The sequence below is a fragment of the Canis lupus genome, chromosome 38 (assembly GCF_003254725.2).
Source record: "Canis lupus dingo isolate Sandy chromosome 38, ASM325472v2, whole genome shotgun sequence".
Taxonomy (NCBI): Eukaryota; Metazoa; Chordata; class Mammalia; order Carnivora; family Canidae; genus Canis; species Canis lupus.
This window is the reverse complement of record NC_064280.1, coordinates 17447248-17566129: the sequence shown is the minus strand read 5'-3', so window position 1 is coordinate 17566129 and position 118882 is coordinate 17447248. Positions and strand designations below refer to the sequence as shown.

Sequence of the window (118882 nt, the reverse complement as noted above, 5' to 3'; positions counted from 1 at the left end):
TTGCTCCGAGCTTAAAAAGCTTAAATATCAAAAGTTTAAGAATAAAGCCTAACAGTCCCACTGTCGTTTATTGCTCTTTACTCCTCTGAAGACCATCTCCCAATTCATACATTTCCAAACCAAGTGATGTCCCCAACCCCCATCTACCTGGCTCACCTGTTGCCTGTATTGCAGATTAACGGTATCTGTTGGCTCTCTGAAGAAAATACTGGTTCTTTGTGACAACAGTGTTGGGAGTTAAAGAGGCCTTTGTATCTTTTAATTCAGGGGGCTCAAGGGGAGGGAGGGAGGAGAGAGAAGGAGAGAGAGAAAACAAAGAGGAAGTGAGAGACCTAGCTTATAGTCGATTTGGTGAATGTGTTTCTGCCACCTAATGGATTTTTTAGGATGTGCTGTGCAAAAGTACCAGAGTGTGGAATCTACTTAATTTACAAAACTCTTGGGAGCATCACCAACTTCACACTCTGTAGGTAGACATGGATGTTTTGCCAGGGACCTTTCAGAAGGCCAAGTAGTCCCACAACATGCTTTTTACCTACATTTAATTCTTATGAGCCCCTCTACTTTTTCTTAAAACCCCCAAATCCAGTTTATCAAGGGCTGTGCCTAACTATATAATTAACAGACTATATAATCTCCCTAACCTTTCAGTATTGGAGTACCCCAAGGCTCAGTGATCCGATCTCTTCTGTTTTTATCTATTCATTGACGGCCTTTTTTGGACCCTAATGGCTTCAAGTACTATCTACACACAGACATATAACCAACAGTGTTATCTCCAGGTCAGACTTTCCCATGGACCTCAGATTCATAGCTCCTCCTGTCTACTCAATGTCACCTCTTGGTTGTCTAACAGACAGCTCAGTCCTGACATGCCTAAATCTTCGCTCACGCTTCCAGCGCACTCTCCTTCCTGCACACCCTACCTAGACACACACTCGAATCTCTTCCGCTGGCAGTCTTTCCATTTCAATAAATGGCAATTCTATTCTTCCAGTTGTTCAGACCAGAAACCTTGGAGGCATTCCTGATTCTTTTCTTCTAATTACACCTCTCATTACATCGTCAGGAAATGCTCCTGGATATTTCTGGACTCCTCCTACCACCCCTCCACATTGGCCTGAGCCATCATCTCTCACCTGGATAGTTGCCCTGGATCCTAACTAGCCTTCCATGGTCTATATTCAAAAGGCAGCCAGGGTTGTTGAATCCTAAATCAGATCCTGTCACTCCTCTGCTGAAAACCCTCCGGGGGTGGGGGTGGGGGGCCGCTCACATGGCACCCAAGGGAGAAGCCCGCATCCTTACAATAGCCTTTGAGGCTGTAGCTCTGGCCCCCAATACTTTCTGATCTCATGTTGTGCCTATCACTTCCACACACTGTTGTTCCCTGAGCACACACTCTCCCTGCTGGGACCTTGTGCCCGCAGGTCCCAGGACTAGCCTTTCCTCCCCTGGACTTTGTCCCCTCACTTCCTTCGGAGCTTCCGTGCAGATGGTCTGCTCTGAGCTCTTGTCTCTGGAAGCCCCTTCCCCTTCCCTTCACCACCGCCACCACCACTCAACAATCTACCTGTGTTTTCCCCTTCGCCCTCATCATTGAACATACTCTGTATTTTGCTTGTGTCCCTCTCTCCCTCCCCCCAGCCTGTCCTCTGGGCCAGAGTGGGAGGGGCTTTCCCTGTGTGCTTCCTGCTGTATCTCCTGCTCCTGTGTACCTGAGACGTGGCTGGAACTCAGTATTTGTTTAATAAATGAGCCATATGTTTAGATCATTGGAAGAGGTGGGGGCAGGCATTATGTCAACGATTGGAAAAATAGAGAACAGACTTGTAACTGGCTTTATATCTGATGCTGAAATGGCTGCCTTTTGATATTTTTCTCCTTCTGTTTACACATTATTTCCTTAACTCCTTCGCTCAAACACAGCACTGTCATCCATACCGACAAATTAAGGCACTAGCTCTACATCCCGGCATTTGACTTCAGGAAGACATCATACCTAAAACTTCCTGGAGTTCTTTCGGTTTTCACTAATCAAAACATGGCTTCAAATGAACCAGGTTAGAATGAAGTGAAGCAGCAGCGCTGGGTAGGTCGGGCCCAGCTTCCGGAGGGGGGTCTAAAGGCCGAGCCTCTGGGAAGGCAGCGATGAGACACCAAAGCCCCACCTGGCAGAGAACCATGAGCTCCGGGTGCCTGCAGCCCATTACCCCTGAGGAACATATGTATCCTGAATATATGTATCAGGAAACCACTGCTCCCCGTGAGAACTACGGACAGAATGTCACCCGGCAGGATCTTTGTATCTTTATTTTCAGTGTTGAGCCCTTTCCTCGCACCCAATCACTGTGGACAGAGCGACATTACTGACAGGCCTGCACTACCAGGGCATTTCTCAACTTTTTCTACTTAGTGGTAGATGATATAGGGAATGCCCCGACAATCTGGAAGGGACCAGCGGGAGCTCCAGCCACCTTAGGCTCTGCCCTGCTGAGAAGCTGAGTTGGCTGGGAGCAGTAGCTTGAAGCAAACTACTTGGGAAGCTCTAGAGAATAAAGCCCAAGGGGCACCTGGCTGGGGCCAGGGGCAGTTCCAGCCCCATGTTGCAAGAAGAGATCACTTAAATAAAACTTAACAAAAAAACTTTTTTAGAGAATAAAACTCAAACTACCGGTGAACATTTTCTCCGGGGAGCCCACTCGGAATGCCAAATGAACTCACACCTACCTCAAGCACATCAAAGGCTTTAGATGTAGTGAATTGCATTTAAGTGATAGCTCTGGCCTTTTGGATAAGTGAGCTTTTGTTCTATAATTCAGAGGAGACTCCCCTTAATTTAGTCACTTTAGTTTACTACTAAAACGTTTCTAAAAACAAAAATGTAAGGGCACCTGGGTGGCTCCGTTGGTTAAGTGTCTGCCTTTGGATCAGGTCATGATCCCAGTCCTTGAATGGAGCCTCAAGTCAATCCCCCCTTCTTGTGCTCTAATAATAATAAAAAAAAAAAAAATACATTTAAATGTAGATTCTAAGCAAATTACTCAAATATCAAGTCTTTAGACACAAAATTATGGTAACCCAAATGACATTGTAAGTTTCTTTTTTAAAGATTTTGAGAGAGAGCACAGCAAGGGGAGTGGCAGAGAGGGAGGGAGAAGCAGACTCTGCGAGCAGGGTGCAAAGGACCATGACCCAGGGCTCAATCCCAGGACCCTGGAATCACAACTTGGGACAATGGCGGACTATGGTATTTTCTAAAGCTCACTCTGGAAAGTAAGATTGCTGAATGGGGTTTTATGTCTCAGTACATTTATATAATACTGAAAATGCCACCGCAGGTGTCCAAAGTTGTGTACAGAGCACTGCACAGCCACGAGGACGGGCTCTCTGGCCGTTTCCCACAGGACATACCACTGCGTCACACTGGAGAATGCTACAAGTACGGTAGATACAGGCCAAATGAATCCTACACTTCAAGATTCAAAAGTGATAAGTACCAATAAATATAAATAGAAACCAAGTAGGTTGAGGAGTGCTGAACATTTAATGAACTTATGTGGTGTGAAACAACTGATACACGTGTCTGTCATTTAAAACATTACTGTGAAGAATTGGGGCTTTTGTGTCGTATTAACGGTTATTGGTTTAATAAATAGAAAAATATTTGTCAAAAAACAAAATCCTGATGAAACTGTAAGTAAAATTAAGATTTATTTTCATAAATAAAAAGATAATTCATTATACAAACACCACTTTTAGCAGAGTTATGTTAGCTGTCATTATCCAGTTCAAACGAAGTATGAAATGTATGCATAGTTAACACAAAGTTACATTCCTCTACAGCCTTCATGCAACTGCTTTACATTTGTTAACTTCCCAAAATTTCCAACACCATTTTAAAGAATATGACAAATACTGGGGGATTCTAGTCACAAAGCGTCACTTATGCTGAGTCAACATACTATTACTTGCTCAGGGGCAAGTTGCCAATTACTGATTTAAAGTAATACCAGTATTTCCTGCATTTTACAGAAGCACTGACCATATGACAAGGTTTCATTCCATATATGGTAGTATAAGTCACAAAAATGTCAATGTGAAACTTTAGTGAACTAGGTTAATAAACACTAGTATCCAAGATAAATAGGTCCTATAGGCCAAGAGCAACAAGCTGGCATCAAGTATCGTTTAAAGTTTTGTCAGTAAATGGCATACAGCAAACCAATGATTTTGTAGTAGCACACAAAATATGGTGAAATTTAATTAAAATTTTTCTATACACAGCAAAACAAATTAATTGTCTGTCCAGTTATTATTTCACTTATAATCCGCAGCTTCAAATATTATACGTTATACAGTAAGGGGTAACTAGCATTTCCATACATTTTAAAAAAACCCTCACTGATTCTATGTATTTTCAAGAGTGAAAACTAGGATTTAAGTGATCATTTATTTGAACACAATATTGATTCAGTTAGGCATAATCTATTTTTTAAGTGTATTTTTTTTTTGTAATCTCTATAGACAACGTGGCACTTGAACTCATGACCCCAAGATCAAGAGTCATATGCTTCACCAAACTCAGCCAGCCAGGCGCCCCTATTTATTCATCATGAAATGTTTATTTCAGCACTTTATGCAGATTTTACTTATTTGTCACAGGGCTGCTGTGTAGATTCAATGGTTTATCTACTTAAACAGGTTTTTTTTTTTTTTTTTTTTTTTTTAATTTATGATAGTCACAGAGAGAGAGAGAGAGAGACAGACAGAGACAGAGACACAGGCAGAGGGAGAAGCAGGCTCCATGCACTGGGAGCCTGATGTGGGACTCGATCCCGGGTCCCCAGGATCGCGCCCTGGGCCAAAGGCAGGCGCCAAACCGCTGCGCCACCCAGGGATCCCTGGTTTATCTACTTATGTGTTTAGCAGAGGGCCTGGCACATAGTAAGCTCCCAATATATACTACTATTATCTCTATTAAGTGAACCAATCTGTTAGGATTGGAAATGATAGAAAAATTAGATAACACTCAGAAGAATCATCAAAAGATAAACCTACAAGTGTGTGACTTTTGTTATAGTATTATGCATCCACTATTTCCCAAATGCATGTATATGCTAAACTAATCATTTCAGATTGTACAGTTTTTAGATCATACTGTATGTCTGCTCTTATTTTGTCATGACCTTTGGCCTAAAGCAATACGATTAGGATAGGACATGTATACATATCTATTAGAAAGCCATATATAAACAATGCACACTGAAGTCAGGTAACGAAGGCATTTTACCATAACTTCTGTTATCAAAATGCAGTTACCAGTGTAACTCAGGACAACCTATCTCATTTAGGTTTAAAGTTTCTTCTTCACATCATGCAGTATCTCACTTCTGCAAAAACATTTTCATCCTGTGTTAAGAGCTATCACAAAGTTCTGTCCTCTAAATGAAAAAAACCCATTAGGAAAGGTAGCTGTAAAAATCACTATATGTTTATTGAGACTGAAATAAAGTGCAGGGCTACCAGAAGAGGAGTATTTTTTTTTTTTTTTAAGATTCATTTATTTATCTACGTTACCTCTATGTCCAACATGGCGCTTGAACTCAGAACCCCACGATCAAGAGTCACATGCTCCCTCCCACTGAACCAGCCAGGCACCCCTGGAGTAAGTTCCTAAATGGCCTCAAAATACCTATGAACAGTGATACTGGAACAAATTATAGCTTCTTACATATGTAAGGAATTTGGTATGAAGATTTTCTGATCCTTAACTGTAAATGATTTTCCCACCAGAAAAGATAATGGACTCAGAACATAACAAGTCTGTGAGACAACATAATGGTGAGGGGGGAAAAACTCTGAAAAACCAACTCCTGTCATTCTTCTGGTGTCAAAAGATGATAAACTTTTGTGTGTGAAGACAGAAAAAGATACCTGAAACCACATGATTCTGGCCTGTAATACATTAACCAAAACTTATTTCTACCCAGAGTTCGGAGACAAAAACCAACAACCTAATATGCCCTTCAACCTAATATGCACAATAAAATCCTTACATGTTGTCCTGATTGAAAAGGAGTCTGGAAACAAAGCATGAGACATCTCTACTATATTAAAAATCAAGAACAAATAAACTGAAGGCAGATTCCCTCTGAATGTACTAAATCATTCTACAGGCTTCAGACAAAACACTTCAAGAAATAGGAACTGAACTTCCACGGTTTATCTCATCCACTAGTAGAGAAATTCAAAGTGCACATTTTATCAATGTACTTTAGGAGATGGAGCACCCTGTGTCCTTCTGAGGTTTGATATCTGGCTCTTTCACAGGTTTCACCGTTTCTTCTGGTTTGGATTTGGTCTAGGGAGAAAGAGAAATACAGTGTTAAGGGCATAAACTAAGATTTGGAAAACATACCCAGAAATTTGGAAAACAAAATACTCTATCTTTTCCACCTTAGACTTTTAAGAGATACTGTATTAAATTACACAACACTGAGATTAACAAAGTTGTTCCAGAAACTATGTTATCAATTCAAGACATAATCAGAAAGCAACATTTCAGTGAAGAGGAGACACTTGATGGGTAGGCAAACATCAAGCTAATGGTGCTCTTACTCTGAGGAGGGAGAAACTGAGTGATCAATCTATGCATGCGGAAAATACCTCATGATAGTTAACAGGCTACCTCTTACAGCATTAATTTGGGGTATAAAAAAAGTCATTTTAAGTAATAATGGTTTTAGAATGGGGGAAGAAATTATATTTAAAAAATTATATTATGAAATTGTATTTAAAAATTCCAAGTAAGGAGCTATGGCTGCTTATTAATTTCCATTCCCTTTTTTTCACAGACCCCACCTCTTTTGGCAGTCAAGCCTCACATTTTCCACTTAACCTACTATTTGATTTCATATACCTAGATATACTTAGATATAAAGTGAATAAACCAGTCTTCTTTTACTCCTGAATGATTTCATGGAATGTTGAAATTAGGTCAAATCTTCAAATACCCTGCGGTATGCTAACTCAAAAACAAAGTATTGCTATAGCAATATAAACATGGATAAGCCATCTGTTTTAGACCTCTTCTCCCACACTCTTCTGAAAGGAAGCTCTGATAAACTACAGAAAGGCAAGATAATGTGTTTGAAAACAACCTCAATTATGTAGAAAATCAGAAGATAATTAAGGCCTAGAGATCTTCTCTCTGAGAGTTCAACAACACACATTACACCACTGTTTAGACAAACATATATTTCTATGTAAGTAGAGAAAAATATCAAATTGTTAATTCTAAATTCTTTTTGAACTTTAGTGAACAAATGGAAGAAAGCCAATCTCATACACTGTCATCCTTGGGTCTTTTGGTGAGATCAAATGCAGCCAGTGTGTCTGGTGTCCAGTGTGCACTTGTAGGAGGAAATTCAAAAGGTACTGGCTCTACGAGACCATAATTTGCTTTGAGTTCCAGCTGTGGGGCTTCTGTTGGAATTTTTTGAAAGTAACTGCAAAAAGCAATTTAAACAGCAATTCATTCATTCATCAATTACTTGAGCATCTACTATGTTCAAGGCCCTGTACAAGAGAAAAGACAACTTAATGATGAGTAAGACAGACAAGATTTTCCTGCCTCACGTAGTTTGCGTGAGTGGACGAAAAGTTGTTGACAACAACGCAACCTAACCAAAGCTATGACATGTCACGTGCTGTAAGAACACAAAAGTGATGCAATTAACCCCAAAGCTGGGGGGCAGGGTTGGTTCAGGAATGCTTTCCGAGAGAAGTGATAGAAGTTATACTAGGTATGTTTAAGTGACAGTGCAGAATGTATGGGCAACAATGTAAAGATAAAAGGGGGACAAAATTGGGTAGCCCGGGTGGCCCAGCGGTTTAGCCCCGCCTTTGGCCCAGGTTGTGATCCTGGGGACCCGGGATCGAGTCCCATGTTGGGATCCCTGCATGAAGTCTGCTTCTCCCTCTGCCTGTGTCTCTGCCTCTCTCTCTCTCTCTCTCTCTCGCTCTGTGTCTCTCATGAATAAATAAAATCTTAAAAAGGGGGGGACGACAAAATTGATTCTACCAACCTACACAGGTGGTGATCTACAGTTTGAACAATGCTGACTTAACAATGGAAAGCTGCTTCATAGGACTGCGCAAGACTGACAGAAAACCATCTCCCCGATTTACAGGCAGCTGCAACCAGAGGGAGATGAATATGCAAAGGGAGCAAAGCCATACATAACATACGGTGGAGAAACAGCAGGGAGGTGAAGCAAAGAGAAAATTAAGACACTATAAGTGAGCTGTATGTTAGTAACTAAAGTTCAAATTTTAAAATCTGCTTTTATATATCATCAGAAGTAGAATAAAGTCAGGTCCAACACAAGGGAATTTTATCACAATTGAAAGATAAAATTAGAGTTAAATGCAATCTGACATAAAGTCTTTGGGGGTAGAGACTAACAGAAAATGTGACATCACTGACATAATAAATATTTAAACATTATAAGTATATATACTGTATTAACATTACTAAAATAATACCGAGCTGTACACACATAAATCCATTTTCTCTCTGACATTTCTCGAGGGTATTCTTCACAAGATTTCCAAGTTTCCTAAAGAATAAGTGTCCTGAAGGTTTGACTGTTGGCCCAGGTCCTTTGGTTTCTCCATATTCTTTGCACAATGCTTCTGCCTTTGCATAAACTGCATGTGAAAGGAATATAGAATCATTGGATTATAATTAACTACTGACTATACTAAAAAGGCTTTAAATCAGAGATCATAAGAACTTTTCTGCTCCTTACTTAGTATGACAGTATCAGTAATAGAGTTAAGGGGAAGGGGGTATTTTCTACAGGTTTTTTGGTTTTTAAACTTTGTTTCTCTCCAGTTCCCTTACACGGACCCATTCTCTTTCATGAACTCAGCCAGAATCTCTTTTAACTGCTTATTTCCTTTTATGATAAAACATTTGTTTTTAAAAAGGGAGTTAATATTCTGGCAGGAATACTTACATTTTTCTGCTTCTTGGAGAGACCTGATTGCTTCACCACATTTATCACTAGCCAACAAAGTTTGACCATGATAACAGTAAGCCTGATAAAGAAACAAATTTTTATTCATTCTCTCCACAATTATGCTTTCTGCTATCATTGTTTTATATACGCATCAGATGAATTACCGCCTTTGTCCACTGTTGTAGGTTATCAATGCTAGCCCTTACACTTCTTTACTAGAGGCACATACTGTATGTCTGCTCTTATTTTGTCATGACCTGTAAGCTTCCCCCAATTTCTGGAACTATAAAAGGTGGGATTATGTTAAACTGTGAGCCAAACTAACTTTCTAACTACAGGCTGAGAGCAAAAAGCATTCTGAATAATGAAATCTTTCTACAATTTGGGCACAGCAGATAAAGGAAGGAAATCATGGTGCTAATGCAGAAGGACGGGGAGGGAGGATTCTAAGGTTAATGACTAAACAATTTTCAAAAGAAATCTTATCAGCCTGTAGTAGGACACATGCTCACTCTTTAAACATCTGTCTCAAATGCAGGGATTGCACATGGTCCAACACTGTATGCTTGAAAACAGATTTTAAGGTATAAGAAATAAAAATATCTACCTGGATCCAAAAAAGGTGTTTGATTATGTCTCACGTGATATTCTAAGCAACAAACAAGTAAGTTTGTTTGGCGGGTGTAAGAGACTGGTAACTTCTCAAAGAGTGCTTAGTAATGGTTCTGCACAGATCCAGGGGACATATTGGGTGGAACGTCTAAAGATGAGAATCAGTAAATACCTTCTTCAACGTGTAAGATGAAAGGAGAGACTTCTCATTAAGTACGTGGAAGGTTCCAGCCTAAAAGTGGGTTTCACTCAAATAGTAATTCCACTGCTATTCGCCCTTCTACAGTTCACATCATCTCTTTCCACCCACTTGGGCTCACAATGGCTGCACTGTCCCTGAACATTTACTGAGACATTACTGTCCGTTATTTGTAAAATGCCAATTAAGAGCCTGACAAGATGACAGACCTAGCACTCGAGGGCCTGGAAAGATAGTAATTTACATGGTTTTTCAGATTATAAATACTTACATAAGCTGTGTAGAAACACATTTTCAAGTGAAGATATTTTCTCCATTTAGCAGAATAAGCAGGCTCCAAACTGGATAAAGTATGATCTAAAGTTACATTTTAAAAAGCAAAATATAATTTCACCCTGATTCACTAGAAGACTTTTAGATCATGTGTTCAGATGCTAAAAGCAGAATGCCACTCAAGTCTAAAACTCAAGCATTTACACAATTTCTAAAAGCTCTGATTTAAGTGATTTTCCCTTAACTATATTTAACTACATAATAAGACTGCCTAAACACCACGGCCCGTCTTTTGACGGTTAATGTAACATGTTTAAAATAATGATAAAAATAGAACTTCAAGATAAACATAAAATACATACATTTTACTATCTGTTTTTTAACATTATATAATATAGCAATGCACAGCGTAGTCACTCAAGTCAGAAACACAGACACTCTCCTTACCGGCCCCATCATGGCAACACTGAACCTTGCCTAAGACATACGTTCACATCCTGCCAACTTCTCTCTCATCTGTTTTTCTCCCGCTTCTCACTTCACAGTCTTTGTCAATACTTCCACCACTTCCTCCATAGACTATAATCACTTCTTCCTAAATGCTAAGTGGAGTCAGTCTACTAGTCCTTCACTAGGAACCCACTTCTCATTCTGCAATTAGAGGGACTTTTCTTTCTTTTCTTTCTTTCTTTCTTTCTTTCTTTCTTTCTTTCTTTCTTTCTTTCTTTCTTTCTTTCTTTCTTTCTTCTTTCTTTCTTTCTCTCTTTTTTTTTTTTTAAGATTTTATTTATTTATTCATGAGAGACACAGAAAGAGAGAGAGGCAGAGACACAGGCAGAGGGAGAAGCAGGCTCCATGCAGGGAGCCTGGTGTGGGACTCGATCCCAGGTCTCCAGGATCACGCCCTGAGCTGAAGGCAGGCGCTCAACCGCTGAGCCACCCAGGTGTCCCAAGAGGGACTTTCCTTAAATTCAAATCCAGTCAAGTCAGATTTGCTTCATATATTTTAATGGGTTCAATTATCTACCAAACAAAAGCCAAACTTCTTAAATAGGCTTACAAACCAATTCAGGATCTCATACATGCATACTTTCCTAACATTTTCTATCACTCGCCCTGTGTTTCAGCTGAGGCGTCTGTTACAGGTCCCAGAATGTGCTAAATTCTTTCCTTTCTCTGTACATACTACAGAATGTTCTACGCTTCCCATATGGTAAAGCTTCCTAGCAAACTTAGAACTTCTATTTGTGTTTGAGTAAGGCTCAAACGCTACTTTCCCCTAGAAAGCCTCCTCTAGAATGCCTAGATCCTTTAGGTTTTTATTTCACAGCTGTTAATAACATCTTATTTTATGCTATAATAATGTAGCTATGTGTTCCCAGACTGTGAATCTGTTCTACTGATCTTTGTATAGCTAGAAACTAAAACAGTAACCACCCTATAAGTAGAAACAAATTCACATTTCCTAAATAAGTGATGAAAAGAGGGACCCTACAGGTGGCTCAGCAGTTGAACACGTGCCTTCAGCTGAGGATGTGATCCTGGAGTCCCAGGATCGAATCCCATATCAGGCTCCCTGCATGGAGCCTGCTTCTCTCTCTCCCTGTGTCTCTGCCTCTCTCTCTGTGTGTGTCTCTCATGAATGAATAAATAATATCTTAAAAAGCAAAAGAGTGAATGAAAAGAATAATAGGCTAATGAGAAGACCTAAGTTCTAGTCCCAACTTCACGCCTCTAACAGTTAAATTACAGGTTAATTTTCTGGAGTTCAGTTTCTTTAATGACAGCATCTATAAGATTATTATTAAAACAAAACAAAAATTCAAAGCTAAAACACCTGTATAGTTATTACATACAACTTAAGACTGCACTGTCCTTTCCATTAAAAATTATGCAGCATATTAACTGTGAACAGCTCTCATTCCTTCAAATAAAATAATAAAATAATGCAGATATTATTCCAGTTTTGCAAATGACGAAACAATCTGAGAACCTTTTTGTTTTGCTTGTTCCCTATTAGGCGAGGAGTTTAAACTGCAAATCTAAAGACTATAAATATGGGCCACCTGGGTAGCTCATTGGTTAAAAATCTGCCTTCGGCTCAGGTCATGATCCCAGAGTCTTGGGATCAAGACCTGCATTAGGCTCCCTGCTCCGCAGGGAGTCTGCTTCTCCCACTTACCCTCCCTCTGTGCTTGGTCTCTCCTCTCTCAATCTTTCTCAAATAAATAAATAAATCTTAAAAAAAAAAAAAAAAGATGATAAATATAACGACAAACTTATAAACTCACCAGCTTTTTGATAGAAGTTGGCAGTTTCATATGCCAGGGCAGCAATAAGCCCAGGAGCATGTTTCAGTTCAATGGCTCGAGCAATTGTTACTATAATCAAAGCACAACAAACTGAATGTATACTTAAGTCCACTTGCATTCACACTAAATTAGTTATTGTAGCAAAAGACAGCCCAACAATCTATTTGGAATTTTAATAGTTTGTTAAGAATTTTAACATGAAGAGTAAGTTACAGAAAATGCAAACATAAACAGAACACACTGAGCTTGCTGGTTCTGATACCATTTCTTTAAATCGCTAGCCAATTACTAGTTAATCACAAAAACTTACTACTACAAGATAGCATGTCAGAGGAAAACAAACACTCCCAGGGCACTGGGACCTGAAATAAAGAAAAGCCAAAAGCCTACAAACTTTCTTTACTGGTTTTACTTGAGTCTTCATTTATTTCCAGGTCATGGAAAGGTGAAGATTGAAAAGCAGGCCAAACAGTGCAAGAGGAAAACCAACGAGTAAGGCAGAGAGGAAAAGAGGAGTTACAGAATTAATCTGATGTTGTCAGAAATGGCATGACCTCAAAATCCTTTTTAAAAGAGCCATTAAATTGCAAGGCCTTTTCTTTTCCTGCTAAGTATCCATGAAGTTGAATGCTGAAGGTGTGACTTGTTCCTCACTACAAATTTCTCAAATGTGAGACTCAAATACAGCTAATTCTGATTAAAAAAAAAAAAAAAATAGATGCCAACAGATTCCTCCAAAAAAAAAAAAAAAAAAAAAAAAAAATCTTACAATATGTAGGATACCTTCTTGAGCTTCAGCCTGACACTGGACAACATAAGCTTCTAGAAGTCGTGCCTCTAAGTCCCTCCCCTTTTCTGCAGGTGTAATAAGCTTTGGGATCTGACTTTCCTGAGAGAAAAAAAAAACAACAACAAAGAAACCACATTTTATTTTAACCCAGTAGTTAAAAATGAACAAAATGGAAGTTATGAGACATACAATTTGGGGATTTAACAGAAATTCAGGGGGTGCCTGGCTGGGTCAGTTGGTAGAGCATGTGACTCTTGATCTCAGGGTTGTGAGTTCAAGCCCCATGTTGGGTGCAGAGAGGACTTAAAAATAAAATCTTGGGGTGCCTGGCTAGCACCCCAGTTGGTTAAGTATGGTTAACCCAGTTGGTTAAGTATACAATTCTTGGTTTTAGTGCTGGCTGTGATTTCAGGATCCTGAGACCAAGCCCCCCACATGGGGCTCTGTGCTCAGCATGGAGTCCGCTTGGGTTTCTCTTTCCCTTTCCCTCTCCCTCTCCTCTCCCCTCCCTTCCCATTTTCTCTCTCTCTAGAATAAATACATCTTAAAAAAAAAAAAAAAAAGGATAAAAGAAAAATAAAAAATAATGAAATCTTAAAAAGTCTTTAAGAAAAAAAAATCCTAAAAGAAGAAAAACTCAGGACACCAAAATTGTGAAAAAGGAGCAATTATTAAGCTTATAGATTAAAAGCTCTCACATACTAAAATTTTTAAAGCCTCTCATATGCATCTGCAGAACTCAAGTCAAAATAGATAGCTTAGATACACAAGTTCTATTTTCATCTCAGAAAATGTTTAACTGAAAAAGTAACCAAAGTTCTCTTTTGCATGACACCAGAATTATTCACTCATATTAATAACCGTAGAGTAGAAAGAGGTCTACAATGCTACAGGTAACTCAGGATCATAGGTTTTTAATCACTGTAAAAGCATCTTATTTTATCATGAGACAACCCACCATTGGCCTCTAGAAGGTGTTTCGTAAATAGTGGTTTAATTAGGATGAGGTGGGGGTCGTCTTGATCACTAAACATATCAGTCTTTCTCCTAATCTCTATCACATCTTCAGATTTAATATAACCAGTGGGTACCTACTGCCCCTCTAGTGTTTTTACTGAGATACAGAGAATACACTCAGAAGTTCAGTTTTGCAGAATCATGATTGATCCTGGCAACTGCTACAAGACCACAATGAGAAATGGTAAGGAGAGTAAATTTTTGCTCTTTGTTTTCTTCTATCTTTACTGAAGAGACACAAAAATAACCAGTGAATTATGACTTGAATTTTCTAATCATAAAATTCACTGATGATTTCCTAAAATGAAGATACTTAATATTCTAATTGGCTGCCATCATCAACAAGGTATTTAACAAAACACATAATAGGTTCTTTTTACGTAGTGAAGTTAATTTCTTCCTCCATCCCCCAAAGAAAGAAAAATTATTCAAGAACTAAAGCAATACAGATATATTTTATTGTTATTTTACCTTTAAATGTTTAAAAATCCCCGCTGCAATTTTTAGGCTTCGATGGACTTCTTTTGCTTCATCTTCTGTTATGCTTAAAGATAGTGGTTACATTAGTTAGATGATGAATCCTGTTTCTTGTACTAAAACCAACTACTACTATATTTTCACAAAACCAAATTAGTCATTTGGTTTTTCTCCCTTTTAAAAAAATCTAATTTGACACTTAAAAAAGTAACAAACACACATGAAAAATATCCACAGAAGATACTACAAATGAAAAAAAGAGAGATCCTGTCTATAGGTTTTGGACAAAGGCTTCTTGTTGTTCTTTCCAGATAATCTTCTGTGCATTAAACAAGCACAAAATATTCCACACTTAATGCATGTATATGCTTAAAAAAGATACATACACAATATTCATTATTCTACTCTTGTTTTAGTCACCTAATTACTTTAAAAATAACTTTACATTTGTACATATAATTCAACTTTATTTTACTTGTAAGATTTTATTTTTAAGTAATCTCTAACCCACTGTGGGGTTCAAACTTACAACCCTGTGATCAAGAGTTGTATGCTCTATTGACTGAGCCCACTAGGTGCCCTGACAATTCAATTTTTTTAACTTTATTTTTAAAAGATTTTTTTTTTTTTTTTAATTTATGATAGTCACAGAGAGAGAGAGAGAGAGAGAGAGAGAGGCAGAGACATAGGCAGAGGGAGAAGCAGGCTCCATGCACCGGGAGCCCGACATGGGATTCGATCCCGGGTCTCCAGGATCGCGCCCTGGGCCAAAGGCAGGCGCCAAACCGCTGCGCCACCCAGGGATCCCAGATTTTCTTATTTATTCATGAGAGGCACAAACAGAGAGGCAGAGACACAGGTAGCAGGAGAAGCGGGTTCCCTGCAAGGAGCCCAGTGCAGTACTCGATCCCGGACCCCAGGATCACGCCCTGAGCTAAAGGCGGATGCTCAACCACTGAGCCACCCAGGTGTCCCTTATTTATTTTTAAAGATTTTATTTTTGAGTAATCTCTACCCCCAATCTCTACCCCAGTGGTGCTCGAACTCAAAACCCCAAGATCAAGAGTTGCATGCTCCACAGACTAAGCCAGCCCCCCTCAACTTTATGTTTTTTTTTTTTTTCAACTTTATGTTTAAATGGCTGTATTATATGCACGTTCAGATGCACCGTAGTTGGTAGTCTCCATGTTTATATTGTTAACATCAACTTTTACTATTATAAAAATTGCATCTTATTTTATTTCACAGTTCTTTAATCCTTCAAAACATTATTCACATCTTTGTATTTCTTTTTGAGTTGTCTATGTCCTTCGTTTATTTTCAACTGATTTGGTCTTTTTCTTTCCTTTTCCATTATAAAAACAATTTGTCACATACATGCAATTTTTTTGACCATCTGTCATTTGTTTCTTAATTTTGCTTATGGTACTTTTATGCAGTCAAATATTTTATTTTTTCCATTTCTTGGTTTGGGGTTTTATTTGGATAGACCTTCCTCATGACAATATTAGTATTTTTTCCCTTTTAACACTGGGCTCCATAATTGATACTTAAAACACCAACATTATGACATACTTTTTTATCAAGTCTAGACTTTTTAATAATGAATCTCTATGCATTTGAAAAATAACACATATGTATATAGCCCTCCCCTTTAGACTTACTTTTCTTTTCCAGCCAGTCTTGAAGCATATTTGGTATACCATAAAGCTACATTAAATCCCATGGAAATTAATTCAAAAACAGCATCCTGCTGGGCACTAGAATTATAAACACAGGTGTCATTAACTTGTCAGTTATGTCAATTACTATGACATTGCTATATGAAGACCACTGTATATCCACTCAGAATTATAAAAGAGCTATATGCTAATTCTAAAAATGAAGAAAATAATCATGTTTTTTTTTTTTTAGATTTTATTTATTTATTCATGACGGACACAGAGAAAGAGAGAGAGAGAGAGAGAGAGAGAGAGGCAGACACACAGACAGAGGGAGAAGCAGGCTCCCTATGGAGAGCCTGATGTGGGACTCAATCCCAGGACCCTGGGATCACACCCTGAGCCGAAGGCAGACGCTCAACCACTGAGCCACCCAGGTGTCCCCCTGAACAAACTCCTCAAAGCAGTTCTACCCCACTGAAAAAAATTTTATGCATAGTTTAAAAGCTCCTTTTTAGCATTCAGAACTTTCAAATGAATTACATCTGGTGATGTCAGGCACATCATAATTTATAAGCTTACTTTAACTACTTTCTTCTTTTATTTTTTTATTTTTATTTATTTATTTATTTATTTTTTATTTACGATAGTCACAGAGAGAGAGAGAGAGAGAGAGAGAGAGAGAGAGGCAGAGACATAGGCAGAGGGAGAAGCAGGCTCCATGCACCGGGAGCCCGATGTGGGATTCGATCCTGGGTCTCCAGAATCGCGCCCCGGGCCAAAGGCAGGCGCCAAACCGCTGCGCCACTCAGGGATCCCTACTTTCTTCTTTTAAACTACTGTTTACTTTTACTTTAAAGATTTATTTATTTATTTATTTATTTATTTATTCAGATAAGATACACAGAAAGAGGTAGAGACATAGGCAGAGGGAGAAGCAGGATCCTGATGTGGGACTTGAACCCAGGACTCTGGGATCATGCCCTGAGCCAAAAGCAGATGCTCAACCACTGAGCCACCCAGGCATCCCTAAATTTGCCTTTAAATCATATAAATTACCAAAACTATCATGTTAAGTCTTAAGAATAACTCTCTCTCTTTAGGTTTCATTTATTTCAGTTTGCCTTGCTCCCAAACACTCCATTTCTATTGTACACATCTTAGTAATCAGAATACAGTTGAAAAAACATTTTTCAGAATAGATATATTCACAACACATTTTCTACTGAGTAAGTAGCAATCAAAGATAAAGTAGCTTAAAAATCTCAGATATAGAGAATATTGGATATGACTCCTGAAGGCCTTCATCACCTAATTCTTCACTGTCTCATAAAACTGTGTTGCAAAATGCTGTGTCACAAGTAATCAAAATTTGGGATGGTGTGCAAAAGGATGGAATGCATGTAATGCAAACACTTTAGAATCTGCCAAAATTTTGTGATGTAATAATGACAGAGGTTTGACTCTAAAAAACATTCTTAAGAAAAACGTTCCTCAATTTTAGATAAAGTACAAAGGGGTCACAAAAAGAAAAACCTAAGTGAGGACTCAAAAAACCTTAGCATCCCAGAATAAAATCTGGAAAGAATCCACAGTCCCCAACAAGGAAGGAAACTAACAATTTACTAAAACCTATTATATACCTGGCATTATTTGAGTCACTTAACATAAATTTGCCTGTTTTGCTCCTCACAAAAGTCCTGTATCTGTAACCCCAACTGAGTTGAAGAAGCAGGTGTTCACATAGTAGGAGACCTGAGATTGCACCTGAATACGTAGGGATTCAAAGTCCACTGGACTCCTTCCACTGCAATGCCTGCCCTGGGTCTCTTGGCAATCTTCACTTCCTTCCCTTCTGACTTTATACAATTTTCTACAGCAAATTGAGATCAAGATACATGGTCATTTAAATAACACAATGGTGTTTAAAAAAAAAAAAAAAAAGCTCAATATAAATTTAGCATGACTACAATGTTTTCTGTTATAACTAAACCTCTTATGATTAGTTTCAAGTGAGTGATGAGAAAGTTTTGAGAGGAAATTTTTTGAAAACAGCAAAACAGTGAAGAGAAATTCAGGAGAAAACAGAACTATGACTCCAAAGAGTATGGAGCTGGGGTAGAACCAGGGACAAAAGAGACTGACCAAAGACATCTGAACTATCCATCAGAAAAGAAAACTAGATGAAAAGCAAAATTCTGTTCTCCTGGAAGGCAGGCAAGGACTAAAAGATAGATTTGGGTTCCAAATTCTCAAACCTTTCTTTGTGTGTTATTAATAAAGCCAAGACTGATCAAGTCTGGTTGACATTTATATTGATTATCCCAAAAACAGATTTGGCCCAGAAGAAATAAATTGTATTTTTACTTAATAGAATGTATTAGTAGTTTAGGTCAAATATTTTTAACCAATTTCCTGATAAGGTAAAATGCTAATCAGATATATGTTCTATTTCTTCAAATACAGAGGCTACGGGTTAACCACTGGCTAAACAGTTACAAACGGCTTTCGTCTACTACTGTTAGCTTGCCTACCTTGGAACCTGTCCTTGTAATGTATCAGTCCACTTGAAATTTTGAATATATCGTAACTTGCTCTCTTGGGTAGATTCATCCAATGAATTTATGAAACCTATAAAAAGGTACGGCATTTCAGTTTTAGAAGAAATATACCAAGTATTCTGTTTAGAAATTTTTTCAGATAATGACTTTTCCAGACACATAAAGAAAACTACCTAGACCCTCCCTCCCTTTCTAAGGTAACGTAATGTGAAATATGTACACATTTAATTTTCAAAAAGTTAGAAGGACCAATACCACCCTGACATTCTCATGTCTCTGAAACTCAAGTATACCAAAGAATACAGCCTAGAAGACTAAACTATTCAAATTTGTAAAATCTAAGAATTAAATGTGAATTTCTACAGAGTTGTTTTTTTTTAAAACTCTGAAGTTCCCATAAATAACTAACCTTGTAAAAGTGAAAAATAGGAATCTGCTGCATTCTTCATCATTTCTGGATTACAGCTCAAATCAGTGAAGAGTTCGAGCAGTCGTGCTCTGGATGATCTCAAGTCACTTATATTAGACAGAAAGAGGTAGTAAAGTTAAGTAAACTGCATTATGATGTAAAAGTGGCTTAGAAGTTTCTATTGTAAAAGCTTTAAAATAATACACATGCACACACTTCCTCTAAGGTATTATTACTGAGAGTACATGGGAGTGAATTTAAATAGGATAGACAACTGAAGGTAAGTGAAATTTCTAATAACATTGTTTTAAAAACTGTACTAAAATAAACTAAGTCTAATATAAGGGGCAAATCATGTATATAATTATGTAATAAAAATACACAGCAAGTTATAATTTTTAAAAAACCAAACACAAACATTTAAGATGGGAGAAGAGAATCAAGAACAAGTAAATTAAACAGACCAGTTCAGAATGAAAGTTTCTTGAAAAATGGAAATTTAACATGTTTATGCAGTTTTAGCATCTCCTTAAAAATCTCAAAACTTGACATATCAATATACTTTATTAAGTAGAAAACTCTATTCTTGAATTGCATTCTATAATCCAACATACACATCAAGAGTGTGTGAGAACACACGGCCACTAGTCATTTTAAAGGTGCTCTCTTATCCCCATTTTCCCTTTACGAAAGTAAACAATAAATGTTGCAGATCCACCAATTCCTTCTTAAAATTAGTCTCTTCTCTCTTTATTCCACTAACACTAAATTTTCCAGGCTCTCTTCTTACCTCTAAAAGTTCCTTTCACATGTTTTCTGTGTCCCCTTTCTATTCCTACCTTCAAAAATGTTTAGTCTTTGGCTTTCCCCTCTTCTCTTTTGAGGTCTCAATTTTACATCCAATCTGAGATCACCATCATCAGCACTAACTTGGTTGGCTTCCAGTTCCACATACAATTTCAGAAGGCAACTTGTTTAACAAGGGTTCAGAAATCATACTGCAAGGACAATGACTGAAGAGAAGACGCTTGCGTGTAAATGACTAAGGAAAGACTACACTTAAGTTGTTAGTTGGAGAGACTGGGGACTGTATACCCAGAACTTAGGAGGTGCCTGGGACAAAGCACATACTCAAAGTTCTTTTTTGAATGAAATAGTAACATTTCAAATATTTTAAGATTTACACGGGCTATAATGTAGCAGTATGTTTAGAAGAAAGAAACTGAAGTGGTCTGGATGGAATGTTTACTCGCTGGTACAAGTTCCATGAAGGCTTATTCCAAGGAAGTACATACCAACAATTGCACACAGATGACCAGAAATAGGGCTACCTCATGAATTTGTCATTGTTATTTAACTAGAAGCTAGGCAAGAGTAATTCCTGGACTAGGGGGGAAAAAAAGTTGAATTCTTAAGGCCTATTCTAGATTCAGAGTTTACTAGCTATTTCTGGGTAGGCACTCAAATCATCTGCAACCCAACTGTGTAAAGTTATATCTACCTTAAAATTACAGAATATCAGAAAAAAATGGTACCTTAGAAATACCCATTTCAGGCTGTCCATTTTATAGATAAGTAGGCCCAAAGAAGTTAAGGGACCTGCCCAGTGCTACAGATAAAACAATTAAGTGGGAACCAACCTCTAGCTCAGATCAGGGGTTGGCAAATGACAACCCATAACTTGTTTTTGTACAGCCCACAGCTTATTTTGTAAAAATGAACAAAGAAAAATATACAACAGCAACTGTATTTAGCCCCACGAAGCCTAAAATGTTTACTACTCAGCTCTTCACAGAAAAAGTCTGATAACCTCTGATCAAAATAAATAAGCCAGTTTTCCTATCATTTGTTCTAATTACTTCTTTCCACAAAAAGCAGCAACATTCTCAATTTACCATACTGGTCCCATCATGGTTCTGTATTTCATATAGGCTGAATCCTTTTCCACTTCCCACAGCAAATTAGACACTCTGACCAGTTGACTCCTCTGTGAAATATCTCCTGCATAATCTGTTTCAAGCTGCTCTACTCACTACCCCTAGAATAAAAGTTTTTCCTGACAGAAATGATTTTCTCCTGTCCATTCTTAACAGCCTAAATCAAGTATCAGCAAACCTTTTCTGTAAAGAGCCTGAAAGTAAATATTTTAGGTTTTGTGGTTCATAAAGTCTCTCCTGAAACTACCCCACTCTGCTATAGGAGAGGAAAGCAGCCAAAGGCAGCCACACACAATATATAAATAAATGTAGTGAGGTAACGTAGCTGTGCTCCAATAAAACTTTATTTACAAAAATAGGCAGTCGGCCAAACCTTGATGACAGTTTGCCAACTCATGAACTGAGCCACACAATTTATTTAAACTCCACCTCAAGTCCTTTCTCCTATATGAACACTGTAAAGCCTATTTCAGGTTATTGGGATCTCTCCCTGCTCAGAACTCCATGAAGTTACTATCTGGCTAATCAACTATCCATACATATACAGCTGTGTGTGAAGTCTCTTGTACAGTTGTAATATATACCTTAACTCTTTTATTAAGATTGTTATAGCCTCTCTGGGACTCACCAATCTAAAATTGAGGACTGCAGCCTAGACGACTGCCAAAGTTTAAATAATCTAGGATTTCACTCTTCACAAGTCATTTATAAGTTTATAAGGAATCTAAGGGTAGGGTAATGTATTATATACTTCTATATTGCCCATGACACCTAACAAAGTACCTTGTATCCAAAAGTGGCTCCATCAGTATCTGAGATGGACTAAAACTAACCTGCAAATTTTTGAAGCGGCAGGACCAGCAGCTACACCATAGTAGTTAAAAGCAACGGGAGCTGTGGCTTTTAATGGGTTCCTATGAAACCAATGTGTCATTTTCTCCAGCTGTCTCCTATAAACGTAAAAGGATATGCATAAAAAAAAATTAGAAGTTTACCAAACATATACACATACAATAAAAGCATATATATGCATACATGACATACACAGGTACAGATAATCCTTATATAGACTGCTAAGGTTACCTGAAATAGGTTTTATTTATTTTTTTAATTCATTTATGATAGTCACACACACAGAGAGAGAAAGAGGCAGAGACACAGGCCCAGGGAGAAGCAGGCTCCATGCACCGGGAGCCCGACGTGGGATTCAATCCTGGGTCTCCAGGATCGCGCCCTGGGCCAAAGGCAGGCGCCAAACCGCTGTGCCACCCAGGGATCCCTGAAATAGGTTTTAAATTAACTATTATTTCCAACACAGGATTGCCGATGCCAATTCACTGGTTACAGCCCGTGTTTCCACAATAAATATACTTCCCGCAGAATAGCTAATAGAAATCGGAACTTCCATGAATAAAAAAACACAATACTTGATCAATAACTTCTATAAAACCCAAAATACTCGAAAAACTACCTAAGTGAAATGCCAACTTAAAAAGAATAGTCCTAAGGGCTCCTGGTGGTTAAGTGTCCGACTTTTGGTTTCAGCTCAGATCATCATCTCGGGGTGGTGAGATCCAGTCACGAGATGGGCACCAGATGGGCTCCACACTGAGCCTTGAGCCTGCTCAGGACTCTCTCTCTCCATCCCTGAGCCCCTCCCCCTGTAAACACTCTCTCAAGTAAATAAATAAATAAATTCCACTCCTTTGGGCAGCCGGGGGTGGGGGGGCTCAGCAGCTTAGCACCTGCCTTGGGCCCTGGGTCCTGGGTGTGGTCCTGGAGACCTGGGATCAGTCCCACGTCAGGCTCCCAGCATGGAGCCTGCTTCTCCCTCTGCCTGTGCCTCTGCCTCTCTCTGTGTGCCTCTCATGAATAAATAAATAAAATCTTTAAAAAAAAAAAAAGTTCCACTCCTTTTATGGAGGAAAAAAAAAAAAAAAAGCGTGTCACTTGCCTCCAAGTCCTTGGGTAGATAATGCAAACACAGGAAGGTCTAGCAGAACATGTAAATGTGGCCAGTAGATTCCGGGAAGTCAGAGACAAGAAATCCTGATAAGGTTTAATTTACTTAAAGGCATCATACAATGTTGTTGATGCACTTTTCTTGGGGGGGGGGGGGGGGGGGGCACACAACCGTAGGCTGCACGGTGTACGAAATACCTCCTCGAGCACCTCCCTGAGAATATTTATGTGGGAGAGCACCAGAGGGCCGATGCATTGTATACTCAACGAAAAACTGAGCGAGTTCACTTATGGCTCAAGACATTTAACAAGTTCTTTTAAGAATATTTACGATCTTCAGGGCAGCCCGGGCGGCTCCGCGGGTCAGCGCCGCCTTCGGCCCAGGGCGTGACCCTGGAGACCCGGGATCGAGTCCCACGTCGGGCTCCCTGCGTGGAGCCTGCTGCTCCCTCTGCCTGTGTCTCTCATGAATAAATAAATAAAATCTCAAAAAAAAAAAAGAAGGAATATTTATAATCTTCTAAACATCCGTGTAAACCAGCTTTAGAAGTTAAATCAATACAGCTCTTTGTACGTGCACATCAACCAAGCCTTCCGGGGAGAATGGCACACCAGACTTGATTTCGTGACCGCAAACTCCCTACAAACACCCTTTCCAGGCGGATTTCCACTTCCTGGACTCGGCCGTGGGGATGTTTACTCCAGGAACCAAGAGGGCTTAAGAGCCGTACTCTCCGCCCGGACCCCACCTTGCCCCTTCCGAGACCTGCCATTCCCGTTTCCAGGAATTTCGCAGGGTGGGGACGACAGCGACACAGCCTCCCGCAGGGGCAAGGGTGCCCGCGGGGCCACCTCCCCGGCCTCCGATGACCGACGGGCTGAACGGGACCCCCGCTGGCGAGGCCCTGGCCCCCCAGGAACCTACCTGAGCGCCACCCCCGAGCTCCGAGCGCCCACTTCCGGTTTATCCCCCGCCTCTTCCGGCCGAGCCCCGACCCCCGGGGGCGGCGCGCGGCGATACTGCGCAGGCGCCAAGCCTCGGCGCCTCTGCTCCCACCAGGCATTTTCGTGGAAAGCCGATAGGTTCCGCCCGGGAGAGGCGGGCAGCCGACGGCGGACCCAGCCTCCCCCCCCCCCCCCCCCCACTTAGCTTTAGTATCCCCGCTGCCAGCGGAGACGCGGGCACGGGGATTCGGCGAACCTCACTGTTCATACGGTCGATTCGCGGCGCCGACGTGCATTTTCTTTCAAGGCATTAAAAGCAGACTTTTTTTTTTGGACCACTCTCCGGGAGTCTATGGAGACTGCACAGGGGGGGCGGGCCCTGCCGCTCGGGGCTCCGGGGATAACGCCGGGGGGCGGGAGTGTTCCTGGGAAACGCCCATTCTCATGACAGACTTACCGGGTTTCTCGGGAGTCGGTGCGGCCGTCTTCCGGAGGGAAGAAAGGCAGGATCCGAGTCGGCGGACGAGAAGGGGAGGGAGGCCGAGCCCGAGCGGCCTGCGCCGAGCCGCGGTCACGTGGCCCGGGCCGCCATGACAGCTACCGAGGCGGCAGTGCGCGCCGCGGAGGGGCGGGGGCGCCCCGGGGTCGCGCCGTCCCTGCGCCCCGGCCCGGCTCCTCTTCCGCACTCTTCTCTGCGAGCTGCTGCAGCGTCTCCTCCGGGGAGGAGGAGCGGCACGCGGCGCGGCCCCGCGAGCCGGAGAGGGACGCCTCGGTAGCGATGGCGGCCCTCGCGGGAGCGGGGCGGGGCGGGGCGTCGGGGGCGGGGCCGCGGCGGGGCGGGCGCTTCGGAGCCGCAAAGTTTGGCTGCGGCTGCGAATGGGCTTGGGCGGCTCCTCGGCGGGTGGCGGCGGTGGCCGGAGCGGTGCGTCCTGGCCCTGCTGATGTCGGGGCCGGGCCCGGGGAGGATGGCGCCCTAGAGCCCGGGCTGGCGGGGACGGGCGGGCGCCGGCCATGTCGGAGGTGACCCGCAGTCTGCTGCAGCGCTGGGGCGCCAGCTTCAGGAGGGGCGCCGACTTCGACTCCTGGGGCCAGCTGGTGGAGGCGATAGACGAGTATCAGATGTGAGTGAGCGGGCGGGAGCGGGCCGGCGGGGTCGCTGCCCGGGGCGGGGCCCCCGCGGGCGCGGCCGAGCTGCCCTGCGGACGGCGGGCGCTGCCCGGGCTTCGCCCTCCCCCGCCGCCTCCCCCGCCGCGGGGCCGGGTCCATTCAACAGGTGGCCCCTCCCTCCCGCCCTCGCAGGCCGCCCCTCGGGGGCCTGTGCCCCGGGTCCGCCCGGAGGGATGCTGGCGCGCTCCCCGCCCACGCTCCGCGGATGCGTGGCCCCCGCGCGGGCCGGTGCTCGCTGCTCCCGGGCGCGGGGGGTGTGGGGGGGCGCCCCGCCGGCCGGCGCTGGGGTTCCCGCCTCCCCCCCACCCCCCCCCCCCGGCCCCGGCGCCCCTTCCCCGCCCCCCTCGTCCGGCCGAGCCGCGTCGTCGCAGCCCACCTCGACTCCCTTTCGGTTTCTGGGACTGTTATTTGCTCGGCCGAGTGTGTGGCTCCCACCCACCCCCTCGCTCTCGCTCTCGCTCTCGCTCTCGCTCGGTTGCTTTGGGTGGAGCCGGCGCAGGATGTGAACGGCGGAGAGCGGACGGGATCCGCAGACCGCGCGCGGGCCCCTGCTCCCGCGTCGCATGTCCGGCCGCGGGGGACCCTCTGGGTACCAGTTTCTTTGATCTTTGACCCGAGGTCCGATTGCTTGCAGCCTCGCTGGCTACGCCCCGCCACCCCGCCCCTCCCGAAAAAAAAAAAGAAGAAAAATCTCCATGCTTACTTTCTCGCACCTTTTGCTGCAAATAAGAACTGCCTGCTGAAATGCAATCGGGGGCAAGCTGCTGCTGCTGCTGCCGTTAAATTGCTTCTTGGTTGAGGTGTGACGGAGGTCAGCATCCTCTTGAGTGATACCTCCCCCCCACCTCCCCCTGCTCCAGTGTCTTCTGGAAATAATATGCGATGGAGACCTGGAATCTTTAAGTTGGTTTTCCTTTCTCTACCGTAGCTACTTGTTTCCATTTGACCATTAAGATCACTTAAGCGTGCAGGAGTTTTGTACTCCACGGTGCTACTGACTTGTCGTTTCAGAGATGACTTTCTGAAGTCATCCCGCCCCCCCCCCCCCCAAAAGCCGAGCTCTGGGCCCCATGCTGCCAGGTGTAGTAACAACTACTAGCGTTGGTCTTGCATCTTCATGTGATCTCACTCGCTTCTGCAACTACTTAGTGAGAAAATGAGTCTCATTTTGCAAAATGAGGAAACTGAAGCTCAGGTTAAACGGATTAACGGGGGGTCCTAAAACTACAGGACCTGAAATCGGGATTTTTTTTTTTTTTTTACTCCAAATCCTGACTGCTCCCTTAATGCTTAAGACACTTTTTATTTTTTTAAGATTTTATTTATTTATTAGAGAGAGAGGCAGAGGGAGAAGCAGGCTTCATGCAGGGAGCCCCACAGGGGACTCGATCCGGGGTCTCCAGGATCATGCCCTGGGCTGAAGGGGCTAAACCGCTGAGCCACCGGGGCCGCCCTTAAGACACTTGATTTAAGGTGCTTGGGTAAGTGAATTGGACAAATGAGGTTTCCTTCGTTACCAGGGAACTGCCTTAACCATCCCTTAGCCAGCTGGTGAGCACCTGTGTATGCTCATTCCGCATGTGAACTAGAATCGCATACCCCGAAATGTAAAGCTGCCTTCACTTGCGATGCGGTGGGACCTAGCAGCTGTTGGCAGTCCGCAGCAGACTTCACAATGGAAAGTGAAGAATACCGTGTCCAATTGAAATTACAAAGGAAAATTGAGTGTGCAAGATGTTTAGCTGGAATTTCTAGAAACATCTCAATGAGAGTAATAGTCACATGCAAATCTATTGTTGGACCACAGTACTGACCTTTGAACTTCACCATTCAGAGTGGTTCTCAGATTTTAAAAAACGCCAGTGTCAAATCTGAGGAGTAAGAATTGGCTTTAAATTTTGTAAACACGTAGGCTACATATAAAGCGAGGTTGGATTTAAAATTAACATATTCAAAAGTGAAGGCAAATCGTCTTTTTAATATCAGTTATCTGTTTGGGAAGAAAGGCTGCAGAAAAGAAGGCCATTTGGGGGCAACTAAGGCATGTAGAAAAGAATGGACAGTAGTGACCGAACGTTGAGAGTGAAGGAGGAAGAAGTCTAAGATAATTGGCGTTTCTAATGGGGTAGGCCGCAGGACTTTATAGTCCTGCAACAGCAAATTTATAGGAGAAGGGATGTCGGGGAGGAAATAAGCATGTTTATACCATCACAGTGTAAGAATACTATAGCTTAAACAATGTCACCATTCAACAAGTGAGAGCAGGGAATATAAAGATGATGAATATTTGATTCCCACCCTCAAAGCCCTGAGAGTCTAATGGAGGATTTTAAAGTTTTGCTTTAAAGGTTTTGCTGTTATGGAAGTATGAAGAGAGTATGTGCTACCACACACTACATACTGTTTCCAGGAGCGTGCTTCTCCCTTAGGGCTTTTGTACTTTTTCTGGAAGATTCTTCTCTATCTGCTTGGCTCACTTGGTCACCTCCTTCAGTCTTTGTACATACAATGTCTTCTCAGTCCTCTGGCTACCCTACTTAAAAATGCGAAACCTGTTATCCACTCTCTTGCACATTCTAGTCACCCCTCCCCAATCCTGCTTAATTTTCTTTCATAATATTTATCATTTAAAATACAGTATATGTTACATATTCATTTGGCTTATTGTGTCTCCCCACTTGAAGGTAAACCCTGAGAGGGCAGAGTTGGAGGTGTTGTCCTGTTCTTTACTGTATACTTAGTGTCCTAGTGATGCTAGACTGTTGTTATGTAATTGTTTCTTTAGATATTATATATTCTTTTGAATGAGTATGGATTCAGAAGTATGCTGTGGGAGCATTGAGTCGAAATTAAAGTGCTGTTGGAAGATTTAAACGAATATGTCGAAACTAGAATTGCTAGCCAAAGTATATGTGGTCAGTTGAAAACAATTCCATGAAAAAAAATTTAATAAAAAAAAAGAAAATTCAGGCAGCCCCAGTGGCTCAGCGGTTTAGCGCCGCCTTCAGCCCAGGGCGTGATCCTGGAGACCTGGGATCGAGTCCCGCCTCCAGCTTCCTGCATGGAGCCTGCTTCTCCCTCTGCCTGTGTCTGCCTTTCTCTCTCTGTCTCTCTCATGAATAAATAAATAAAATCTTAAAAAAAAAAAAAAATTCCGTGAAGCAGGCCAGCTCTTTCAGCAACCTGGGGATACATGACCCCTAACTTATGGTAGAATGGTATGGACTCTTTTGCTCAGAATCAGATATTTCACAGGATCAGTGGTGAGGTATTAATCTAGCACATGGATCCTCAATAAATATTTGTTAAATGAATGAGTGGGTTTGAAGACTGAATAATACTTGCCCTTAATCATCTTTCCTATGCCTTCATCAGTGCTACTCAGAGTGGGTCCACAGATGGGTGCTGGTCTGCAATAAGATAAAGGAATTGAGATCTAAGATTTACTAAGATTTAGAAACTTTATAGCAATTTGACATCTCCATGAGAGTTTTTATTGAATTTATACAAGTGTTAACTTGGAACAGATTGGGGAAAGGACTAGTTAGTTCTTCACTATGGATAGTTTGAGGAGCACTAATTTCTGTTATCTATTGTGTGGGGTTTCTTTTTGTTTTTAAGATTTTATTTATTCATGAAAGATAGAGGGAGAGACATAGGCAGACTGAGAACCAGGCTTCCTGCAGGGAGCCCCATCACGCTCTGAGCCAAAGGCAGCCACTCAACCACTTGAGCCACCCAGGTGCCCCTATTGTGGGGTTTCTTTCAATCACTTGTTTATGTCTCTAAAGTATATTTTAAACTCCCTCTTGAGAATAGTGCTGTTTGACCTATAGGCGTCCTTGGAAGAGGAGATTATTCTCTAGAGAAGAATATTTGAGAGGTTTCTCACCTTTCCTAATGTCATCTCTTTGAGCTACTCATCTACTATCCAAAGCGTGTGGATTTTCCCTCAGTGGACAAAATCATGTCTTGCTTTGTCTTAAAATGGTGTAATCATTTAGGGATTTAGAATTTTTTTTTTACCTAGGTCTTTAAAAAAGTTTTTTAAAACAGTAAAACTTACATACCATAGAATTCACCCATTTTACATATACAATTCAATGAATTTTTAGTAAATTTACTAAGTCGTATAACCATCACTACAATGAAATTTTATAACATTTCCATTACCCTGCAAAGATCCTTTGTGCCCATTTGCAATCACTCCATATTCCTGCTCCAGCCCCAGGCAGCCACTAATCTAAATTCTGTCTTTAAAGTTGTCTTTTCTGGATATTTCATGTAAATTGAATCATATAAAATGTGATCTTTTGTATGTGACTTCTTTGATTTAGGATGTATGTGTTTGAGGTTCATCCATGTTGAACATTATATGAATACTTTGTTCCTTTTGTCTGCTGAACAGCATTATGTTGTATGAATATACCACATTTATGTATCCATTCACTAGTTAAGCGGTTTGAGTTTCTACTTTTTTTACTATTATCAGAAATGCTGTTGTGAATATTCAATGTAAGTTTTTGTGTGCATATATATTTTCATTCTTTTTGAGTGGATATCAAAGAGTGGAATTTATAGTTAAATATTGGTAACTGTGTATTTTTTTCTAATGTGTACTTTTTGAAGGAAACTGCAGTATTATCCAGACTGGCTGTTCAAGTTTACATTTCTGTCTCAGTAGTGTATAAGAGTTACACATTCTCCACCTTCATGTATTTGTCATTGTCTTTTCTATTATAGCCATTCTAGTAGGTGTATTGTGTACGTCACTGTGGTTTTAATTTGCCTTTCTCTTATGACTAATGCTGAGCAGCTTTTCTTAGGATGCTTATTTTTCCCTCTGTAAATCTGGTTTGGGAAATGTCTTCAAGTCTTTTGCCTATTTTTTTTTTTTATCAAGTTGTTTGTCTTTTACCTATTGAGTTTATAAGGTTCTTTAAATATTCTGGATACAGGTCCTTTTTTTTAAAAAAAGGGGGGGGTTCTTTATATATTCTGGATACAGGTCCTTTTTAAAAAAAAAAAAAAAAAGATTTTATTTATTTATTCATGAGAGACACAGAGAGAGAAGCAGGCTCCATGCAGGGAGCCTGATGTGAGACTTGATCCCGGGACTCCAGGATCACGCCCTGCGCCGAAGGCAGGTGCTCAACCGCTGAGCCACCCAGGTGTCCCTGGATACGGGTCCTTTATCAGATAATATGATTTGCAAACATTTCCTTCCAGTCTGTTGCCTAATTTTTAAAAGCAGGATTCTGTTTGAATTTAACATCCTTGTCTGCTGACTTTCAGCAGTTGAGCAGGAGTTTAGAACTACCCCCTTTTCTTCTGACAGTGACCCTGCTTAGGTTAAGAGTCACTATTAGCATATAATGTGTAGAAGTATTCAAATAAAGATAACGTGCCACATTCTAACTTCCCTGAGTTTGAGGATGTGTAGTTGACGTCGTTAAACGTAGACTGTAATTTCTGAAAGAGAACTTCATATATGTGGTAGGCCAACAAGAGTTAGAAACCAAGTACAGAGCAAGGACAAGAATAATGGTTATGCCTGTTTCTATTTGTACTTTCTCCTGTATCGAATCCACAAAGAGTGGGTCTCTAAATTACATCATAGGAAAATATGGGGTTTCTACCTTTGAGGTAAAATAAACAAAGGGATGGAAACAGTTTAAGTAGTATGGTGGAGTGATTCCTGGCAAATGTCAATGATTTCATGTAGGCGTTTACTTATTTTATGATGAGGATGCAAACCTTTCATAGATCGGATAGAGGCCATCAAATATAATGAACTTTACACCTGATCTTTAAAGACGTGATTGCATAGAATAGAACTCTTATCTAAGACTTTTTATTTTTTGAAACTCAGTGTCTTTTGCAGTGGGCTTGGTAGGAATTCTGACACTTACTACCCTTTGCATTCTTGCTTCCACTCTCCACCCAGAACAGTATAGTATGCTTGAGAATTACAGTTTTAAATTTTTTTGCCAGTTATGAGATGTTTCACCAAAGAATTGAGATAAAAATCATGTAACATAAATTTCTCATTGTAAAGCTGTACAATCTGGTGGTTCTAGTATATTCACAGTATTATTATCAGTCATTGTCAATTCCTTCCTTACCTCAGTCCCCCACCCACAAATTTGCTGTTTCTATTGATTTATCCATTTTGGACATTTTGTGTAAATGGAATCCTGTGATTTACTTATTTTTTATTTTTTTGCACCTGGCTTGTTTCATTTAGCATAATGTTTTTGAGGTTCATCCGTGTTGTAGCATGTATCAATCTTTATTCCTCTTTACGGCCAAATTCTATTTCATTGGGATGCACCACATTTTGTTTATCCATTCTGCAGTTGATGGACATTATGGATGTTTCCATTTGGGGCTAGTGTGCATGAGACTGCAGCTGTGAACATTCGTGTACAGGTTTTTGTGTGAGCATGTTTTCAGTTCTTGGACTATACCTAGAATTTTGAAATTGCTGGGTTATATGTATGGTAACTCTATGTTTAACTTTTGAGGAACTGCCAAACTTTTTTCCACAGCGACTGCATCATTTTACATTCCTACCACACTGTATGAAGGTTCCAAATTTTCCATATCCTTGCCAAGACCATTATTTTTTCTCTTTCTCTTTTTAGAAATTATATCCATCCTAGTGGGTGTGAAGTCATATCTCATTTTGGTTTTGATTTATATTTCCCTAATGACTAACACTGATATTCATGTGTTTATTGACCATTTTTATAACTGCTTTGGAAAAATATTCAAGGGGCACCTGTGTGACTCCAAGTGACGGACTCATGGTTTTAGCTCAGGTCATGATCCCAAGGTTGTGAGGTGGAGCCTTGAGTCAGGCACCGTGCTCAATAGGGAGTCTGCTCCCCTCCCTATTGTCTCTCCCCCCCCCCCCCATTCGTGCTTGCTCACTCTCACCTGCTTTTTCTAAAACAAATCTTTTAAAAAAAGTTCAATTTTTTCCCCATTTTTAAATTGAGTTATTTGTCCTTTTATTGTTTAGTTGTAAGAGTCAATTTTTTAGTGTTTGTTGTCTCAGAAGGAACTTGATCCTTACTGTTGAGTTTGGGCTAGTAACACAGATCCATCCTTGAAAACTCACCCAAGGCCCAGCTGCTATTTTTAAGAATGATAATTGGGCAAACAATGATATTCATGTCTGGTTGGTGGAGAATTTTCTTTATTTTTCATGAAAAATATTTTGAAAAGCATAATTTAATAGACTTACCATTTTATAATGGCTGTTATTTTGGACTAATCTTATCAGCAAATTATGATTGGCTGATACTATTATTACTGGTGCTTATTAGAAGTGTTTAAGCAAAGTCTGGACAACTGCTTATTGGCTTGTTAAAAGAAGAAATTCATGCATACTAAAGAAAGTTGGATTAGTTGCCATTTGAGATTCTTTCCAGCTCTGAGATTCTGTTTTTACTGCCTAGAGCTGAAATTTGTCCCAGTGAAATGGTATAAAAAGTAATATATCTCATTTTCATTGTTGTTGTTTAAAGAGTTTGATTCTAAAGATAATGTAGATTTATACTTTAAAAATACAGCAAAGTATTGTACTTCTTTTTTTTTTTTTTAAGATTTTATTTATTTGAGAGAGAGAGCAAGAATGAGTGGGCGAGTGGGAGGAGGGGCAGAGGGAGAAGCTGACTCTGCTTGGAGTAGAGAGCCCAACACAGACTGGATCCCAGGTCTCTGGGATCATTACCTGAGCCGCACGAAGGCAGATGCTTAACCAACTGAGCCACCCAGGCACCCATCATTATCTATTTTTTAAAAGATTTAAATTATTTCACCTTGTTGCACTTGAGATAGTTTGCCTTCCTTCAATTCTAAAGGATATATTTTTTTCTTCTTGCAGATTAGCAAGACATCTACAAAAAGAGGCCCAAGCTCAACACAATAATTCTGAATTCACAGAAGAACAAAAGGTATAAAATCTCTACATATATCAGATTTCAAATGAAAAAGATTCTTTCAAATCCATTAACCAAAAACAACAGAAACTGTTATACTTAAGTACAAAGAATGACACTGATTATACTTTGGGGAACATAAAGTGATCACTGAGAGATAACATGATTTACCACTTAGTGACTTTCTCACTTGATGAATTTCTCAACTCAGCCATTTAGACCTTAACTTTAGTGGAGACGGTCTACACATTTGGAAGAGGAGTAGATTCCAGACTGAAGTTTGTGAGTAATTATGTCCAACTTCAATACTTATTTAACTCTGAATTTTCTTAACTCCTTCCTCCTCTCAAAGTAAAAAACAAAAAACAAAACAAAACCCAAAAGCCATCACTGAAAAAAATTAATAGTAAAATAATGATTAAAAAAAATAGTTCAAGTGAAGAATTTGGCATCAGAATCCATCAGCAAAATAAATGCGTATGGTTGCAAAATGTCTCAATGGGACTCTTTCTCCTTGAATTAAAATTTTAATGTGTCAAGTCAGTCTGAACCTTTAGAGATTATAAAAAGTGGAATACTTTAAGAAGCTTTGCTTTCAAATAGTGAGAAGAAAGAAGTCCCATTTTTCCCTGGCTCAGTATCTAGTGTTAAGTCAAATTTTAATTTTGTAGATAATGAAAAAAATATTACTGTGTCAGTTTTTCCCTCACCTCTTAAGACATAGTGAAAAAGTGACTTTATTAATCCTTTTTCTGTACAAGGGGTGGGAGTGGTTTTATACACGTGTTTTAAGTAAGCCTGAACAAATTTATTTTAGTCCTTTTGTGTGTATTCATTTGACTCTTATATACTTATATTTAGTATCTACATCATCTAATATACTTTTTTTTGTAATTTTTTTTTTTTGTATTTTTTTCCTTCCTTGTGAAGTAGATTAAAGAAATTTAGGATCCTAGTCCAGGAAAATAATTACCACAGAGGAAATGATTGGTTTGCTTGAGGAAAGAAACAGGGACTATATGCTTTATCACCTCTTATAGTATTTGTGAACTCTAGGAATTGATTAGGAAGTGATCAACTGGCATCACAAAATTGAGGGGTAAAACACCTTAATTTTGAAACAGAATCTCAAATATCTGAGTATGTAAATTAATAGCTGACAAAGTATCTTTTGAATATGGAAACAGATGAAAGCTTAGGGAATTTTTAAAAAGTTTAATGCCCCCTCCCATACTTTAATCACCTGTTTGACTCGCTTTACTCACATGCTTTGTCACCAGCATCTATTCAATGATTAGACTAACGAGAAAAAATAAACTTTTTCTTAATTTTCTTTAACTTTCTAAGGCTGAAGCTAGTGTTCGATAATGCTCTTTATTCCTTAATTTTTATAGCTGTTCCATAGTAGCCATCGACACTGCCTTCTTTTCAGTTTACATAGACCCACAGGTCTTATACTCCATAAGGGCTGGGAGACAGCATGACCTTCAGGAAAAGCCTAAAATCTGGAGTCAGAAGACTTGATCTTGAATCTGGGCTCTGTCCCCAGCCCTAATTTCCTTATGCATGAAATGAGGGATTAGATAACCCTAAATGATCTTAAAAGATACCCCTACATCTTCTAATGACATCTGCCTTTGCAAGAACCTTTTCCTTTCCTGGAGACCTGATTTCTGAGGATTTGTTATTTATAATTTAACTGCCTAGGGGGCACTTATGGCTGCCCCTTGTGACTACAGAGAGTTTGTGGCTGCCTAGTCCTTGGTCTTGAAGAAGGACCCCCAAATCATTCTGTACTACACTGGGAACATAAGGCAAGTTGCATGCATTTACAAATTTAATTTTCATTAAAAATACACATGAAACATTTACAGTGTGCCAAAAAACTCATACTGACATATAGACCTTATTTTTTAATGTCACATAAGGAAAAAGTTAGAGGCTCCAAGTAAACGATTAGGAAACAGATTTCCCAGCTGTGATCTCGGGGAACACTGGCTCTGAAAAATTAAGAGACGTTCTTTGAACAGAGAGAGTATGTGGACTTGTCAGGGCTTTTAATATACTAATGTGTAAGTTGAATTTTTTAAAGACTTTGGGTAATGGAGTGTTTCTTGAATTTGTTTGCTTTTGGAAGCCTCACCTCTTTCCTTTATAGAACACTTCATTGGGTCTAGTGTTCCCAAGAACATGTTATGGAGGATTTTGAAATCAACTGTTAGATCTGCAAAATTAATTGAATGCCAGCCCTGGTATATAAGCCAAAGGAGAAGAAACTCAATTGTGTTTTCCTCAAAAGAGGAAAATGTAGAATATACCTTATATTATTCTAAGCAAAGTTCTTTATATTTTCTATTTTGAATTCTATTTTTTATGCTTTTACTAGTCTCTGGTTTTGTAGCAGTGATAAATCTTAGAATTATGCTAACCATAGTTTATGGGACTTTGAAAAATTTTTTAAAAACCATTATTTCTTTGTGGAGCTTTTTATTATCTCACAATAAGCTTTGAAAAATAGATGATGATTAAATGCTTTGTTGGATCTCAGGTTACTGATATTTATCCATATATAATTATTTTAAGATCAAAGAAATCCTAAGCTTTGGGTAAATAATATATTATGCATCTTCATAGTATTTTAAATCTAAAGAGCAGAACTACCGATTTCTCTAAACTTTATTAATTGGTGATTTTTAAAATTCTTCATATGGATTTGCTATTTACAATATTCTCAAAGATTTCTGGTGGAAAATGAGAAAGTTTATGATTCTTATTTGATCCTCCCTCATGATTAGTTGACTTAGCTTTCATTTCAGTCCTCAATAGTTTTGTCATTATAACAACTGAGTTTAGTAGCCAAAGAATAGCTGCCAAAAGCTTTCATTCCATTACATTCCCTACTTTGGTGTCGTAGATTTTCTCATGTAAGTTTCTGGACAGACTAGAACATCCTGTCTCATGATGCTTAGAAAGTTTTTCCCTGTTTTGAATCAAATTTGGTAGTAATGAGAGTTCCAGCACTATGTGCTTGTTTTATATTTTATAGATTTTTCCTTTTCTCTGCCTCCCTCTTCCCCATTTTCTCCCACCCTGGCCTCCCCCCAGCCAGAGAGTATATGACTGGCTGTTTAAATAAAAAAATTAAGTCTGGGTTGAGACTGTACTACTTTATGTGTACTTTTTAAACTTCTTTTTCCTCATGTAAATTGCATATGTTTTAGGAAAATTAACTTGGCTCCATTTTTATTCCATCTTTCGCTGCTCTTTTTATTAATTTCTCTTCCAATGACAAAATAGCCAATATTCTGAAAATGACATTTTCCATTTCTATACCATATGAGGCATGAGCAGTTAATTTGAATGAGGCGCAAATAATTTAAATCTTTTAAAATTAAACTTCTTCACCTGCAGTACTTAATCTTAATTTACATTAGTTAATAGTACTTATACTCAGACACAAGTGACCTTGTGCTGCTTCATAATTTTTCCTAACCATTTTTTTCTGAGAAAGGTGACATAATTTCAGTAGTAAGCACTTGATTTTGACAGCAATAAATGCTACATGTTTTAAAAGTCATTGCTGCAGCTGAAAATGATAATATTTCGCTCCCTTTTTAATACTGATGTTGGGTGTGGTTCCTTAAAGTAGTTATGAATAATGCCTATTGGTATTTTGCCATAGTGCAGTAGATTCTGTATAAAAAGCTGTTGCTTCTACTTAACTTGCAGAAATGCTTAAATTTAAAATAAGTTATTAGTGGAATTGTACTTGTTAAACTTTTACCTTGAATGTTAACAGCTCCAAATCAAATGGCTTTTATAGTAAATGAAAGAAAAGGAGTTAACTAATATTTCTAAAGACTTACTCATTGATACATCTCATGTAATATGAAATCTTTTTTAAAAAGCATTTTTAAAAGAATGTAAAAGTGTAACCAAATGGTATTAAAATAATTATATTGCTTTATTGTACGTATTACTATTTTATGTATAGAAGACATTGATACCTAGGGCAAGTTGTTTAACCTCTTTTCAGTTTTCACATTGATAAAGTGATTGTAATTCAGGGTTACAGTGAGATTTACATGAATTAATGCTTGTTCTTAGGAGAGCCTAAGTTCTCAAAAACTGTTTAGCCATTACTATGTTTTTTATATATGTTTATTTATATGTATAAATAATATGTATGACTAATATGTATAAATAAATATATGTACAAAATATAAATATATAATATAAATTTTACTTGTATATATTTAAATCACTTAGTTTTGCCAGAGTTGAGTGGTATGTTTGAACAACAAACATTTTATGTAGAAAAAACTATTGCTGGTTTCTATGCAATAGCTATTTGAGAGAGTAAATATATGAGTTATCTTGAGTCCTTTTACAGTTAATATACTTAAATGTAATCTTTAAATATAAAATTTCAGAGTAAAATTGGGTATTTTCTATACTGTGATGTTGAGATTAAAAGGAATTTTTAAAGATTGTGAAGGTAATTAAAGAGTATTACTTGTTCCTCGGTGAAGGGTCCCGTCTTGCTCAGGAGTGGCTTTACCAGCTGTTGATTGTTGATCAGATAATTGCCTAGTTCCTGCCAGCCTGAGTTCCAAGGGCTGGGACAGTACTTGCTACACCTCTTTGTTCCTCATTTATCTTATAAAGAAAGTGACCGAAGAGAAAATCCAATTTACTAAACTTTTGCGAATGATCAGTACATTTCATTTTTTCCCCTAAGAATATTTTGTGGTGAAGGCATTGCAAAAAATATATAAAAACATAAGAAATGCCTTTTTGGGAAGAACTTAAAAATGTTGATGGGCATAATTCAGCTGCCTGCTCTTACAGATATTTCTTCTGTGGGTCTCCTCTTCATTTCCACCCTAGTTGTTCATTTCTTTTTTTTCTGCTTCACGTTTACCTGGACAGCTAGAGTAACCTGGCCGCTTTTGCCTTTAGTCTTTTCCCCTTTCTGCCCCCGCTTATGGAGACTGTTGTCCTAAGTTTTCTTAAAGGGCAGATCTGATTGTCATTCTTCTGTTCAAAAACCTCTGTGGAGGGGCGCCTGCATGGCTCAGGTGGATAAAGGTCTGTCTAAGCGTCTGCCTTGGCCTCAGGTCATGATCTCAGGGTCTGGGATTGAGCCCTGCCTTGGCTCCCCACTCAGCGGGAAGTCTACTTCTCCTTCGGCAGCCTCCCCCCACTTGTGTTCTCTCTCTTTCTGTCAAATAAACAGCTTTAAAAAGAAAAAAAAAAGCCTCTGTGTAATTTGTTGCCAAAGTAATAACAGATTGTTCAGCCAGTCATAGAAGATCCCATTTAGAAAGACCACTGTTGCCCCCAGCGTGTGCACGCACGCGCGCACACACACACACACACTCTCTCTCTCTCCCCACTTTTCAAACCTATGTTCCCTCTGCTTTCAGTTTGAGACTTTAGACAATGAACCTTGACAGTTTCCTAAACTCTTCAGTTTTACAAATCCTCCCAGTCACTGGGGCTTGATTTCTAACATTCTTGTACTGTTTCTTCACAACTTACATAATGGCTCACTTTGCTGAAACTTCTAAGAATCAAGTGTCTCCTAAGAATCAAGTGTCTCTTCTTTATATTATAGTGATTTTGTAGTGTCTCCTCTCACATAATAGAACTTGAGCTTGTTGAAAGCAAGGACTACACCATCATTTATATCCATCATAACTCCTCTAAAACAGATCTGACTCTAAGATTGGCCACAATTCATCACAGCTATTGATTTTGCTGAGTATTACCTCTGTCTTTGATTAGACAGGTCAAGATTGGACTTCCATCAAAATTAAATGATACCATTATGCTAACTTTCAGATATTTTTATTTTAAATCTTTTAGCGAATTTCAGAATTAATGGAGAAGAAGAGAAGGCAAAGCTTAGGAAATAAATCTAAAGCTGTCACCGAAGCAAACTTGATTATAAAAAATGGTCATGGTACAGTTAGGTCGGGAGAGAATATAGACTCACCTTCTCTCCCTTATCCCAGCCCTTTGCCACCTGTTTCTCTTCTCTAAAATTTGCAAGATGCTACAAAGAAGTAAAATACAAATTTTTAAAAAATTACAGATCCTTTATTAATAAATGAACTCCATGGTTTTGAATATATTCGGTACTTAAAGCTTTTTCTTTTTCCTACAGAAAACCATAGGCAAAATTGCAACATGCTTGGAATTACGAAGTGCAGCTTTGCAGGTAAACAAAGCTTGGTTTTCTTCCTGCTTTCTAGTATAAGAAAAAATTATTATGAACTATTCTAATAAACCTTGGGTAATGCTGAAAGCAGTATTGTTTCAGAAGATATTTCTAGCAATAAGAATTCCTGGGTTAAACTCCTATTAAAAGATTTAGTTCATATTTAATAAACTGTAGAGAGAAAAGATATAACTTCAGTTTTTTGTTATTGTTAGATTGGATGTTCTAAAATATAAAAACAAAAGCCAGTTTAGGACTTTTCATTTTCTACTTTGAAAGCAAGAAGTGGATTTATTTATTTTGGCTACTTTTTGAATATTTAGTTTTTGCCACAAAAGGCACAGGGTGTAGTGAAATCCTTGTAATAAAAAGATATAATATGCATATTTTAAATTCAGTCCACACAGTCTCAAGAAGAATTTAAACTGGAGGACCTGAAGAAGCTAGAACCAAGTAAGTTTTATTTTATATTTTTAGTGGCACTCCTTTAGAAAAATAATTAATCTATTGTACATATTAAGATTTTCTAGCATAGATATTTATTCATTTCTGTTACTCTCTAGTCCTATGTGATTTCTTTGTGCTTTTATAATTCCTGTGATATTTCTAGTAATTATTGTTTACCATTATAGAATATGAAAAATTATTTGATTCCAGGTTGTGCCTCATTCATGTGTTTTAGCCTTTGTTTTGTTTTAATAACTTTAATAAGACTATAATTACTTTGGTAAGGATTTACAGTAGAGTTCACTGGAGAGTATAAAGTTACGGTCATTAAGGCTCTATTATACTACACGTCCTTTAAAACTACAGTCTAGCTGTTTGCAATACTCTACAAAAGATTTCCTTGTCCCTATTTTCCTGTCCCTTCTTGAAAGCTTTTTTGAAGTAAACAATTGCTTCAAATGTGTTGGTAGTTAGAATGTGCCAGATAAATTTTTCTTATTGGTTCACATGAATGTTCTCTTAGAAGTGTTTGCAGTGCAGGCAAAGGCAAAAGTATGGAGTATCACCACAGTCCACTTTAGAACAGAAGGAAACCCTGTCCTGGTTTAGCACATACCTGCTTCCCCAACTCCTCAATTCCTGGCCGTAGGCAACCATTAATCTACTTTCTGTCTTGTGAATTTGCCTGTTCTGGGCATTTGTATAAATGGAATCATACCATATACGGTCTTTTGTGACTGATTACGTATAAGATTATTTTAAGAAAAGCACATTGATGTCTTTTAAAAACGATTACACCACAGTGAGGATGTCTGTATTGTGTAATGGTTTTAAAGAATTTTTTTTTTTTTTTAACAATAAGAATAATTAGGATTTTGGCTTTCTATTTAGTCAGTTTTTTGTTAGTTTTTGTTTCTCAGTTTGTTTCCAAATATAATTTTAAAATTTTACAGATTTCTCCTATTGCCTTATAGGATCTTCCATTGGCATTAATGGTTACCATTTTTTAGAGTAGCAGCAATGGACAAAACGCTCCAATAACTCCAGCCAGCTACAGTTTGCTGACACTTGCCTGTGACCTTATAGCTTGGAAATGGCAGAACTGGGTTTTGACCAGGGTTCTGAGTGACCCCAAAGCCTATGTTCTTTCCACCATATTCTGTTCTGATATTTATAATGGTGCAATATTGACATCAACCCTAAATATGGGTTTCCAGTTCAAGCTCCTGAGAGATTATTAACCCCTTTATTAGTGGCAGATTGGGTTAAAATATGCATTAGTCTTCTATTTCTTTTTTGTTTGTTTGTTTTCTTAAGATTGGGGTGAGAGTGGAAAGGAAAGATAGTATTGGGATTTATTTTGTTATGTTTTGAATTTATATAGTGCTTTTCATTTGGACTTTTGCCTTCTTGGTACTTAATTATATTTTTAGGTGATTTTAATTTGCTATTACCTCTTAAAAGAATGTGAATGTGTATATTATTATCTCAGGATATGCTCTGTAATTTTGCATTTATCAAAGCTAGGCACTTGTGAGGAGTTATTTTCTCAGCATTAAACATTTTCTACAAATTGGTATTTGAGTATATTTCAAATTAAATCAAGTTAGTTTCTGCCTCTGCTAAGACTATAAGGAAAGGAAAATTAATATGTGGGACTTGGTTTATTGTGTTAATGTATTTTTCCTTCAAGGTTTAAAAAAAATGTCTTAATCCTGTCAGATTGGTCCTACAACTAAGATTTTGAAAGTATTATTTATTTCATTTTCTTATGCTAATCCTTGATAGTATATTATCAAGATACACTTCTTACTGAAACTTATCTTTCCCCTCCCCCCGCCCTGCACCACTCTGTAAAATTCCTTCGATTGATCAATCCTTCAAGGCCCCAATGAAATCCCACCTTTTCTCTGAAAGCTTTTTCTGCTCCCCCATCCCTAATTAAACTCTACCTCCTGTCCTATTTATATCCATGATTGTAGTCTGCCCTGTATGATGCTCACTTAAAGTCATCTTGCTCCTAAAGGAGATTGTCAATAATCTTTGCATTTTCTCCACAGAGGCTAATTCATTGCTCTGCATATCGTATGAACTTGGCAAATTTTTAAGTTGAAAAGGGTTGAATGTCTTCAGAGAATCATCTCCTATAATTTAAAAAATAACCTTTCAGATGGGAAGAAACTTGTTCATTTTGTCCACCAGAAAAATGAAACAAATCAGCCACAAAAGCAGAACATACTTTGTTGACTTTGTGTCTGTCATTTTTAGAGTGACGTTCAGGAGGGTGGCAGGCCGTGCTCTGTGAGAGTGGGCTGGGAGTGCTGAATTTTTCCTGCAAAGATGTACCATCAGATGTCAGCCACAGGGTGGGCCTGTGTGTGTACATTGTACTGATTGAGCTTAGTGGTCCCCAAACCATGATGGACTCTGTGCTCATGACAATACCTTGCCAGAAATTATAAACTGCCCCTCCTTTTCAAATCTTCCTAAAATAATTAGCACTACTATCAGTGGAAGAAAAATCCTATGTAAAATTTAAGTAGAACCCTATTGTCAAAGGACATTAGAATCTCTGTTACTCCATAGTTGGTGAGAATAGAAACCTATCCTGCAGTTACAGAAAATAAGAAAGCACCTGTTATTTTCTTCCAAAAGGATTCAAATTAAATATCTGATATGTTCAATTCTTGTAAATAGAAACTAATGACAGGCTGCTATGCCAAAACACACCTTTCCTTTGAAAGCATTGGTACCTGAGAAAATAAATACTGTTTCATTCTCACATTACAGTAAAAACATATGGTATTCTTAATAACTGATAGAGTATTTGACTTTTTTAATTGATTTTTCATACTTGTAAAGATTTTTCCCCCTTTTACTATCAAAATATCATTTCAGTGCTTTCGTTTCTGATATGAATGCTACGTGGGCTGCTTCTTGTCTCCCACTCCCCTGTTCTTAGGATCTAGCACAATACTGTATAAATGATTAATTGGTATTTGAGTTGAATTAATAGTTTATTCACAAGTTTAAAAAAGATGTTTTTATGATTTTAAGAATAATCCTTCTAGGCTTGATAATTTCTTCTTTTTTTTTTTTTTTAAGATATTTATTCATGATAGAGAGAGAGAGAGAGAGAGAGAGAGGCAGAGACACAGGCAAAGGGAGAAGCAGGCTCCATGCCCGGAGCCTGACGCGGGATTCGATCCTGGGACTCCAGGATCACGCCCTGGGCCTTGCAGGCGCCAAACTGCTGAGCCCACCCAGGGATCCCTATTTTTTATAATTTCTTTTTTTTTTCTAAGATTTCCTTCTTAGACTTGAAATACTAGGGTTCTAGTTAGTCAAATAGGGAAAACTCTCAAGAGAATAAATTACCATATATTAATATGAGCTTATACTTCTATGGAACTTTAAATTTCCCATGCAATTTCATATAAATTTAATTCTTTCCACAGGAAGGAAGTGGTATTCGCATTTTAGAATTGGGGAAACTGAGATTCAGAGTAGGTGATGAATGACGTGACAATAGACGTAATTATAAGGCTAAGATCTGATTTCATATCTTGTGCCACTCCCCCTTTGCTTATCAAACTTCAGTTATATAGTCTGTTTTATTCCTTGAACAAGCCAAACTAGTACTTGCCTCAGAGCCTTTCTTCTTCTTTTTTTTTTTTTCTCAGAGCCTTTCTTATTGCTATAAAGATTTTATTTTCAAGTAATCTGTCCACTCAGTGTGCCTCAAGCTCATAACCCAAAGATCAAGAGTCCCGTGCTCCACTGACTGAGCCAGCCAGGCACCCCTCTACCCTGTTTTTTAATACTTGGAAAGCCATTGTTCCAGTGCTACTTATGGATGATTCCTCTCATTCCAGGTTATGGCTCACTTGTCTTCTACCAAGTTAGTTTTGAAAGGCCTACCCTGTCCACCTTAGCTGAAGTTGTCCCTCTACTCCACTTAAACCCACTCATCCTGATCCTGTCCTTTGTCACACTAACCACAGTCTAACGCTTCCTGGTTAATCTCTTGGGTTTATTTACTGTCCACTTTTCCTGACTCGAATCTAAGATCCATACATGAGAGCAAGAACCCTCTGTCTTGATGACTGGAACATTGTGAGCACTCAGTGCACATTTGTTGAGAGAAAGAGAAAGGAAAGATGAGGGTAAGAGCTGGAGGGAGAGAGAGACTAAGAATGAATAAGAAGCGAGACGCAAGTCTCAGACCTTACTCCCTGAAGGACTCAGTAAGAGTGCATGTATGAGAAGTCTGAAAAACACACCTGACTCCTGTAGGAATAAGTCATAAAATTTCAACCTGTGCTCTGGGATTTCCTACTTGGGGATGACAACATATACACCTATTTTCTCTGTAAATGACAGCACTCCAAAATTAGGCTGAGGAAGTTGAGTACAAAATCATAGGAACTTTTTGGATTGCTCAGTTAATGCCATTACTTTACCTTCATGTAACTGCAGGTAGTTACTGAAAACCCATAATGCCAGATAAGAGGCACTGAATTATATATGTTTAGTAACCCTGTGAAGTATCCATATTTATAGTAGCTCTCTAAATGTAGGCACAGTTACAGGACATCTCTCTAAGTTTATATGCCAAAATGTAATCATGGACCATACCGTGATACAGACGGTGGTGGGTGCCATGTTATCTGAAGACTTCTCAAGGGTAAATCCCTCTTTGTGAATTTGTCTATGTATGTATATAATAAACTATCATAAATGGCATATAGAAATTATAACCAATTTTAACCAATTTTGTCAGTTTTATGGAGTTGGAGGGAAATCTAATCAGGACATAGTCCAAAATAAGTTCATGTACCTCTAATTGGTTATCTTTGATACCAGTCTTTTAATTGAAGTACTCCAGGGAGGAGATCTTTTCTTTCTTTGCTGCCCTGTGTCTCACCTAGGACTTGTACATCTGTTTTGGAGTTTATTTTCCATAAGGGCTCTGAGACTCTGGAACTTAATCTCCTTGGAGATCTGACGAAGTCATGGTACCTAGAGTATACTTACGGGTATTTTCTTTTGCTAAGACCTTCAATGGACCAATGTATTGTGGCTCTGACTGATGATAAGATTGGGAATTTTTTTAAAGTATTAATATGCATAGTAAAATTGATGAAAAATCAGTATTTCTAATAAAATTTTTAATTTTGATTCATGGAAGAATTTATGTATCTTTCTCTCCATTTTTATTCTAGTCCTAAAGAATATTCTTACATATAATAAAGAGTTCCCATTTGATGTTCAACCTGTCCCTTTAAGGTAAAATAAATATGCACCAATATTTGTCTTCCTATTTATTATTTTGTACCTGGTTTTCAGATATTTCTGCATTTTTTATATCAGTATTAGTATTTTTAATATATCAACATTTTTATGTCTACATTTTTTGTATTCATGTCTTTTGACTCTGATGCCTCTCATAGGGTAGTTTTGTAGCTCACTGTTTTTTTCTGCCATTTTGCATGTAGAAGAATTTTAGCACCCGGTGAAGAAGAGCATTTGGAATTTGAAGAAGATGAAGAAGAGGGTGGTGCTGGAGCAGGGTCTCCTGATTCCTTTCCTGCTAGAGTTCCTGGTGAGTATCACTTATTAAAAATAGGTATAACTTGGTGTGCCTCGATGGCTCAATTGGTTAAGCATCTGCTTTTGGCTGAGGTCATGATCTCAGGGTTCTGGGATAGAGTCCCACATTGGGAATCTGCTTCTCCCACTCCCTTTGCCTGCCACTCCCTCTGCTTGTACGCGCTCTCACTCTCTCTCTCTGTCAAATAAATAAATGAAATATTTTAATAAAATAAAAATAGGCAAAACTTAATCTAAGTTTAGGGTGTTTAGAATTTATTTTGGTACTTCTACTGGGAAGTAAAACCTCCCTAAAGCTCCTGCTAATCTTAAGCAAATTTTCATAGCCATGTTATTGGCTGGAGCTATTTTATAAGAAGAGTCTGAAAGTATCTTACTGTTTTGGGATGCACAGGGCCACCCTGAAGTTCAGTGATTTGCTAGGAGGACTCATGGATTCAGCATATAGTTGTATTCACAGCTGTGATTTCTTGCCGTGAGTAAAGACAAAGAACAAAGTCAGCAAAGGGAAAAGGTGTGCAAGTGAATGAAGTCTGGAAGAAACAAGACACAAGCTTTTTTTTTTTTTTTTAAGATTTTATTTAAATCCATGGTAGTTAACATAGAATGAATTATTAGTTTCAGATGTAGAATTGAGTGATTCATCAGTTGCATGTGACACCCAGTGCTCATAACATTAGATGCCCTCCTTAATGGCCACCACCCAGTAACCCCATGAGGTGCAAGCTTCTGAGCGTCCTCTCCTAGTAGAATCACGTAGGTTGTACTACATGTAAAGTGCTGTATCTGAGGGAAGCTCTTAAGAGACTTAGTGCCCAGAGTTGTTTGTAGGGGCTGATCACATAGGCACCCTGTGCTTATTAGCACTGGCCGGAATTCCAGACTTCCAGAAGGAAAGCAGATATTCAGTGTAAACCATATTGTTTGCACAGTTTACAGATAGAGACCATTCTTATTGGGGTGGGGGATGGTGGGAATGTGCCTGAAATCCAAGTTCCCAAACTCCAGCCCAGGGGTGGCCTTGCCAGCAGGCCTTCTGAGAGTAACAGTCTCAGGCCTGCCACAACAGCTCTTTTCTGTACATTATTGTAAGCACTTCTTTGGTTAATCAAATGTAGTCATTAAAACTAGATCCAAGGGGAGTGGGTACGAAGCAAATGGTTTTTTTTCCCCATCTTGTTTTAGGAAAGGAAATAATGTTTGGCAAGCCTTTTTTATTAGCAGAAGGTCTCGATGAGGATCTTCCATTTCTGTATATGACCTGGGCAGGCACCCTGGATGAGTTTCTTGCCTCTCCAAATCACTGGCTCCCTCTGTCCTATTCTTATACATGCATAGTTTGCATGTCTGGCAAACTAATTCACTTAGGAATGATAGCAATATTCTATAAGATTATCATGCATTTTGAAATAGACCCTGGAAGCGTTACAGTAGCACTAAATATAATCTGTGTGTCATTCAGGTAACTTGCTAATAAAAATAGAATAATATTCCAGGGTTCTTAATACTTCTTGGGGAGGAGGCATCATGGAGCAGAAACAGCATAGATACTTGGGCTGGAGTCTCGGCTCTGACAGTTACTAGTTGAAGGACTTTGCTCTTGTTTCCTAAGCCAGTCTGAAGCTCAATTTCTTTCTTTATAAAATGGGAGAATAACAGTGCCTAACTCGTAAGGTTACTGTGAAGACGAAACGTGGCACTGTGGCTAAAGCTGCATCCCATGATGAATGTGGCATGACACCTGTTGTTCTGACTGTTCCCCCTCTTCAGCGGAAGGTAGCAGGACCTGTGCTGGCGCGGGGGGCGGTGGTTCCTGGGCAAGTTATAGGCACTAGAGGGAGGGAATAGCTAGTGTGAATGTTTCCTTGGTACAAGGGCATTATTTCCAATCTGCTTCACTATGAAGAGTGGTGTATTTTTCTTATTTTTGTCTTATACATGGGAAATTTCAAGTTTGCTGAGCTGCCGAGAGAAATTACTTAGCTGTTTTATTGACTGAATAATTCCCTTTTCAAAACACATATTGTAATTGATGTAGCTTCCAGTGCTATAAATTTCAGTCTGATTTGGTGGTTTGCTCACTTGCTATATTTCTAGAGCAAATAAGATCCTTAAAGTAGATGATGTAAAACCATGACACAGATTAAGCTCTTTGTGGGTTTCAGGTTGCTGAGTTGAAAAGAAACTTGTACCATAAATTAAATCCATTTGCCACATAGGATTAAGTCCGAATTACATAGATTTTTGTATTCTATAAAGCAGTGTGATATTTTGTTTCAGAGATCCAGAAAGATTACTGAACCCTTCTCTTCACTGAATTTCTTTTTCCTAAAAGTAAGAAAGAACACATGTAGTTTAACTGTATTTAATAGTTACATGAATGTTATTAAAAAGTAATTTGTAGGGGTGCCTGGGTGGCTCAGTCGGTTAAGTATCTGCCTTCAGCTCAGGTCATGATCTCAGGTCCTGGGATCGAGCCCCACATCGGGTTACCTGCTCAGCAGGGAGTCTGCTGCTCCCTCTCCCTCTGCTCCCTCATTCATGCTCTCCCTCACTCTCCCTCAAATAAATAAATAACATCTTTTTTAAAAAGTAGTTTGTAAAGTTATACCTAATGAAATCATTATTGAAATAGGAAGATGACATTTAACAGTTAATTGTAAAGCAGGAAAAAAAAAAGCTTTTCCTTATTACCCTGAGGGAATTCAACAGGATTTCCATGATGCCTAGGCAGTGTCTGCATTTTGGTGGCAAAAGTTTCTGAGAATTGTGACTTTTTATTTGTCACCACCTTTGTTCTTCTATAATTTATTGAGTTGTAAGTTTATTGTGACTTTTTAAATTTAAAGGCAGATTTACTGAAGTATCATTTACATGTATAAAATTAACACTTTTTAATATGTGGTTGTGTAAGTTTTGACAAATACATAGTTATGTAAACACTACCACTGTAAGGCTGATGAAGACTGTGTTGTATGTGATAGGATATGACTCAGTAGTTTTTTCCCATTCAAAATTAAAAATGACTTTTAGCCAACCTTTCTTGAGAAAAAGAAAGATTAAAAAAAAAATCTTAGCTTTCTTGATGCTACTTTCTCTTTTTAAAAATTTAAAAAAACTCCTAAGGCAAACATAATAAATTTCTGTTAAATAACTGTCTTTAGCCAAAATGAGATTTAATTTGTCTAATGGTAGGCTTGAGGTATACATCAGTGGCTCAGTCAGTTAAGTGTCTGACTTGGGCTCAGATCATGATCTTGGGGTCCTGGGATCGAGCCCTGCTCAGCAGGGAGTCTGCTTCCCCTCTCCCTCTCATTCTTTTCTCTCTCTCTCTCTCTGTCTCTTTCAAAAAATTAGAATTTTAAAAATAAAAAATAAAGATAGGCCTGGTAGATTTCATTTTAAATAAAGGATATAAATTTTACAACTTGTTATTTACGTCCAGAAAATTTACTGACAGTGTTGAATAGTACAGCTACTAAAATCATAAGCCAAAACAATATGAATTTTAAAATAGCCCAAGACACAATTTTTTAAGATTTTAAAAAACAGGGGCACCTGGGTGGCTCAGTGGTTGAGCATCTGCCTTTGGCTCAGGGCATCATCCCTGGGGTCCTGGGATCGAGTCCTGAATCGAGCTCTCCCAGGGAGAGCCTGCTTCTCCCTCTGCCTATATCTCTGCCTCTCTGAATGGCTCTCATGAATAAATAAAATATTAAAAGAAAAAAAAAAAAGATTTTAAAAAACATTTTCTTTTTTTTTTTTAAAGATTTATTTAATTTATTTATTTATGATAGTCACACAGAGAGAGAGAGAGAGAGAGAGAGAGAGGCAGAGACATATGCAGAGGGAGAAGCAGGCCCCATGCACCAGGAGCCTGACGTGGGATTCGATCCCGGGTCTCCAGGATCGCGCCCTGGGCCAAAGGCAGGCACTAAACCGCTGCGCCACCCAGGGATCCCTAAAAAACATTTTCTAATTGAGTGACATGTTCAAGCTCAAATATAGGCTCAGCTGTTTCAAAATTATTATACAAGTGTGATGATTTATCTCTATATAGGCTTAAATATGTGTATATATCTTTATTTTTGAAACTAAAAATAATGAAATTTATCTCTTTAATGTGGAAACAGTTTTAATATTTACTCGGGAAAAACAATCTTTCATAAAAGGAGAATCTACCATTGACTTTGACAGTTAGATAAACAGTCCCTTTTGGGGGTTGGGGAGAGCAAGTGCTTGCATGGTGGGGATGGGGCAGTGGGGAGGGAGAGAGAGAATCTCAAGCAGACTCCCTGCTGAGTGAGGAGCCCAAGGCGAGGCTTGATCCCACAACCCTGAGATCATGACCTGAGCCAAAATCATACTTGTGAAAATTGGAGCTTTTCTTTTCAGATCAAGAACAAGGCAAAAGTAAGAGTGCGTACTGTTACCTGTCTTTATTAACGTTGTCTGGAAGTCCTAGCAAGTACACTAGGACAAGAAAAATAAAAGATAAAAATCAGAAGAAAATTCTTTTATCTGTAGATGTAATGAGTATATAGTACCTGTAAAAGAAACAGAGGAGTAGTAATTAGGATTAATAAGAGAGTTTAGCATGAGCATGCATGTCTCTTTGAACGAACCAATTCTTAAGTATAGATTTTTTTAATCTATAAACAAGCAGTAATTGCTTAGAAAATAAATATTATAACATTTATTATAGTATCATAGAATATCAAATACCTAGTAATAATAACAAAAGAAGTTTAAGACCTTTGTGAAGAAAATAATAAAACTATCAAGAAATTAAGAAGTCTTTAATACATGAAAAGGTGTATTTCAGTTACTGGATTGGAAGAAGCAATTTGTAAAAGATGTGACTGTTTCTAAAGTTGATCTGAACTTCACTGCTATTCCAGTAGACTTTTTTAGAAGAACTTGACAGCTGTTTTTATACTTTACATGGAAATGCAATGGGCCAAAAGTAGTTCACTTTCAGAAAGTAATCTCAAGAGGAGAGAATTTGTTTTACCAAATGTCAAGATTTGACAAAATTACAGTGATTAGGACACCATGGTACTGATACAAGGATAGGAAACAGTCCCGTGAGACAGAACGGAAAGCCCAGAATAGCCCACACTTGATTTATGATCAGAGTGCACTGCAGATCAATAGGAGAAGTGATGGTTTGTTTTTTTTTTTTTTTTAAAGATTTTATTTATTTGAGAGCGAGAGGGAGGAAAAGAGGGTGATCAGGAGCCAGGGGGAAGGGCAGAGGGAGAAGCAAACTTCCCACCCAATGGCGCTTTGGCTTGGGATTCTCTCTCCTTCCCCTCTACCCCTCCCACTTGTGTGCGAACTCTTTCTCTAAAATGATAAATCTTTTTAAAGAAATAAGTAAGTAGTGCTGGGACAATTGTGTATCCCATGTTGGATAGAATGAAATTGGCTCCTACTATACACCAAGGATAAGTGAATTCAAAGTGGATTGTGGAATTAAATGCAAATGGAAAAATGGTTCTTACAAGATAAGAAAACACCTCATGGTCTTGGAATAGGACACAGAAAGCGGTGACTGTATGGAATTCAGGGATTAAGAAATATTGAACTTACTAACATTGAGACTTCATCATAATCAGAAGATGCCACTAATAGAGAGGAGCTTAACATGTAAAACTAAACTTTGGTGTTAGACGTCCAGAACGCACTAGAATATGTATACAGGAATATTTACAGCAGCGTTGTTCAGACAATTCTAAAAACTTGGAGCAGCTCACAATGGTAGGGAATGCTCTCGTGTGGTTCTGGGTGATTTTTCCGTCTTAAAAAATTTAATAGATATGTACGAGAGGTTTCAGATACACAGTTGCTGTTGTTGTGTATGCCATTCTCAGCAGGATTAATTTTCCAGAGAAAGATCAGACAATAGGATGCAGAAAGGGTGGGAAGTTACAATTATTTAATTAAATATGTAAACATCAAATTAAGTTATTCCATTAATAACTAAAAGATTTGTTGACTGAATCTGGTATTAAGTTTCTCAAACTTCAGGATAATAGAACAAAAGTCTAAAAAAGCTCTTTGTCAGGGCACGTGGGTGACCCAGGAGCTGAGTGTCCGCTTTCAGTCCAGGGCGTGATCCTGGAGACCTGGGATCGAGTCCCACGTCGGGCTCCCTGCATGGAGCCTGCTCCTCCCTCTGCCTGTGTCTCTGCCTCTCTCTCTCTCTCTCTCTCTGTGTCTCTCATGAATAAATAAAATCTTTAAAGTAAAATAAAATGTTCCAAAAAATAAAAATAAAAAGCTCCTTGCCTTTATTCTTCCACTTTCTATAGAGATACGAAATACACCTTCTGCCATAGGAGTAAGCGTGAAGTATAGGTACAGGAGTACGTAAAGTATGCAGGAATTGGGGCTGCCCGGAGTCAGTCGAATCTATAACAGATTTGGAAGTATTTGTCCAAAAGAATCACATTGAAGGTTTGGGAGTTCGGGGAACTAGAACCAGGCCTGGCTCGTTGCTGAGTCCGTTACGAGCAAGGCCGTATCTTCTCTGCGTTGTCCCAGTACTTGCTGTGCGGGCGCGGGCGGAGCTCACCGTTCTCGCTCTTCTCTCGCCAGGCACTTTACTACCCAGGCTGCCGGCAGAACCAGGGATGACGTCGCTCACTATCAGAATTGAGAAAATCGGTCTGAAGGATGCGGGGCAGTGCATCGATCCCTATATTACAGTTAGTGTAAAGGGTAAATAACTCGTCTGCGTTTTCCCTTCTGGCAAATTGTGTGACGTTGTTTCTCACCTGGGACGTTGGCGGGTATGGGGTGGGTCCTTGCCTCTGTGACAGTTGATTTGCATTCATCCTACAGTGAGGTAAAATCACTGGGCGGCCGTCACCGTTCCTTCACTGAATATTTCTGAATGATTTTCTAAAAATACTTCATTATTTATAACATACATGCACATTTGCTTTTGAGGATTTTTTGGTACGTTTCAATATTCTTAAAATCCCATCCAGGGTGCTGACTATACATACACACTGTCTTTAACGCCAGATACTTCCTTCCTGCCACCTTCTCAGGGTGTGTGCTTTTCTCTGCAAAGCCCCACGCTCTCCTCTTCCCGCAGACGTCCCCTTCGGGGCCCTCTGATTCCCGCTGCGGCGCCCTGGACACGGGGCCCCTGCAGGGGTGCATGAGAGCCGGGCCTCCGGTGGAGATGGGGGAGGAGGACAGCCACGTCCATAAACCTCATACCCTGAGCCTAATGCTGGGGAGATTACAGAAGCAATGTATTCCCTATGAAGTAAGCAACGTTGTCCTCAGGATTTGTTTTCTACTGTCCAGTGTGGCATGCCATTTATTCCTTGAAAACAACTTTTTGAGTCTTTGGTTTAAAACAGAATCTGCACTGATAGGATTCTTTGGTTGGTGTCAGGCATTTATACGGCACCTTACTAGCAAAGCGCCCGGCGGTCTTTTAAAAATACTTATTAAGTGATTGACAGTGAGGTTGTCACACTATTACTCAGAAATTACTGCACCATCAGTCTTCATCTACAGTTTATCTGCACTTTGAGACAAACCAAAGAAACAGATAAGGACTGAAATGGAACTTTTATCAATCATAGAAACAAATTCAGGCCCCGGGGTTCAGTAGTACCGAATAAAAGAGAAATGAATCCAGATGCAGAGAATTCTAACATAGAGACCCCACGGCCCACAGCAGTTATCGGATAGGCAGTCTGTAAAGGCCTCACTTGGGACTCACCTGGGACGGGACACAGTAAAACAGAATGTAACAAACGATGGATGTGATAGATATTATGTTACCTTTGCACCCACACTGAACTGAAATCTGTTTTTGCGTAAGTATTTTTAGGGACTGAAATAATGGAATGTACCAAATTGTTTTAAGTTCTCTAAGATAGAAGTCTGTTGAGTAATATATAAACACTCGATCACTAAATAAGTCCATGTTGAATTTGATTAAACTGGAAGATTCCTGGCTCCAGGAAAGTAAAACCATACACCCTACATAGTGTACCATCTGGCGATTATAAATCCGGTTATTTTCTAGCAGATAGAATGTAGGTATTCTGTCTAAAAAATTACAATGAAAGAGAAAGGTTTCATTGGCAGCTTTCATGTCCTTTGCTTTAGTTCTGACTGAAGTACAGCAGGACGATTCTGATAATGATCAATGAAAGGCCTTTCCATGCCATGCACTTGATCAAGGTTGGAAATGGGTAGGAGCCCCGCTGTGGAATAGTATTCATGTTCCAAATTTTTATTGCAGACAACAGTATAGTGGCATAAGGAAGACAACAGTTCTTTTCCCCTCTTAACTATAAGGATCACGCTTTTTGTTGTCCTTCAAGCTTTCTTTTGCCCCCATACATGGCCGTGCTGCCTTCCCTGGCCCTGAGGCCTCTCCCCCTACGCCCCATCCACTATTTCTGTGCCACAAACCTCTGGAAACCAGAAGCTCCCTGGGTAGGTGCTCACAGCAAAAGGAGTGTCTGCTGAGACTCTCCTCTGTGGTTCGTTTGCAGTGTCGGAGTTTATATATTTGAAACTCTTCCTTTCCTCTGTAGATCTGAATGGCATAGATTTAACTCCTGTGCAAGATACTCCTGTGGCTTCAAGAAAAGAAGATACGTACGTTCATTTTAATGTGGACATTGAGCTCCAGAAGCATGTTGAAAAATTAACCAAAGGTTGGTTTGTGATGGTAAACATTGGCTTCTTGTGGCCTGGGTTCTCCTCGTGTGTGTGTGTGTGCACATGTGTGTGCGCGCCCAGTAACCTCGTATGGTGGGCAGAAGCAACTGTCACATAGTGTTTATTGACTTGAATGAAATACCAATTTTTTTAAATGTGGGAATTAGGAACTGTATGACCTGGTTGTGTAATAAATAATAGTTATGTAATAAATGTTCTTTGATTATAACATTTCATCATCTTGAACAAAACAGAACGAAGCTCGCCTCTTACTGAAGAGTGAAGGGAGGCAGAGGCTCCCTAAGGTGCTCTGGTGGTTAAATCTCCAAGAATTGAAAGAACCGGTTTTCCCAGCTGATTTTATTGGGCAGGAAGATACCATAATTTGTACTTGGTTGGCAGAAGGATGGGAAAGGACAAAAGCACATTTATGAAAAGGTGAAGTTATGTTTCCAGGTTAGCCGGTTCCTGGGACTAACGCTTCTCCCTGCCGTGTGCCCGGCGCGGTGCCGGCGTTCTAGGACAGGACCGCAGAATCCCTCCATCACCTGGGATTCAGGTGCAGTTGTTGACTTGTCATGCTTTTGCAAGAAGCCTTCACGGGACACAGAAGTGCTTTTTGAACAGTTGCCACATTCTCTAAAATATTCGACATTTTACTTCTCAGATCTGGCGCCGGGGCCCTGCCACTGAAAGACTTGTCTCTCGGGGCTTCTCTTGGCGCAGTGGCTGCAAGTGTGCGCAGCAGCAGGCAACATAGGCAGAAAGAGAAGCAGGCTCCCTGCAGGCAGCCCGATGCGGGACTCGATCCCGGGAAGTCAGACGCTCAACCGCTGAGCCACCGAGGCGTCCCAAATAAAATCTTTTAAAAAAGAAATTAATTGTTCTTGGCTACATTGATGAGGCAACTTACTCTGTTTTAAGCTTCTTTCTGTTGGGAGAGCTTATCTGTTGGGCTTTGGGGAGATAAAAACATCTGAATTTTTCATTGCAGCTTGCTCATTGAGGGAGGAGTGGGATAGGAGTAGGCTTGCTCTTTAGGCCTTTGTCTTCCAGAATGCTGTCTGCGCACAAACGCGTAATTCCAAGAAAACCAAAACAGTGCTCTGATCACTATAAAAGGCTTTAGGAAACAGGTAACAGTTTAAAAAAAACCGAACCAGCACATGATGTATGTTCTTTGAACTCCAAAACACCCACAAACATTGAACTTTGGAGCTTTTGTTTCAGAGGGAGAAGAGTGCTTTAAGCTTGGATATTTTGACGAATTCTTATACCTCTGCTACTTACTGAGCGTCTGCGGGCAGCGTTCGTGCTTCACAAGCACCCTCTGTGTTCCTCGTGTGGTGTTGAAGGGATCCCACGTGTGCGTGAACTTATATGCGTTCTTGAGCCCGCCCAGCTTCAGGACGCGTTGCTGTGCTTTGTAGGATTGGAGGCTGTGGAGAAATGTCACTGCGTTCAGTTGAAGAGGAGTTTTAGGTGAAACCACAGTCGTGTGGTCAGAGAGACTGTCTGACAGAGGTTACTTGGTAAAATTATGCTACTCGCTCGGATGCTTCTGGTGATGGCAGAAAATGATGGGCACGCTGAAAATACACCGTCTGTGGCTGATGTGGTTTGTTTTAATTCCGTAGGTGCAGCTATCTTCTTTGAATTCAAACACTACAAGCCTAAAAAAAGGTTCACCAGCACCAAGTGCTTTGCTTTCATGGAGATGGATGAAATTAAAGCCGGGCCGATTGTAATAGAACTGTAAGTGACGCGCACGCGGGCTTCGTGCCAGTTGAGTGGTGACTCGTTCTTAGCGTGTGACTGTAGAATAGGTCCTTTGTCCGCTCTGGTAAACCATGACTTTTCTGCTGTGGTTACAGATACAAGAAACCCACTGACTTTAAAAGAAAGAAATTGCAGTTATTGACCAAGAAACCACTTTATCTTCATCTACATCAGACTTTGCACAAGGAATGACCCCGACATGAGTCACCTGGAACGTCTGTGAATCCTCCCACTCAGTAGCGACCATCCCAGCTCCGCGGAGCGCACTCGCCTCCAGCAGGCGGGGGGCAGGCCGCACGGGCGCCGGCAGGCCGGAGCGAGCCCGCCCCGCTCACAGCCCGGCACGCCACTGACACAGACGACTCCTTTGGATGCGGGCTTGTAGTTTTGAAACGTGTTTTAACTTTTATAGTGTTTGTGCAATTCATAGTCTCTTTTCCTAACTTACCACTGTTCCTGCCCTGCTTCCTGGAACAACACTGCTGTGGGTAGGACGTGCTCGTCTTCAAAATTAATACAGCAATAAGAATGTGCTAGAGTTTACACGTCCGTTCACTTCTGCTCCAGTATGCTTTTTTGGTTTTTTGAGTGAATGCCAAACTTTGAGCTGATGGGGGGAGGATCGTATGAGACTGTGTTGAGAGAAGGAATTGGATCGCGTAGGCTCCCAGGGCAGGTCAGCCCGGAGACGTACGCAGTTCCTCAGAGGTGGCCTAAATTCACCCTGCTCTCATGGTTTTCCTGTTTAGAAATCGTGTGCCTTGGCCAGATCAGTATCCCAGATGGGAGTGTTCCCAGGTCGTAGCTGTGATTTTTCCAGATGACCAGATTGTTTTTCTGAAAGAGCACATTTGTAGTCCTGTTGATTAGCTGTTCTTCCCATCACGTTATTTGTTCTGGTAGTGATTCTAGGGGTAACGATGGAACATGTCAGAGTAATTACAGATTTCTAGATGGCTTTGTAACGCCCTCTAAGTCACGTCATCTAAGCTGAGTCAGATGCTAACGAGATAGTGCAGGGGTAACTGCTGTTTTCCTGACAACTGATTGTGAAACCTTAAAGCCTGCATACCTCTTAGGTGGTGAGTATGCAAAAGCTGGAGCTCCTCTAGTTGTTTCTATATAGGTAGATAGGATTGCCATTTATTTCCTCTGTAGATATATTGACTTTCATCCATATGGGAATATGCAGGTCATTAGCTTATTATAATTTGACTATTTACATTACTTTTGACTTAATGGGGCATAAATAAAACTTTCAGAGGACACATGAGGTGGATGGATATGTGATCCGCAGAACATTAGGATGGGGGGGTTGGATGCAGACCCACACGTTCAACATTCCCCGTGTTAACGACCACTGCTGGTAGGAGGGCAATGCAGCGCCAGTACTGGGCCTGTTCCTAAACTAGTGTATTAACCCGAATCCTACTGCTGGATGTGTGCTTTTTAAAGTAGCCACAGTGAAGTGTTCTGGTCCTTATACTTCAAGAAAGCTGGTCTTTACTTCCGGTTGTCTGTCTGTTCTGTTAGAGATGGATGTTAAAAACTTGGAGCCTGAAAGAATTCACAACCAAAATTGAGTCTTGTCTGTCTTAATTAGATTAATTCCAAAAATGATTCAGTCCACAATAGCTCAAGGGGATGAAGAATTTGCCTTAATAAATTACCTTGTTTGTTCACTCAACCCTTAGACTGAGTTGTCAGCCCCCGACTGTCAGCTTCTCAAGGGGCAAGAACCACATTTTCTTCAAGTCCTGTACATGTTCTAAGGTGCTTGGCAGCGCTCTGTACCCTGTGGAGTACTCAGTACCTTCTGTCGGATGTTGCTGACGAGACCTAAAAAAATAATCCCTTAAAGTACCTACTATTAAAATGTAGCAAAACTGATCTGTTGTTGGTCTTTCTCTTTTCTCATAGACCGTAAGACATGTATGTCAGTGATAATTTGTACGAAGCCGCATCTGCTGTCGTCGACATGTATGGACTACAGTGCCTTTCAGCAGTAGTGAAGCTCGAATGGGATTAGCGTAGCTTTAATTCAGCCCTGAATGGGATGTGACAAGTGGTTATCTTGAAGCAGTAGACACAATACTGGATACTGTGCTTCCCACAAATTATTTTTTTGTTTTCCAACGGAAAAAAGCAGCTATTGGACAAGAACTGTAGTAGAAATGCTCTCATGCTGAAACACTGCTGCTTCATAAAAGATGGTTTTAGCAACCAAGCCCAGACCCCCGGTTAGCTGGAGGCCCTGTGAAAGAGCTGTGACGGGAGGGCGCCCCGGGGCCGAAGGAGGCACGGAGAGGCGGCCGCCCCAGCTCAGGTGAGCAACACTGGAATTGTTCTACAGCTTATGGACTTTCAGGAACAAGGAGAAACAGGACACACACACACACACACACACAATTCAGAGGCACAGAAGATTAGCTTTGGTTTTAAAATAGAGCTAATTTAACTTTCCTACTTGGTTATTTTTGTTATCAGGTCTATCTATTCATTACTATATAAAATTAGCGATTATACTAACTTCATTATTTTGTCCTGAGACTCACCTACTGAAAAATTATATTTGTGGATTTAACCTTATTTTACATGGTTGAAAATAACCTCTATTAACTATGCAGTGTTCCCTTCAGTTTCCTCTGTTCTTGATATTAAATGGTAAGACCTATGAATTCTCTTCCAGAGAACTATTTATGTTTTTCTTATGAGTTTTGAAGAGTTGTCTTCTTTCAATGCTCCTTATCTTTCCAAAGTGGTATCTTTTAGTAGTTTAGTGTAAAAAAAGACCTTTGTTTCAGTGAAGCTTTTGCTGCTTTTTATTTTATAGGGTATTAGAACATTAGATGTTGTAATGGTGACAAGTCATGGTCTAGGTTTCAGCAGTATCATGACACAGAACTTTGGAGAAGGGGACAGTATGCTCTAAGTGGTGAATACTACCAGCCTTTCAGAAATCTGATTAAATCTTAAACGTTGTTTTAAAAGACAGGTCATAATGGGCATAAGGGATACTTTAAATATGATGTAATATCAGGCTCAGATTTACTGATTTTTAAATAGAAATGCCAGCATTCAGATACTAATTTTGGAGTAGCACAGACGAGCCTTAGAGAATCCTAAATTGTTCTTTCTTACAGTATTACACTCTTCTGATCTTTTTTGCCTGGTTTTACCTTAAAAAACAGAGGCAAGGTATGGGAGAAATAATAGACTACTTTTGGAAAAAGGAATTCCTGCTTATGGTCACAACATAACATTCTCAGTTTTCTGTTATGCACCTTTCCTTCAAGAATGGTAAAAGCGGTAAGAGCAACAGAAAACCCAGTCAAACAGCTCCTGCTACTAATAGAAGCTCATAGCCAGGAAACCATTCTTAGTGAGCAGCTGAAGTCACCGGAACGCACCTGGGCTGGACAAGAACACGGCTGTGGTGTTCCCAGGTGACTTTAGGCTGACCCTCCTAAGCGTTGAGCAGCAGGGAGCCTGACTTGACGTGGTTTCGGAGGGGCACCAGTCTCATGAGAAAACAGTCCAATGAAGCAACAGACACTCGGGAGATACTAATAACCAAATTTTTATGAACTATTACTACAAAGAACTTCAGCAAGAAGGGAGAGAAAATTTAGTGATCTTTTAGTAAACATTTTTAGCATAACAGTCTTTGCGACCAGTATTTTAAAAAACCAAGCTAATAAACACCATTGCTCTGTGTTCAACTGGTGTACACTAAAAATAGGATAGTAAATGGAAATACATGTTCTAGCATTTCCACAGGAAATGTTCATATTTTTCATGACATTCTAAATCATTTAGCAATTACATACGCTACATTAACTAAAACACAGGTATTCTTTATTGCACATTTCAAAGTTGTAAGGAGGCTCTAGCTTATGAGGTGGTTTTTATTCAGGGGGAAATGATATTTTTCAATTGTTTGGCTCAAAAATGCACACTGCCAGGGCAGCTTAGTTCTAAAAACAAACCTTTTAAAATAAACTTTTGATTTTGAAGCCAATGAAATCCTTTACTGTAACGAATAGTGCACAGTCCACTTTCTCAGACTACACGTTAGAGGTCAGAGTCACGGGCTCTGTTTTAAAGCCTGTGAACAGTCCTGGCTACTGCCCTGGGAGGCAGGTGGAGGCTCGTCTCTGGAGCCAGAAGGCAGTAAGTCTCTTGCAGCAGGTGGAGGTGGATAATCCTGGGGACCATGGGCAGGGGGTGGTAGTCGGGTACCGGGAATAAAGTACTCTCTTGGGCCAAAAGAGCCTAAAGGTCTAAAAGGTGCATGTCCCGGTAAAAATTCTCGAGGATCAAGAGACAGGTCCCGTTTTCCAGGTGGAATGCCTGGTGCGTATTCTCTTAAGCCTAGTGGTGGACGTAAAGCAGGACCTGGAAAAATAAAAATACATATGAACACAGGCAAATGTAGAGGACTCTAGGTAGGTTAGTCTTAAATTTCTCCTGATGTCAGAGAAGAGGTAAATTTTGTGCTGATGGCCAGCCGGCCAGGAAGCCACACAGGCAGGACTTAAACACGGCTCTAGTGAGCTTGTGTTTCCTGTTACACAGGTCTGCCATCTTTCTCTCACAAGGGATTGGTTTAGTACTTGAAAGTACCCCTGGTCACAGCAAGATGATGGATTACAAAATAAGGGCTTTACTGGAACAAATGAAACTTCCAGTGTCCACTTCTGAACAATCCATGCAGTAACTCCCCATGGACCTAACATGCCATCCAAATCCAGGTGCCTGCCCTATTAGGGAAAGACCGTCTAGCTCCCTCCCCCCTAATCAAGCTCAGCGACATTTATCTGGCATTAAACTCGACCTTCCCTAGAGCTAACACTTCCTTATTTGTTCCCAAAGCAAGGAGTGTAACTTTAATCAATTCCCTCCTCTCTCTGACCCACTGCTTATACTTCCGTCACGGTGATTACACACTTCATGTTTCCTAATACGTGCATCTGTTCTAGAGGACTCTGTAAGCTCTCAAGTTGGGAGAATTAGTTCTACCCATCTGCAGAATATTTCTATTACTACCTCTTGTCTACAAGAGAGATCTGCCCATCTCAGTACGGGGGAATTAGGCAGCACCCCGTGTGTCCTAAAAACTTGAGGAATCAAGTTAAAAATGTACTCTGCTTGCTTTGCACTTTCATTACCTAGGCCTGTAAAAGCCATTATTATAAAGTTTCAAAAAGGAACAGAGAACTGCAGTGGATGAATTGCACTCTCCAAGTCAATTACTACTATTCAATCATCATACCAAATGGTGGAGGAAGCGGCCGAGGCCCGAAAGGCCCGCAAAGTTGAGGGGGTGGTCCGTAGCGAATGGGTGGTGGTAGAGGGCCGCCCACGGGGGAGCCCATGAGGGGCACCCCTGGGAAAGGAGGCGGCCCTTTTGCAGCCATAGGAACCTGCAGAACAGAAGTAGTTACAGTTCTGAGAGACTCTGGTATGACGCACAAAAGCACCAACACCAGTAAAAGCTGAAACACAACGAAGCAGATGTCAGGCACCTGTCCAAAGAACAGAACCGGCGCAAAAAAACTTGAGCCCTCCCGTCTGTTCCCACTGGCAGCTTAAAGGAATGGCAGGGAAGCGAATGGTTCACCGGAATCCCCTTACTGCTGGAATATGCAGGGGGAAGAGAAAGCAAGAGGATAGTTGAAGGACATTAACAGAAATGACTCCTGACTAATAAACCCTACCACAGACCCTCAAGTCCTTCCCACTGCCACACGGTGCATTACTGCCACACTGAGCACAGACAGGACACAACAATGAAAAATCCACTCTCTACACATGTAATGGTACCCACTACTCAATTTCCTTTCATGAATTTTAATCCTCCGATCTCTCAATCTCTAAGCAGGAGCATCCTGTTTTCAATGAGGGCACAGAGACAGAGTATCAGATAATCTGCTGAAGGTCACACAGCATGTAAGAAGCCACACTGCAATTCTGTATCAGGTCTGCCTCTAAGCCTGCCCGCCTGCCTCTTCCTCCCTAACGTCCACTCCAAAGGGGTCCCGGATCCATGCTGCCTTTGGATAAAAACTCAAGAAATGCACGTTCCTAGAGTCCTGTGGTGAAACTTGGAAGCATTTTCCAAAAGAAGCAAGGTTACATGTGCAGAGGCAGGCACACCCCCAATATTTACCTTCTGCACCAGTTAATGCCGTGCTTTACAGTAAGAGACTTTCACATGGGAAACGGGGTTAGAAATTCTAAATAATCAGAACACACACTGCGATTTCAGCCCAGAGAAGCCCAGGGAGCCATGAGGACTGGCGCAGCTCTAGTAGAGAACACATTTATGTGGAGATCACCGAAGGCCACTGCTGGGAAAGGAGGCCACGGGTAAGGAGAGATGTTCAGCGCTCAGCACTTCACTTCCAGCCTGCCTTCCTCCATTACGCATCTGTACTCTCAGGTTATTCAAAACAGGCTGCTTGCTATACAACTGGAGATACTCTTAACTGGCGCACTTGCAAACACCTAAGTGGTGAATTAAGTTGTTCAGGACTGTTTTACGTTGCCTCAGAACTCGGAACACCGAAGGACACACACTATGTAGTCAGGGTGATGACTTTCCACGTCCTTTAGTAACAAACATGTTCCAAACGGGTTAACAGCCTAACCAAGTCAGGAAGGAGGAGGAAAAAAACCCAACCAACCAGTCAGATTTCAGCAACCCAGCAACACTTCCAAGTCCAAGACAACAGTAAGGTCAGCATTAACATGCAATTTAAAGCAAAGCGGGTTAGTGTCATGCTCTTCAGATCCTTTCCAGAAATACACCCAAGTAACAGCTCAGCTCAGTCCTCAACCTCGAAGTACTTACTACTACCGACTGCTCAGCCACAGGTGAACTGCTGGGAACTGAAGGGCCTTCGGGGTCTTGGGGAACAGTTTGCTTTTTAAAAAAATAAATGAGATAGTATAGCTATAACAGACACACAAACAGCAAAAGGATGACGCAGAGAGAGGGTTATAGCAAAAGTTCAAGGTTCCCTGAAATACTTAATTCCAATTCAAAGTGACTGCAGGATTTACCTTGCCTTCATCCGTCACCTTGGTAGGGGAAGAGCTTCTCGAGCTGCTGTTCATCGTGGGAGCTGCACCAGATCCCAGATCTGAGGAAGGCCAGAGAACGGATTTAGACTTATCCTGATGTATATTCCCTTTGAGGAAGAATAAGGGCTCTTCTGCCCACTTCCTCCATGACTTTACACTCTAACACACTCGGATCCCTTACCAGAGGCAGAGGGTTTCCCAGATGCCTCAGATGACCAACGAGGACGAGGTAGAGGCCCGTCCACTGACCCTTGAGAAAGAAAGAACAGAGCCCTTGTATGGATTTATCAGAAGAAACCAACCAACTGTGGACAGGTCAGGGTTCAGCTCTACCTAGAAAGCGACATTAAAAATGGGTCTCCTCATACATGATGGGAAATCCCGACGTAGGCACAGACTTAAAGAATTGAAAGCTGTTGGATTAAAAGAACAGCAATAAAACCTGCACGTTCACAGCAGCAGCTGGCGCTTCAAGTTACAGGCTTGGTACAGTCGTACAGGCTGATGTGTTCAGTCTGTGATCGGACTTCCGTATCTTACCAAGTATTGCACGTGTGTTTACGATTAGAAACAGACATCACCGTGTATTAACGAGAAATGGGTGTATGCTGTATTAAGTATATAGGCTTGAAGCTACTTTTACAACATCCAAGGGAGTTACTCTATAGAAATGCAAAGATAAAGACTTCTACTTTACAGTAATAAAGAAACAGTAATTATATATTCTTATAAAAATATTTTTATGTATCTAAAATACTTATATTAATGTTAATAACAATAAACACGTTCTATTCTAAAGCAGATCTTACAGCAGACTATACATCACAACAAATTAAAACACTTTTTTCTCTATAAGGGACAGACCCAAATTCTAAAACGCTATCTTCATTAGAATTCTCAAATAGAAGTGGAGGAACCTCTAGAAACAACTTGCTGCCAAGTAAAATGTGGATGCTCACCAAATTCACCTCTAGGCATCTCTCTTCGATTCAGCGTAGCAGAGAGCGGTCTCGTAGGCAGGTCAGCCGTGGGAGGTGGGGAGCACTCCCCCCCACTCACAGGGGATGGACCAAAAGAGCCGTTCTGGCTCAAAGGACCTGAAGATGACAGCAAACGTTACCGCTTAGAGGCAACTTTTCATTAGGAAATTCTGGGATGACTTCTAGGGCATCAGGACGAGAATGTAGTGCATATATACTTGCACCACAGCCCCGGATGCTGTTCCCTGAGAGCGCGGCCCACCTCTCCACGGAGGGTTCTGGGCGCTGGGTCGGCCCGGCCTCGGCTTCACAATCACAGGCTCCTCTTGCAGCATTGCCATCTTCTGGGTTAATTCCAGTAACCTGAATACAGAAAAAGAATGGACTTAAATGTGAAATACAGCATCAGTTCCTTATTAGATACCCAGCAGCACTGCCTTTGGAATCCTGAGAAGGCGCTGAGAAAGTGGAATTCCAGATCTCATACTTGTGTCTCAAGTTGGCAGCTTCCCTCTTCTCCTCGGCTATAGCTCTTTCTGCAGCACGAGCTTTGAGCTATTGGGGAAAAATCAGATCTGAATCAGTTGTGGCAGACTACACACACAAGGAAAGAAAGGAAAAAAAAAATCTTACCCAGTTATCATGAGCTTTCTTCTCATGAGTCGCAATCTGAAAAAGACAATACATGGAAAACCATGTGGGGACTCCTCACAGCAGCCGCTACAATCATCTCTATCAGACAAGAAGAATCCTGCTGCTGTAGGGCAGGGCAGGGTGAGGCAAGGCAATTACCTGGTTTTTAAACGAGCGCTCTGTCTTCTGCAACTCATCCTCCATCTCTTCGATTCTACGCCTAAAAATCACATGTGCTTTTATCAATTAAAGTGCAACTAAAGAAAAATCTGAACGTCTCACCATATCCCCCTCCCTGTAACACCTGCATTCCTGCAGACTCCATTCACACGTAGAAACATACTTACAAGGTTACAGTCAGTATAACATGATCAAAACTAAGACTGCCTAATTTCCTGATTATCTAATGCCTGGAGTCTGAGCTGACACACTGTAATTTTCTTGACTGCTCTTCAGTGTCCTCCAGCAATCCTGCTATGACTATCTTCCTCCACAAAGGTTTTTCTTCCTATAATTACAGCCACAGAAAAGTTCCCAGAGTTGTGACTACTGTGTCTACCAAGTGGCACAACCACTGTAATGATTTCAGAAACATCACTATAGCCAGGCGGCTTCCTGAAAGAATTCCTCCAACACGCAGAATCACGTGGAACTGCTGGCACAAACCAAGTTCCCTGACAGTCTTGCCAGTACTGGGGAGAAGGCAATGGTTGTTAAAGTTTTTTCCTTTGTTAACTTAAAATTCATTTTTTCTCATAGGAATTAAACTGTATTCACATCCTGTGACCATTTACTTATGTTCTGTTGTTCTGTTCTACACAACATAACCTGCTTTTGAAAGACACCAACAGAGGTTCCCTGTCCCAGACACCACCCTCGAAGCTGAACTCACTTGTACGTTTTTACTTCCTCCGCAGCCAGAAGCGCCTTCTCGTCTGCAGCTGACAGCCGCTGCTCTCTCTCCTGCCGCTCATACTCTTCCTGACTCAGTTTCCTAAGACAAAATCAGGTGTCAGTCAGACGTGTTTCTGCCTTCCCAGCAGTCTGTCTGAATGCCTCTGGTCACACATTGCCTCCCCTCCCCGCTAAAACGCACAGACATACAATGTCAGAAAAGAGTCCAAACTTGACATTCTGGGATAAAAATCAACCTCTGGGCTGTCAGCGAATCACCCGCACTTTATAACTTCTCATGATTGTTTACTCGCTAGTAAATAGTTTAACAAATGTCAAACACACTCTATACGTATGGGAAAGCTCCTAGTGCTTTATACGCTGAAAGGTCATTTAACTTGACTGTGGAAGGCCATGGCCGATCAACCTCACACAATTAAGCTTCTCAAAGCAAGGGATAATTACTTCTCTTATTTCTCACCACAGAAAAACCTATAATGACTTCCATTATTTCTACCAAGAAAGGACAGCTTCTTAACCCAAGATGGGTACCGAGATAAGACAGTGAGCCAAACAAAGGCGGCGCCTTTTAAAATGTGCCTTCTAGCTTCTAACCTGTGCAATTAATCACAGAACATTCCTGCACTTCAGATATGGAACGCCTACTACTACCCATTTCAATGGAATTGTGATTTGAGAAAGAGAAAATCAGAAAAAGCAACATCTAGTGAATGCAACAGAAAAAGAATCCCAGCTGTTCCATAATCAATCTTGCCTACTGAAAACTGGTTTTAATCCAATTAACCTTCAAGCTCAAGATGTCCATGTACTATAAAATAGATTGCAATGACGGCAGCATTTAAGAGTTTAAAAACGTTATTTTCTTATTACCCTTGTACATCTTTGCTAGAAATCGAATTCAGAAGACATTTGAAATTTAAATTTCTGAGAAGCAAAATAAGAAGAGCTATATAGTTAAAAAAGGTTTAATAACAGGAAAGAGAAAAAGGTTTATGTATTCTTTTATAATGGCCCATTCAATACTCAGCAAAGTATTTTATGAATGGCTATAATATATTGGTACACTGGACAAAACTATATAAAGAATGTGCTTGAAGGCATCAGAAAGCTAAGATACTAGCTAACAAGTTTAATATATGAGGCCAAGATCCAGAAAAAAAAGCAATCTCAGAATTACGAGAAAGCCTGGCATCGGAAGCCACCTTTTCCCCAGGTTCATTCCATGCACAGAAGACAATGAAGATATAAGGAGACTGAGCAGAGCTTTCAACAGATCTGGGTTTAAAGAAAAATGAAGTGGAGTTCAAGGTTGCCAATGAGGGGGACCCCCCCCCCAACTAAAAGTCTGAGGCTGTGGATTTGGACTAAAAAGAGTTGTGCAAAGAGGCAACACGGTGTCTTTTGAAGGGACGAGGCCATTTTTTAAATGACCTGAATTGCTGACTGGATTAAAGTAAGGAACTCATGCTACAAATAAACTGAAATCTTTTCCGTAGGCAAGTAACAGCATCCAGGACCTTTAGTTTCCTCTATAATTATTATAGACAATTTGGCCACTCAGTGAGAACTAACCAGACACACTTGTGATCAAAAGCTAAAAAACAAGAGGGACTGACCCATAACTGCATTACACAGACTTTAAAATAATTATGGTTTTATATTCAAAGAAGTGAAAGTCAAAATTATAAATTTTGGCAGAACTATAAAACTGAAACATAGTAATTGAAATTAAGAACTCAGTGAATAGAGGCACCTAGGTGGCTCAGTCAGTTAAGCATCTGACTTATGATTTCAGCTCAGGTCCTGATCTCAGGGTTCTGGGATCGGGATCGAGCCCTGCATCAGGCTCCTGGCTCAGCAGAGGGTCTGCTGGGGATTTTCTCCTCCCTGCTAGCCCCCTACCCCCCCCCCCCCATGCATCCCTCGCCCCTGTTCATGTACACAAGTGTGCACTCTCTCTCAAATAAATCTTCAAAAAAAAAAAAACAAAAACCCAATGAATGGTTTTAGCAGCCAATTTGACAAAATGAAGTGAAGAGAGTTTAGCACACAAGGTAGACAGGTCAGAAAAAACACCATCCAGAATGTAGCAAATCAAGTAAAAATGTAAGAAACATAGGTGAAAAAAAAAAAAAGTTTAAATAGAATCTTACAAGATAGAATGAAACACAATCAATACACAAAGGTCCCCCAAACTAAGAAGTGTCAATGACCTCAAGCAGCATAAATGCAAATAAGATAGGGGAGGGCAGAGAAGCAAAAAATGCAACCCCAACTTCCCACTCCACACCTGCACACCTCCCCATAACACTGCTGCAGCAGCAGAAAGCATGACGGAAGGCTGCAAGCTGCAAGGGCAGTGATGAGAAACTGAGTAGGGATGAGATGACAGACACTGGACTCCTCAAAGGAACTATCAAACCAGAAAGTAACTGGTTATTTTCAAAGTAATGATATTAAGTAACTGCAACCATCTTACAGCCATCCTGTAACAATCCTTAAAAAGATGTCTTCATACAAAGATAAACTGATCAAATCTGTAACTAAAGGATGTCCTTCTAAATAATAAAAGGGACCCCCAAGGAAAGACTACAGATGGGGGAGAGAATGAAGGGCTACACAGGAACTATGCACGTGTGTGTCAGCAGAACTGGCCAGAAAGTGCTGGAGGTGTACAGAGAACTAAGTTATGTTACTCAGACAGCATCTACACCCCACTCAGGAGCTCAAGCCCTGAAAGAGGCAAATCTGTTCATGTATGTCATACTTCAACAAGTTCAGGACACATGTTGTGGTCTTTAGGGTAACTACACGAAGAGAGAGCAAGCTTTAACTATCAAGCTTAAAAAGAGGAAAAGCAGAATTATTAAAAATACTCAAACAATCCAAAGACACAGGGAAGGAAGGAACACAGAACAAGCCATCAATCAGAAAGCAAATAGTAACAGGTAGATTTATTTTACTTTTTACAATTTTTTTTTTATTTTTAAATAATCTGTACATCCAACGTGGGGCCCAAACTCACAGCCCTGAGATCAGGAATCACATGCTTTACCAAGTGAGGCAGCCAGGTACCCCAGTAACAAGTAGATTTAGAAGCCATATTATAGAAGAAAAGGCACACTCACTCAGTCTCTACAGGCAAAATGCACTCACCCAGTCTCTATAGCTACCTACCTATTTATGGTACAAGGCATTCCAGAAAAGATTTTAAGGAACATAAACCTTTCAGTAGGCAGAAACTGCCAGGTGGAAAAACTGTAAAAAGACATTTTACTGCAGAGAAAGCAGCACACAAGGCTCAGAGTGGCATGAAGAACTGTGTTTGGTGTGGCTGCAGGTCAGAAAGCTGGTATCGGAAGCTGCCTGCGGAAATGCATCTGAAGAGGCATCTCCAAACAACTAAGGGGAAGTGTCCTACCTGCCTGTGCAAGAGTCTGGAATTGATCCAGAAGAGAACGGAGCACTCTTGATAGATTTTAAGCCCAGGAGGCCATTGCAGAGACTTGCATTTTAAATAAGTTCACTCTAGGCTGAGAGGGAACTGATGACAGCCTGGAAGAGGGGGTATGAGAAAGGGAAAGTGGAGAGAGGTGACCAGTCACGGACTAGCAGGAAAGAGGATATGGGTCCAAACTAACACAGGCTTTGGGGATGGAGAGCAGGGTACAAACCAGACAAGGTGACTCAGCGCATGCTGGATGAACTGAATGAAACAGTGCCATGATGACTATCATAAGAATTACCATTTAGGAAATGAAGATTACTATTGGTGGCAAAGAAATGCTCTTTAAAAAAAAAAAAAAAAAAGTAATGGGGTCGGGGAGCCTGGGTGGCTCAGTTGGTTAAGTATTTGCCTTTGGCTCAGGTCATGATCTCAGGGTCCTGGGATTGAGCCCTATATGAGGCTCTCTGCTCAGAAAGGAGTCTGTTTCTCCCTCTCACTCTCCCTTTGTGCTTTCTCTCTCTCAAATAAATAAAATCTTTAAAGAATAAAAAAATTCAAAAAATTTTAATAAAGTTATGAAATTAGAAATATTTCTCTGAAATAGGCCAAGTATTTATAACTGGCCTGAACGAAATCTGGAAAATCTAAACTGACTGCATGGTGAGCAAAGGATCAGAGAAAACATTAGTGGTATGCTTTCGATGTTTCGTGGCATCAAGTAATAGCCTGAGCACTTAAAAAAGATTAACTTTGCTCAGCAGGATAAGCCTTCTCAAAGGCTGAGGTAGATATATGCCAGAGTAAAGAACAAGACCAATCATGAACAGCCACTGCCACTGCCAACCTATTTGTAGAGAATTCAGATATTTTGGTGGAGAAAAAAAACTTAGAACTATAAAAGTGCATCTTTAAAAACATACACCTAACTTCAAATTTGAGATGTAGATTTCAGAAAATTAATACCTAAATATACATACTAAACAGGCATGTCTATATTTAAAACTCCAAATATCCTCACCATGATTACAGTATGTAACATTTAATCTGAGAATCTAACTAAAGGTCCAAAATTTAGGATATCTCCAAATTACTGAATATTCCATTTGGAGTATTTATTCTATTAAACATCATGTCTTACAAACCACTCCGATTCTGAAAAGCTGGATCAAGGAGTATTAGAACACATAGGATGATCAAGAAGGAAAGTGAAGTATGCCATGGAGCCACGAAATGAAGTGGATCCTCAAGGAGCACGTCTCGGTGGTAATCATTCACACCAGTAAACCACTACTTGCCAAACAAAGTACAGGCAACAATTTCTGACAACTGATTCCAATGGAAAGAAAAATGCAAATTATGGGAAACAAGAAAGGAAGAAAGACAAACTTCTACAAACTGCAGACAGAAAAAACCCTACAAATAATCTTTTAAAAAGACAAAATTCTGTCCAACAGTTCACACATTCACTTACACGGCAAGACTGCTAATGACGAAACATGAACATCTTACTTTTGCAGAGCCATTTCCTTCTGTTGATAGAGTTCGTTCAGAATCTCCACTTTTTGCCTCAGGGTTTTGCATTCGTCCTCCAGGCCGGCTTTGGCAGACTGCAGTGAATCACGGTCATCTTCTAATTTCTTTATTTGGTCTGTAAAGGGTAAAACAGTTGAGCAGTGTGTGCTAGTCTGCAAGGGGTAAGAATCAGCACTTTCTTTTCAGGAAGCAGCCTACCTTCCAGGTTGCATTTAGTAGACATTGAGGCTCTAAGCTTAATCTGCAGAAGTTTTAGATCCTCTTCAACTACTGATATTGCAGTTTGTGTCTAAAAATTCCGAAAGAGAGAACTATCCTTACAAAGGAGGCACGATGAGCATTCACAGGCACTTAGGGTACTCCACAAAAAAGATCATACCCGAGAAATGTCCATCATCTGCTTAATCTGATTTTTCATTTTCTCACTCCGGTCACCTAAAATACAAAAGACTTTAATTGCATTTTCCTCTTTTGCTTTTTAACTCTATTTTCTTGATTTCCTCCAAACTAAACAACTGCCATGTTCAAACATTCAAAGGAAAAACAAATCAACCAGGAAAAGTAATTAAGCTCCGTGACTTTTCAGAGAATTGCAAACTTAGATTCAAAAAGTGAATTCCCAGTTTATATAAGAAAAATGCCATCTGTGCCATTCTCAAACAAGAAAGGATGTGTGAACTAAGGCTCTTTCTTCTCCCTCAGATCTACATACCCCTGGTCAGGTATCTCATATAGAAAGACTTAATCTTCTGCTCATCCCTTAAATCTGCTACCAGGTGTGGCTGAAAATGCCCATTGTGCAAGGAATGTCCAATTTGGAACAGTGTCCAGAAACAGGTCCCTTATCAGTAAACACTGCTACCCTTTAGCTCCACTCTCACGGCCCTAGTGTATGGCCCCCAGCACTTCAGTCCTCTTGAAATTGGTTGTAGGCTCTATAACTGCAGAGCTACAGAGATGATGACAACCAAATTCAACTGTCATCCCCACAGCACTGAGGGAGAAATAAATTTCTTCTACTGAACCGTGTTTACACTTAGAGGTATAAGTCACAACTATGCCGGTCCCAGCTCCAGTACATACACACACAAGCAGTCCTCGGTGGGATGGAAAAGCAGAGTCCACATTCATTGCACACCCACTGCTATGTCACAGCCCTGCAACCCACCTCTGTCCAGTGCATACAGATAGAAACCTACAGCTCTAACACTTAAAAGGAAGTTAGTCAGGGGCACCTGGGTGGCTCAGTCATTTTAAGTGCCCAGCTCGTGACTTCAGTTCAGGTCATAATCTCGGGGCCTTGAGATCAAGCCCTGCCTCGGGCTCCTTGCTCAATGGGGAGTCTGCCCCTCCCCCTGCTCGTTCTCTCTCTCTCTAAAATAAATAGATTTTTTTAAAGAGGAAGTTAGTCCAAAGAGGAGCATCAGTGTACTTAAAGACAGGAACACAAAAAGAGGTCCAACCTCCCTGAAACTGAACTTACCTCCTACTTCTCCATTTGCTAACTCATCTAACTCACTTCCTCCTTTACTCTGATCCTCAGATTCAGATTCACAATCTAACCGATTCAACTGGGTAATGCAATTAGTCAAAGCCTAGAAAAGATGCAAAAGGGTATTAGAAAGAGCTTCTCAAGCAGATTTCAGGAGAATTAAGTATGTATTCAAGCGAATGAACTTACATTAATATTATCATCTTTGTGAGTAAGAGCTACTTCCAAATTTTTCTGAGATGTCTCAAATGATTTGATTTGCTCACTGAGCTCAGCGTGTGATTTGCTCCAATCTTTGATTTCTTGCTGCAACTAAAAAAACACATGAATTTCCAATAGGGCTTTTGCACTGAACATTTCAGGGCCAAGTGAATAAGACCGGGAAACAGGGAGTCATGCTACACTTTGACCTGTCATTATGGACTGAAGCCTTGGTGAAGGGACAGGGGAGAGTGGCCCCGATCCTAAGAACTGCAGTAAGAATACAACAACTCTCAAGGAAGTCCATCCAGTTTACTGTATCCTTCAGAAAATTGCAGCCAATTCAAATAATTCACTTCAATAGGGACAAAGGAGCACATCTCACTATCTCCCATGTCCACACTGCAGGTCATGTAACCTTACTTTGGTTGGTGAACAGTAATTACTCAAAGGAGGGTTATAAATACCAAATTCTTTGGTCAAAAGCAAATCATCTTACTGACACTATTCAAATGAATAACTGGTTGGTATTTGATAAGACAAAGACTACATTACATTCTGATAGCTATAAGAAATTATAGAAAAGATCTTAATTCAGAACAGATGGAGAATATATACATGCACTCAATTTTGGGAGTTTAAAACTTTGCACATCTAAGAATAGAATTCTGCATACATATTTCATTTCCTTAAAAACAGATCTGAGAAAAGATACTCAAGAAGTAATGATACTCAGGTCCCCTAATTCACACAATCTAGGACGTTAACTTTTCTTTACCTGTTCCTTCTTCTTCTTAAGCCTAGCATTTTCTTCTTGAACTCGATGGCATTCAGACTTCACCTTCTCTTCACTAAGTTTAGCTTCATTAAGGGCAATTTGAACCTAATGCAAAACACTCCTATTAGTGAATAAATTCTAAAGGAAGGGTATTACACCTTCCCAACTAGAAACATACAGTTTTCATTTATTGCATATTCTAGCACAGATCAAATGTTTGCTCTTCAACAAAACTATTAAACCTATGAACATCTTGCAGAAATTATAGGCAGCTTTACCTCTGAAAATTCTGAGGCATTCACTGAAATAACATCCTTCAGCTTCTCTATAGATTTCTTGTTTTCCAGTATCTGCCATTTGGAAGAACACAAAAAAATGTATGAGGATTTTAGTAGAAACAGTGGGATATGTTGTGCTAAAAAGATGAAACATTATCCCAGAGCCATCCTCTACATATCAGGTAAAAGCAGATGATTCAGTTTTAGCCAAGGAGAAAAGTCAAGAATATAATAAAGAGATAAGGAAAGAAGAAAATAATTGGAGCTCTGTTACATGCTATCCACAGCCTTTCCGGCTATGAGATAATGTGGTAGGTGACCAGACAAAAAGGTGAAAGAAAAAAAGAAAAAAAAGAAAGAAGAAAAAAAAAATCAAGTAATCTAGTTCAAATCATGGTTTCTCCTATTGGTATAGAAAAAAAAATCCCCAAAGTGACTTTAAAAATTCTCTTGCCTGAAACTAAGAATGGTGGGACTTGAGGCAGAATAGAAAAATCTGTCTTACAGAAGAATTCCAAATAATCTGTGAAGGTACTGCCTCCTCAAGGAGGTGGAGCATACTCTTCACTCTTAGAAGAGAGGGCTGGGCATAGTTACTTCCTTCCAAAGAGTACACCCAAGAGTGGGAACAGGTAAATTCAGAGTGGAGAAACCTGGCAAGTACATGGTCAGCCGAGTGCACAAGCTTAACTGCGTGTGTGATATATGGAAACCCAACATTAATATCACTGCCACTTTCCTACAGTTCTAAAACTATTTTTAAAAGGAATCATGTAGGGGATGCCTGGGTGGCTCAGTCAGTTAAGCATCCGCCTTCGGCTCGGGTCGTGATCTCAGAGTCCTGGGATCGAGCCCAAAGTCAGGCTTCCTGCTCAGGGGACAGTCTGCTTCTCCCTCTCCCTCTGTGTTCTCTCTCATGTAAGTAAATAAAATCTTTTTAAAAAATCCAAGGAGGGGAATTCCTGGGTGGCTCAGCGATTCAGCGCCTGCCTTTGACCCAGGGCGTGATCCTGGAGTCCCTGGATCGAGTCCCGCCCCGGGCTCCCAGCATGGAGCCTGCTTCTCCCCCTGCCTGTGTCTCTGACACTCTCTCTCTCTCTCTCTCTCTCTCTCTGTCTATCATGAATAAATAAATAAAACCTTAAAAAAAATTTTTTTTAAATAAAAGGAATCATGCAAAACCAAACAAAGTACAGTTTCTTAGTTGCTCTCCATGTTTCAGGGGTTAGAGCCAAGCAGTATGGAAATTATCCAAGCCTGAGGACAAAAATACTTCCTAGGATCATGAAAATAACAGCTTGTGGTACTAGCATTTAAGATTCCATAAAGAAGGATGGATGTAGATTCATTTTCCCTGACTCCCAATCTTCTGTTGGTTATGGCACGGGAAAATGCAGAGTTCAATCCACCCCATCTACAGAACAGTTTGAAAGCCAAGTTACAGTTAATGCTTTGCAGCAAAACTCTTACCAAGTCCTGATTCTTGGCATTCTGTTCTCTCTCAGATTCTAACATAACACGCAGATTTTTAGCTGTATCGTCCAGAATTTCATTTGTTTCTTCAAGTTTCTTGATTTTATCCTTTTAAAAAAAAATTAAGATCAATAATAATTACTCATATTTTTCTTTTGTTTTTAGAAAGTAATTTTAAAAAGAGAGGATTTTTACCTTAAATTTAATTGCTTCATCAGACAGAATTATATTTTGTTTCTTGGTTTCTTGAACATGTTTTTTTGATTCCTTAATCTATATAAAATAAGACACACAGAATTCAGAAATATAAACCACAGGGCTATCAGAACTTATCTCTGAGTGGTAACCCATTAGAGAAGAAACCCGTACTTTACGCATATGATGATTATTTCAGATTTGGATGCTTTGTAGGAAATAATGAAATTTTAAAATACCGTAACAACAGACCCATAGAACAGGAGGAAATAATTCAAGCTAGAATCATGAGGGGAAAATACTGAAAGAATATAAGAATAGTTATTTAGAGTTAACTATAATATATTAAGAACATAACATACCTTCTGTTCATAATTTGACAATTTTTGTACAAGTTCTGCATTTTCTTTCATGATGTTCTTCAACTTCTCAGAAATTTGTTGTTCAGTGACTAAAAGGGAGGGGAAATCCATAAGATTATGAGGACTAAATAAAACTAAATTACCCAACGTATTAGCAGTACGTTATCTAGCACTATGAGGAAAAAAGAACTTATCGTAACGATTACGCCTTTAAAAAAGCAACCTGTAGTTAATACCAATAATGGTGTAAAAATACTACTGAAATTCAAGAAAAATATATAAAGACCCTTCTTTCAATGAGATTCCAATTTACACTTATCTCAAAGATAGGCTACAGGGTATAAAATATTTTAGCTTGATATCCTTCCCTTCATGGAGTACCTTTCTTCTTAGAAAAATGTGACCATTTCAAAAATATGTCAATTGCAAAAAGAAAAAGACAAAAAGACAAGCACATTGGTTTACATCTCTATTCCTCAAATTATCTACTTAAATAAACAGATACCATATTGATTAAACCACTAGCACAGGAACTCTGTTCACATGTAATAAATGTCCACTAAATCAACAAAGCTAATCTGCCCCAAATCAAACTGGTCATCTTCTTCCTACTCCCACAATTTGTTCGGTCTCCTCTCCTAGCTCACTGGTAGCATCACCATCTACTCTGTCATCTAAGCTAGCAACCGAAGGTTAATAAAACCACTCGGGAGTCAGTAACTCAATCAGACATCAGAAATCACTGTATCTATTTCTAGCTTATATGAAACTCGTATCAAGCACCAAAACTGAGGGAAAAGTACAAACAACAAAATAAGCCTAAATATTTACCTTGATAGACTCTACTCTTTACCTAGAAAAAAATAAATTAAATTTGATGTCAAAACGTTTTGTTAACAGAAATATTACATTATACTATAGAAATATTATATATGACAGTTAAATCGTAAGTAAGTAAATGAAAATTTAGTAAGTTTGGTTCATCATAACAATCCACAGGATTAAAAAAAAGAAAAGGTTAAAAAGCATTTCAAATGTAACTGGTAGGGATTACCTTACAGTTTCTGACAGATAAAAGCTCTAAAGTAACTCATTTTCTAACTAAAGGTATGTTTATCCATTAAATGAGTACCAATTTTATTAAAGCATTTAACTTTAATAATGGAATTGCTTATTTTCATATTAAATATACTAATGTTTCTTTTACTAGATCACTGGACAACCCCCAAATAGCCAGAATGAGGTCAGGAAACCATGGCTATTCAAAGATAATTTCAGGAAACAAAATTAAAGGCATAATCTTTGTCCCAAGGTATGTCTCTTTCTCTCACCAGAAAACTTCTTTGAAATCCTATTAAAAGTTGCCAATTGGCTAAACTTAGAGATCTAATAATTATGCTGGATCATCTGATTATCCCAAGCCCCTAAACACAGTGATCACAAACCTGAAAGGGAAAGAAGACTGCTAGAGAGAAATGCACAAGCAACAAGAGAAACACCAACTAACCACCAAATCATCTCTAAAGATAGCACTCAATTATAGGGTCACAAAATCTAAGTGGTACTCGATTTTTTTAAAATTGTTATTTAAATGTCTCTGTAACCCAGAATTTATTTCCACTTTCAAAAGTTGTAAGTGGTAATGAGATACTCAAATCAGTCCATAAATCATCCACGTATCTCATTATTACAGTATCTAACACCACTTATAATGTTATAGGAAAATGCACTCAGAGTTCCAATACAAAAAGAAATGACTGTTTCTCTAATGTCACAGCCTTGCTAATGAGACAGTAAGCTTCTTTGGCCCTCCTTTCACCCAAATCAATAGGCAGGAGGAGGTAGGAAGAAGCAAAGAGCAGGCAAATGAGAGCAGGGATAGCAGGAACCAAGGTTCCAGAGCCAAATTCTGAGGATGAGTAGCAACACTTAGGACATAAAGCCCTCATCATTCTGTGAAAATGTAAGCAGGTTTTAGGATTTTTAAGATGGGAGAAACAAGAGTGGGAAATAAAAACGTTTTCATCTTTTCCCCTTTCATTCATCCTTTCTATGCTCCCTTTCTCCTTTTACCACAGGAAAAGTCCGATGAGGTTAGAGGACTCTTCCCAGGAATCCATGCAAATGATGCTCCTTTTTAAGTGATTTTACCATCACTCGTGCAAGGAGAGAAAGCTTATGAAAGTAAGACATCAGAAAAAAGAAATAATCAATCTTAGAAAGACATGCATCCAATGTTCTCGCTACTTTACCAGCTAAGCCACAACTGAAACTGAAAGCTTTTCATCTGCAAAGCTCATTTACACAAAATGACTTTTTTCTCCAGTTATGTTAGACAACTATCTACAATACAACACACAATACACTCACAAGAATGAGTATGTATGGGTGTACATATATAGACAAGCACAAAAGACAAATTCTGCACAGACCCTCAAGGAATAAAAATTTTAATAGTATGTCTTTGCAAACTACGTAATCTGTATTTCCAAATAAAAATATTTTATGTGCCAAACAGCGCATGGTCAAATTAAAAATCTGTGCAACAGATACATATAAAAAAAATACTGCAAAATTACCTAGTGTCCTAGATACCACTATTTTTTACTATTCTTGGTCTTGTGGCATTTTTTCTATTTGTACATTTTTATATATTTATGTACAGAATATACAGTTTACCTACACTTAGCAGTCTTCATTTATGCCTTTTTCCATTTGACATTAAATTGTGAGCATTTTCTGGGCCCCAATATCTTTGAAATACATAAATAGTTATCTAGTATCCCATTATATGGATGTACAATAACTTATCAATCCCCTTACTATGGATCATTTAGTTTGTACCAAGTTTTCATTCTAAAAGTGTTCCACTGAACACCTTTATATAAGATTTTTAGTGCACAAGTGGTTATCTCTTCAAGACCAATTAACTAATGGTATTATACTATAATAAAATGATATAATAATGTTCAGGATTCTGATACATATTACTTAATTGCTTTTCAAGATGACTGTAGGAGTTCCCAATTCTACTAGGAACATATATGTGTACCCAAGAAGGTATATATAAACTTAATCTTAAAATTTTGATTTAAGATTTATAAGTTGAAGTTTTCCCCTTAAGATTATGCACATTGTCTTATTTGCATAAGTTTTTACCAACAAAGATTACACTGAATTATTTCATAAGATTATGGGAAATGCAGAGATTATAAGCATTTGTGTTCATGTTAGTAACTGAAAAAGAAACAAAAGTGATTATAATAGATCTGTTGTCTTGATGAGTGAAGGTTTAAGTTTAATTTACTCACAACAAGGACAGTTTTCCAGAAGAAGACCGCAAATGAACCAATTCCCAAGAAGGCAGTGAGAAGTACAGGCTTCCATGGCAAGCCATAAAAATCAGGCCCAGGCTGAACGTCATCAGGCAATGTAGCAACTAACTGAAAGAGAAATAGGAGAAATAACAAGAAGCCATGAAGGAATTAACAAGAGAACAAAGAATCATCCACAGAAATTCTAAATCAAGCTTCACCAGGTAACTACCCCCTCAAAAATCTTCAGGAGCTTCCACTGCTTCAATAAAGATGGGATACTGGCAACCTCATATTTCTTGTTTGGCTTGAAGTGCGTTATAAATATTATGGGTCTAAGTTCGGGTTCCCTGGGGTGGCTCAGCGGTTTGGCGCCTGCCTTCGGCTCAGGGCGTGATCCTGGAGATCCAGGATTGAGTCCCACATCAGGCTCTGTGCAGGGAGCCTGCTTCTCCCTCTGCCTGTGTCTCTGCCTCTCTCCCTCTGTGTCTCTCATGAATAAACAAATAAAATCTTAAAAAAAAGAAAAAAAAGGTCTTTAAAAGTTGAACATATGTTTCCAGTTTCCAACAGGTCCTATCACATCACGCTCTCTAGAACATGCCTAGATCTCTTTGGATCATACTTTCTTTCCTCTTAGTTGATGTTTATGACTTAAAAGCCACATAAAGGGACCCTGGGTGGCTCAGTGGTTGAGCGTCTGTCTCTGGCTCAGGGAGTGATGCTGGAGTCCCAGGATCGAGTCCCACATCCGGCTCCCTGCATGGAGCCTGCTTTTCCCTCTGCCTGTGTCTCTGCTTCTCTGTGTGGGTTTCTCATGAATAAAGACTTAAAAAAAAAAAAAAGCCAATAAAACACAAAACTGAACACCCTATAGAGGAATCGACTTTCGTGGCCCTACATAAAACCAAAATGATGGGCAGCCCAGGTGGCTCAGTGGTTTAGCGCCGCCTTCAGCCCAGGGCGCGATCCTGGAGACCCGGGATCGAGTCCCACATTAGGCTCCTTGGAGGGAGCCTGCTTCTCCCTCTGCCTGTGTCTCTGTCTCTGCCCCCCCCCCTCTCATGAATAAATAAAAATCTTTAAAAAAACAACAAAATGATGATAACGAACCCAAATAATGTGCTTTTCCTTAGTCCTTCCTATTCGACTGTCACATGAAAACAAATGCTGAGTAATAAGCTCAGACACAGCTCCCGAGAACTGGGCCAGACTGCTCTGAATGTGACCGCCTCCCACCTAACACAGGGCTTTTATTTTAAATGCTTCCTCGACTGGGGTCGCCCTGAACACCTGCCTGATTGTACAGTTTCGCCGCCCTCCCCGACCACACAAGTGACCATCATACCGCCCCCCCGACACACACACACACACACACACACACACACACACACAGACACTCACACCAGCGCCGAGGCTCCGTGGAAAGGGACCCGAAGAGATCCTGACTGCGCACCAGAGATAACACAGTGCCTGGTACACTCTGAGAAACCAATGGCGAACGAACCAGCGCCGAAGCCTTCCTACAATCCCCTCCCCCCTCCCGCCTCCCTCGACAGCACCGCAACGTCCTGCCGCCCCGGGCCGGCCCGACTCCCGGGCTCCCGCGCCCCGCCAGGCGCCCACCGCGCCCACCCTCGCCCGCCGGGGCTGGGGCCCCTCCCCGGGAATGGGGGCCGTCACCTCCAGCAGCTTGGCTATGAGGGCCGCGTAGAGCACCGACAGGGGTCCCAGGAGCTCCGAGTCCCCCGGGGAGGCGGTGACAGAAGGCACAGTGGCGGGAACGGAGTCCATTGTGGTGGGGGCCGCTGCGCGGAGCCGACGCTCCCCCGCGGAACAGCACCGGAGCCCTCCGCCCCCCCCCCCTCCTTTCCACCGTTTCCTCCTCCGGGAAGGAGCCGGCCGAGGAGGCGGACGCTGGGAGTGAACTTCGCCTTCCCCCGCCGCCGGCCCTTTCCGCCCTACGCCTCCTGCAAAAGACGTCATCAGACGCCGCCCGTCGGAGGACGTACGCGCGCGTGCGGGGGCGGGGCCGGGGGGCGGGGCCAGGGCGGCGGACGGCGGCGGACGGCGGCGGGCGAGCCAGGCGGGGAAGAGCGAGGAGACCTGCGCGGGAGAAACCCCGGGAGGCGCGCGGACCGAGGCTTACCTGCCGCGGGAGCTGGGGGACGCCGCGCCACGGAAAGGGCCCCGGGGTGCGACGAGGAAGGGGAAGACGGGCTGGGGCGAACCCCCCGTCCCGCCCCGCCCCCCGCCCCCCGCCCCGCCCCCCGCGCCGGCCCGGGGTCACTGCGAGCGGGGACCCCAGCCGCCGGTCCTGCAGCCCACGCGGACGGCAGCCTCGCCCGCCCTAACAAGGTCCACCCCACCCCGTCCCCCGGGCTGGCCGCGGTGCCCAGGGCGAGGCCGGCCTTCCCCGGGACCTCTGCCCCCCCTCCCCCACCATCCGCACCCCACTATCCCCCCACCCCCACCCCACCATCCCCACCACACCCCCACCCCCACCCCATCTTTTTCCCTGTCCACTCCACTGGCTCACGCTGTCTCACCGGCCGGCGCCCCAGAAATTAAGGCTTCTTGGAAGGAGCCTTGTCCCCACCACACCAAACCGCAGGGCCCCGTATTTTACAGTCACGTGACACGTGGAGCCAGGACCAGGCCTGTGCATAGACACGTTCTAAAAGTGGAAGAAACGGGGGACGTTTAACGTGGAGGAAAACTTGATGTTTGCAAATCTTTAAAAGGTATGTGTTCCGGTATTTAAAGTCAGTTCAGAAGAACACACAAGATCTGGAAAATTCTCAAAAAAAAAAAAAAAAAAGAGCAAGGGGAGGGGGTGGGAGGGGAGGTGTGGCAAGGAGGCTCTGCAATGAAAACTGCATGGTGTGCTGGCCCAAGAATATAGATTACGGAACAGAACTGAAAATCCAAAAAACAGACCCAACTGCATTGAGAACTTGGGATACAATACAAGTCAGCTGGGGGAAAAGACACTTTTCCATTAAGTGATGTTAGTAATAATTAACGTTTTAGTTAGTTAACATTTACTGTTAGTTATAACTAACATATGTTAGTAGTTATAAGTAACTAAATGTTAGTAACTAAATGTTAGTTATAACATTTAGTTACAAAAAAAACATTTAGTTACTACATGTTAGTAGTCACAACTGACTAAATGTTAGTTATTACTAACATTTTAGTTAACATTTTTTTTCATAAGGATAAATTGCAAATGAATCAGAAACCTGAACGTAAAAAAAAAATGAACACAAGTACTAGGAGAGACATGGGTGAATTTCTCGATGTATTACGAGTGAGCAAAACCTTCCTAGGTCTCAAAATCCAAGAGAAGAGATTTGCAAACAACTGCTTAAAAAATGTCTAGCCCCTGCACACAGAAAAAAAAAAGAAAAAGCAAAATGTCAAAAAGTTTGACAGTGACAACTGGAGAAAAAAACATGTGTAACATTAGAGACAAAGGGATAATATCCCTAAAATCTAAAGAACTGTGCAAGTAAACGGAAGAAAACAGCCAGCAAACCGATAGAAAAAATGGGCTGAACAAAATAATCAACAGCTCTCATGAAAAGATATAGGAATAGCTCACAAACATATGGAAACATGCTCTGCCTCACTCATAATAAAAGAAATACAAACTAAACCTAAGCTGAGATACCATTTCTCACTTACACTGGCAAGATCTAAACGTCTGACACCATACTCTGTTGGTGAGAGGATGTAGGGGAAACAAGTATTCTCATACTCTGTTCATCATTATGTATCTCATACAAAATGACAAACCTCTATGAATGGTAACTTCACAACATCTCCCCAAATTACTCCTGTATTTACCTTCTGAGGCAACAATCCCACTTCTAAAGATCTCAAAGATACTGTGGACACAACAAATGTTGAAAAGATATATGAGGGATCCCTGGGTGGCGCAGTGGTTTGGCGCCTGCCTTTGGCCCAGGGCGTGATCCTGGGGACCTGGGATCGAATCCCACATTGGGCTTCCGGTGCATGGAGCCTGCTTCTCCCTCTGCCTGTGTCTCTGCCATTCTCTCTCTCTCTGTGTGTGTGACTATCATGAATAAATAAAAATTAAAAAAAACTATAAAAAAAAAGAAAAGATATATGAACGAAACTGTTATTCCAGTATTATTTATAATTACAAAAGATGGCAAACCACCCAAACGTCCATCAAAAGAAGAGCTGCTGCATACACTAAGGTATATTGTGAAAACAGAAAAAAAAAAAATTATATATATACATATACTGCTAGGGTATGGCTTCCAGAATTTTTTTTTTTTTTTTTTTTTAAAGAAGGGGAGAGAAAAGTGTAGACTACTACTTCTACAAAAGAAAGTAGCGAGAGACAAATATATTTTATACGGCTCCAGGATAAAATTCACATGCAATAAACCACATATTCAAAGTGCACAATCTGGTTTAAGTTTTGACCTACGAATACACCTGTGAGAATGTCATCACATTCAAACAACGTATCCTTCACCTCCACAAGTCTCCTCATCCCCTTGGGAATCCCACCTCCCACCACTTGCTGACCAGGCCTGTCCCCACCCCAAGGAGAACTGCTATCCTAATAGTTTGCATTTCCTAGTTTTATATGTGGAATACGTGATACACCACATATTCTACTTCTCTGGCTCATCTCACTCAGCATAACTTGAGATTTACCCATGTTGCTACATACATCAATAGGTTATTCCTTCTTGTTGCTGAGTAGCCGGTCAGTATTTGGATCTAGCACAATTTGCTTATTTATTCAGCTGTTGGGCATTTGAGGTGTTTTGGGTTTTTTTTTTTTTCCAGTTTTTAGCTTTTATAAACAGAGAGGCTATGAATATTGATATGTAAGTAGATGGATGTAGATGCAGGATTTATTTTCTCAAGAGTACATGCTTAGCAGAGGGATGGTTGGATCATTTGACAATTACCTTTTTAAGAAACTGACAAGTGGTTTTCCAAGATGGTGTACCATTTTACAGCCCCATCAACAGTATATATTTCCAGCTTCTCCACATCTCTAACATTTGGTATTTTAATTTAAATCATTCCTTTTAGCTTTAGTCATTCTAAGAAGTATGTATGATAACTCGTGATGGTTTAAATATGCTTTTCCCAGAAAAGTAATGATGTTGAACATTTTTTCATGTGCTTATTTCCTATGCACACATCTTATTTGGTGAAGTGTTACTTACTGGGTTACTTCTTATTAGTGACCTTGGAGAGTTCTTTATATATTCTGGATATAAATCTTTGTTCACATATATGCTTTCCAGTGATTCTCTAATCTGTGTCTTGTCTTTTCATTCACTTTAACAGTGTATTTTGAAAAGCTGAAGTTTTTATTTTGATGGAATCCAAATTATCCAATTTTCCTGAGTGAATCCTGCTTTTGGTGTGAAATCTAAGAAATATTTGCTTAACTTTTTTTTCCTGTAAGTCTTATAGTTTTAGGCTTTACATTCAGTTCAATGAAGCATTTTGAGTTAATTTATGTGTACGATTAAGATATGGATCAATTTCTTGCACAGGGATATTTCCAATAGTTCCAGTCCTGTTGGTTTAACACACTTCTCTTTCTCCACTTTGTGTTTCTACCTTTGTCAGAAGTCCACTTCCAGGTACGGATGGATCTATTTCTGGATTATCTGTTCTGTTCCAGTGATCTTTTTGTCCACTGCCTACACTGACACCATGCCCTCCTAATTACCATAGCTTTATCCTAAGTCTTGAAATCAGGTTACGTTTGTGTGTTCAAGGTCCCTGGAATTTTCTATATGAATTGTACAATCAGCTTCTCATTTTCTACCAAAAAATCCTGCTGAGATTTTGATTGGGATTATGTTGACTCTGGGGAGCAAAATGGGAGCTTAATACTTTACATACTGTTTGTCATAGTGACAAGTTTTTTTTTTTTAATATTTTATTTATTCATGAGAGACACAGAGAGAACATGAGACAGAAACATAGGCAGAGGGAGAAGCAGGCTCCACACAAAGAGCCTGATGCGGGACTCGATCCTAAGACCCCAGGATCATGCCCTGAGCCAAGGGCAGAGGCTCAATCCCTGAGCCACCCAGGCGTCCCTAGTCTTCTGGCTCTTGAACAAGGCATCTCTCCATGTATTTAGGTCTTCGATTTCTTTCAGCAGTATTTTATAGTTTTCAATTATAAGTCTCACAGTTTTGCCAGATTTATCCTTAAGTAGTTCTTATTTTTTGATGCTATCGCACACAGATTTTAATTTAATTTTATTTTTTTAAAGGTTTTATTTATTCATGATAGAGAGAGAGAGAGAGAGGCAGGGACACAGGCAGAGGGAGAAGCAGGCTCCACGCCAGGAGCCCGACGTGGGACTCGATCCCGGGACTCCAGGATCGAGCCCTGGGCCAAAGGCAGGCGCCAAACTGCTGAGCCACCCAGGGATCCCCCCAGATTTTAATTTTAATTTCCAATTGTTCATTGCTAGTATATATACAGTTGCCTTTATTTTTTTTTAAGATTTATTTATTCATGAGAGAGGCAGAGACACAGGCAGAGGGAGAAGCAGGCTCCATGCAGGGAGCCCAATGTGGGACTCAATTCAGGGACCACGGGATCACGCCCTGGGCAGAAGGTCGATGCCCAACCGCTAAGCCACCCAGGCATCCCTACAGTTGCTTTTAGATGTTAATCTTTATCTGGAAACCGTACTAAACTGTAGCTTTATTGTAGATTCCACCTGATTTTATTCAGAGATATTGAGTGTCTGCAGATAAAGACAGTTTTACTCCTTCCTTCCCAATCTGTATGCTTTTTCTTTCTCTTGACTCAGTGCACTGGCCATTTCTTACTTATACTTACTTATACTTACTTTATAGTGCCCCACTATAATGTTTATAGATGGGATGAGAGAGGACACCCCTGTTTTTGTTTCTGGTATTAAGAGGTAAACATTCAATTATTCACACTAAGTACAATGTTAATAAGTTTGTCATAGAGGCTACTTTAAGCCCCTTCTATTCCTAGTTTGCTATCACTTCTTTTAATATCAGTAATCGACAATGCATTTTTTCCAAATGATTTTTCCTTCTATTGAGCAGAAGATGTGGATTTTATTTTTAAAACTTGTTAATATGGGACTTACATTGACTGACTTTCTAATGTTAAATGAACCTTGTATTCTTGGGATAAACCATACTTGGTCATTATGTATTTATTACCCGTTTTATATATTGTTAGGCTTGATTTGCTAAAATGTCCGTGGTTTTCTTTTCTTGTTATATCTTTGAATTGGGAAGTATTTTCTTATCTTCAATTCTCTAGAAGAGTTTGTATAGAATTATTAATTCTTCCTAACAAGTTTAATTGAATTCACCAATGAAATCATCTGGGCCTGGAGTTTTCTTTGTAGAATGGTTTTTAACAATAAATTCAATTTCTTGGGGATCCCTGGGTGGCTCAGCAGTTTGGCGCCTGCCTTTGGCCCAGGGCGCGGTCCTGGATTCCCGGGATCAAGTCCCATGTCGGGCTCCCGGCATGGGGCCTGCTTCTCCCTCTGCCTGTGTCTCTGCCTCTCTCTCTCTCTCTCTCTCTCTCTCTCTCTCTCTCTTTCTGTGTCTATCATAAATAAATAAATCTTTAAAATAACTAAAATAAAATAAATAAATTCAATTTCTTTAATAATCACAAGACTGTTATCTGTCTCTTGAGTAGGCTTTTGCAATTTGTGTCTCAGATGGAATTTATTCATCCCATCCAGACTGTCAAATTACGTGACATCGGGCAGCCCGGGTGGCTCAGTGGTTTGGCACTGCCTTCAGCCCAGGACGTGATCCTGGAGACCTGGGATCAAGTCCCGCGTCGGGCTCCCTGCATGGGGCCTGCTTCTCCCTCTGTGTCTCTGCCTCTCTCTCTCTCTGTCCCTCATGAATAATAAAATCTTTTTAAAAAATTGACATCAATTATTCATAATATCCTGTTTATTGCTTTCATTTCTGTAGAATCTGTAGTGATGCCCCTGTCTGATCAGACATTGGTCATTTGTATCTTCTCTTTTATTTCCCTGATCACTCTGGCTAGAGGTTAGTCAATTTTATTAATCTCACAGAACCAGCTTTCGTTTTCATTGAATTTCCTTTTGTTTTGTTTCAGTAAGTCATGCTCTATTTTTCTTCTGCTTCGTGGGGATTAATCTGCTCTTTTTTCTAGTGTCTCATTGTAGAAACTGAGGTCACTAACCGGAGACATTTCTTCTTTTCTAATATAGATAGTGCTATAAACTTCCAAGTAGTGCTTTACTGCTACTGTACAAACTTGACATGCTATTTTCATTTTCATTCAGTTCAAAATACCAATTTTCCTTTTTATGTCTTTTTTTTTAAGATTTTATTTATTCATCAGAGAGAGAGAGAGAGGCAGAGACACAGGCAGAGGGAGAATCAGGCTCCATGCAGGGAGCCCAATGTGGGGCTCGATCCCGGATCTCCAGGATCACGCCCTGGGCCAAAGACAGGCGCTAAATTGCTGAGCTACCCAGGGATCGATCCCCTTTTTATGTCTTTGACCTATAAGTTATTCAGAAGTATGTCAGCTGGTTTCCAAATACATGGGGATATTCAGGAGATCTTTCTGTTACTGATTGCTAATTTAATTTTACCAGCCAGAGAACATACTTTCTATGATTTGATTTGATTTTTTTTTTTTTTTTTAACATTTGCCTATGGCCCAGTATGTGACTTATCTTGGTAGAAGCTCCAAGTGCACTCAAATGCATATATTCTGCTCTTCTAGGGTATTCTATAAATGTCAATCAGGTCAAGATGGTTGACAATGTTGCTCATATCTTTTAGAACCTTATTCACATTCCATCTCTTCTATCAATTATTGAGTGAAGAATATTGAAATCTCCAATTATAATTATATACTTATATCTGTTTTTTCCATTTAGTTGTATCAGTTTTTGTTTCATGTATTTCCAAAGCCTATTATTAAAAGCACCAATATTTAGGATTGTTAAGTTTGCTTGACTACTTTATCCTAGAAAATAACTTTCTGTATCCCTGGTAATATACTTTTTCAATCTTTTTAGTTTAAACTTTTTATGTCTTTTTACTTAAAGTGTGGTTCTTGAAGGCATCTATTTGGGTCTTGCTTCTTCTTTACCCAATCCAACAATCTGTTTTTTTGTTGGGTATTTAGACAAGTTCTATTTAATGTGATTACTAATACGGTTAAGTTTAAGCCTGGGCAATCTTTTTTTCTATTTATCCCATCTGTTCTCTGTTCCCTTTTTACTTTTATTCCGCCTTTGTTTTGATCAACCAAGTCTTAATGATTCTCATTTATCTCCTCTGTTGGCTTATTAGCTCCTTATTTTGTTGTTTTAGTGGTTGGTTTAGGGTTTATAGCATTCATCTTTTAACTTATCACAGTCTACCTTAAGTAGTCCATGTGTATAAGAAGAAGTTTATAAGAGTTATTACCGGGATGCCTGGGTGGCTCAGTGGTTTCGTGCCTGCCTTTGGCCTGGGTGTGATCCTGGGGTCCCGGGATCAAGTCTCACGTCAGGCTCCCTACATGGGATCTGCTTCTCCCTCTGCCTGTGTCTCTGCTCCTCTCTCTCCCTCTCTCTCTCTCTCTCAGGAATAAATAAATAAAATCTTAAAAAAAAAAGAGTTATTACCATTTCTCCATCTCCTGATCTTCATATTTTTGTTGTCATATATTTTACTTTTATCTATTTTTGAAACCCTATGCTACAGAAAGTTAAATTTTAAAGATATTTAAATAAGATAATGGTTTTATATATTTACTTATATGGTTATCACTTCTGGCATCCTTCACTACTTTCTGTAGCTCAACTATTCCCATCTGTCACTTTTCTTATGCCTAAAAGGCTTCTTTTAACATTTCTTATGGCACAGGTATGCTGATGAATTCATTCCAGCTCTTATACAATGGGGAAAAAAAATCTTCATTTAATCTTTCGTTTATTAAATTATTTTGCTGGGCATGATATTGTGGGTCAACAATATTGTTCTTCAAGTACATTTAAAGATATTATTCTGGGCAGCCCGGGTGGCTCAGCAGGTTAGCACCTGCCTTTAGCCCAGGGTGTGATCCTGGAGACCCGGGATCAAGTCTCACATCAGGCTCCCTGCATGGAGCTGCTTCTCCCTCTGCCTGTGTCCCTGCCTCTCTCTCTTTCTGTGTCTCTCATGAATAAATAAATAAAATCTTTAAAAAAAAATTATTCTACTGTATTTTCCCATGCCTTCTGACAAGAAATCTTGACATCAACCTTATCTTAACCCCTAAGTAAAATGTCTTTTTTCTCTGCTTTCAAGATTGCTCTTTAACATGTATTTTGAGCAATTTGATTATGATATACCTTGGTATAGTTTTCTTCATGCTTCATATGTTTGGGTTTCATTGACCTTGAATATGTGATCTACAGTTTTCATAAATTTTAGAAATTTTCAACCATAATGTCTTTAAATATTTGTCTGAACACCTCTTCTGTCCTGTCTTCCAGTGATTCCAGTTATATTTATTAGACTGCTTGAAAGTATCCCACAGCTCACAGGTGATGTGATCATTTTTCTTGAGTCTTTTTTTCCCTATGTATTTTATTTTGGATAGCTTCTATTGCCATGTCTTCAAGTTCACTAATCTTTTCATCTACAATGTCTAGTCCAGCATTATTCCCACTTAGTATATTTATTTCTGGCCCTATAGTTTTCATATCTAAAAGTTTGATTTGGGTCTTTTTTTGGAAATATCTTTCACGTCTCCACTTAACTTTTTAATATCCAAAATATAGTAATATAACTATGTTAATACCTTTGCCTAATTCTAACATCTCTGGTAGTTCTTGACTGGTTTTGAAAGGTTGATTTTTCTCATCATGTTTATATTTTTGTGCCTCTTTGCATGCCTGATAACCTTTGACTGCATGTCATACATTATGAACAAATATGGTTAATTTTATGTGTCAACTTGACTAGTTAATGGAGTACCCAAATTAAACCTTATCTTTGGGTATGTCTGTGAGGGTGTTTCCAGGTGAGATTAGCATTTCAAACAATAGCCTCTATAAAGTAGATTGCCCTTCTGGATATGAGAAGGCAACATCCAATCCATTGAGGGCCTGAACAGAGCAAACTGCAAAAGGAATTCACCCCTTCCTGCCTGATTCCTTGAGCTGGAACTTCATTCTTCTTCCACACTTGGTATTTCTGGTTCTCAGGCCTTCAGACCATCAGCTCCCCTCTGGTCTCAGCCTGAATTACACCAATGGTTTTCCTGGGTCTCCATGTTGCAGACAGCAGACTATGGAATTTCTCAGCCTCCAATTGTGCATATGTCAATTCCTTATAATAAACTTCTTCTAGCTATCTATCTGTGTGTGTGTGGGGGGGGGGGGGGTCCTGTATTTGTTTTGTTTCTCTAGAGAACCTTGACTAATATATGCCTTGGCATTGTTCTGTTTGCTCAGGTAAATTACTAGGAAATATTTTTATTCTTTTTGCATCTTGTTTTTAAGGCTTGTTAGGCAAGACCTTTCTGAGTACTTTATCCAATTCTCCTAGAATTATAAGGTACTGTTCCTGACCTTGTGTCAGGATCTGCTCCCTCTAATCAGTTGGATGGTTTCTCCGACTTTCAGTAATTTTGTCAAATACATATGCTGATGAATTCTCAAAGGGGACCATTCACAGATTCCAAAGCTCACTCTCTGTGTAGAGCTCTCCTCTTGGTACTTAGTCCAGGAACTCTAGCTGCCTTGCTTTCCCTGGACTCTCAGCTCCATCTCCTCAATTCACGGTTCCTCACTTCTATGCTACAACCAAGGAAGTCTTTCAGTGCAATAAGCAGGAATAACTGCAGGGCTCATAGCACTTAGTTCCCTATCTTTCAGGAATTACTGTCCTTTGTTACCTAATGTCTCGTGTCTTGAAAACTGTTTCTTTTGTCTGGATTTGCTTTTTTTTTTTTCTTTTCAGTTGTTTCAGTAAGTAAGGTAAATAAAGCCAGAATCTTGGCAGAATGCAGAAATCATTTGCTTATTTTTAATTAGATAATGAAATGAATTTTTTAAATTACCCATAGAAGAGGGTAACAGGCTTGATGGAACTGGGACAAAACCTAGACCAAGATCTCTGAAAAGATCTTGTTTTATAAATTGGCATTGTAACTTGTAAATATGTTAGCTACTTATAAAACAACAAAACCAAATATTTAAAAGTAATCCCTAAAAAGTGAAAGCAAAAATGAAACCGTTAACCTGTGTATCAAATTGATGGCAGGACAACAGAAAGGAACTCTTTTAAGCATGTACTAGTGGGATATAGCTTAAAAACAAAAATAACTACAAAGCATCCTGGAAACATTCCAATAAGAACTGTGGAGAGCAGTTTGATATTGATGTTTTTTAAATTGTTTGAATATTTTCCTAGCTTTTTCCTCTGAAAAGGCCTAGAAATGATGGCCAACTCAAAAGCAATAAGCAATCTTAGTACCCAGATTATAGTCTCTAAATACCATTTCCCATTAAAAGGAATTAGGGCCTCCCTAGGGAAATAACTCTTTCATGATCTGGGCAAAAAATGTAGAAGATGAGCTTAGAACAGTTTGCCACAGTAGAAAGCAAAGAAGGTATCAATGACCACTGGGTGGTGTCACAAAGGCCCAGAAGCCAAGCTGAAGTGGCTCCCTGGCCAAAAATGGGAGAAATTGAGCACTGATATAAATAAGAAACATAGCTGATTAAAACACACCAAATATTTTTAAATTAATGATGTCATAATGGTTAGAAAGAGAAGAAACACATTAAAAAAATCCCTTTGGCATCTTTTGATAAAGCTGGGAAGACAACTCATTATTTTGGAAACTACTTAAAGAATCAAATATTTATATTGCCTGAACTATGCACACCAAAACTCAGTGTAAAGAATTCTTGATTATAAGCTTCTTTTTGTAGATAACCCAGCCTTTAAATGAAGCAGGAACAATATAGTCAGCATATCAGCATTTTGCAGCTTATAAGTACATTAACAAATTTAGTCAATGTCACCAATGACTAGTAACATCAAAAACAGAGGGACAGGGCATCTGGGTGACTCAGTCAGTTAAGCATCTGACTCTTGATTTCAGCTCAGGGTTGTGAGATTGAGCCCTTTGCTGTTTTCTGCAACTCAGGGTGGTGGAGTCTGCCTGAGATTCTCTCCTCTCACTGCCCCTCCTGCTTGCATGGACTCTCTCCCTTTCAATAAATAAATTAATTAATTAAAAAAATAGAGAGACATCTTGATGTTAGATGCCTCCTGCTGAAAGTGCACATCTCCTGTTAGGTATCCTTGCCAATCAATATTGAACCTGAATCTGACTACTAATTCCCAGTAAATATAAAGAGCCAGAGAAACATGATCAGTTATAGTGGGGGACGTGGTTAGCAACATGCAGACCATGATAATCCCTAGAAGCCAAACAAACCTGTTTCTTCAATGAATACATTCCAACAACAATAAACAAAAGGATAAACCTATAGAGTAAATTATGTACTTGCCCTCTCACTGAAAAAACTAGAAAATCAGGTAGAGAACAACAGGCAGCACACAACTGTGACCTCTGAGAAAAGGGAAACAAACAAGGTAGGCCTGGAGGTCAACCAGCTTTCTACTTGGAGGCACTTTCTAGGCCTCAGTACAAGGAGGGAGAAACCATGTGGAGTCCACTAACCTCACTGAGGAGGCAGAGGTACCTGAGACAGACAGGGAAAAACATCTAAAAGATGGGAGCTACAAAGAAAGTGAGTTTCAGCAATCTCCAAGGGGGTTTCCTTCAATCTTTAATGAATCTGAAGCAGCATCTGTATAGGGTAAGATTAATTAGGTAAGATTTGAGAATGGCAAAAAGTATAGATGAAAAGAACAAGTCCCTGGACGTTGGAAGCTGAATGATTCTCAGAGTTAACATGGGCCTGGGAGGCAAATAGTGTTCCAGCCAGTTAGAGTGACCTGACCTTGTTGAAGGCACAAGGCATTCAGTAGAGTACAGAAGAATCACACCTTAGGAGCAGAGCTATACTAGCTCTAGAATAAAGACTACTAAATACACATCCTTAACAAATCTTAAAAAGAAGATTAGAAAGTATCAAGCAAACTCCCTTTTTAAAGGAAGCCACTAAAAATTAGGCACTTAACAACGTAACATTCACAGTGCCTAGGATCCAAAACAACAACAAATCACCAGATATGTAAAAAAAAAAAAAGCAGGAAAAGAGGTCTCAGGAGGAAGAGAGCAATCATCAATCTATAAAAATAGACCAAGAAGTTCCAACAGAGAGGACAGAATTAATTTGCTTAAAAGAACTTTAAAGAATTATTTTCAAGTATATTAAAAATTAAGACAAAACAAAATTATGACCATACTGACAGAAGGTGGAAGATATAAAATAGAATCAAATACAACTTTCAAAGCTGAAAAATAAAATACCAGAAATGAAAAATTCACTTGATGGGCTTAACCACATATTAGATACTACTAAAGACCAAAGGACACTGAAGACCGTAATGGGAATATCTAAATGGAAGCAAAGACATGAGAGACCAAAAAACAACTAAAAGAACAGGGCCTCAGTGACCTGTGGAGCTATAAAAAGGGGTCTCAACATATGCGTAGAGTCCCAGAAGGAAAGGCAAGAGAAGAGGGATACAAAAAAATCTAAAGAAACGATGTGAAAACTCATCAAATTATACAGTGAATTTTACAAAAGTAATGTTTTAATTAACCTGACTTTTTAAAAAGGTGTATTAATTCACAGATGACATGATCATCTATCTACAGAGACTCCTATGAAATCTACAAAAAAAAAATCCTAGAATAAATTTAAAAAGGTATTAAGATACAAGGTCAATATACAAAAACCAACTGTATTTCTAGATATCAACACAAAACAACTGTAAATGAGATGTAAGACACCATTTACAACATCAAAAAGCATGAAATACACAGGCATATATAAACAATATGCATGAAACTAAGCAAGTTTCTCAGCAGTGTATATTGTAGGTCACTTACAGATCTTTTTTAGATCTAAATGTGGAGATGAACTTAGTTCTTGGATTAGAAGCCTTAATATTTTTGATATCAATTCTTCCTAAACTCATCTATAGATTCAACATAGTAACAAAATATCAGCGAGTTTTTAATAGAAGTTGCTATTGGTTCTAAAATTTATATGGAAATGCAAAGAAACTGAAATAGCCAAAACAATTTTACCAAAGAACTACCTGACTTCCAATGCCTACTATAAAGCTATACTAACCAGAAAAGTGTGTTATTATCATAGAATAGAAATATAAGTCAGGGGAACAGAAGAGAGTCCAGAGAGACCCACGATATGGTCAGCTGATTTCAACTCAAGGTGTTACGGTAATCTCAAGGGAAAAGAAATGCTACAGGAGCAACTAGATATCCCAGAAGAAAAAAAATGAAACATGATGCCATTCACAAAAATTAACTTAGCATGGAACAGAGACCTAAGCAAAATATAAAACTTCTAGAAGAAAACATAAGAAAATATTTGCATCATTGGAATAGCCTGATTCCTTAAGCAGGAAACAAAATGCCCTAACCAGGGCAGCCCCGGTGGCGCAGCGGTTTAGCGCCGCCTGCAGCCCAGGGCGTGATCCTGGAGACCCTGGATCGAGTCCCACGTCAGGCTCTCTGTATGGTGCCTGCTTCTCCCTCTGCCTGTGTCTCTGACTCTCTCTCTCTCTCTGTCTCTATGAATAAATAAATAAAATATTTAAAAAAAAAAAAGCCCTAACCATAAAAGTAAAAATAAGATGATGTTCGTCAAAATTAAAAATTTGCTCTTTAAAAGCAATGTTAAGAAATTGAAAGGCCAGCCCAAGACTGGAAAAAGCTATGCATAATATATATCTGACAAAGGAGTCATCTCCAAAATATATGAGGAACTCTTAGACCTTAATATTTAGAAGGAAAAGAATCCAACTGAAGAAAGGGCAAGGGGCACCTGGGTGGCTCAGTCAGTTAAGCATCTGCCTTTCACTCAGGTTGTGATCTCAGGGTCCTGGGACTGAGCCCTCCGTCAGGCTTGAGTCTGCTTTTCCTTCTCCCTCTGCCCCTCCCCACCTTGTGCTTGCTCCCTCTCTCAAGTAAATAAATAAAACTTGAAAAGGGGGAAGCAAAGGAGGGGTGCCCAGCTGGCTCAGTCAGAAGAGTACACAACTCTTGATTTTGGGGTTGTGAGTTCAAGCCCCACGTTGGGTGTAAAGATTACTTAAATAAACTTTTTTAAAAAGAACAAAAGAAAATAAATACATAAATTTTACAAGGGCAAAAGATTTCAAAAGCTATTTTACAAATAAAGCACAAAACATATGGCCACATGAAAAACTGCTCATCATAAATCAATAAGAAATACAATTAAAACCACAAAGACGTGCTTACTAGAATGGCCTCAATTAATGACTGATAATACCAACTGTTAGCAAGTATGCGACCAACTGTAAGTCTCATTGCTAGTGAAGTATAAACTGGGACACTTTTGAGAACTGTTTGGTAGCTTCTTTTAAGATAAACTGACCATACACAGCTGGGCAGTTTCACTCCTAGGTATGAGTCCATTTTATAATTATAATTCTACAACAGGAAAACCTAATCTACAGTGAAAAGAAGTGTTGCCAGGAGGAGGTGGTGAGGGAGATACACTGGAGAGGTACATGAGGAACTTGTTTGAATGAAGGAAATGTGCCATGTCTTGGTTATGATTGTTTTTACATGAGTGAATACATTTGTTAAAACTCATTGAGCTGTACTCTTAAAATGGGTACCCTTTGTTGTACATAATTTATATCTGATTAAAGTTAATTTAAGAGGGTCACCTGGGTGGCTCAGTGGTTGAGCGTCTGCCTTCAGCTCAGGGCCTGATCCCAGGGTCGGGATCGAGTCCCAGATCCGGCTTCCGGCAGGGAGCCTGCTTCTCCCTCTGCCTGTGTCTCTGCCTCTCTCTCTGTCTCTCTCATGAATAAATAAAATATTTTTTTTAAATTAAAAAATAAAGTTGATTTAAGTTGATTTAAGACATAGCAACCTACTACAACGTCTGGACCTCAACAAGATCCTGATTTGAACAAGAACAATTTTTAAAAAGCAGGGGAGGGGATTTCGAATGTGCCCAATATCGGGTGATATTAAAGAATCACTGTTAAACCCAGTAATAGACCCATGGGTTCATTTTACAATTATCTCTGCTTTTTGGATGTTTGAAATTTTCCATGATAAAACACTTAAAAAATTAAAGTATAACTTCAAATATTTAAAAGGTTGCTATGTAGAAAAACAATTCAATTCTAGGAGAAGGAGTCATGTGGAGGAAAATCTGGAGTCAATTAAGAGAATGAACTCACCAAGAAAGCATCGTGTGGCTTTGTAAAGTTAGGATGCTCACGCTAGGACCTGCTGCTACCCAGATCCTATAACTACCTGCTAGGTTGCAGGAGAGGAAATTACTGCAATTTGTGAAGCTGGACAAGCTGCCCTCAAAGGTCCCCTCTTGCTCTAAGATTCCATTAGCTGTGGATTCATGAAACTGATGTCTGGTTCAGTTTTCCTGAACAAGTCAGCACCCCATTCCTACCCAGCCCTACCAAATAATTATCTTTACTATTTAATACTTCACAAAAAATATTTCAGATATTTCCCATTTTCCCTAATTTTCATATATATCTGATATGCCCTTTTCTTAAACCTTTCCAAAATCAGAATCATGCTTTGTACCTCTTAGAATCTTTTATTGCTAACACAATACGCTGTACATACTGGGCCATCAAAATGCTTTCTTAACATCACCTTTCAAGTCAGTGTTGCTTTATAACACTTTTCCCTCCCCATCCCATCTGTGTCTTCTCCCACCATCTCCCATGCAGAGACCCTGTCCTCTACCACACCTGTGTCCCACAACCCAGGCCTAGAACAGAGCTCTGTGCAAATCCGCAAAAAAAAAAAAAGATGAATAAAGAATTCCTCCCACATCTGGAGCCTGTTAAATTTCTGAAGTGGCAAGGACTCATTCTGATGATCAAATCTGAATTCTGAGACTACCTTAATCACTGAAGATATCATTATTCTAATTGCACAGGTCATATATACCTTTACCTGTGTGGCTGTAAACCACAACCATGGGGAAAACTGAAAAATCTTTTCCATCCTGGCGGCCTTTCTCCTGAATTACTCAGGTATTCAGTGTCTTTATACTGCTCTCTGACCATCCAAGTGAGAAGTACTCACAGGCTGGATCCTACAAAATGCCAGGCCCTATACTAGACACTTTATTACCAACTCATTTAATTTTTGCAACAACTGGATAGGTATTATCTGCATTTGGAAGATGTATGACAGCTACACAAAGTTAAGTAATTTGCCCAAGCTTCTAAATGATGAATCCAAGATTTGAAACCAGATCATCCTGGCTCAAAATTCATGCAGTTTTACAGAACAGAAAAACAAACAAAAAAAAACCCAACCCTCTTTCCCACACAAGTCTTGAAGTCACAGAACCTAGTGGAAAAATATTTTTGCGGGGGAGGATTCTTCCTCTACAGGTCCAAAGACAACCTGGCCTCCAACTTGTGAAAGCCTGCTCATTCCCACAATTTACCAAGAAAAATGTCCAATTTCAACAAATACCACAAGGGGGAGCTAAGTCCTAAAAAGCTTCCAGATTAATGTCTCATTTGGATCCTAACTCCCTTAAGAAAGATAAATCTGAATAGATACTCTGTCATAAGTGATTCTTTCTAAGAAACAAATCTAACTACATCCTTTTCCTGCTTAAAACCTTCCAAGGATCCCCACCCAAAACAGTGCCACACTATCTGTCATGAACACAACTTCCTTTATGGTTGGCCTGTCTTCCTCCAAAGGCCACCTCCTCTGACTGCTCAACACCAAGGCTTCCTCAGCTTCCCCAAAAGGCCTTTTTTTTTTTTTTCGTAATAGCTTCCAACTCTCTAACCATGTTATTTCTTTGGTCTAACTGCATGCCACCTCTGTCTCCCTCTCCCCAGCCCTTCTATTCAGCAACACCCTACACATCAAACTCCCATTTGTCCTTTAATTCCTGCCGAAACGTCTCAGCTAACTTCTGACCTTCTTTACCCATTCTCCCACCATGATGAATCAATTTATCCAAAACATCATTCTACCATACTTCTGCCGATATCACAACTCCAGTCAAAGTCTTTATATACCTGCTAGACTGAAAGGTCCCTAACGGGAAGAGCCACGTGTGTATATACCCAGCACTGACACACCGGAGATCCTCTCCAAGGGCTGCACTGTGCTAAGAACCCATCAAATTATACCCTTGTGGTTTGTTTCAGATGCTAACATCAAAGGATCAGCAGAAATTTTTATAAAGACATTCTAAGTTCTTTACCTCATGCTCAAGATCAACTCAAAAACCATAATCAGCATTCTATCTAAAAAAACTATGTTGAACTTACCGTCTTAGTTAAATAAAATATGAATGAATATATTAAAAGAATTGCATTTTCCAAAGGTGTGACGCTTGCGGGCTCTTCAGCATTGGTTTGTAGTTGCTTTTTTGCATCATCAGCATCAACAGGACTGCTTTCTGTTGTAATTATCCCTAAAATTGAGGGTGAAAATACTTTATTTTATGTAATGAAATTTTCTCACGAGAGAAACTTGTTTCTCTTCACTTAAAATATTTGAGTGCCCACTGAGTATTAGTCAGTGGTTTCTCTTAAAGACTTATAAATGGTTCAGGGGTACCTCGCTGGCTCAGTCGGTAGAGCATGCAACTCTTGATCTCGGGGCCATAAGTTCAAGCCCCACACTGGGGGTAGAGATTACTTAAAAAATATTTACTAGAAATGTTTAAGAAGACATATAGTTTCTAGAAGTCTTATATAAAGAGTTATATAACTTATATAGTTACTCTCTTAAAAAATTATAAAGAGAAGGGGCACCTGGGTAGCTCATTTAGTTAAGAATCTGCCTTTAAAAAAAAAAAAAAATCTGCCTTCGGCTTGGGTCCTGATACTGGTCCCTGCATCTGGCTCCCTGCTCAGCGGGGAGGAGTTTGCTTCTCCCTCTCCCTCTGCTCCTTCCCTGACCCCGGCTCTACTCTCTCAAATAAATAAAATCTTAAAATTAAAAAAAAAAAAAAGAAAGAATTATAAATAGAACAAAATTCAGAATGCCAATTAAAGCCATCATAGCCTTCCATTATGAATTGAACATATCTCCAACACAATCTACCCCTCACTAAACTCCTCTATCATATCCCTGGCAATGCAACTGAAAGCTTACTTTTCTTTCTTTCTTTCCTTTCTTTCTTTTCTTTCCTTTCTTTTTCTTTCTCTCCTTCCTTCTTTCTTTCATTTATTTTATTCATGAGAGAGAGGCAGAGACACAGGCAGAGGGAGAAGCAGGTTCCCCACTGGGAGCCCAATGCAGGACTCCATCCTGAGATTCTGGGACTCTGGGACCACACCCTGAGCCGAAGGCAAACGCTCAACCACTGAGCCACCCGGGCATCCCAGCAGCTACTATCTAAACAACATTTAGTCATGGGAATTGAGAAAAGCAGAATTTTATGTTTTTTCCACATAAACACAGTTGCGCTTAACAAACGTTCATTTAGTGCTGGTGAAACATCATGTTTGAATCTTCAGGCAAACGAGCAGAAAAGTGTCAGTTTGCAGACCTGCAGGTGGGATGCACCAATGTTTAGCATAGTGTCTGGCATATATCAGGCATTCAGAGATTGCTTACCGACGGGAAAACAGCTACACCAAAGAGAATACAGTAAATGCCCGAACACACTGACAGGAATGGCTTGGGGGGCGGGGGTGCCTGGCCTGGAGCTCTGCAAAAAAGGGAGGATTCCAACTTGGAATCCTGCCTGAAAGGGTTTCACCTGGGGAAGTGATGAGGAAGGGATTTCAGTTTGAATTACCTGAGTCTGGGGCATGTCTGATAAACCACTAGGAGTTCAACAAATGATTAGTGATGGGTTGAGTAGGGGCCTCTTGTGTCTTCCAACCAGGAAATTCCATTCACTATTGATCTATGAATCTGACCTCTGGGGAAGTATTCCCAGTCAGGTCAGCATCTCTGTATCTGAGATATTTGGGAAGATGAGCCTGTAAAGGTAGTTGATGTCATTTTGTGACAGACCATAAAGGACAGAGCAAAAAAAAAAAAAAAAAATCTGTCCTTAATTCTGCAAGCTGAACTTTTCCCAGCCCTGAAAGTTTCTGAGCAAGAGAATAACAAGACTTCATGGTATAGGACTCATTTTCAATAAGTAGAACCTTTTGACTTAAAGGAGTTTAGAACTAGAGAGAATTATACATGAATGCAATATTCTCTGGACTATGGGAGACCTCTGATGTCATTTCTTCTCAAATTTGCAGTATTCCTCCCCATGCTGTGGCTTCTCCCCCACTCTGAAGAGAGACAGAGGGTCCACCCATGCTACCAGGTCTTAGAGTACCACAGGGTAACGCTATACCCATGGTTAAGGACCACAACCTAGCACGGTATGAAATCATGCCACCACGATGGGTACGCGAAATAACACAATTAGTTCTTCTTCATTAGAAACCTGTTGAGGGGCACCTGGGTGGCTCAGGGCGTGAACCCGGGGTCCCAGGATCGAGTCCCACATTGGGCTTCCTGCAGAAAGCCTGCTTCTCCCTCTGCCTTTGTCTCTCTGTGTCTCTCGTGAATAAATAAATGAAAATAAATTTAGAAACCTGTTGCTACCATTATTGGGGTTGTATTTTTGTTTTAAACGTTTTCCTCAATTCAAGTGCAAGGAGTTGCTCTCCACAGACTGTTTGCTGAGCTCTGTGATGAAGTTCTGTTCACCCATGTCAGGCCACACAGGACCAGCACACACTGCAAAGTTCTGTACTGTTCCCAATGGTATGAAGACACTGAGGCATAAATATCCCCTTCACTGTTTTTAAAAAGGGTTTTGCCAGCCTAGGTAGCAAATTAACAAAAGAGCTAAGCCACCCTGTATTCTGGGGGCAGGCTGGGGTGGAGAGGACTAAGGAGTGGGAGAGAAAACCCAGAATTTGTGTTCACACAGTGGTTCTTAAACTTTCAATGGATCAGAATTTCCTGGAGGGCTTGTTAAATACAGCCTGCTGGTCTCCCTCCCCCCCCCCCCCCGCCACCCCCGAGTTTCTGATGCCTCTGGTTTCGTTGAAAACTGTTTCAGAACATAAGGCTTTTTAAGAATAGTATTTTAGATTAAAATTATTCACATAAGTACTGATGGCCAGACATTGGTTTGTGGTTAGTCTCTGGCCTTTTTCCCACTGCTGACCTCTATCTGTCTCAATGCCTGCTTTTCTTTCCATTCTGGGCTTTCTTGTTTTTTAAACTCACTCATGCCTATATTATTCTCCTTTCTGATTTCCTGCCTTTAAAAACAAGTGTCCAGGGGTACCTGCCTAGCTCAGTCCATAGAAAATATGACTCTTGATCTTGGGGTCATGAGTTTGAGCCCCACTCTGGGTACCAAGACTACTTAAATAAACTAAAAAAAAAAAAAAAAAGTCCTAGAAGCTCCTCTTTATGACATATTTCTACCCTGTAGAGAAAAATCTGCAAGCTTTACCTGGGTCTCCATCTTTCTCAGTATTTGGCTGCTGTGACACTTCTGAGGCACCCATGTCACCAACCACAGGTTGATCCAACTGGCTGGGCTCTTTGAGAATCTGTATTTGAAGGTCTTCTGTGTGATCTTGTGGGAAATTGTCTTCTGTGTGATCTTGTGGGAAACTGTCTTCTGTGTGATCTTGTGGGAAACTGTCTTCTATGTGGTCTTGTGGGAAATTATCTTTGGTGTGACCTTGTGGGAAATTATCTTCAAGGTGTGGCTGCATCCCTAGAAGGAAGAAGAATGCACTGGATGGCAAAGCCTGAGGACACTGCCCGCTCCGCCCTTCCCACTGGGCAGCTATCCCTCACCATCCATCACCCGCCCCCACCAGGCACTTCACTACTCCCCTCCCACACGCTGGTCTCCCAGGGAGCACAAATGAGCAGGAAAATGCGGGTTCCAGCTGCTTTTGTCTCACTCCACAGATGGCCAAAATTTATAAAGAAACCCTTATTCCAAGTATTCTATAAACACATTTATGGTAGGGCCTTCAATAATCCAACTTTCCTTGACCAACCAATATATGCTCACAAACATAAATGTACAGAAGAGAATCTCCATCAAGCGCAGAAACATGAACCACCTACTCTACACAGAAAGAACACAAACTCTTTCCTATGCAAGCATGAGTTATTTCACAGAGCTGGCACAGAGGACATTACGTACAAAAGCAGCTTGCTGAAGTACCTTTCAAATATTTTCAGAGTGTGTCTAATCATCAAAAAGAGCGAACCCATTTCCCTCCCCAACAGGCTCAGAGCGGAGCCCCATGCAACCCGCAGCAAGGACGAATTTTTTTTTTTAAGACTTTATTTATTCATTAGAGACAGAAACAGAGAGAGAGAGAGAGGCAGGCGCAGAAACATAGGCAAAGGGAGAAGCAGGCTCCATGCAGAGAACCTGACATGGGACTCGATCCCGGATCTCCAGGATCTCCCTCTGCCTGTGTCTCTGCCTCTCTGTGTGTGTGTCTCTCATGAATAAATAAAATCCTTAAAAAAAAAAATGAATGAATAAAAAAATTAACGTTATACTAACTAATACAAAGAGCAGTGACATTGTGCTTAAGAAACTATGTTCAAAAGAGCCCATTCAGAGGCTCCTGGTTATGGAAGGAGTAGGTTACAGGGCTGAATGCTACAGCACAGGGAATATAGTCAGTGGTGTTGTCACAGTCTTGTATGGTGACAGGTGGGAGCTACACTTGCCCAGAGCATAGCAGGCAGTACAGACTTGCCCGATCACTATGTTGCATACCTGAAATTAATGTAACATTGTGTTTCAACTACACTTCAATTAAAAAAATTTACTCCAGGTACCTGCCTGGCTCAGATAGTAGAACATGTAGCTCCTGACCTTAGTGTCATGAGTTCAAGCCTCAAGCTGGGCAAAAAGCTTACTTGGAAGGAGGAAAGGAAAGGAAGGAAGGAAAAAAGGAAAGAAGGAAACCTACTAAGATTAAAAAAAGAATCCCTTTCATAATTTTACATGAAGCTTGTACTTTGTTACATTTGGGGGAAAAAAATTTTTTTAAAGATTTATTTATTTATTCAGAGAGAGCGAGAGAGAGGCAGAGACACAGGCAGAGGGAGAAGCAGGCTCCATGCAGGAAGCCTGACGTGGGACTCGATCCCGGGACTCCAGGATCACACCCCGGGCTTCAGGTGGCGCTAAACCGCTGTGCCACCGGGGCTGCCACGAAAAAAAAATTTTAAGTGTTAAAAAACAAAACAAAAACCCAAGGACATGTTTACTTGGAGCATGATTTTCTTGTCTACAGCCTTCTCTTTATACACTTGTCAAGTTTCCTTTTGAAAACACTACCAGCCTCAACTGTCCTAAGGGGTAAACGAGGTAAGAAATTCTCACCCACATTCCAGCCTGAGAGAAGGCAGGAAGGGACACATGCATGTCACAGTGCTGTTGTCCCTTACCTTTGGGCACCCCATCCACTGTGGACAGAGCTTCACAAATAAGGCAGGAGGCACCTCAGCAGCCACCGCCCCACCTGCTTCTCAAGCGCACCCCCACAAGGCCACAGGCAGGCACCTTACCTTCCAACGTGCCACCCCAGCCTTCCTGGGGGGGCTGTCCCGTGGCCAGCGGGGCAGTCTCCTCCATGGTGGAGTGTCTGTACCTGACAAAATAGATCAGGTCTTGAATATCGTCTAGTACGGCTGCCTCCTCAAATATGTTACTTTCCATCATTCCCAGATCTCTGTTTTCAGCCACACGGGTATCAAGCATTTTCTCTGCTGTGCTCAGAATCTGTGACTCAGATGCACGGAAGACCTTATCTAGGACTTTCTCCACGTTATAAGGCAGGCTCTCCTGCTGCGCCAACTTCAGCTTTAATGACATTTCGTGGAACATGGCTTCCAGCTCGTGGACATCGAAGTACTTCTGGAACCTCTGCAGAGACTGTTGTTCTTTAAAGAAGCTGCCAATTATGGGCAAGTCCTTCACGTAGTCGCTACGCATTGGCCTCACCACCGTGGGTGGCGTCCCGTGCAGCGGGCCACCTTCCTGCTCCTCGGGGGCAGGCCCCTGGCTCTGTGTGTCCGCGGGTCTCTCAAAGTCCTGGTCCTCTTCAGAGAGTTCTTCTACCCCAGGCTTCTGTGCAGATTTCTCAGCGCTGTCTTCTTTAAAATAATCAGAGTCTTGATTCTGAAACATTTCACCTAACCCCGGAGTCCGATTTTTCTTGTCAGGAGAGTCACTTCCTCCAGATGCCATCTGTGCTTTTGCACCTGCAAGAGGGCTTTCTGTTTCCACCACCCCACTACCTGCTTCCCTGCCCCTGCCCCCTGGCTCTACCTCTTTGCCAAAAGTTTCACCTTTTCTTTCTATTTCCAAAATAGTACTAGCTTCTTCTTTGTTTCCTTCCATTTCTGCATCGGTATTAACCACACCTAAAGGAGCTCTTGAGGGGGACTGCAGGTTAACGTCTAACCACCTGCCCTGAATCCCGGGGCTTTTTTCTTTAGCCTGTTTTGCGCTGAGAGCATTTTCATCCTCCAGGAGTTCTTCAGGGCTGTGATCGTCTTCTGCCTCTGGTTTCTCAGTATGGACACCTGGCACTTCCGGGCTACCTGGCCGGCCTGTGGGCTCCACTTCCTGGGAGCCCGCCTTGGGCTGTTGAGGAGCTAACTCTTCAGCTGAGGAGTCCTCTCTGACCTCCTCCTCGGCAAGCCTCCCCTTCTCATCCATCTGCTTACTATGTGCAGCAGCCACTTCTCCTCCTTGCGGCCAGGAAAGATTTCTTCCCCAAATGGGACCCTCTTCTTTCAGTTCTCCTGGCAAACCAACTCCATCCAGAGGGGAGGGCCTAGGTTGATTCTGAGTTTTAAGAAGCCGTTCCTCTCTAAATTCCTCCTTTGGATGCTCCACTGACGGTGTATGTGGTTTCAATCCTGCTAAAGCGTGGACGTCTTCCACACGGTCCCTGGAGGCATTATGCTGACCACCCCCAGAGGGTGCTGCGATACCCACAGACTCCTGGTCAGGCTTTTCTTCGTTCACTTGACCCCCTGTGGCTTGAGGGAGGGGTTCACGCTCCGAGCCCCCTTCTGAAATCTGCTCTCCGGGCTTTTCTTCATGGAGCATTCCTTTTGAAATATGAATAGCCGCTCCTTTTAGGTCATCTTCTTTGTTATCAAATGCTGATTCCAACATTTCTTTACCCTTTCCAGTAGATGTCAAAGAGCCGAGGTCACCACTATGAGTAGAACCGTGTGTGGTCATGCCTTCCTGCTTCTCCTCCTCCGGCCCCATCTCGGCCTGTGCCAGGCCCGGCTTGGGTTCCTTGGCTCCCCTCCCTTTTCCTGCAATGTGAATTTCCAGGTCTTCGTCGTTATCTGTTTTAGTACCTACATCGTTAGCTGTAGGCAAAAGACCATCTTCTGCCTTCTTAGGGTCAATGTAATCCGCTGCTGACCGTGGTTTCCTCCATTTGCTCTCTGGGATGAACGCATCATCACCTTCCTTGCCTTCCTGTGATTCAGAACTCCCCAAATCCATACTTGTTACGCTGTCATCTTCTGTGAAGAAGACAGTATCCTCCCAGGTTGTTAATATATCTTTATCATAGTTTTTGATGCCAGGGGGCTGAGGTGCCTCAACCTTATCCTCTTCATTTGAACTCTGCTCGCTCTCTGCTGAGTATTTCTCAACTCCGGACTTCACTGGAGTTTTCACATCTTCTCCGCCATGTGCGAAGGTCAGTAACGGCAGCTCGTCAAAGTTGTCTTCATTCTCCTCTTCGTCCTTGCCAACTATGTGATACTCAGCATCCAATTCCTCATCAAAATCATCTTCTAATGAAGTAACAAGTCTGGTTGTCTCATCATCAGATACAAGTGCATCAGCAGTGGAGCCAAATTTGGTTTTTAAGTCCAGGGTCATTTCTTTTTTCAAAAGTTTATAAGCATCAATTGTCTGCTGTTCATTCGAGACCTGAGAACCATTGCTGGTTTTGTTGTTTTCACTTTCTGGCACTTTTAGTTTATCTTGTAGCATTTCCTCAAAAGGTTCGAATGAAGATGGATCTCCCTGAGCATGATCTGCTGGACTGCTTACATGCGGGTGGTTCTTCTGAGCCCCAGATCTTTCCTTGAGTTCCTTAGTGTTTTCTGAGGCTACACTTTCACTCTCCTCTGAGTTAACTTCTACTGGTTCTAGTTCGAGGTCGCTTTCCTCCAATACTTCAGGAGGGGTGTCCTCCTCATACTGAGTTTCTTCTATGGCTTTCTCAGACTCTTCAGTTGCAGAATTGTGTAATTCCAAAAATCCTAAAAGTTCTTCTACATTATAATTATCAAAATCATCTCTTCCCCCATCAAAACAAACAAAATCTGTCTCCTATAAGAGAAAGAAAAATGTTAGCATGTCACTAAGTATCAAAAGAGCAAACTCTTACCCATGCTAGTGACAGAGACAATCTCAAATTGGCTCTGGAGCGACTTCTGTGCCTCCCTTGAGTGACAACTCTTCTTGGGTGGTGAAGGGATATAGTACCTAGAATCCACTTTCCCTGGTTGCCTGCGTCCATGGATAAGGGCTCCTACCTGAGTACTATTCCCAGTTTCCCTTCGCTGTCTCTTTCCCATGGGAAACATGATTTACACAGCTGGTGAATTTGCTCTGTACCATCCCTGTTTTCTGTTTGGGACCTGCCAGAGGGCACACATATCCACTCCCCTCTGCACTGCTAGTTTTATAGGGACAATCCCCTTGGGGTGGCCCCGTTAGCTAGCTCTGTCTATGGCTGAGCAAGTCTATCTTATTCTAGACTACAAAGTTAGAAAGCCTATTATTTCTACAACTTGAGCCACTTTCACTGAAAAGCTTTATCAATAAATAATAGTGACAATTTGGTCTCCATGTGCCTGACTCCTAGATCTCTCAAATTTGTTCTGAGCACAAGTGGAAAAAAACAGGATATCATTTATTGGGTACCCCAACTCCCCAATATCCATATCTGATGTTCTGGGAATTCATCTCATAATAATATGTGCAGGAGAAGCTGGAAGACCACCCAGCTTCCCTATCGCTGTGACCTCCAGGCTACACTTCTGTTTACCCAGCTGGAGACATGCAGAATCACTTTGCTGTGAAGATCTAAGTCTATACAGATTTCTTTTGGCTTATATTTCCTTTAGATTGGGAAAGATACATCAGCTTAGGAAGTATCCTATTAAAACACAGGTACAGGGATGCCTGGGTGGCTCAGCAGTTGAGCATCTGCCTTCAGCTCAGGGTGTGTCCCAGGATCCGGGATCGAGTCCCACATTGGGCTCCCTTTGAGGAGCCTGCTTCTTCCTCTGCCTATCTCTGTGTCTCTTATAAATAAATAAATGCATCTTTAAAAATAATAATAAAAAAATAAAACACAGGTACATGGGAAATAAAAATTAATGGCACAAGGAAGAGTTTGAAACCACACCCCCACCCCACTTAATTATTTCAAGTACAACTTGAAAACAAGATTCAGGGGGTAGCCCAGGTGGCTCAGCGGTTTAGCGCCTGCCTTCAGCCCAGGGCGTGATGCTGGAGACCTGGGATCGAGTCCCACATTGGGCTCCCTGCATGGAGCCTGCTTCTCTCTCTGCCTGTGTCTCTGCCTCTCATTCTCTCTGTGTCTCTTATGAATAAATAAATAAAAATCATTATTAAAAAAAAAAAGAAAACAAGATTCAGTAAGGAATATGCTCTACTCTAAATCAGGGTTCTAGGTGTCATTAAGATCTGCTTTCAGGACTATCCATAAGCCTGTATTTTTCCTTTCCTCCAATAAAAAGCAAATTGACATAAAAGGGGTCATAAACAAAGGAAGTTAGAAAGCCAACAAAGATTATTCTCTTCTCCTAACTCAACTTTCACAAAAAGTCCGAGGAGCCCTGACAAGTGCAGTAGGGATGGATGATTTCTTCTTTGCATCACATGTGTTTCCAAGCCAGTTTCTTATTACTGAGGGGAAGCCTGCAATGGGAGGTGCAGTGGGAAGGTGACTCCCAAACTACTGAGGTCACTGTGACCAATGAACTGCCATCTCACACCTCTATCCTGGGGAGTCTCTTCATTAGGAATGAGGCCAGACAAGTGATGGGGCTGATTTTTATGACCCTTGAGATTATCAAGAAACGTTAAAGAGCAGTTCTGCCTCTAAGACTCCATATGTCCAGTGAGTCTCATCTAAGAATGGCTCTAGGCCAGCAGTTCATATGTTCTCCAGCACCGCAAAAAACTGCTCAAAGATGTGCATCAATTACTATACATTTCAAAACTCCAGAAAATAATCAAGGGTCAGATCAACTCCAGAATATAAAAGACCAAGGGTCCCAGAACACAAAACCCTTGTCATCACAGAGCTGTCAGTGTACTCAGATGAATACGTTACAGGATGTGCAGATCTGAAACCAGACCTCCTCCAAACCTCTAAGATTTCCTATTCCAAACCTAGAACTTAACCACAATCCCTGAAATCACCAAAAGAGTCAGTAGTAAGAAAACCACTGTAAATTGGCATTTGTGGCCTAATACATAATTTAGTGTTTAATTTCACAATTTCACCTGATTTCTCTACACTTAAAATGTCTAAGAGCTATTCAATGGGTGGCTTTCTGATTGAGATACCATCTTCTCCCTTTGCTTCTAAAAAGATTTATGTCTTGGGGAGCCTGGGTGGCTCAGTCGCTTAAGCCTCCTGTTCCTGATTTTGGCTTCGGTCATGATCTCAGGGTCATGAAATAGAGCCCTGTCTTGGGCTCTGCACTCAGTGCGGAGTCTGCTTGAGTTTCTCTCCTTCTCCCTCTGTCCCTCCCCCTGCTTGCACTTGTGCGTTCTCTCTCTCTTTTGTGCTCGCTCTCTCTCTCTAAAATAAGTAAGAATTTTTTAAAATCTTAAAAAAAAGAAATATCTACCTCTGAAACTTAATAACTGAATAAGACATTGAATTCTTTAATTTTTTCTCATATAAAGCACCAAAGAAAAACCCTATATAAGAGTATATATATTAGACAACTACCAAATAATGATTTAGTCTCCTATAAATTCTTTTCAAACTTTCTTTTTTTTTGTTTCTATTTTTAAAGGTAACGTGATTCTAAATTAAAACTTGATACACAAATGTGAACTTGTTTTTTTTCTGACCAAAACACAAACACTTTCAAAAATCATTAACTGACTATACCTGATGAATTTGAAAGAGAATTTAAAATTGAGAACAAAAAAAAAAAAAAAAAAAAATTTCCATAACTTACATCTGTTGGAACCTGTAGCTCCTCTTTAGTATATTCATGGACTACTTGTATTAAATCCTTTGGAAAATATCCAAAAATACGCCCAACCTATATGAAAGAATATGCAAAAATAAGCAAACAATCAAAATTCTGTATAAGAAATACAAACAGACATCTTAGCAATGAGAGAAAATACACAAATAGGTAGGTAGCTATAAACACGAGAGATACAGAGTTGCTATTATGATTACACAGATAATTATTCCAACAAAAATTAAATACAGAATATTTTAAGGCCAACTTTTCTAAAACCACTGAGGTTTCCTTTCAACATGCAACTTATTTCTAAACACAGAGCACATAAAATTAGATTTCTAAAGTAGATAAAAGACCTACATAAGAGAGAGTTATTATATATTATGTGGTTAAAACTATGAAAACCAGGTGTACTCAGCTGGCTCAGTCAGAAGAACATGTGACTCTTGATCCCAGGGTCGTAATTTCAAGCCCCACACTGGGTATAAAGATTACTTAAAAATAAAAATTTTTGAAAAACAAACTATGCAAATCAAAGCTGATTAGAAACACAATTGCAAATAACCTCCATCAAGACTTTACCTGCACATTTCATAGCTTTGCTCATCAACTGGAACTTAGAAGTCTTTCTTAAACCAATAAACAGCCATGAAAATTAAGGAAAAAGAATACAAAATTCCTAAAATATTTTATCACTATGACAAAAAGCAAATATTTATTGACAGAATAGGCTGTAGCAGCTTTTTCAAAAACTAGATTTTCCAGTATTTCAGGGAGAAAATAAAATTCATATTAATGTATATATCAAGCTTTAGTTTGCTACAAAGTAAACCTCTAGAGAAAATAACCCCATTTACCAACAGCACTAACAGCTAAAATACGTAAAGTGTGTCCTCTTGAGACACATACACTGTCTTCTCTTGGCTACGCCTGAAACGGAAAGCAGATCTCTCTAGGCAGATCCAATGTACCGAAAGAGAAAAAGGCTATCTTATCATCAACTACTAAAATATCCTCATTAGGAGCACTGTTGTTATATCTGGCAAATATGTGAAAGCCTGTCTTAGAGCTAGAATACAGTCCTGAAGATTAGAGAAGACAGAGCAATTAAAAACTGCTATGCCAGAAGTTAAAATCTACAACTCTAAGAAACCAAAAAGGATTGCAGAACAAAAACTAAAAACCAGAAACAAGAATCATTTTGAAGGCTAAGGGAAGAGAGTTTTTAATTTCCTAAAGTATAAGTTTCATGAAATAAGAAGAGAAAATGAGGGAAAAATATACTTTTTTTTCCTTTTGCGGAAAATTTTATTAAGAGAAAACCTGGAAAAGGAAGAGAAATCAGAAATACACGGTAAAAGGAAATACATTTATCTTTGTGCAATCTCTATCCACTGAGACTATAGGTCATACAAATTCCATTATTTGGGGGGCACCTGGCTAGCTCAGTCAGTAGACTGTGTGACTCTTGATCTGAGGGTTGTGGGTTTGAGCCCCATGTTGGGTGTAGAGATTATTAAAAATAATAAAATCTTTAAAAAAAAAATACCCTCCATATTTTTACACTGGGGGATACTCTGTGTCTTTGGATCTGACAAAAAGGGGTTGCAGAATCATGGACCCTCAGGACCGGAAGTAAGTTTTTTATCTAATTTTGCTTCCATATATCATCCCTGCCAAGGAACTGCTGATTGTATTGGGTGGGGGGGGGGGAGAATATCTGTTCAAGAGAATGATTTCTGTATAAGCTACTATCGGGACAAATGTAAATAAGTGCCACAGCCCTGAAAGGAAATATTCAAAAGGAAGATAGGTAAGACATGGGCTCTTCTGTTACAGGGCTCATGACTTCATAGGAGCAAAGTCGGTACACAAACCAACTGCAATACAAAGCAGTCAAGGGGATGCCACGTGAACAGTGCAAACAAAGCGCCACCTGAACAATTATCAAACAGCCAAGATCCCTCTGCTGGGTTGCTGAGAACAGTGCTTCCCTCAGAAGGGAGCATGAGAGGTGACTATGGCCACAGGAAAATGCAAGTTGAGCTCACTTGCCCCAATGCTCCAACTTAACCACCTCACTGTATATAAACCATGCAGCCTAGGAACGTGGAAAAAACTTCCCAAGAGTAAAGTTTATCAAGAAACCTCATGTGGTCGATTTGAAGGAAACGGAACAGATCCTTCTTTTTATATAGTGATTCAATCAGGATTCTGCCCAAATTACAAGGGGTGAACCTGACTAGGTAGTTGGTCTTTCAAGCTTCCTCCCTAAGAATCTGGAACGCCAACAAAATGGATTTATCTTTCCCTGAGTAGGTTTCTCGAGCCTTATTTTCTGTTGTTTGGTATTCTATTGAAAGTAAAAGTTTTCACAGTGGAGACTGGGTATTTCTCAAAGTCTGAACAATCCTAAGGACATCAAGAACTCTTCCAACTTTCAGTACATAAACAGTATGCACATCACACTTTTTAGCAAATAAAGGACAAGAACTCATAAGCCTCTCCATCAGATCACTCCTAGGGAATCTCCTCATTTAAAATCAAAAGCATGAGCATTATTTACAATAGCCAATGGAGCTCACTTGGTTGGCTCAGATGGTTGAGCAACCAACTCTTGATTTTGGCTCAGGTCATGATTTCAGGATAGTGGGATCCAGCCCCGGATAGGGCTCCACGCTCACCGTAGTCTGCTTATCCCTCCGCCTGCAAGTGCACATGCTCTCGCTTGCTCACTCTCTCTCTCTCTCTCAATATCGGTCTGAATGAAGAAGTAAAACCTGGGGCAGCCTGGGTGGCTCAGCAGTTTAGCACCTCCTTCAGCCCAACCGTGATCCTAGACACCGGGGATCGAGTCCCACGTCGGGCTCCCTGCATGGAGCCTGCTTCTCCCTCTGCCTGTGTGTCTACCCCTCTATCTCTCTGTTTCTCATGAATAAATAAATAAAATCTTAAAAAAAATAAACAATATTTGTTAAAAAAAAAAAAGTAAAACCTTACAATACCCAAGACGTGGAAGCAACCCAAGTGTCCACCAATAGATGACTGGATAAAGATATGGTACACATACACAGACTGACTGACAGACACACACACACACACACTGGATATTACCTGGTCATAAAAAAATGAATGAAATCTTGCCATTTGTAACATGGATGGACCTAGAGAGTATTATGCTAAGAAAAATAAGTCACTCAGAGAAAGATAAATGCCATATGATTTCACTCACTTAAGAAATGAGAAATTTAAGAAACAAAACAAAAAGAAAGACAAAAAAACTAGACATTTAAATACAGGGAGCAAACTAGTGGGTGCCACAGGAGAGGTGTGTGGAAGAATGGGTGAAACAGGTGAAGGGAATTAAGAGTACTCTTATGGTGATGAGCACAAAGTAACATATAGATTGTGGAGTTACTACACTGTACACCTGAAACTAACAACACTGTAAGTTAATTATAGTCACATAATTATACAAAAAAAATCTTAAAAATCAGAGCATGGGGGGTGGGCTGGGTGGCTCAGTTGGGATGAGCATCTGTCTGCCTTTGGCTCAGGTCATGATCCTAGGGTCCTGGAATCAAGCCCCGCATCAGGCTCCTTGCTCAGCCGGGAGTCTGCTTCTCCATCTCCCTCTGTCTGCAGCTGCCTCTGCTTATGCTCTCTCTTTCTCTCTCTGTCAAATAAATAAAATCTTTAAAAAATAAAAAATCAGAGCCTGAGGATCATCAGTTTCCATGTCCACCATCAGGCCACCCATAAAACTGAAAGAGAGCAGCTCAGGGAGTCTCCAGGAGCAAGGTCCTGAGAGCAGGAAAAGGATGACCCAGAAGTTACAACCCAAACAAGGAAACAAAAAAACACACAGTGAAAAGGACATTTTGCTTTTTTAACAGACTAATAACAGTACCTATGATTAGGTAACTGTTTGCAGAGCTGCCAACCTTTCACAAATATTAATAGTTTAGAAAAAAATACATATACAATGAACTTTACACGTGAACACTTGAAACGTTGTCCTGCACAAAGTTGAGAGGAGGACCTCGAATGCTCACGAGCCCTTCTGTTGTGAAGCAACAAAGTCCAGGATTTTCAGGTTTTGCCACTACCACCTTTCCTATGTATGGAGCATACACGGCTGGTAAGGCCTGAACTTAATACTGAGAAGAATCAACCCCGAGCCATTCTGTTTTGTTTAAGGAACCGAGCAGAGCCTCTACCTGGTTCCAGGCCTGATGCCTGCTGGGGACACAGGAAGATGTCGCCATCAAAGAACCCAGGAAAACAGTTCCACCTACAGCACTAAACAAGCCAATACAAATAAGAAGATAAAGTGTGTCAAATTTGTACTTACACTTCCGGCCCAAACTTCAGGCGGTCTCCCTGCCAGTTTATAGTAGACATACACAGCATCACCTTTTTTAAAACTCACGAAACGACAATCTGGGCCTATAAAATCTTCTAGAGCCTCACCTCGGTACATTAACACTGCAGGTAAAGAAGGAGGGGGGAGAAAAACAGGTATCAGGATTCTACTTTCACAGTCCATATTGATTTTTCAGGAAAGAGGAGGGTTTCCTCTACTCTATAAACAACAACCAAGTTTCTCCAGTACTCTCTGGAATCAATCGCTTTCGATTCATATGCTCCAAGTATCTAAAATCTTTAGAGCTTTATCATTATATATTGTCCCCTACAAGTAGACAGGGGAGATGGCCACTTTGCCTGTATTTCTCTATGGATAAACCAAAAGCAATGAGTCCACCACTACACGTAGCTGGAGCTGGTCTCAGGAGAAACTCTTGGTTCTCTCTCTAACCTTCTTGTCCGCAATCTCTGCTGTTCCATAATCATAAAAGGTTCACGGTGCAATTGGATAAATTCAAGAGCAGATGCTGGCTGGCTTAAGCATGGCTGCATGAAGAGGCAACAGGGAACTGGGGAGAGCACCCAGGAACCCCCAAGGGGTCAATTAACTTCAACTAACACTAAAAGGCACTATCTTTAAGTGGCTATAACTGCTACCATGCAGCAGTAAACACTGTCAACTTCATTTGAGGCCACGCTGTGGCCTTCTTCCCTGTATAGTTATCTGGATAAATTAACGGGAAAGGACATCACATCCTATTAGTGATGAATAGTGATAATCACATATGATTATCCAATCATATGACAGGGTAATGTGAAATTATTATGAAAGCAGATAATGTTCACTGTCCCCAACACTATGAAGGTTTCAAAACGAAGGAAAGATACCCTTTTTTTATGTTTATACACAAAATCACATGTGGGCATCACGTGTTGCAGGGACAAGCAAAACTAGGAGAATTGTTCAGTAGTTACCTTCAGTCTTAAAATGCAGGACTTATATCACACTTGATCTAGAAACTAGGGGAAGCAGCATTTCTCTGTTGGCCAAACACACAGTTTCTGATATAACATGAAACGGACAATAGATACAATTAAATAAGAGAGAAAATAAGGGTGACATTGAAAGTACATTTCTTCTTAAAGCCAGTCAGCCATAAGTACATTAAAATGTATTTCAGGTACATATTTGAGGGATGAACAGACAGACTGGCGGACAGTTTTTTGGATTTTTCAAGCTAAAATCAGATGACTTTAATACATGTCAGCATCCTAATTCAGATGTAATTGGGGAAAAGGCCAGGTTGAAGATGATGGACAATTTAAGACCCGGGATGCTATCAGAACTGGAAATGGCAATGCTGCTTTTGTTTCCCCCTTAGAAGAGATCACTGAAAAACTGTAACAATAAATTAGATGACAACACTGCCCGCTGTTGGAACAACTCTCTGAAAAGCACACAAGGACAGCTCACACCCACACACATACCCCTCACTGGATACTTTATGCAAAAGCACAGTCCCAGGCCCTGCTGGGCTGCCGCCTGTCGGGTTTGGGTTTTATCTGTTTGGACACTTCTCCTTCCCCAACTCCTGTGACAAGCAAGGGCCTTCTCAGGACCATGTCTCGGTACCGGTACTGGGGAAGCATCAAGGATGGGATCCTCCAGGTAACTGGTTCCTCCTTTGAGGAACCCAAGGAGGGGAGCGCTTGAAGGCAAAGAAGAGCAAACATGTCTCAACCCTGCCTGCTAAAAATCGGGATTTGCTCAGAGAAGCCCGAGGGGGAAAAGGCGTGGAAGACGCTCCACTTTGGTCGTGTGTCTTTGCCCTAGGTTACCTCTAGGAATGGCTTCACACGGATCAGATGCCTCCTCGCTTCCCGTGCACGGCGTGTTGCCGGGATACAAACTCTTCCAACTATGAAATCTGTTTTCGAATAGCACCAATTTGAATATGAATAAGCCAAACTCCATAGGCTGTAGGGCCTCTCCCGCAGGAGCAGTCTGCGAGGTGCACCGGCGGCCACTTAGGAACGCTCCCGCGCGCTCACCGTCAAGGTACAAGGTCACTCAAGACCCTCCGCGGGGCCCTAAGACCGATCCCGGTCCCGCAGACACAGAGGCAGGGGTCCCAGCACCGCGAGGCACCAAGGCCAAGGCCGGCGGGGCTCAGGGGCCCCCCGAGTGCCCCTCGCGGTCGCTCCCCGAATCCGGTCCGTGGGGCTCCGGAGCCGTCTGTCCCGCTCACCGCCCTCGGTCCATCCCCCACCCGCGGTCTAGGGCCGGGGCGCGATTCCGCTTCCTGCGCCAAGCGGAGGAGGCTGCCGGGCCCAGGTGGCCTCTGCGGGTTCTCGGCCTCTTCCGAGAGCCTCAGCTTTGGGCCTCCTGAGGGGCCCTCCCCGCCCGGCGGCCGCCAGGAGCCCTCCCGGCACAGACCGACAGGAGCGAGGCGGGGACCTCGGGCTCCCGGCTCGTCCCAGACCCAAGCTCCGACCCCGTCCAAAGGCGCTGCGAGCCCCCAACCGAGGGCAGCGGGAGGGCAGAGGGGGCAGCGCCCGCGCCCGCGCCCGCGCCCTCCCCGAGCGCCCCGCGGCCCGCAGGCTGCGCCCGACCCACCGCCCCGCGGAGCCCAGCGCGCGGCGCGCACCCCAACCGCCCGGTCTCCCCTCGGGGCCGGGCCGCCGCCCCCGCCCCCGCCCCGCCGGGCCAGCGGAGGGAGGGAAGCCCCCGCAACAAGTGGAGGCGCAGCCCCCGGCAGGGCCCGCGGCGCCCATCCCGGCCCGGCCGGCCTGCGCCCCCCGCGCCCGCGCCCCCCCCCCGCCCGCCGCTCACTGCTGCACTCCTCGTCCGCGCACACTTTGTGCTCCGCGAAGCGCCGGCTCGCGTCCGCCCGCGCCTGGCCCCGCACCCGCCACGGCGGCCCGAGCAGCAGCAGCCAGAGGAGCAGCCCCGGCGCCGCAGCCATGTTGTGGTCACCGCGGGGAGCCGGCGGCGCCGAGGCCGAGGCGGAGGCGGAGGCGGAGGCGGAGGCGAGGCCGGGCGGGCGCGGCGGGCGGGGCCGGGGGCGGGGCGCGGCGGGGCGGGGCGCGGGAGGGCGCGGCGGGCCCCGCAGACACGTCAGCACCGCCTCGGCGGCGGCCCGGGGGCTCCGGGGAGGGGAGAGGGGAGGGAAGGGGACAGGGGAGGGAAGGGGGGCGCGCTCCCACCCGCGCCCCGACCCGCGCCTCCCCCGACCCGCGGCCCCGCGCGCCCTCGGTACCCGCGCCCCCCTGCTCCACCAGCGTCCCCGCGCGCCCTCGACCCGCGCCCCCGCGAGCCCTACGTGCCCTGCCCCCGCCCTCCGACCCGCACCCCCGCGCGCCCTCGGACCCAAGCCCCCCTGCTCCGACCCGCGCGCCCTCGCCCCCGGGCTGCGACCCGCGGTCCCCCCGCGCGCTCGGGTCTCCTCCCCCTCGCCCCGTCCCCTAGTCATCGGCCCTCCGCACCGCAGCACTCGTCCCTCACCCCTCCCTGCGACCTTGGAGCCCCCACTCCGTCGGCCCAACACCAGGTGCGTTTCTGGCACCTTCTCGCAGCTCTCATTTCTGCTCCAGCCCGAACCAGCCTAGCCCCCTTCCCGCCCTCATCCCCATGTTTGGTTTGGCGCGTCCTTTTCCAAACTACCAAATCCCACCCACGAGTGGCCACTGTTGGTCTCTGGTTTGCGGCTCCCCCTCCTTCAGGCTCCCAGGGGTTCCTTCGGGGACCCCATCCATGATCCCCCCCCCTCATTAGGAAAGCGCATGAGTGGAATGATGGGTTGGTGATGGAAGTTAGAGCCGGTGACCGGCTTGGTCTTTTTTTGAGCCTTAGAAGGGGTAGGGGTTGGCAGTGTCTACCAGTGTTGAGATCTTCAGATCCTTGATTCTTTATCCCTAAGGGAAGGAGCAGGTTTAATTCAACAAAAATGTGTTGAGCTTGCATTTATGCATGCCAGATCCTAGGGTAGTGTGGTGAAGGATGTAGGTCAAAAGACAAGGTATCAGGCCTTTGTCTAAAATCCACAATTTAGTAGAAGCTAACATAAAACCGGCTCAAGAATAAGTATCAGGTTGGGAAAAGCTAACTAATTGCAGCTAACTCTTTCTGAGTTCTTGCTTTGAGTAAATGGGGGCATTCGCATTTCCGGTGAGAGATGAAGCTCAGCTTCAAACCCAGGGAAATCCTCCCTTTTAATCACAACTCTGTAAAGCCTCCATCGAGCAACATGTAATTTTTGTACTTTCTTTCCGACTAGGTGAAGCAAAATCTTGTGTAAATTACGTTATAACTGAATTATCTATATGTGCAAAGAAAGAAAGAAACCAGGGAAGATAGAAAGAAGCCACAAGCCCACAGGTCAGCCCAGAGTAGAGTGGCTACAATGTTCTAGCCCTGGCTGGAGCACTTTACATCTGAGACCAGGGGCTTCTCACTGCAGTCCTGTCTGCTGAGGTTACTCATCAACCTCAACACTAACCCCATCGGTTGGTTTTCCAAACTAGTCGGAGTTTTTAAAAATGAGAGGAAAGAATGTGGCCCATCCATGCAATCCAATGTTGAATAAAGAAAAAGATAAGATGTTCATGTAGATGTTAACAGTTGTTTGTAGGGGCCATGAGACTTCCTGTTGGTCTAGTGGAGTCCCCATGCTCTCTGGAGAGAATGTACAATGGATAGGGCCACTGGCCATCTAAATATAGTGCCCATTGAGGTTCATTTCCTTTCTACTCCGAGTTTGTTTGCTTTAGAATCATGAGTGTGTCTACAGGCATCTTCAACGTTACGTGTTAAAACCCAAAGTCTTTATATTTTCTCCATCAAACCCTGTTCCTTTCAGTCTTCCTTATCTCAACAAATGCCATTTCAATTCCTGTCTTCCAACGCTCAAGTCAAAACCTTAATTCCTCCCAACTCTTTCTCTCACACCAAATCCAGTCCATCAGACAGTCCTGGGCTTTCTTTAAAAGCTTTATTGGCATGTAATTGGCATATAATAAACTGCACACACTTAAAGTGTACACCTTGATAAGGTTTGACATACGTATATTGCCACGAGACCATCACTATAATCAAGATAATTAACTATATCCATCACTGATAAAAAAAAAAAAAAGGAGTCCTCTCATTCTCCTTTGTAATCCTTCCCTTCCCTTCCCTGCCTGTCTCCAAACAACCTTCTGTTGCTATAGATTGATTTGTAATTTCTGG

At 41.0% G+C, this 118882-nt stretch overlaps 3 protein-coding genes and 2 long non-coding RNA genes across 16 annotated transcripts; 3 read left to right on the top strand and 2 right to left on the bottom strand.

Moving 5' to 3' along the window:
* Positions 1 to 3689: 3689 nt before the first annotated feature.
* Positions 3690 to 24921, bottom strand: BROX (BRO1 domain and CAAX motif containing). 5 transcript variants are annotated; one of them, XM_025420943.3, is made up of 13 exons: positions 24642 to 24921; positions 22111 to 22227; positions 19341 to 19447; positions 18905 to 19001; positions 16374 to 16469; positions 14704 to 14776; positions 13209 to 13314; positions 12405 to 12494; positions 10112 to 10197; positions 9027 to 9108; positions 8565 to 8715; positions 7352 to 7511; positions 3690 to 6364 (listed from the first exon to the last, which is right to left on the bottom strand). In XM_025420943.3, exons 2-13 carry the CDS (start codon positions 22209 to 22211, stop codon positions 6278 to 6280), a joined length of 1236 nt encoding a protein of 411 aa, XP_025276728.1. In that variant the 5' UTR covers positions 22212 to 22227; positions 24642 to 24921; the 3' UTR covers positions 3690 to 6277. The 5 variants fall into 5 exon arrangements, with proteins under 5 accessions (XP_025276728.1, XP_025276729.1, XP_048962936.1 ...); XM_025420944.3 differs by lacking the exon at positions 24642 to 24921 and adding an exon at positions 24165 to 24315; XM_049106979.1 differs by lacking the exon at positions 24642 to 24921 and adding an exon at positions 23571 to 23719.
* Positions 24922 to 25027: 106 nt separating this feature from the next.
* On the top strand, positions 25028 to 57958 carry AIDA (axin interactor, dorsalization associated). Its single transcript, XM_025420946.3, has 10 exons — positions 25028 to 25305; positions 33246 to 33315; positions 39473 to 39526; positions 39925 to 39979; positions 45199 to 45262; positions 45472 to 45578; positions 52190 to 52312; positions 54163 to 54285; positions 55927 to 56044; positions 56164 to 57958. Exons 1-10 carry the CDS (start codon positions 25196 to 25198, stop codon positions 56258 to 56260), a joined length of 921 nt encoding a protein of 306 aa, XP_025276731.1. The 5' UTR covers positions 25028 to 25195; the 3' UTR covers positions 56261 to 57958.
* Positions 57959 to 59632: 1674 nt separating this feature from the next.
* On the bottom strand, positions 59633 to 116667 carry MIA3 (MIA SH3 domain ER export factor 3). Of its 8 annotated transcripts, none has more exons than XM_025420935.3 (29): positions 116486 to 116667; positions 113639 to 113772; positions 109270 to 109356; positions 103564 to 106369; positions 101465 to 101734; positions 98307 to 98452; positions 78757 to 78888; positions 76277 to 76298; positions 75446 to 75534; positions 75084 to 75161; positions 74886 to 74996; positions 73416 to 73487; positions 73138 to 73242; positions 72348 to 72470; positions 72150 to 72261; positions 71046 to 71101; positions 70865 to 70955; positions 70643 to 70781; positions 65663 to 65764; positions 64930 to 64990; positions 64771 to 64806; positions 64625 to 64692; positions 64400 to 64500; positions 64117 to 64254; positions 63339 to 63407; positions 63137 to 63216; positions 62925 to 62996; positions 61344 to 61494; positions 59633 to 60466 (listed from the first exon to the last, which is right to left on the bottom strand). In XM_025420935.3, the coding sequence occupies exons 1-29, from the start codon at positions 116616 to 116618 to the stop codon at positions 60156 to 60158; spliced, it is 5895 nt and encodes a 1964-aa protein (XP_025276720.1). In that variant the 5' UTR covers positions 116619 to 116667; the 3' UTR covers positions 59633 to 60155. The 8 variants fall into 8 exon arrangements, with proteins under 8 accessions (XP_025276720.1, XP_025276719.1, XP_025276727.1 ...); XM_025420934.3 differs by lacking the exon at positions 116486 to 116667 and adding an exon at positions 115492 to 115874; XM_025420942.3 differs by lacking the exon at positions 62925 to 62996.
* On the top strand, positions 61494 to 79052 carry LOC118353582 (uncharacterized). Its single transcript, XR_004812825.2, has 3 exons — positions 61494 to 62809; positions 76656 to 76757; positions 77524 to 79052. It is a non-coding gene; the product is annotated as an uncharacterized LOC118353582 (long non-coding RNA).
* On the top strand, positions 81012 to 89809 carry LOC118353583 (uncharacterized). The gene is made up of 2 exons (XR_007409187.1): positions 81012 to 81117; positions 81391 to 89809. It is a non-coding gene; the product is annotated as an uncharacterized LOC118353583 (long non-coding RNA).
* Positions 116668 to 118882: the final 2215 nt, after the last annotated feature.

Excerpts from the sequence above, each read along its gene's own strand:
- BROX (XM_025420943.3), bottom strand. The coding sequence starts at position 22,211 with ATGACACATTGGTTTCATAGGAACCCATTAAAAGCCACAGCTCCCGTT. Across the intron at positions 19,002-19,340 it reads CTATTTTTCACTTTTACAAG|GTTTCATAAATTCATTGGAT; the intron begins GTTAGTTATTTA and ends ACCTTTTTATAG. Across the intron at positions 12,495-13,208 it reads TCAGGCTGAAGCTCAAGAAG|TAACAATTGCTCGAGCCATT; the intron begins GTATCCTACATA and ends CTTTGATTATAG.
- AIDA (XM_025420946.3), top strand. The coding sequence starts at position 25,196 with ATGTCGGAGGTGACCCGCAGTCTGCTGCAGCGCTGGGGCGCCAGCTTC. Across the intron at positions 39,527-39,924 it reads TACGAAGTGCAGCTTTGCAG|TCCACACAGTCTCAAGAAGA; the intron begins GTAAACAAAGCT and ends TTTTAAATTCAG. Across the intron at positions 39,980-45,198 it reads CCTGAAGAAGCTAGAACCAA|TCCTAAAGAATATTCTTACA; the intron begins GTAAGTTTTATT and ends TTTTTATTCTAG.
- MIA3 (XM_025420934.3), bottom strand. The coding sequence starts at position 115,627 with ATGGAGTTTGGCTTATTCATATTCAAATTGGTGCTATTCGAAAACAGA. Across the intron at positions 74,997-75,083 it reads ATGAAGCAATTAAATTTAAG|GATAAAATCAAGAAACTTGA; the intron begins GTAAAAATCCTC and ends TTTTTTTAAAAG. Across the intron at positions 62,997-63,136 it reads AGGTGACGGATGAAGGCAAG|CAAACTGTTCCCCAAGACCC; the intron begins GTAAATCCTGCA and ends TTTTTTAAAAAG.